Source organism: Telopea speciosissima, chromosome 10 (genome assembly GCF_018873765.1).
Source record: "Telopea speciosissima isolate NSW1024214 ecotype Mountain lineage chromosome 10, Tspe_v1, whole genome shotgun sequence".
NCBI classification, from domain to species: Eukaryota; Viridiplantae; Streptophyta; class Magnoliopsida; order Proteales; family Proteaceae; genus Telopea; species Telopea speciosissima.
Genome location: NC_057925.1, coordinates 63,528,862 through 63,632,857, shown reverse-complemented (window position 1 = coordinate 63,632,857; position 103,996 = coordinate 63,528,862). Strand labels below are relative to the sequence as shown.

The following is a 103,996-nucleotide window of genomic DNA, read 5'->3' as shown; positions in this document are numbered from 1 at the left end:
AAATATCTTCAATTCTGATTTTGAAACTCGATTTTCTCTGTTTTCTAGTCTCAAGTTAATCTGTATTTGATTGTAATTACATTGTCTTATTCTGATCTGAAACCCCATAGACCTACCCATCAAATTCTGCCGGTTTCCAACTTTCCTACTCCAAGTAAGATTACTCTATACTTTTGAATTTGTCCGTCATATTTAGATCATCTTCTGTAGACCTGTTATACTGATTAATTAGAACAATCTACCAAAATTTTATCATATTATTTTTTTTTTCCGATTGAGTTATTCAATTTTCTCTTAATTTGATTCTTATTCTTGTACATGTGATCCACTGGAATTCCCTAGATCGGGTATAGCATTACATTATCATGTTAAATCTCTGCAGGTTAAGTTTAGGGTCAAGGTCAGGCTCAGCCCGATCCTGGATGGTGAAACAGGATTAGGGCCAATCAAGGCCAACCCGTCAGGCCCTAACCAATTAAGGCCAATCAGGGCGGGCTTGGGTTAGGCTTGGCCCTGGAAAGGGCCGGGGCCTATGCCTCTCCCTAAAAAGAAATAACAACAAAGAAAGGTTAATTTGTCAAGTAAAATAAATAGGGAAAAAAAAACTGACTGGTAAAATAAGGAAGAGATATAGGAGAGAGAGAGAGAGAGAAGAGATATGGGACGCGCATTACAAGTTACAACTGTCATGTGTACATTCCGTTTCTCCCACAACGTAATACCATTAAAAATTAAGAATAATATAAAACTTTCATCTCTCTTAATATATATTCAATCCAAATCGACTCCCATAACTCTCTGATAGTCTCCAATGGCGGCCTGTTGAGATCCGACTATCATGTTTTGATGGTCACGGAAAACCTGAAAACAATCTTAGGTAAAGCTCGCCTCGCTGTGGACTTTTGGAATCGCTCCATTCGGTAGCCGCCGTTTCGGTGAGGTAGGTTATATTTTTTCTCTGGAAATCCTTTGATTTTACTCTCTCCCTCCTCTGTTTATATCTCCCGCACAGCCCCCCTATTTCTCGTTCACACTACCCACCACTTCCGCACAACCCCCCATCGATGGCGATGACGGTGATCTAGGTTCGACGCTCTGGTTCTGTCCCCATACCCTGTCCGTACGCTCCCCTCTTTCTGTTTATAGAAATTTTCTCGCGAACCCATTCCAAACTCCGGACTTTTTTTTTGCCCTTTTTGTGAGTTCCACAGCTAGGGTTAGGAGACGGAGAGACCAGACAGCGGACAGATTTTGTTCTTTCTTCTTTCACGATCTACGTCCTCGTCTGATCACGGTTTTCTTTTCTTTCTCTCTTTCTTTGGGTTAGGGTTTAGAGTTTTGTCTTATAGTTTTGATGAGCTTAGATGGAGCGACCAGACAGCGGACCGATCTCGTTCTTTGTTCTGCATTTGTTCGTCTTTCACGGTCTACGTTGTTGTCTGATCAGGGTTTTATCTTGTGTGTGTGTGTTTGGGTTTAGGTTTTTTTCAGTCTTCATAGTTTCGTTGAGCTTAAGCCCTTATTCCACTCCTCTATTTTCTTCTACGGTTAGGAGACGGAGAGACCAGACAGCCGACCGATCTTCTTCTTTGTTCTTAATTTCTTTCTCCTTCACGGCTGTCTGTCCGACACTGAGTCTTCCACGGTAGACTTCATACCTGATCAACGGTTTAGTCATACTCCTTCTCTATGTTTATCTGTGTTATGGTCATGTATTTTCCATTTTTTCATAGTTCGTTGAGCTCAATTCCTTATCCCCTTTACATGCAGCTTTGTTAGGGTTCTTTTTTTTTTTGTCTTTCGTATTGGGGAAGAGAGTATCTCTTTGCGGGGCCGGGAGCCGCAGACCAAGGTTAAGCGGGAAGTCTGGCCTACGTTGGGAGTCTCTCCCTGTTCAGGTCAATAAATGTAACATGAATTTTTTTTGATTATCTTCTAATACTATTATTTCTTGATTCAATATGGGTTCAAAATCAACAGCTTTTGCTTTTCTTTTAAGAAATTATATTTAAAATTTCATTTGTATCATTGTCACTCTATGTTGTTTCTTTTTTTTATTTTTGAGCAGAGAAGTTGTAATCTTCAATTGTACTTTTAAAATATTTCTTTGTAAATTTTAACATAGATTTTAACTTCTACTTCTTTGCACTGTAACTCTTTCCATATTGAATTGTTCAAACTGTGGTGTAGATTTCTAATGAAGGAATTTAGAATTTTAGATTCCTTTACACTATTTAATTGGCTGCTGCATTTAATTGATTTTTATTATATGGACTTCCTTGGCGTTGAACACATAAGATACTAACGGAAAGACAAGGGGCTAAGCGCCCTCGTCTACAAATATCTTTCCTTTTGGGTTGTCCAATTGTGAAAGATGGTCTCTCTATGACATCTGAATCCATGTGATGCAGATTCATCACCAAATAGGGCTTGTTTCATTAGAAATAAGTCGTTGGGTTACATACATGTTGGGCCTTTGATCCCATGGGTTTCTAATGTAATAGGCCACTTTTCTGGGCCTAAAATAGGGGTACATAGGTTGCATACGGGATTAGCCCAATACTTAGTTTTTATTGTGTGTTTTTAATTGAGCCGGTTTAAATTGGTTGCATCCAATTGGTTCAATTGGTCTAATTTAAGTGAAGTGATCCTATTGGCTAAGAGGTTCTTATATCCTATTGGCTACTAGGGAATCTTCTTTATTTTAAGTAGTTTAAGTTGTTTTAAGTCATTAGGACTCTATTTTGAGTCTATTTGAGTTTCCTAGTCAGTTTAAGTTGCCTAATAGGTTAGGGATAAGGTTAAGCCATTCCTTTTTAGTGTCTAAGTCTATTTTTGAGTCTTCTATATAAGTTTGTAAGGGAGGCCAGCATTGTATACGAATTTGATTAATAAAAATTAGCTTTATGCTTGCTGCCTTAGCTCCATCGTGAGTGTGCCTTGTGAGTAATATCAAGGTTGAAGGGATTGGTGGATCTCCAATCGACTCCTTGCATTGTGAAGATCGGGAGGGCTGCTACTTATCTCCTTGCATTGTGAAGATCGGGAGACCCCATTGTTCATCTTCAAAGTTGTTGCCATTGAAGACCTGTAACAAGTAAGAAATTCTGCAACTATTCTTCTTCCTTCTAGAAGGTCACATACAAGGTGATTTTCGTGGGAATTCTGCCCAGCCAAATCTAACCATTAGAATCGCTAAAAATTTGATCAAGTCTTTCTCAAACCCTAAGAGAGACTCGATTCAAATTTCAGCACCATCCACCTAGCCAATTGTCTGAAATTATAGTTTTACCCCTCTCTCCTACTTCTACTAGGAAACCTCCATAACTCCAAATCTGTCCATCAGTTTCAAACCAAACTTTCAGCATACATCCCTTACATCATTGTTGACACTCGATCCAAGTTTCAGCCCCAAACTCCCACTTTATCCCCTCCATTCCTTCACTCCATTAAAACCCAAAACCTGCAACACAATTCTGTCCAGAACTGCAGAATTTTAAAACCTTCCCAAATCCTATTATTTTTATACCATATTGACCCCCTAGACCTGCCCATTAATACCCTATAAACCCCTTTCCCAATATCCAACCCTAACCCTAGGAATTGACCTAAATCCTAGTGCTGTCCATTCGAACCAGCAACCCCTTTTGTTATTTGATCTTGTTGTTTGGCTCCTAGTAGGCCTCCTACCTATCTAGGACTACATTAAGTGGTATCAGAGCCATGGATGAGCATGGCCAGCCCATTACCTCTGTGTCCATCGACTCTTTGAACAAAATTCTGGAGAAGCTTCAGCAGTTTCATGCTGGTCAAAGGGCTATAAGTGAAACATTGCAGCGAATTGAGCAACACCAAACTACTCCAGTAAGGAACAACAACATTCCCCTAGAAAAGGACAAATATCAAGTCAATTCGGTAGCACAAAGAACCCCAAGGACAGATCAATACAGAGAAGACAGAGATTACAGGGATCGACGTAGGCATGACAGAGATCATAGTGAAGATAGGAACAGAGGATACAAAGATTACAGGAGACGCCATAGACCTCCAGAGGCGTATGAGTTGAGAGACTATGATGGCAGACCAGATCCACAGGTATTCTATGATTGGTTAGCTGCTTTAGATGATTATTTTAATTGGTATGATTTGCCTGAGCATAGGAAAATGAGACTAGCACATACCAAGCTAGTGGGACCAACACATAATTGGTGGAGAACCCAGATGGATTATTCTGACTACCGTGGTAGAGAAACTGTTACATGGGCAGAGATGAAAGAAGATCCGAGTAAGAAATATTTCCCACGGACGTCGAGCTCTACAACAAGGTAACTTAAATTCCCATCGACAACATCACCACCAAAAAGCCTTCAAATCTGAAGACAACTTGAAGCCTCCATCAATGAGATTCCGTTTGCAAGTTGCAGAGTGTTGGAAATCTAACATCACCAGTGTTAAATCAGCGGCTGAATACAAATGTACATTGCCAACGGAAATTGAGAGAGCACAAGTTGAAGACAAAGCTGAAGTGATCATAGTGAATTGTGATGAAAAGAAAGAGACAATGCCTGGAGCTTCAAAGATGGAAAGTCAACATGCGGAAGATTCTACTGAAGAGCTCTACCTTGAAGAAGTCAAAGTAGGCAAAGTTGAAACAGCAGAAGATGAAGAGGTGGTTGAGAATATTCCACAGGAGATCAATGATATTCAAGATATTGTTCTTGAAGAGGTGGAGCTTGTATCTCAAGTATTAGATGAGAAGGTTGCTAACATTAAAGACTCTATGGATAGGGCATTCACAGTTGGTGCTGATTCGAGGTAGAGCACATAGAGTTTGTTATGCCACCATGGTTCTTGAAGAGAAAGCTCCACGCCTTGAAGACTATATTCTTAATGTTCCCTTTATCGGAATTCCGTTTGGGGATGGTCAAAGCTGCGATCACATGTTGATTCCCCTCATCATTACAAAATTCGAGGACGAATTTTTTCAAGTTGGGGAGAGTTGATGCAGATTCATCACCAAATAGGGCTTGTTTCATTAGAAATAAGTCTAGCGTTGGGTTACATACATGTTGGGCCTTTGATCCCATGGGTTTCTAATGTAATAGGCCACTTTTCTGGGCCTAAAATAGGGGTACATAGGTTGCATACGGGATTAGCCCAATACTTAGTTTTTATTGTGTGTTTTTAATTGAGCCGGTTTAAATTGGTTGCATCCAATTGGTTCAATTGGTCTAATTTAAGTGAAGTGATCCTATTGGCTAAGAGGTTCTTATATCCTATTGGCTACTAGGGAATCTTCTTTATTTTAAGTAGTTTAAGTTGTTTTAAGTCATTAGGACTCTATTTTGAGTCTATTTGAGTTTCCTAGTCAGTTTAAGTTGCCTAATAGGTTAGGGATAAGGTTAAGCCATTCCTTTTTAGTGTCTAAGTCTATTTTTGAGTCTTCTATATAAGTTTGTAAGGGAGGCCAGCATTGTATACGAATTTGATTAATAAAAATTAGCTTTATGCTTGCTGCCTTAGCTCCATCGTGAGTGTGCCTTGTGAGTAATATCAAGGTTGAAGGGATTGGTGGATCTCCAATCGACTCCTTGCATTGTGAAGATCGGGAGGGCTGCTACTTATCTCCTTGCATTGTGAAGATCGGGAGACCCCATTGTTCATCTTCAAAGTTGTTGCCATTGAAGACCTGTAACAAGTAAGAAATTCTGCAACTATTCTTCTTCCTTCTAGAAGGTCACATACAAGGTGATTTTCGTGGGAATTCTGCCCAGCCAAATCTAACCATTAGAATCTGCTAAAAATTTGATCAAGTCTTTCTCAAACCCTAAGAGAGACTCGATTCAAATTTCAGCACCATCCACCTAGCCAATTGTCTGAAATTATAGTTTTACCCCTCTCTCCTACTTCTACTAGGAAACCTCCATAACTCCAAATCTGTCCATCAGTTTCAAACCAAACTTTCAGCATACATCCCTTACATCATTGTTGACACTCGATCCAAGTTTCAGCCCCAAACTCCCACTTTATCCCCTCCATTCCTTCACTCCATTAAAACCCAAAACCTGCAACACAATTCTGTCCAGAACTGCAGAATTTTAAAACCTTCCCAAATCCTATTATTTTTATACCATATTGACCCCCTAGACCTGCCCATTAATACCCTATAAACCCCTTTCCCAATATCCAACCCTAACCCTAGGAATTGACCTAAATCCTAGTGCTGTCCATTCGAACCAGCAACCCCTTTTGTTATTTGATCTTGTTGTTTGGCTCCTAGTAGGCCTCCTACCTATCTAGGACTACATTACCATGTTAGCTCGTATTCCCAAAGTATACTGGTAGTGGTACGATACATAAAAAAAGTCAAGTTCAAAGTAAGTTGCTTAACATCTTTATGTGGAACATCAGGTCAGAAACAGGGTGCACTGCATGCTCCAGTAGTGCTACAAGGCAAAGCAAACTGGGAACAGTGTCCCTGCTGCCTATTGCATAGTGTTACAACTCAACCATATGGTTGTGTGTTAAATGTCAGTTTACCTACTTAAACTGAAAGCCTCAAATGGAGGCTATTTTTTTACTTCCACATATGATTTTTAAGATTTCCCAAATACGTAAACAGTTCCACCTGTCTTACATTGATGGAAGCTTTCCATTAGTGACTGTTTTTTTTTTTTTTTTGGTGAGGTCCTGTTTTCTTGGTTTATTTGTTCAAGGCATATTGTCGTACTCAGTCTGGAATGATGAAGGATGGAATTGAAACTCATGCTACTGCAGTTCACAGCATGGAGGACTGTCAACTACATTATTGGATATGGACTAGTGCCATTATTCAAGACACTTGAAATCCATGACAGATGATATATGATTAAGATGTATAATGATAAATTTTGAAGTTTGTAGTGCTCAAATTGGAGTTATCTTAAACCATGTAAATGGCTCACGAATAACATGAGTGACAAGTCTGTTCAACTCGAATATCTTATCATTTCCTTAGGGTTATGTCAAGGTCTTCATCATACCGTGTTTTCTTTTGATTGAATTTTCATTTCATTTCGGTAAATTTTTTAAAGTCTACATTAGTTTTACTGCATTTTCTTTATTATGGTTGACTAGATATTTTATATTCAGGTTTCAACCCTTTGCTTGATTTTTTTTTGTTTCTGTGCATTTTCAATGGCAATGTTTCACACTGATTTTCTATTGTATAGAATAATGCATAGTATGTAGGCTTCCACTTATATGATCATTTTAATTTATTCTTTGGTTACAAAACAGATTCGAATTCACATGAATACTTTCTTCTATGGTTTAATGGCAACTCAAGGAGAATGTTATTTTCGATTAAAGGAGGCAAGTTATTATTGGATTTTATCATTATGGAATTTGATGCTTAGATGAAGGAATGAGAGTGACACCGTGAAAGAGGTTCCTTAGACTATGATAAAACAGAAGCAAATTATATTCTTTGGACAAATGGAATCACAATCAGTACTCATGCACAGCTGCAGTCCAATTTTCATTGTTCTTATGTCGGATGCGTAGTCCTGGTGCCCTTTAGTTAGTAAATCCGAATAAAAATTGACAACCATAATAAAGTAATGTAGTCCTAGATAGATAGGAGATCTACTAGGAGCCAAACAACCAGGGTCTGGTAAGCTACTAGTTCGATGGGACAGAGTTGGAGTTTTAGGTCAATTTTAGGGTTAGGTTTAGGGTAATGGGGATGTATCTTATATGGTAAAGCTAGACAGGTGTAGGGGAGTCTAAGAAAATAGGTTTTATAAGTTTTGAATGGGGAGAAGTAGGTTAGATGTATTTGGGCAGCAACTAGGGTTAGGGTTTTGAAAGGTGGAAGATGATGGAATCTAGGGTAGGAAATCAGGTGGTTGAATGGGCTTAATATTTAGGTCGAGTGTGGGGTAGGGTGGAGAGGAATAAATGCTGAAAGTTACAGCTAAATCAGATGGTTAAATCTGGAGTTATGGAGGTTTCCTAGTAGAGATAGGAGAGGGTAAAAGTGTAATTTCAGACAATCGGCTTGGTGGATGATATTGAAATTTGGATTGAGTCTCTCTTAGGGTTTGAGGAAGATTCGATCAAAATTTTAGCAGGTTCTAACGGTTAGATTTGGCCGGGTAGAATTCTCGCGAAAATCACCTTGCATGTGACCTTCTAGAAGGGAAGAAGAATAGTTGCAGGTTTTAGGGTTCTAATGGATCTATGGTATTACTGGTGGATGAGGAAGGTAGTAAGGATTGAGTATTGGCAATGGGGATCAATGGGGCTGGGTTTAGAGGATTAGGAGAAGAAGGGGGATGGTTAATAATGTCAAATACTTACTTGAAGTTGCAGGTCTTCAATGGCAGCAGCTCGAAGCCTGGAAACAGGTCCTCCCGATCTACAAGATGCAAGGAGTCGATTGGAGGTCCATCAATCCCTTATAATAGATCCTCCCGGTCCATATGACGCAAGGAGTCAATCAAGATCCACCAGTCCCTTCACCTTGATATAGACTCACAAGGCAACGATCAACGAGAGAGCAAGGCAAGAAAAAAACTATTTTATAAATCAAATTCGTATTCAATACTTTGCCCCCTTACAACCTTATATAAAAGACTCAAAATTAGACTTTTACACTAAAAAGGAAAGGCCTAACCCAATCCTTAACTTATTAGGTAACTTAAACTGACTAGGAAACTAAAATAGACTCAAAATAGAGTCTTAATCCAGTCCAACTAAACAATTAAAAGACAAACTACTAAAATCATTTAAATTGAACCATTGGCTTAAACTAGCTTTAGGGATAAAACATCTAATCCCGTATGCAACCTAATTACCCATATTTTAGGCCCATAAAAGTGGCCTATTACATAGAAAACCCATGGGATCAAAGGCCCAACATGTATATAACCCAACCCTAAACTTATTCCTAATAAAATAAGCCCATTTCGGTGATGAATCTGCATCAGAAAGTCATTTATATACAGTATATTTAGTGTTCATTTACTGACTCTTGTACCAACTCCGTTAGGTTCCGAGTGCCCGACCACCTTTTTGTTGATGACAAGTGCTGATTTGATTTTACCAGGTCCATGATGAGACTCTTCAGAATTCTGTTGATTTTTCATTTCCTTCCTTTTTCTTACCAACAGCCAGGCCCACCTGGACCTTTTCCCTTCGAATGACTCAATACTAAGCTATTGAATCAAGGGCAATATTTCTCTCGATAGAATGGATTGCAATCAACGAAACCTTATACCCCGGAGGATGCTACACCAGGTTGGGGTTCTAGATCCCCCTAGTAAAGCCATTTATTTGCCCACTATTCGTGTCAAAAGGGCAACCCAGATAATGTTAAGTATCTGATATGGCCTTTTTAGGGATTCCTTTTGTAACTGCAACCATGCAATTCAGGCTTTAGTTTATTTCAGTCTCAAGGACCATTCAAAGAAAAAAAAAATGCTTTCCATCTGACAATAAGCAGTCAAAAGTATACAAACATGAATGAGCTCTGTAAATGGTAACCAAGTAGTTCCTTGAGATTACTTTTTCTAAGACGGATAAGAATAATTAATCATCTTCGTATCCTAAATTGTCAATTTTCACCAACTTAAAGTTGAATTATTTCAGGTTGGTTAATGAATTTTTTTTGGGCTAATGGCTGATATTTATGGGTGTTATACATGATTTGTTATGGTACTTGTTCCATGCAATATTAGTATCTTGTATGAGAAGAAATTATATTTGTGTCCTGCCAGTTTTCCTGATTTCTGTTGAAGTTCTCTGTAAAGGAGGTTTTGTTGTTGACGATGTTTTGTTCTCTTGATGATGCTCTCACATAGGTCACACAACTGTTGGAGAAAAAAGGCAACGGGCACGCCATTGACACGTGTGGCAATCCCAATGGAGCAACAACCGTTTATGATTTGAAAAGGAAGTTTGATGAATACCCTAGCATACTACAATTGGATGTGCCAAATACCTCAGAGGTAACTTCACTGTCTTCTTATTGATATCAGAATCTCATTTCCCTTTGAAGGTCACTCATTAAAAGGTCAAAGTGAAAAATGCTGTTTGCTTTATTTTGAAATTGTAATTTTTCCTTTAGTCTTATAGAAATTGAAACTCTAAACCTATGCAGAATGAACTTGTAGATCAATAATAAATTGTCAGTTTATATGCCTATATGGTCAATGACAACTTTTTGAAACTTCTCCACAAGGATTTATGCATGACTGGGCCTGTTGAAACTTCTCCAAAAGGATTTATGCTGCAACTATAGTCTTATAGAAATAGAAACTCTCTAAACCTATACAGAATGAACTTGTAGATCAATAATAAGCAGTGGGAGCTCATGGCTCATGGCAACCTGTTGAAACTTCTCCAAAAAGATTTATGCGTCAATGACATGTAAAACTGATGCAATTAGACGATGGATAAATTAGGAATTAATTTTTTTATTTTTCTTTATTTCAGCCGTAGATACAAGTAGGGTTCGAGTCAAAGTTGTTTTAGTTTTACAGTCCAATTAGAGTTGAATTTTTGTTTTAGATTTAGATAGATAGTCGATTCTAATTTAGATTTCGACAAGGATTAGGATTTTATTTTCTCTTTAAATATTTCTTGTAACCAGCTTATTATTCAGTTTTTGGAGAATTGAATGAAATTTTTATTTGAGTTGAAGCAATGCTTGCTGTGAGCTGCTCCCGTCTCTCTCTCCCTCTTCGATTTCTTCTTTAATTTTCTGCCTCTTTCCCAACCTTAAACCCACTCCCTGCTTCCCTAATCTCCTATTATAACCTTGGTTACTGAGTTTTTTTCTCTCTGGGCGGTACTACTAGATTCAGGAAAAACATCATTGGATCCTTACACACATCGACTGCTCCTTCATTTGATTCATGAGTTCTCTTCCTTAGGGCGATTTATCTCCCGGATCCCTGCTTCCAATAGGTTCATATGTTGTGAGTTACAACTCAGATTCAGATCTGGTTCGTACCTTGTCCGCCAGGTTCTGGTTACAGAATTTTCTTGAAGTTATGGCTTGTTGATTTGGTCTGATGCTGGTTGGAATCCAGAGTGGTTTTACTAGCGATATCTCTGCCAAAGTTTCACTTCGAATGGACAACCAGAGAGGGAGTTCGAAGGATTAGAAGAGCCCTGGGTTTTACCGTTTCATGTTCTGGTTTCTTTGTCGAAGGTTGGAGGAGGCCAAGTTTGTCAACTTGCAAGTAAGGGCCTAATTTTTTTATTAATCCCCCCCGTATTTTCTGATATTATTTTGTTTACCCCCCATTTAAGTGTTTCTATTCCAAAAACAACTCCCATTAACACATTATACCCATTCACTACTTCCTCTTTTATAGTTGATTCCATCAAATTACGGTTCTGCCACTCATCCATCAAAACCTTCCATTAATTACCATTCTGCCATTGCTCTTGTGAGGCTTCATATATTTACTGTTTTGCAATGCAATTTTGGATTTGAGTGCTTCTTTGCTTGGGTGGGCCCATAAGCAACCCAATAAAGGGTTATTCCAACCCGGGTCTGCATTAAAAACTGCAAAGTATTATTTTGATTTCAGTGTCCCACTAGCTCTGCCATCATTCAACCTGTCATGGCTGGAATATACATGCTTTAAGTTTGTCATCACATAAAATGGATAAATCATGAATTATACAAAGTAACATGATTCATACTTATCTTGTTATTGGGATTCACTTATGCAGCTCTTCATTGTCCTGGGTTCAGACTCAATAGTTGATGGATCATTGTCCACTGAATAAATATCTGTGGCATACCTGCATTTGTTTGTCCATAGTGTTCTGTTAATGTCCAAGCTGAGCACAATATATCCTTACAAAGATGCAGTGGGTTTAAATTTTCCTCTGTTGCAGCAGATACTGCTGTTTAGTGATGCCAAAACAATTCTTCTTCCATAGTAACCAAGAGAGCGTAAATATACCTGTAATTTTTGCAGTTTTCTGTGTTAGTTGTCAGCTTGTTGGCTTTAAGAGGTTCTTTCTTGATATGAAAGATGGAACCAAAGTACCAAACTCGATGAAGTGATCTGTTTCACCTAACTAATTAATGTAGAAGAAGTTCAAGTGAGAACCACTCTACAGTAGGATCAATTATAGGTTGCAGCAGAACATCAAAATAGCCACAAAACCAGAATTAGTAACTTAGAGAATAAGACCCAAACCAGCCAGCAGAACTTCACCAAACTTGGATTGAGTGGAGGTGGTGTTAAATGGATGTTATATTCCAAAAATCAGCCAATTCTGATGGCCTAATGTTGATTTATGAAGTGGGCTTGAAATTAGAAACTAGCCTTCAAAATTGAAGGTTATTGGAGAGATCACTCTGGCCAGCAGTTGGGAAAGTCAAGCACAGTCAAATGAAGAGTAGGATGTGCCCTCAAGATACCCTGAATATGATCATAAAAGGGTCACAGGTTGCTGTGTTCCGGGGTCTCGAAGTTGCAGCAGGTTCTGATGGGGGAAAATGAGCCGCAGGAGCTGTAGGCTCTCAGTTGATGGTGTAATCGACAGCAGCAGTGTTGGTTATTGATTAAGGTTGCAATCAGGCCTTCACAGATGTAGCAGCAGCAGTGATTTGCTCTCTCACAGCAACAGTAGCAGCAATGGATAGACTGGATAATGTAGTCCTAGATTTGGTAGAGGACCAACTCGGAGCCAATCAACCAACATCTGTTATGAACAGGTGAATCGGCTCGGTCAAAATAGGGTTTTTGGTGAAATTAGGGTAAGGGTTTGATGTTAGGTAAGTGTAGGGGAGTCTAGCCGTGAAGGTCCCGAGCATAGTTGTCAAGACATCAAATTCTAAAAGGATAAAAAGTCAACCTTCCAGTTCAAAAACAAAAACTGGATTTTTGGCAATAGGTGAAATTTTCAACTTTCTATTACTGGGTTTTTTCTCAAATCTAAAGATTCCATAAATCCTTAATACTATAAAACATAGCTAAAAAAACCCCCTATTTGAATTCAATAAAATAATTAAAAAAATCAAATTCCAAAAGGATAAAAAGTCAACCCCCTAGTTCAAAAACAAAAACTGGATTTTTGGCAATAGGTGAAATTTTTGACTTTTTAATGCTGGGGTTTTTCTCAAATCTAAAGATTCCATAAATCTTAATATAGTAAAACATAGCTAAAAACTACAAGTGCGGTAAAATATTCATTTGTTTTGATATCTAAAAAAATATATTCATTTGTTTTGATATCTAAAAAATATTTTAATTTAGAGCGATTTTGATAACATACGCTCACACCAAATAATGTTTGACCGGAACATAACACCTTTACTATAAATCAGATTTAAGCAATCTTGGATTTGTTGGAAAGCTGGTTTTGTGCTCTACTTAATACACACAGTCTCATGTAAAAATAAAATCATTTGATCAATCAAATTCCATAGAGAAGAAGAACATTTCTCTAAATCGAGAGCAGGTTAATTGCTTTGATAAGATCATATTTTCTAAGAATAGTATAAACCAAATGTGCAACTAGGTATACCTGAAAATGACCAATTCCAAGAGCATATAAACCAAATGTATGTTTTGATTGTCTCAAACTTCCAATAGCTTGCTTCTTCACTTCTGCTGTCTTCTATTTCTATGTTGATTTTTGAGGACTTGATGTGGCTTAATGTTGATTTTTGATGATATAAGGTATATGTTGTGGCATATTAAATAATGTTAGACTAGAGGGAAGATAAAAAATAACACTTGGGCGCCTTGGTCGCCTAAGTGCTTAGGCACCCCTCCACCGCCTTAGACTCACAAGCCAAATTTGCCAAAAAATCAGCAGAACGATTCCCCTCCCTGTATGAGAAAAGAACATTCGCTTCAAGACTATCCACCAAGCGCATGACTTCTTGGAACCAGTACATGCAGCTCCATAAAGGGCAGCTTCTCGTAGAGATAAACCGCACAATAGTCCTCGAATCTGAGTTAACTATGCAATTACTGTGACCCAGACTAGCACACATGCGTAAGCCATCAAGGAGAGCTCTTAATTCAGTTTCAGTGTTGGAACAGATACCATAGAACTTAGCAAAAGCCATAATAAAATATCCATTATGGTCACGAATAATACCCCTTTCACCATTTAGGCTCGGATTCTCTTTGCTGGCCGCATCAACGTTGATTTTCATCCCATTGCATGGGGGACACCAATAAATTGGCCGAGGAACTCTTTGCTTCTGAGAGAGAGGGGGGTTGACCCTCAGAATGTTTAGAGCTAAATCGTCCTTCATATTGGACCTCCTTGAAGGGAAAGCGGGGTACGAGATTTCTTGAACCTAAATCAGAATTTTCCAGATTATAGCATCGCCGTTTGCACCCCATTAGTGCCTACCATTATTCCGCTCTTTCCAAAGCTCCCAGATAATGAAAGAAGGAATTATCCCAATAATAAAATTAATAACATTATTGAAAGCACCTTTTGATTGCCAAAATAAAATTCTGGTTTTCACCTCTCGAGTGGGAAGAATTTGGATATCAAGAAGACACGAAAGAATTTCCAAACCTTGGTTGCCGTGGCACCCTACGCCAGCACATGAGAAGTGGTTTCTTGCCAAGGCTCTTTGCAACAAAAACGTTTTGAAGCAAGCTGCACCCCCGCCCGCCTAATCGAATCATCAGTAGCAATGCTGCCATTTAGGATCTGCCAAGAGGAAAAACCAACCTTAGTAGGAACCGTCCCATTCCAGATCCATTTAGCATAGTCAACCACTGGGTGTGCCTCACGAATCGACTTCCAGGCAGATTTCAAGGAAAACTGGCCATTGCTTTTTCGGGGTCCAAACAAGACGGTCCTCCCTAGCCGAAATATTCACATTGCTATTGGAAACTCTCGTGGATCTGGATATTATTAATCAACTCCAACGTCCATGGGTACCAAGATCCATCCATCTTCAAAACGTCTTTTGACCTTAGCTTCCAAATTAATATGAAGAGCCCCATCGACAAAATCAATCTAGGGTCCCTCACCACTCCAATTATCAAGCCAGAGCAAAGCATCACCTTTCCCAACCAGCCACCTAGACTTATCAATAAAAAAATCACGAAACCCCAAAGAGAACTTCCATGTTTTGGAACCAGCCGCAACCGGTCTTGGCCAACACATTGTGATTTCCCCTGAGGAATTTAGTCTTGAAAAAAGAACTCCAAATAAAAGGTTCAGCCAACATGCGCCAGAGGCCTTTAAGTCTCATAGACAGATTGACCTCCCTCAAAGGACTAATTCCCAAACCTCCCTCCTTCAATGGTTTGCAAATTTTGTGCCAACTAGCCCTATGTTTCCTTTTCCCAAAATCCGAATCACCCTAGAGAAAATTGGAGCAAATAGAATTAAATAGTGTCATGATTGTTCGAGGAATATCTAAACATGCAAGAGTATGAATAGGGATTGAAGACCAAACATGCTTTAAAAGGGTCAGTCTTCTTCCCGAAGATAATAGTTTTCCTTTCCACCCTGCCATTTTATTTCTTAATTTAATAAGGATATTTTCAAAATACGCCACCTTCAGCCTTCCTGTGTACAGAGGAGCTCACCAGTCTACATTGACGCTCAGACGCTTTGTTGCTCAAACTAAAACAACTTTTATTTCGATTGACTAACTGACCGGAATAAGATTCATAACGAGTGATAAATCCCATAATCTGCTTCAGGGAGGGCTTAAGACTCCTAGAAAAATTATAGTATCATCAGCAAAGAGGCTATGAGAAATATTTGGGCATGCCTTTAGGAGGTGAAAGAAGCTGGCACGACCTTCAGAGAATAGATTTGTAAGGCCCCGACCAAGCACTTCCTTAGCCAGAATAAAGAGAGTGGGAGAAAGAGGATCCCCTTGCCTTAGTCCCCTTCTGGTTTTAAAATAACCTGTATGACCCGAGTCCATCACAATCGAAAACCAGCAGTTGTGGAGTCTTCTCAATAAGACGAATCCAGGTTTGACTGAACCTGAACATACTCAGCACATCAATCAGAAAACCCCATTCAAGGCGGTCATAGGCCTTAGCCATAGCTAGTTTTAAAATTACATTACCACCCCTGGTCTTCCTGTTCAAGTCCTGAACCATCTCCTGCACCTGGGCAATGTTGTCGTGTATACACCGGCCTTTTAACAAACACTCCCTGTTCCTCAGAAATGATTCTTGGCAAAATAACCCCCAATCTACAATATATCACCTTAGCTATAACCTTGTGAGAGAAATTACATAGGCTAATAGGTCTAAAATCCGGCATAAACTCGGGATCATCTTTCTTGGGAATGAGGATGAGATGAGGCGAAGTGGAACTTCTTGGGAGAAAGCCACCTTTAAAAAATTCTTTCACTGCTGCCCAAACATCCGCTCCAACAATGTCCCGGCAAGTCTGTAAAAATTGGCCGGTGAGTCCATCGGGATCCTTCGCACTTTCCTTTGAAAGGAGAAAACCGCATCTTTAGCCTCCTTGAATGTCGGGGTCGCAGTAAGCATATCATTATCTCCAGAAGTGATTATAGAAGGAATAGCATCCAACAAGTCTGCATCAGGAAAGGTTGGGTCGGAGGGAAAAATTTCACTGAAATGTTTGATAGCTTCCCCATTAACACCTTCTCTGTCTAGGATCCACTCTCCCTGGGCATTTTTTATTTTACCAATTCCACCCTTTTCCCCCCTTCCTCCAGCCATTTAATTCTTGATTTTTCCTTCAAAAAATTTCTTCTTGGAGGGTGAGATGCAAGTGTTCACGAGCCCTTTTGAGATTGTCAAGAGCCAACTCCGTAGGCTCCATGTCATACACAACCTCCTCCCTGGCCACATTATCTTCAGCAGTTTTAACATTTGGTGAATATTTCCAAACACTCCCTATTCCAGTCTTTGAGCCCGATACGAAGATTCTTTATTTTCAAGAATAAAAATCGCTTGATAAAGTGTTTTTTGTGACTGTTTTTGGAAACATAAATCAAAATTTATGCTCCTTGGAAGACTTTTCTTGGAAACAAGCAAAACCCTTTTTTTTTTTTTAAAATTAACAAAGAATAAGTTTGGCACACTTTTCCAATTTAACAAAAGAGCATAGTGAATGAATATAGGAGTTTTTATTGGGCACACTTTTCCAATTTTCAGCCAAGAAATGACACAACATGTTCTGTCAAAAGTCTTTCAGAGAGCATAAATTTTGATTTATGTTACCAAAATCAGTCACAAAAAACACTTCGTTATTAAGCGATTTTTACGTGTTTTTCCGTTTCTCAGAATGGAAAAACACCAGAAATTGTTTCTCGTAAGGTTATCAAGCGGGCTCCAAGTGGGTCAAAAACGGTTTCTCAGCACAGAAAATGAAAAAACTGTTTTGCTCAGCACATAAGCAGAACAGAAACACCAGTAAGGTTATCAAGCGGGCACTAGGGTTCCAAGCATTTGGGTTTTGTTCGATTGAGGAGATAAGAAACACTTGACTGGGAGTTTGGGAAAGTGGGAATAGGGTAGGGCGAGGGTTTGTGAGTTGTGAGTTTTATTTCGTTTTGTTTTTTTGTTTTTAAATAATATTAAAAACTTAAAGTAAGTGTATTATACGTTCTTTTTCCTGGTAGGAAGCGTATTATACATTCACTATGAAAAAATTGAAAAAGAAATCAAACCAAATAACATCCCAATTCATAAATATAAATCACCCTATAAAATTGAAATAGAAATCATACCCAATCATCACTTAGGCCATATTTGGTATTATTTCTGTTTCAATTTTGGATTGATTTCATGAAATAGTCAACAAATAGATTTTTGGTCAAGAAATTGAAATTGTATTTCGTTGAAAATAGGTGTAATAATCAAACCAAACAATTTCCAAGATGGAAATCACCCCTTGAAATTGAAATAGAAATCATACCAAACCAGGCCTAAGTATGGAAAACGTCTCTTCGAAGACATCCGATAAAATAGTTCACAATTTCACATGCATCGAGCAACACAATAACACACTCAACACTAACGGACTCACAAAGAGAGAGAGAGAGAGAGAGAGAGAGAGAGAGAGAGAGTGTGTGTGTGTGCAAAAGCCGTTCATGTTTTTTGTTGTTCGCTTAGGTATAGTTCAGAAGTTAGTGTATTAAAAATAGTGTACCTAGTGCATGAGGCTCCCGTTGTTGCGGGGTATGAGGAGGGTCATAATGTACACAACCTTACCCGTGAGGCTGTGACCACTTGGTCACAAAATGGAGCAACCTTACCGTTGCACCAAGCCTCTCGCCTCGAACCCATGAGGTTGTGACCACTTTGGTCAGTCCTTCATGACGCTAGAGTTGGATTACTCATTACACTTTTGAGTGGATCAATCTTTGGCTTACCTGCGAGTAGGTCTGCTTCCAGATCGGTGAATAGGTCCGTTCAATCTCTTTCTGTCCAATCTCCGATGGTCTACGATCAACTCGACCACCGAGAGAGAGTGGTCGTATTTGCTTGTGTAATTAATCAATCTCTCGTTAGTTCTCTCCGTATTGTAGTTTAGTTTCATCGATTTACCGTCCTAGGGTTTTGCTTCCGGTCAGGAGGTTCTAAATCGACCGCAGTCGCAATTACGCTAATTCCATTTCAATTTTAGTCGATATTTAGGGTTTTCAATCAATTGTCATGGTTTGATTTAACTAAATACAAGCTCTGATTGACTCGGACAATTTATGCGTTATGAGTTACGACCCATTATCGTCATTTTTTTACCCTGACCTAGTCTACAGAGTTAGAGTCCAGAGTCTACAGAGTACAGACTCTACACGACTCTTGAGTCTTGACCAGGTTTTCCAAAAATTTTGACTCGATTCTTGGCGACTCGCCTAGTCAAAACTCGGTTTTCCAACTATGTTTAAATTTTAAAATACCCAGTATTTGTTTTGGATAAATTACTCCCCCCTCCCCTCGATTATGCACCCAATGACAAGTCCCTTATGTTTGTGATATTCCAAAAACACCCTCCTAACCACTATTTTTTATTTTTATTTTTGGCTTAATGGAGCAATGAACGGCTGAACCTCTTTCTCCTCCTAACCATATCAAAAGTTCAAAACCCTAAAAACATCTATAGAAACTGTAGTTTCTCCAGCTTGAGTAACGGTCACCGCTCACCACCACGGCTGTATCCACCACTACTGCCGCCACCATGGTTGTATCCACCACTACCGCCGCCCTCACGACATCCATAACCACTGCCGCCTCCATCTCCGTAGCCTCAGCCGCCACCGATGCTATAACAACCTCCACCACCACCCCTGGTCTGGGCCTGATTGACTCCTTGACGGTAATATTTCTACCATCAAGGTCCTGTCTGTTCATCCCTTCAATAGTGTCCCTCATCAATCTCACTTTTCTGATCTTCATAACCTGGTTTCCAGTAGTTAAAATGGAGAAAATCCGAAGAGCATCTCATGCTGGATCATGGTACACTGATTACTGTGAGTTATGCTAATTTTCACTTTCATTCTTCTTCTCTGTATCTTCAATTTCACAGGAATGTATTTTGGGTTTTTTATTCACTTCCTCACACTCTACTTCCAGAATTCAGATCAAGGGGGGAGAAGAAAGGACTCTCTCTCTCTCTCTCTCCCATAAACAGATCAGAGCTTTAAAGAGGGATGACACTTTCTGAAAGGTGAAAGCACTTCCAGAAGATCTCACTGGATTTTCCCCTCATGGGTTCTTTTGCAGGATCTTTTTAAATTAGGTTTAAGTATGAAAATCTTTCTGCAGTTTTGAGAATCCTCTTACCTTTAAATTAAACGTTCTGTCCTTTTCATTTCTCTATCTTTTCTTTGCCTTTAATTGATTGACCTCATTTCTTCACCAACCTTTCAGAAGTTGGAGAGAGAAAGCAGCAGCAGCAGCAACTACATAGCAATAACCATGGATTCTTGTAACAATGGTTTTTCCCTCTTCTTCCTCTGCTCTTCACAGTAAAGTGGTTATTCTAATCTTTTCCATGAAAATCTATCTTGCTTTTTATTTTGAATTTGGAGATGCTAGGTGGAGGGTTTTCAGATTTGTATTCAACTCATAGTTATCAAGGCGGCAAGGCGACCACGGCGTTTGAGGGCCTTCCTAAGCGCCTTGGCGATGGGGCGACCGCAAGGCGGCGCCTTGGTGAACAAAGCGTTCTAGTGTTCTGTTTTATTATATAACCATTTTATTTGGCACAAATAGCATATTAAAAATTATATAATTCTACTTCTTTGCCAAATAAATACTAAAGAGTCAAACCAATGCAAGATATTCATCAAAACATAAATTAACAAACTAAGTTCATCATATTATCATAGCAATAATGCAATATAGCATATGAAAATAATGAAATATAAATATCACAGAATCAAACAACATTATAAATTATTACATATAAAGAATAAAGGGTTGGTAAATTAGTACACTTACCTCTGTGATGCCAAATTGAGTGCCTAGGCAGCAGGCCCTAAGGTCATCCACTATATTTCTACTTATGTGACCCTATCAATCAATACTCAATAAAAGAAAACATAACATAACCTAAAATAGTAAAATGCCAAAATTAAGCAATCATTAAAGCTTAAACATTCAAATACTTAGAGTGAATAAAAGTCTAAAAAACAAAACCATCCAAAATCCAAAACAAATTGTTCAGTAAGTACTTCACAACTTCAAATTTCAATTCCAATTAAGCATATTTAAATCTTCTTGCTCCTGTTGTTTGTCCGCATCATTACTTTCTATACCAAAATCATCCTCAATATCTTCATCATCACACATATCTTGTTCATCCAACTCCAACCCAAACTCCAGTTCTTCATCTGAAGACTCCTCAACCCTCCCCCTAGCACGCCGTGAATAAGAAGAGGGAAGGGGTGGAACTGGAGCGGTTGATGGTCCAGACCTCCTCGCTCTATTGGCGCCATAAAGCGATGAAGATGCCCCAGTTACTGCTGATACAGTTCTTCAAGTGAGATCATCTCCGGGATGAACTAATTCATCATCTGATGCCCCAGTCATCCACTCACTACTCCAATCTAGCTCATCAAGTTCCAGTGGATCATAATTTTTGCTTTGTTCCTTTCTTTCTTGGAACCTTACTTGAAGACGGCGATTATACTGGATGTAGACAAGATCATTTAAACGTTGATGCTCTAACCTATTCCTCTTCTTGGTGTGAATCTGAAGAACAAATAAACAATATGAGAATATTAGTTTTTATTCTTTTAAGTCATTCTTTCATAAAACATTAAAACCACACAAAAAATAAAAATAAAAATATTATTAACTTAGTACTGAAATACTCAAGTACTTACAAACTCAAATATGCTCCAATTGCGCTCACAACCAGAAGATGAACAACAAAGACCAAGTAAGCGCCTTGCAAGCTTTGTAAGCTCAGGTGTAGAGTTTCTATGTTTTTCCCACCAAACGACTATAAATATATATAATATATATAAGAAAAAATATAGCTTAAATTAAAATCAACATACAATACAAAATACAAACAAGTAAAACAACTAAACAATATAAATTAAAAGAAAAAAAACTTATGAGGACTCAACTTGTCCCTTTGTCTAATCGCCATATCTTTTGCAAAAGATCCTCTAGTTCCAGTATAAGCAACAGATTGTTCACTGATCTTGTCTTGCAAGGTTGTATCAAGCACCATCCTTACAAGAACATCATTAAAGGCATCATTTGCTTTATGCATCAAGGAGTTGGCTAAAGATTCATCTGATTCCATCTCAATTGCTTTAAAGTACTTGCTTGGATTAAAGAGAAATGCAGCCAAATATATTGGTCGCTCCATCTGACTTGTCCAACGCCTATCAATAATCTTTACAATCTTCTTCCATTTCCTTTCTATGCCCTTAAAATTTGATATTATGTGCTTCTTTGCCTCTTCCATTGCAACATATACTTCAGGCAATGCAGGCCTCTCATCTCCATCTACTATACTCAATACTTGAAGAAGAGGCAATGATGCTCTCAAGCAATCCTGCACACCATTCCAGAAAGGTGTGGAAATAACTAATTCAACAATTTGCTTCCCTGCCTCTGTATGTGACAACTTAGATTGCTCTCAATGGTCAGAAAAAAATAATCTCCTCAAAGCATCCTTGTGCTTCAATAAACTCTGAAGTGTTGCAAATCTGGTTACTCCAACCCTTACCAAGTCTGCTCTTTTTGTTTGTACCCTCATAGCTTCAAGAAGGCGAGCATGCCTATAGATGAAGGTAGTAATTTTTCTTCCCTTCAGTATCACAGACTTGTATATTTTTATATTGCCTATCTCCTCCATCATAAGGTCTAGGCAATGAGCTGCACATGGAGTCCAATACAACTTCTTTCTTTTCCCCATTAGTAACCTTCCAACAACAACATAATTGGAAGCATTATCAGTGACCACTTGAACTACATTCTCCTCTCCAATCTCCTCAATCCTACTATAAAGGAGCTCAAATAACATTTTTGCATCTTGTATTTGACTTGATGCATCCACAGACCCCAAAAAAAAAGTCCCTTCCGTACAATTGACAAGAAAATTAATCAAGTGCCTTCCTTTCCTGTCGGTCCACCCATCAGACATGAGAGTGCACCCTTTCCTCCAAGAGATTTTATGTTTCTTTTTTATTTCATCAACTTTCTCCTTCTCAGACTTCAGTAGAGGAACCCTATAATCATGAAATGAAGGGGGCTTGAAACCTGGCCCATATTGTCCAATTGTCTCAACCAACTCCTCGAAGCTCCTTAGCTTCAATGCATTGAATGGAACGCCACTTTCAAAAGCCCACCTTGCAAAGTAAGAACGGAGTTTATCTCTTTCCTCCTCTGATCTCATACAGTTCTCCATTGTAGTCTGTTGGGGACCTTTACCGTGCCTCTCTGCAACAACCTCTTCAGGAGTCCGCCTCTTTACATGAGCATCCATGGGACCCCTTACTTGTTGTTTGACTGTCATTTGAATGACAACTTTATTTTTTTTTGAAGCTGTTCCAGAGCTTGGAATAAGGCTTGACTCCCCACCCCCCAAATCGGACTCTATATGCCTTTCTTCGGATCCTTCAACATGAAAATCTCCACCGCCAACATCCAAATTTTCCATCCTCCTCTTCTTGTTTTTCAAGATCGCTTCTCTCATCTCTTTTGCAATTTTGACAGTTGTCTTTGAGCACTTGGCTATATCTCCATAGCCACAAATCAAGTGTTGCTTCAATCTTTTTATTCCTCCTTTGGTATCCACCCCACAGAGGATACACTTGACACAATTTTTGTCTTCTAAATTAGGCCAGTATCCATACTTTCACCCCGGATCATTAGACTTGGCCTTTCTTTTCGGATCCTTGCTTGGATCAATCCCTGACCCCGCTGTACTTATATTTCAGCCCCACTACTACCATCAACATTGGCCATTGTACTCCACTACTCCCTTTGTCTGATGTTTAGTTGTCTACAATGACAAAAAATAGAAAAAAAATAAAAAATATAGAGAATTAAAGTGTATAAAAACTTAAAAAGTAAAGAAAAAAACAACTATGTTATAGAAAGTGTAATCACTAATCAAACTATCACATATTCACAATAGAATAAAATATTGAAGTGTTTGCTAGTCCAACCGAAGGCATATAGGAAGCTGGAATTTAGTAACACAGTAATACATTGCTGAAATTTGAAACTCTAAGCAAGTAAGCAGTGAAGCATAAAAAATGAAAAGAAAATCAGGAAAAAATGAAATTTGGAACTTGGAAGGAAAAATACTGATTACAGATTTATAATTAGACTAATGAGGAAGAGAATAAGTGAAGCACTGAGACTGGAAGAAAAAAAAAAAAGACATTTACTGGCTGGAAAATGCTGCTGGAATGGAAGACAATAGTGCCGGACGATGTACGAGGTTGCTGCTGCCAAAAGGAAGAAACACAGTCACAGAGAAGGTTAGAACTTAGAAGAACAGGGTTTAGAGTCTTTAGACTTTAGATTTTAGAAGAAGAAAAGAAAAAAAAATTGGCACCTCTTACCGTGGAATTGGAGATGTCGACTTGCCGTGGGGGTGGAGATTGAAGATGTCGTCGTTGGGGATGGAAGCTGGAGAAGAGGGACATGGAAGTGAATCAAGTGATGGAACAGCTGCAGCAATGCAGCATAAGAAAAAAAAAAAAAAAACAAAAAATAGAAGAGAAGAAGAAGAAAAGCTGAATGACTCACGGACTTACCTTTAATGGAGTTGTTGCCGGACGCCGGTGGAAGATGGATATGTCACCGGTGGAGGTTGAGGCTGGAGAAGAGAAGAAGAAGAAGAACAGTAGGGCCGCATGGGTTAGAACTTAGAAAGGGTTTAGGTTTTAGAAGGAAAAAAGAAAAAAAGAAAAAAAAAAGAACAATACTTACCGCTGGAGATCCTCGCCGAGTCGCCGGACGCCGGTGGACAATGGGCAGTTGGGCACTGAGGAGTGAGGTTTGAGTGTTCGATGGAGTCGAAGTCGAAGAGACAAAGACTCGAAGTTGCCGCTGCTTCTCTATTTTTCTTTCGCAGTCCTCAACTCTTCTTCTTTTTCGTGTTTTTCAACTTTTGGGGTCAATTGGTCAAATGGGTTTGGGGTTAAGTTGATTAGTTGAAATGTTGAATCGATTTAGGTGTTTTTGTTTTTTTCTTTTTCTTTTTGTAACATATGATTCCATGCTTCTCAGAGCATGGAACCAAAAGCATCACACCAATCAGATTATATCAATTAGAATATCTTCAATTACATTAAAAAATTAAAAAACAAAAATCTTTTTAAAAAAAAATACATATGGCGACCGCCCAGAAGCATAGGCGTCCTAAAGTGACCAAGGCGACGCCTTGCAGACCATGGCGCTCCATTTTGCGACATACGAAATGGCGTCCTATCGCCATGGGCTTGGAAAACCGCCTGGACGCCAAGGGCGACGCCTTGATAACTATGATTCAACTTGAAAGTTGAAAGGATGAAAAAGAATGGCAAACAAGGGATGCCGTTGGGACATATGGGATTTCTTCATTAAGATCGAGAGTTTTCTGGTTAGGGTGTTTTGGAGAGAGGTGAAAATTGTAGGCCTTTTACCTTGGGGTATGGATGAGCCAGTGAGGTATTTGGGTTCAGATTAATGGTGAGGACAAGAGTTTAGGAAACAGGACAAAAAGAAAAAGAAAATGTAAATCAATTTTTTAAGAACTTAGAGAAGATAGAGAATCCAAAATGAGGTTTTGATCAAGCTCTTATCCAGGTTTTACATGCACTCCATTATTCCCCTTGCTTTCCATTTATAGATGTAGCACACTAGCACCTATGTCATGTTTGTGGAAATGTATTAGAGTGAGATTTTCTTTCCATCCTATATCAGGAATTATTATGGTCAGAACTTTGCAATTGTGAAATCCTAGAGAGTGTATAATTGATACTGTGACCAAAAACTCTGATTTGATTAAACTGTAAAATTTGGGTCGGTGGGTGGGTGGGGGGGCGGGGAGGGAACTGATGGAATATCATGATAGTGACTTCATTATACATAATCAGGGCCAAGATCAGGGTCAAGATCAGGGCTAAGATCAGGGTCAAAATCAGGGCCAAGAGCAGGGTAAAAAACAGGGCCAACATCAGGGTTGGGTTGAGCCCGAGGCCTCAACCCGGACCTGACCCGACCCTGACTCAGGGCCAGACATTTCTGGCCCTAACCCGCCCTCAGGGCCAGAAATCTTTAGCCCAGGCCCTGTTCGGGCTCAGGGCGGGTTCGGGCCAACATGGCCAAACTTGCACCCCTACATGTATGACACCATAAGCTTGCATCAACAAATCTGCAGAAAGAGAGAGAGAGACAGAGAGGTGGTTTTTGCTGAGAGAAACTGTGATTTTTGCTTTCTCTCAGAGAGGAACAGCGAAACATTTCGTTCTTTTCGGGAGAGAGAAAGAGAGAGAGGAAAGAGGTATTTCAGGAAAAAAGGAAAAAGCTAAACACTCACGAGTCACACCTGGGTCTTATTTGCCATCTCTGTTCTCTCTCTCCCACTCTCTTTTTCTTCTGTCTTTGTGGGTTGGTTTATTTGTGGCATCTCTGTTTTTCTGCTTATCCTCTCCACTTCACACCTCGTCAGGTATTATCTTGAGATGGGTGTCCAAGATAAGACCGCTACCTATCTGATTCTTCTTGTTCTCAACTGAGCTTTTCTGGGTTAGGGAGAGTTTCTGATGTGGGAGAGAGGAGGCTCTCTTGGAGGAGAGAGCCTGCCTGAGAGGACGTGGAAGCGTCATTTCAGTGCTCGTAGAGAGTGCCCAAGGCTCTAGTTGTTACTTCCCCTTGTAGGTCTGTCAATCTTCCGTTGCTTTGCTTTGTTTGTTTGGCTTTTTTTCTGGGTTGGATATATATATGGCGCTCTCGATTAAGGAGTCTAAACAGATGGATTCCAGCAAGTGTGTTAGATATACGCCTGAGCAGGTTGAGGCTTTGGAGAGGGTTTACTCTGAATGCCCCAAGCCAAGCTCCATGGGAAGGCAACAACTGATTAGAGAGTGTCCTATACTCTCCAACATTGAGCCTAAACAGATCAAATTTTGGTTCTAGAATCGGAGGTAAGATGCAGAAATGCAGTGACAGTCTGACAGATGCAGTTATACTTGTTCTCTTCCTTCGTTTCATTGAATCCTGTTTTTTATTTTTTTTGGTTTGGATGGAAAGAAAATGCGATCTGGGGAGTTGGGTTTTGTGCTTCTCATTTTATTTCCTCCTTGGTGTCAAAATGTGTGCTCTTCTGGTGGGTTTGGGCTAGTTGGCTTATTTTTTCATTCATTTACAAGTGTTTGTTCTGAAGTTGGAGTGGAACAGAACGAGAAAATATTTGGGAGTTGTTGGAATGTGTTGTTACCTGGCTTTGTTATGGTCTTTTATTTCTCTTGAACGCAGAGCTGGTTTGTTTTCATTATTTTATAAAGTATTGGGATGCTATTTTTGATTCATTTAATAGAAGAAATCTTGATAAGAATTGTTGTCCATTATTCTGAGTGATTTCGGAAAAAGAAAAAGGAGAATGGGTTGGGGAGATGGAAAAGAAGTTGTTCTGATCTAAATGTTCTTGGTTATACATTCTTTTAAAATGTTTTTTTTTTCCTTTGTCTTTTATGGATTGTAGGTTCTCTTCTGTTCTCTTTAATGTTGGTGACTCTGAAAAATAAAAAATCATTTGTTTTGATTTTACTGTCATTCGGGTTCTTTTGGTTCAAAAGTTAGGATATTTGAGTCTGAACTTCACTTTGTTGAAGTTATGTTTCCGTCTGGATTTACTTCTGTTTTACTCATTCATTTGTTGGATTCTGTGATAAGAAAGAGATTTGGCCAGAACTTGTTTATGTATCGTTATTTTTCTTGTGAAGGAAATGATGATATTCGGTTATACTTTCTTATGTATATTTTAAGAAATTTTAGACTGCGTTTGGGTTTTCATGGGAATAAATGAAAGGGAATGGGAATCTTTCAACTTGCTTTAGCAGTAAGCTGTCTTGCTCTGCTGAAACCTAAAAGAAGAGCCTTATTTAGACGCATCTTAATTAATTGGTCCCTTTTTCTTTCCTAATGATAATTTCATTTTCGGTGACTATTTTTTTATGAAAAAAGTATATAGATCATGGTTGTCTCGAATATATTTAAATTTTTTCGAGGTTGGTGTGTATATTTTATATAGTTTTACTGGGTGGGAGGGGGGTTGTGTTTGTTAAATTGTTTATTTGTTGGGATTTTTTTCTTGGAAATGTGTGATTTGAGAAGAATTTTTTTTTTGTTGCTAATGCTTTGTAAGTCATGACTAGGAACAACTCTGAAATTTGTTAGGCCTTAATCATTCAGAATGGGAAGAAAAGGGAGAAGTGGAATTTTTTTTCTTAATATTCTTATTTTGCATATCCCATATTTTAAAATATCCCAAGAGGCAAATTTTGACTCCCATTTTGCTTGAATGTGGTTTCTATAAGTGAAGTTGGTCTATAGTTGTTTGACTTGGAGAATGGGAAGATAAGTGAGAAGTGGAATTTTTATTCTTATTTTTCTTATCTAAATATCCCATATATAATGGCCGAACCACTATATATCTTTGTGTTATTTGTGCATTTATCTTTTAATTTGTATTTCCACTATATATCTTTGTGTTATTTGTGCATTTATCTTTTAATTTGTATTTATAACACTTTTCCGCAAAAGATATCATTATCCACTTGCATGATTGTATCACCTATTCACCCCTCCTCAAGGTGAATTCCCAGAATAAACCAATAAGGCATCCCAAACATCCCTTTTGAAAGAATGATGCCTCATAAGTCATTTTAGCAAAGATTGGGCACCTTAGGTGTACTTTACCCAAAATAAAAAATAAAGAAGAAAGGGAAAATTACATGCCCCTGAACCACTATATATCTTTGTGTTATTTGTGCATTTATCTTTTAATTTGTATTTATAACACTTTTCCGCAAAAGATATCATTGTCCACTTGTGTCACCTATTCACCCCCCCTCTAGGTGAATTCATAGACTAAACCAATAAGGCATCCCAAACGTCCCTTTTGAAAGAATGAATACCTCATAAGTCATTTTAGCAAAGATTGGGCACCTTACGTGTACTTTACCCAAAATAAAAAATAAAGAAGAAAGGAAAATTACATGCCTCTCCCTTGTATTATGGCCTAATTACACCTTCCTCCCCTACATTTTCCCCAATTACACTCTGAGCCCCTTTAGTTTGCAAAAAAATTACTATTACACCTTTGTCATTAGTGCCCGTCTATTAAGTGGTGATGTGACTTAGTAACATTTTTCATAATCCCCAAACTAACCTTCGGTCCTTGCGAGATGACCCTTTTACCCTTCTTTTTCTTCTTCTTCTTTTCCTTTCAACTCTGCCCCCACCCTGCTCCTGCAACCTTTTGATAAAAAATGATTCTTCGTCTTTCTTCTTCTTCTTCTACCTCTTCCTCCTCCTCCTCACCCACCCCCATCCCTCTGCAATCCCGCCCCTTTCCTGCAACTCTTGCCTCTTCCACTAGGACATCAGCAAATATAGAGTGCTGCTAACATATTTAAACACATTGGGCTTTCCCTAACTCTTTGCCTTTACTACTGCTGACATCTGTTTCAGAAATTCCGACTGTGCAACATATAGAAAAGGCTCCATGCCAAGCCATTACACAAATAGTACTTTTCTTGCAAACAAACAAAAAGATCGAAATCTCTTTTCAAGTTAGCAATATATACACACAGTAACACAGATAATCCTTCGATAACGGACCAGATTCAAAGATGGAAGGATCCATCTGTTGGGAACAGATGCCAAGTGGCTTATTAATATCCAGAGCTATTTCAAATTTGGATAGATATCCAAAACGTTCTTCTCCTCCCTCATTCTCAAAGTTGATATTGCAAAGAATCTGTTTTACTGCAGGAAACAGATTTCTCTGCTACTGGCTTTTCTTTTTCTCAAAAGGCTTTCAGGCATCGATCTTGGCTTCGTTTGTGCAATACGCAGCCAAGATAATCAACAAGTTTGGGCTTCATTGTATCCTGGGAGACAATTCGTCTGCAACCTATTTGCATCTGGAAGTAGGGACGAATTTCTTCTTAAGGAAAGCGACTCTATAACGCGCCTTGAAGATTCAAGCCAACTCCTGTTTCAACAAATATACTATCTTCTACCAATGCTTATGATGAGTACATAAGATCAGTGCTCGGTGTTGATGGTGGAAGCTGTATGATGGCAACCACATACCATTTGGACCGTTCTGTGCAATGGGAGCCTCCCCAAGAGAATTGGGTGAAAGTGAACTATGATGCTAGTCTAAAACAAAATTTAGATTCTGGTGGTTTGGGGTTGATCTATAGGAATCATCATGGTGATATTTTGCTTGCTTTGTCTATGCCTTAAAATTATCATACAACTATTAAAGGTGAGGCATTGGCTATACGATCAACGTTATTGGAAGGGATTTTTGAAGGATATAGTCGTTTGATGGTGGAATCGGACCAACAAACTATTGTGAATTATCTCTAACACAGTGATGCTTCTCCTCCTTTAACTCTCAAACCTATTTTGGATGATGTTCATCATTTATCATCATTTTTTACTGATTGTAATTTTTCTTTTATTCTAAGGGAGCAAGGCTTGGCTGACTCCCTGGCAAGGAAGGCATTGTCGGTTGTGTGTACGACAGTCAATATGACCTGTTTCTGATCCATGGTCAATTGAGTTAGTTTCCTCCATCCATGTGTAATACACGATAGTATCAATAATGTGCCTATTGCTACCAAAAAAAAAAACAACAAATCTTTCCTTCCTAACAAGCTTGATCAAACAACCTTTTTTACCAAAGTATATGAACTTTAAAATTTGAACCCACAAAGATGTTGGGTTAACTAGGAGCCTCCAACATAATTTAAGAACTAATCTTAGAAGACCGAAACCATGGTTTCAAGAATTGAGAATTGGATCAATGAATCAGCCAATTTGTATCAAAATTGACACAGATCCCGATTTCTATCGACCCTAATCCTTAGTGCTTGAATCGGAATCAGATCGACCTCGATTCCTAGTCATTTCTTCATATGCCAACCTGAATGGTACCAATTCTTGAGCCGATTTTCCAGATTCCAAAACTGATCCCATTGTCACCTCCAAATAGCCTAGAATCTGCTGGATCGAACCGATTCAATCCGAATCAGAATCGGCTCTTACTAATTCGGAGGCCAATACTGTTTTTTAAAACCCTGACCGAAACCCCCAAACCCCCATGAGATATATTTTTTTTTTGGTGAATAAAAAATTATATTACCAAAGCCCAAGGGGGCGAAAAGGAGAAGAGAACCGAAAAAAAGGGGGGGGGAATGTACAAAAAGGGGAACATGGGGGCGGGGGGGGGGTAGAGCAGATCCCAGGCCCAACTAAGTGGGGGAGAGGGATCTTAAAAGAGCACTATCTAAACCCCAGGACACAACAATATGCCTGTTCCTTGGGGAGTCCAAAACAGCCTTGGTAGGAAGAAAAGTAAGCTTAGTGGAGACATCTCAGAAGATGGCTTTCCAAATCAAGTCAAAAGAGCGAGATTTGGAGGTCCATCTCCTAAGGTTCCTCTCTATCCAAATGTGGTAAAGAGAAGCGCAAAACACGAGCTTGCCAATAGTGTCACAGATCGAGCATCCAGGTAAGTCATGACCAGCCAAAGCCACTCTCGAGCAAAAGGGAGATGTCTCCTACTGCGAGGCCAGATAAACGAAAGGGATTTTTTCCAAATGGTAGAGGTAAAGGGGCAAGCAAAAAAAAGGTGGTCAATGTCTTCTGAACCATTCCAACAGAAGATGCACCCCATGAGATTTATACGGACCAACTATGCCTCATTCTCCATTTCCATCTCTTCTATGATGTATAATAACTGAGGCAGCAGGTTTTGTTTCAGGCATGGTGGAGCAGCAGGTTGCTTCCGGCTTTGGCGAAGCAGCAGGAGGTTCCTGCTTCTGTGCCCGTAAGTTCTCTGCTTCTCTTCTGCACAGCATATCTATCCCTCCCTCTTCTTTCCTATATCTCTCGGTATGTTTCCCTCCATCTTCTCTCTGTACTGTTTCCTCTCCCCTCTATCTCTATGCGATTAGGGTTTCCCACTGAAAACCCTAGAAATGGAGTATGTGCCACCATGCCTAATTTTTTTCTTCAATTTTTATTTACATTGTTCACTGATGACGATCCGCTAAGTCCCTTCGCTTACAACTCTCACCACCTGATTTTCTGTGATTTTCCTATTTTACCCCATCTTTCACGGTTCCACCAATCCACTTTGGTCTTCTCTGTTTCTTAGGTGTGAACAAGCCACCCCTTTGGCTTAGAATCTGAGATTTTGCTTGTTTTCTTGAGCTTATCAACGTGTGACTCAATGGTATTTGTCTTTGGGTGATCATGGTACTCTGTTGGATTGGTTGGTTATGGGTGTTAGGGGTGGTGGGTAAGGAGAAAGACAGCTTTTTGTCTCATGTGGATGTATATATTTCGATTGATTCTTTGTTTTGGGCCTGTGAAAGTGTTAGCTGTTCTTCGTTTGCAGAGTTGAGTCTGCTTTAGCTTTGTGCCTCATCCGTCAAAGGTGGTTGATTGGTGGGGTTGACTCGTATTTTGAAGGTGGGGAATTCTTTCATATGATGGGTTTTGGTCTATGTATCACTTCTGATTTTAGATTGTAGTTTAGGGGTTTCATGCCTTCAAGGAGTTTTCGTTTAACTTGTTTGTGTGCCATAGGTAAGCAGTGGTGCAGGTGAGTTCTTCTCTCGATCTTGCTCTCTCTGCAACTCTCTCTCTCTCTCTCTCTCTGTTTCTCGCGAGATGTAAACTAAGTTTTCGATTTTCAGAGTTCTCTCTCTCGCTCTTAGATTTCAACACCCAAACCAACTCCCAGATCTGCTGACTCTCTAATGGTGACCACTACCTCTCCTGTTTTTTACGAACTCCTGAGATCCGAGCATCAGCTTCTTCCGATTGCGGAATACCTGAAAACAGTTGTCTGAAATGCTCGCCTCGCTCCAATCGGTAGTATCGCTGCTATTCCGGTGAGGTAGGTTAACCCTTTTTTTCCCTTCAAATCCGTCTTCCTTCCTCACTCTCCCGCACATTTCCCCCCCCCCCCCCCCCAAAAAAAAAAAAATCTTTCTCTCTATCACACTGTCCACAACTCCCGCACAACCCCACTGTTGGGGAGCCTGCCCTATATTAAAAGTTGCACCCTGTTCAGGTCAATGGATGTTACATTTGAAAATTTGATTATCTTCAACTTCTATTATTTTATGATTCAAGATTGGTTCGAAATTAGCAGCTATTGCGTTGCTTTTCTGAAATTATATTTAAAAGTTTATTTGTATCATTGTTACCCAATGTTCTTGTTTCTTTTTAATCTTTGAGCAGAGAAGTTGTGATCTTCAATTGTACTTTTAAGATATTCCATTGTAAACTTTAACATAGATGTTATCAAGTACTTATTTTCTCTCAAGTCTTTCCATATTGAATTGTTCAGACTGTGGTGTAGATTTCTAACTAAGGAATTTAGAATTTTAGATCCTCGATACTATTTAATGGGGCTGATGCAGATCCTAGCCTCCTCGAATTGAAGAAGCCAACCTAAGCCTAGGGTTTCAGTAGGAGCCTTAGTTTAGTTTATTTTAGTTCTATACTTAGTTTTTATTTTGTGTTTTTAATTGAACCAGTTTAAATTGGTTGCATCCAATTGGTTCAATTGGTCTAATTTAAGTGAAGTGATCCTATTGGCTAAGAGGTTCTTATATCCTATTGGCTAGTAGGGAATCTTCTTTTATTTTAAATAGTTTAAGTTGTTTTTAAGTCATTAGGGTCAATTGAGTCTTCTTATGCTTTTTGAATTGTTTTAAATCACTTAATTGTACTTCTCCATGGTTTTGGATGGAGGTTAGAGTTGTATTAGTCCTAGGAATTAGGCCTTTGGCCTTTTATTTAATAAGAGATCGTGGGAGAGGCTCCCCCACCTATTATGCTTTGAAAAATCGTCTCTTTATGCTGCTGCCATGAATGCTGCTGCTTGCTCTTTGAGAGTGTTCCTTGTGGGTAATATCAAGGAGCCCTTGTGAGTCATATCAAGGGTGAGGGCTGGTGGATTCCGGCGACTCCTTGAATCTTGTAGATTTGGAGGTCCTTTTCTTCTACAAGCTGATTCTACTTGCTGTTTTCAGATCCCCTGCAAAACAAGTAAAGTCATTTATTTTTCCTGCAACTACCTTGCTGTTTCTCACCTTCTAACCTAGACCTACACTCTCCCAATCAATTCTCATAAACCCTAATTATTCTTAAACCAGTCCAGCCTTCATCCTTCATTAATTTTCATCCAAAATCTGACCACAACCCCCTCACAGCAGACCCTCCACTCGACTGCCATCTCAGTCCCAACTTACAACTCTAAACCCTAATCCCCTCATCCTTCTAAAACCCCAAAACCCTAGGATTCCCAGATCAGTCACTTCTGCCCATCAATTCCCCTCCATATTCTGATCGCGTGTTCTTCCCCCTCATTGGAAAACTCGACCAGAACCTGAGTCCAAACTTCCATCTTAAAACCCTAGTTTCAGCCTAGAAACTAAAACCTAAAAACCCGAAACCCTAACCCTAAATCTGCAGAATTATAAAACCTAACCAAATCCTCTTTTTTTTTTTTATATCAAAATAATCCCCTAGATCTGCTGATCATTACCATGTATCACATTCATCCCTAACCCTAGTCTAAACCCTAAATTTGCCCTAAACAGCCTCAAACTGCCCAGCCAAACCAGCAGCCTTGTTTGGTGATCCTATTACCCTGGTTCCTAGTGGGATTACTCCTACCTAGGACTTCATAAGGGCTGCTGCATTTAATTGATCTTTGTTGTATGGACTTCCTTGGACATTGAACGCAGAAAGATAATGAATTTGTACTGTAGGTATTTTCTTTCTTTCACCAAGTCTGTAGTGCAATTCACCCACTTCCAGCCAAAATTGCTTGCTTGATTTTGGTGTTTGGATTGTCCGATTGTGAAAGAGGGTCTCTCTATGACAGGTGAATCCATTTTATCTTGTATTCCCAAAGCTTAAATTAAGTTTTAGGTTGTTGAAGTTGTAATTTCAGTTTAAAAAACTATAATTTGACATATTTTTATAATTACATTGGTTATGTTAATGAGATATTTTAATTTATGCTAAGGTTGGTAAGAGAAAAGGATTTGACAAGTATTTTTTTGGTATAATTAGATGGAAATGTCATTATTGTAATCAAATTTGGAAGAACAGGTTTTACCAAATGACATTTTGTTCTAATATTGTTCTGAAACAGTTCTAGAACGTATTTGTCAAACAGTCATATACATACACAGAATGCTGTTCTAGACCAGAAACGGGAAAGAACGTTTCTGGTCAAGAATGGGTGTTCTTTACGAAGACCGTTACCAAACGCTGCCTAGAAGAATCAAAGGGGTTCTTGGTTTCTGGTTTGGAGAGGGGTTTGGGTTTTGTTTGATATCAGGGGATAGGGTTTCAGTGGAGGATGGGATGAAGTAGAGTTTCAGTGGTTCAAAGTCTTTTTTTATTGTGGGGGGGGGGTCGTTGTCACAAAGAGGGAAGAAGAAGGGGATAAGAGGTTGCTGTCGGAGTCGGAAGGGGCTTAGGGAGATGGAGGGCTGTGCTGTCACAGTGGTTCTGGATTTATTTATATCGCAGTTCTCGGCAGGGGAACAGAAATAGGATTAATGGGAAGGGAATGAGAGAGGTTGACGGGGGAAGGAGATGGATCCTTCTACTCTGACACCAATTTGGTGGAGGGGCGGTTGGGAGAGGGGAAATCGCAAAAGAAGAGGGTTGGAAGTCGCACATGCACACAACCATGCAGGTTTTCCAAACTCAACTTTTCACTTCATTCTCAAATTTGTAATTTCATCCTAATACAAGCTATTTAAAAGAAGAAACCCAAATAGTAATGGAAACCTATTAAACTTGAAGACAATCTTTAACAAGGAACAACAACAACAACAACAACAAACTCAGCCTTATCCCAATTTAATGGGGTCAGCTACGGATCCAAACAAAACAAAATACGGAAAACAGAGGTCTAAACAAAAATGGGGATGAAGAGATGGGGAAAAGAGGGATGTGGGATGAGAAGAGAAATGCAAAATGGAAAATGACAAATGAAAGAAAATAAAAGAAAAATGTAAGAGTCAAGTAAGAGGAACGAGGTAAAGCCCAGTAAGTCAGGAGAATCTCAGCTAAATAGGGTCTACTAAATGGATCCTTGCCCTCTAATAGGCTTTGTCCGAGATCATACTTGGTACAAGACCTAGACTATGCATGTCCTTCCTCACAACTTCTCCTATGGTCATTTTAGGCCTGTCCCTAGCTCTTTTAACTCCTTCAATCGAGATCATATCACTCCTCCTTACGGGGGCGTCCCTAGGCCTCCAAGAACAATTGGGAAACCAAATATCCTACCTACCTAAACTTCTGAAATTAAAAGATTGCATATTTCCTAAAGAAAATAAATAAATAATTATCCAACTAGACTAAAAACCCAGATTTGGACCCAGTTCATCTTCGTCTGGGTTCCCAATCGAGTTTGGGTCAGTCCAAGGTAGTGAACCTGCATCAAGATCTGAGCTTGAGCTCCTGCCCACCAAATTTGTTTTTCAAATTTATGTTCCTTTTTCTCATGTCTTGGTCTGAGTTGCACCCCTCTGACCCTTCAAATTCATTTCTCACCACTTTGAACTTAATGAATAAATGATAATGTTGAATCAGTCCAGCTTTGATGGTCACATTTTCTTGGTCTTCGATCATTAGGGAACCCTTAATTTTCATTTGTGGGTTGTATCAATGATTCTACGAATGATGACTTCTTATTATATCTTTATTGTTTTTTAGTAAAACTACAATTTCTGCGTTACTTTTAAAATTGTTGTCATGCTACTGATGGTTTCAGAGTGTCTTGTAAGTCAACAAGTTTGGTAAAATAATCTCAAATAGGTCAAAATCTACCCTTGATCAACACCAGCACGTGGAAATATCTCAAAATTTCTAAATTACCTTAGCTCTCTAATTTTAAAAGATTATTCCAAAAGTAAGATCTTTGGTCCTGTGACATAGGACTAGTACATTGTTCTAGGGGTACCCTTTTTAGGAACTCATCTACGTTAATGTCAGGACCCAACTAGCCAGAGATTGTTCAAGATGAAACTTAGTCCGATAATGTGATCAAAACTGTTGTTCTTTATAGTGTCTAAAAGACAATATTTATAAATAGGTATAATTTTTAGCAAAACATAAAAAATGGTGTCTGCATGAGATGGTAGAAAATAATTTAATCATATTGATGTCTAACCCATGCAAATTTTTAGGTTTTTTAAGGATGGGTGGTTCATTAATTGGGAGATGCTTCTACTGGTTATCATTACCTTACAGTGGATGCTTACTTATTTGAGACTGTCACTGAACTGCAAAATTAGTTGTTATTTTAAAAATACCACTGACCAATGTGATACCCAAAAAAAGAAATAAATATCAAATTCTACCGCAAGACATGTTTTGAACATAGTTCAAAAACTCGTCTCGACTCGGTGTCTCGACCAGGTCGAGGCGACCGAGGCGAGTTTGTGCATTTTTTTTTTTTTGGTTTCGGTATGATATGTCGGTGGACAAATGGCCTCAGTTGGCTCCGAAACTTTGAGGGAAGCTTGTTTTAGGTTTAATAAACAAATTTAAATTTTCAAATTGTAAAAAAAAGAACACTCAATTTGGTGTTTTAGATTCACATCCTTGGTTGGCAGTAAACGTTGAACCCTTAATGTAAAATTGCCTATTCTACACATTGTTTGAGTACTATGAGACATAATTGGCAAGTAAAACAAGTAACTTATGCAATAATGAATGAAGACACATAATGTTGAATAAGTATTTAAAAAATAGTTAAAGACTTAAAGTTTCTACTACAAACTCCTCCACGTGAAGTGTTCAAAATGCATATTACATAGACACCCATCAGTGAATACATTAGTCATAGACACCCTACTTCACTAGTCTTCCATGTCCCAACTCCCAACAATACAATCGATCTCTTTGTAGTGATGTGGCAACCCCCAGTAGTGTATCCTAGTTGTATTGAGTGATGATGTGGCCAAAAAGTCAAGATACAAGGTTTTCCTCCTTCTGTAGACAAAAAAACCCCTTCTCTGTTGAGTTACTTCGAAATTTCAAATTGTGTTCTTGAGTTGGTGCTTTTTTATAATGTGGAATATAAGTATATAACAGTTTTCTAAAATTTCGGTGAGACAGTATAAACTACCGAAATCTCGCTGAAATTTCGGTCGAGATATTCGAGTGTGTGCATATTATGTGTCTCATATGTAAACTCGTCTCGAGTAGCTCGAGATTTTCGAGTTTTCCGAGATCACGCCGAGATCTGGGCAAGTTTAAAACTATGGTTCTGAATTAGTGAATGCCAAAAGAAAGGATAAACAAATAAAAAAGATAGTGTTTAAAAAATAACAAACTCAAGAGTCCTCAGTTGTGAAACCCTTAGAAGTTGTCAACTAGTTGCACCAATTGACTCTACCCAAGCTGTTGAGAAGTCATTCCTAGAGTCAACTTCCTGGTAGCACCACTGTTATGCATGAGGTTAGTCTATCCCTCAAAATGCCTATGTATTGCTTGGGGATGCTTTGATAACCCTATCATAATGTTGATCTTAAAAATAATGCCCTAATAGTTTTCCCCCATTCCCCCAGGTCCCCCCACCCCAACATTCAAAACAAAAAAAAAGTGAACAACGAATTAATTAGAATCAAGCACAGAAAAAGATTACACAAGCAAAACCAAAGGCCAAACCAGTGAAATCCCACAGACAATGGGATAAGGGACATGATGAAGCATAGCCTAATTTATAGCTGTTTTTTAGGCTGAACTATGAGGAAAGGTGGTGGGTAAGTTGATAGAAGAAGAAGAGGTAGAGAGGGAGACTACCAATTAGGAGAGAGGATACTTCCCCACCAGTGGCAATAAGATTTATAACAACTTAACAATACCTGTGAATCATAGTTGTCAAGCGTTGCCTAGGCGTCCAGGCGCCTTGGTCGTCTAGTTGGTGTCGCCTTGACTTTGGACCCTCTCCAATGCCTTGGGTTGCCTGGACGCCGTGACAACTATGAACAATAGTCAAGATTACAAGTATACACTTGGTTTATGTACACCCTCATGGCCTCATCACATAAACCAGAAACAATAACATATAAAGTGTAAAATACCCCTATGGTAGACAATAACTAATAAACAATAACCATAGCTAATAAACACTAATAACCAGAAACTTTAAAATAATATTCTGGACATTCCTCCTTAAGCTGGAGCATATATATTTCCTATGCTCTAGCTTGGAGCAACTAAAACAAGAATAACCATCAGATCTAGACTTGAACAGATATCAACCATCGTAGAAGCCAGTGGAAAGCAAACAACAGATTCACAGGAAAATTTTCTTCCAGTCGCAGCCCCAAAAAATGAACCGCAATAAATAGAAACCTCCAATCACAACACCACATAAACATATTAGCCGCCAGTAATAGCAACACAAAAAAACCTTCATGAAGAAGAAATCCAGATAGCAATATAAGGCTATAAGCGGCATAACATATCAGCCGAAGGACAGAAATCAACAACAGTACAAGATGAACAAATCATCGCTGTAGGCTAGAAAACATCAACAACAACAGCAAAAGCCCAGAAAATAGCAGCAATGGAAGATTAACAAATCATCTCTGTGGGCCAGAAATCTGAAATCTTCAACTAGAAGAACTTCAGACAAATTGAAGGGAAAAATCTTCGACAAGAACTCCAGACATATAAGATATTTTCAATAGAAAGTAATACACAATAACAAATCTTCAGTGAGAAGACATAATCTTTTAATAAGAAGACAAACATATAATCTTCAATAAGAAGATAGGCAAACAATCTTCAAAGGCAAGGCAAGTAATCTTCATAAAAGAATTGGCTGATAGGAAATAATCTTCATAACTCCCGTCATAACAATACTCCCCCTCATGTGTAGCACTACTCGTGGACAAATAATGAAGGTGATGCAGATTCATCATCAAATAGGGCTTGTTTCATTGGGAATAAGTGTAGGGTTGGGATATATATATGTTGGGCCTTTGTTCCCAAGGGTTTTCTATGTATTAGGCCACTTTAGTGGGCCTGAAATAGGGGTATATAGGTTGCATACGGGATTAGCCCAATACTTAGTTTTTATTGTGTGTTTTTAATTGAACCGGTTTAAATTGGTTGCATCCAATTGGTTCAATTGGTTTAATTTAAGTGAAGTGATCCTATTGGCTAAAAGGTTCTTATATCCTATTGGCTACTAGGGAATCTTCTTTATTTTAAGTAGTTTAAGTTGTTTTTAAGTCATTAGGACTCTATTTTGAGTCTATTTGAGTTTCCTAGTCAGTTTAAGTTGCCTAATAGGTTAGGGATAAGGTTAGGCCATTCCTTTTTAGTGTCTAAGTCTATTTTTGAGTCTTCTATATAAGTTTGTAAGGGAGGCCAGCATTACACACGAATTTGATTAATGAAAAAGCTTTTGTTTGCTGCCATAGCTACTGCTCTGCTCTGTTGAGTGAACCTTGTGAGTAATATCAAGGCTACCTTGTGGGTAATATCAAGGTGAAGGGATTGGTGGACTCCGATCGACTCCTTGCATCTTGTAGATCGGGAGGTCCTTCTTCTAGTTCTTCAAAGCTGCTACCATTGAAGATTTAATCTTTCAAGTAAGTAGTTTATTAATTCAGCATTTAACCTTCTTCTTCTAATCCTCTAACCTAAGCTCCATCTACTCCTATTATCACCCCTTCCATTAATCCATAGATCCATTAGAACCCTAAAACCCTAAATCCAATTCTGCCCTAAATTGCAGAAATTTGTAACTCATCCAAACCCTAACTTCTTCATACCAAAATAACCCCCTAGACCTGCCCATTAATACCCTATAAACCTCTTTCCTAAAATCTGCCCCTAAACCCTAGATCTCACAAACAGTCCATTTTCATAAGGCCTCTAACCCGAAACCTTAGATTTCCAACTTCATCCAAATTGATCCAAACCTACACCAATAGACACATAAAATTCTGCACATCATTACCAAATAAAACCCTAAGTCGAAACCCTAACCATAACCCTAATTCTGCCCTAATTAGCCTAAGCTGTCCCAATCGGCCAGCCTTGTTAAGAGATCCTATTACCCTGGTTCCTAGTGGGATTACTCCTACCTAGGACTACATAAGAAGGGTTGTAAACAAAGAGAACCTGTTCGGAGCCAATATCGCCAATATAAATTTGTTAGGTCACAACAGAATGTAACCAGGAGCAGTGGCAACAATAAGGTCTCTGGCGATATGAGTTAGATATATCTGAGCAAATAAAATAAACACTAATAAATCAACCTTATCATTTATGTGTAGAAAGCCAATAGAGCAGCAACCGTAGGAATAGAAATCTTCTTGTTCAGAAATAGAATAATATGCACAGATCAGCAAGAATCACCAATGAACTTTCATGCATGGTTCAAGATTTCGCGAAATATCGCCGATATATCAGGATATTTCGGAAATCTCGACAGTACCGAGATGAAATGGCAAGGCGAAATGGAAAAAGTTCATATTTCGGTGATATTTCGGGATATTTCGTGATTTTTGGGATATTTTGGCGATATTTCGTGATATTTCTTGTGAGTCTTGCACTCTTGTGAGTTGTGAACTTGTGACTTTGTGTATTGACTATTGAGTATTGAACTATTGACTATTATGGAGTTTATGAGTTATGAGTTATGACTTATTTTTGTTTCATTACTTTGTTTAAATTTCTTATGTCTTTTAGTACCTAATCAATGTGTATTTAACTATTTATACATCAGGGTCGGTGACCGTATACTGTCAATCAAGGGTGCAAACCCAAAACACCACTTTGAGTTCTTTTTTTTTTGCAATATGAAGGTTTATATGTGTTTATGTAGCTTACATAAGGGTGTACATGAAATATTAGGTCTTAATATGGCCAAAAACCCACCGAGATGGAGTGCCGAAATATGGCAGAAAAAATACCATATTTCGGCCATATTTCGGTATATTTCGGATATTTCGGATATTTCGGCCATCTCGACCAGCCCGAGATACCAAGATATTGCGAGATTTTAAACTATGCTTTCATGTGCATGTGAGAACACTCGTGTGCAATGATAGAAACATCTGTAGGTAGAGAAATTTTCTTGCCCAGAAATAGGATAACATGTACAGATCATCAAGAACCACCAATAAACTTCATGTGCATGTGAGAACATTCATGTGCAGAGATAGAAACATCTGTTATGCCACAATAATCCATAATATGATAACACCACCAGCACCTCTCCACGCAAGGATCAATCTTTAGTAACGTAAGAAAGCCCTAGAAACGACACAATGGACTGAAAAATATGTATAGCAGGATATGCAAACTCCAGGCAATAAAAGTCCAGAATTTGGGAGAAATCTGGTTGAGTCACATCTGAAGTTCAGATCTAAACAATCCCTGGTCGAACACTTGATTATACCAAAAAAATTGTAGGTCAATCCAATGGATGGATGACATCTTACAGTAGTTTCCTAGTTGGAATAGCAAAAACTCATAAAGAAGAAACAGACCAGCGCAGGAAAGAAACCAGAAAATAACAAGCTGCAAAGAGAAGACTAAGTAGAAAACCATGATCACATCATAATGCTGGTTGAATGTAGGCTTTGGATGACAAAGTTGGACACTAAAAGCAGGGCAGAATAGGAAAAATTTAATAAATCAAAATCCAATCATCAGAAAAGGTTGAAACCCTGGTCGAGTGTATCTTCCAATTGATAGAACAATGCCCCAAAAATATGAAAGAATTCCAACTGTTAGTTTTAGAACAGTGGGTATGTTCCAAAAATAGAAACTAGGATCCTACAAACTAGACAAACTAGGAACCATGATATCCTCCAATCAACAGATCTGATATTGACCAAATTATAGTCTAGAGTCGCCCTTGGAATTGAGAATATCTTCCCAAAACTTAGGCAGGTCTGATAGATAGATCTGCTACAACATCTTCTATAACAATCAAGGAACAGCCAAAAAACGAGGTATCACAAGGGCTGATCCTTGCGGGGAAGAACCAGAACTTGATAAGACTTTTAATGAAGCAGTAAAACACTCCACCAGAGCAGCAGATCACTTACAAAGAAGTATCTTTCCACGCATAAAAGAAATCTCTTGTTCGAAGTTTCTCATCAAACAAGAGAAGCATCACGTGCAGTAGAAGCAGCAAAAAATTGCTGCACACCTCCAGTTCTCCACGAGATCCTTGAGGACTCTCAAAACAGCAACAAGGAACTGCAGTGACTGGTTTCTATTGCTCTGATACCATGTGACAAAGTAGGACAAAAGAAAACAGCAAGAAGAAGAAGATATAATAACTTAACAATAGTCAAGGTTACAAGTATACTCTTGGTTTATGTACATCCTCATATAAACCTAAAACAGTAACATATAAGGACTAAAATACCCGTGGTAGACAATAACTGATAAGCAATTACCATAACTAATAAACACTAATAACCAGCAACTTAAACCCTCTTGACACCTTTGAATGGGTATGCCTTATAAACCTGGTTACAACTTGCAAGAATTTTAGAGCTCCACTTCAGTTGCCTAAACCTTTTTTCTTTATCCACCCCAATTTAAAGGTACAGAAGTGCTCAAAATCACCATGAATCACTCTGGTTTAAGTTTAGTTTTTATCTTAAAGGGCATTAGCCTGAACCCATGTAAGACTTGGGCCACTTGGGCCTGACAGTCTTAGCTTTGGCATTTACTTTATGTGCTTATGCTATGACTGCTATCATTTGGTCACGCCAAATTTCAGCCTAATTTGAGTTGCTCAGGTGGAGAACTAAATAATTAAAAAAATCTAAGACTATGAGGAAGATTCATAAGACTATGAGTGAGTGTATGGATATACTTGGAAAGTATACCATTACATGAGAGGGTAAATGATTGAATTTGAGGCTGAAATCTGATACTTGACCATTCAATTGTCAGAATTTCCAATGTCATGCTTTAGGGACCGTATACCATAATTTAAACTCCTTGCTCAAACCTATATTCCACAATATACAGAAGTCAAACTGATGATTTGGTATTCTAAGTTTCTAAATGTTTCATATATTCTTTGTAGATTTCCAATTGCTCTGTTGTTTCACCATTTTTTTATTGCATGATATTTGGTATGACATTTGGGTTCTAACTGGTTTTGTCTATTTGTTGTTGATGGATGGTACCTTCCAGAACTATATCACCAATTCAGGAAACAAGAAGAATTCATGGGAAGTAGATTCTGATCCACAGGGAGGAAAAGGTTTCCCAATAAATTTTTAGTGTTCACTATTCAATGGCTGTAACTCAAGCTAAAACTGTTGTGGCTCCATTGATGAATATCGTTAAATTTAAAGGAATGTCTATCTTACAGCAGCTTCATTTGGAGGAGCGGTTGTTCAGGACCTCTTCCAATAATTGGTGCATCATAAATGATGGAACAAATGCTCCTAGTATTGTCATGGGAGTGAGCGGGTAAGCTTACCTGATCATTTTACGAATTTGCGTTTAAAACTGTTGATGGCAGAGTTGCTTTTATTCTATTTCATATGTAACTGTTGTTGGTTCAGATTTCATTTTTTTGAACTATTTAATTGGTTTAAGAGCTTGGCCTGAAGAGATGTCTGTCCTGGTTACTCGAGTGACAAGATCATTGCCTTTTTCCGTATGAGACATCAATACTTAATTTAATTTCTCACCCCTGTGAGTGAGGATTGGTGACTCGAAGTCTCGAACTGACTTTCCTTATTCTAAAAACTTTACTCAATCAAGTTGGCTTGTTGAATGTATGACTTATAACCTTGGAAAAAGAACTTGGTCAAACCGACCATAACCACCGATATATCTTGGTTGCAAAACCGAGACGAAACTTAGTGGGAGTTTAAAAAGTTCCAGGTTTCGGTTGGTTTCAATTGGTTTCGGTCGAAACCAGTTGAACCAAACCAAACCAAAGTTTAAATATCACATGTTTTGATCGAAACTTGTGTTATCTCGCAAGTTTCGATCAAGACAGTGGAGAAGTCGTAGGTTTCGACACAGGAGTGGGAGTTTGGCCTCCTAGTGTGGATTTCTTCGCATATTTCCTTCGTTTGGTGCATCTATAACCTTTATCAACCGACTTCTACCAGTGTGTGAACCTCTCTTCTCAAAGGTAATAGTATTTTTGTCCCAATATCATGATAGTAGAGACCCATAGTCCATCACAACATCATGATAGTGGCTTCGAAAGCGTCGGATCAGCATCATATGCTGGGTATGGATCGTATGGTGGTGGATATGTTGGTGGACCATCCTTTGAGAGCACCGGTTCATTTGGATGTAGGAGTGGTCATGATACATCTGCTGCTACATATGGATATGGGGATGGGTTAGGTACTGGGTCATCCTTTGTCAACAGTCATGGTGAGCCCCTCCCTAGGCTGGGATATCTTGTACAAGTTGATGATGGGGCTTATAGATGGGTAGTTATGGACTATCAGAACAATTGGGCCCAAAGGGTGTCAAGGGATACATATGTGGTGCATTCAGAGAAACGGCTCCGAAATATTCAGTGGTATGCTGCTCGTGGACCCACTAAGAAGCTCTGCATGGAATTAAGCAAGTGTTGATTGTTGAACAACTTTGTTTTATTTGGATAGCATGTGTCAGTGTTCTTGTACTTTAACTTTATGTGAACTAAGTATTTTTAATACCAGATTTAGTGTATCCTTCAGTGTACACTAGTAAACTTGGGTCAATATCCACAAGTACCATTTGGAGTGTGTGTGTTTTTTTTTGTGAAAATAGTTCATGCATTGTGTTTAGAATGTCAAAAATAGGCTGTACACAAAAAAATTGATCTAAAAAACCATTTCGGGGCCTTAACACCACAGTCTTGAGTTGCCTGGGAAAAAGTTCCAGGTTTCGACCATATCTCGGTTTCAGCCAGGTTGAAACCAGGTCGAAACCCGAGATTTAGAACCTTGCTTATAACAGAAAACGCTGTTATTATATGCCTCCTTACAAGGATTGCATGAATTGGTCAAATTACTTGATTGTCAAAGCATTTAAAAATTCAAGTGGGTGATTGATATAATCACTATCTGCTTGGCTGCTTATACAACTTGATAAGGCAGAGATTGATGAAATATTCTATCACTTAGCTGAAGTATGAGTTACATGCATAATGTTCCAAGTTTCTTTCACCTTTAAACTTTTTTGTGTTTCCATGTGTTCTTTTGTGTGTGCTAAACAAATTGAATCCGTTTATGTAGGAAACTGTCCGAACTTCTTGAGCTTAAACTTGTGTTGCAAGATAAGGTTCCTGTGGTCAGAAGATTTACTGGGGGTGGCACTGTCGTTGTTGATCCTGGGACCATATTTGTGACTTTTATATGCAACAAGGATGCTGTTCCTAATGTAGAACTATATCCACGCCCCATCATGTCTTGGAGTGGTCTGATCTATGAAGATGTGTTTCGAGGGATTGCTGATTTCCATCTCTGTGAGAATGGTATTGGTTGGAATTTTGCATTGGTAATCCTTTATGTACTACTGTATCAAAATTATAAGTCATAAAGGAAATCTTGTTTGTCTGTGCTGCGCGGCTTGATTCTTTATTTTCATTTGAATGGTGTCATAAAGTGGACGTGGCATTTGTAAATTTTTTGTGCTAATATAGCTACTTTAAAGGAAACATTTTAATGTAGGATTAGGTTTACTTAGCAGGTAATGTGTCAAATGCAACCTGATGTCATTAAGTAACACCTTTAAACAATAACTGATGGGGTTGAGATCCACTAAACAAGTAGGTTTTAAAAACCCTCAATAAACCAGAATTGCTGACAAGGGTGTAACAGCTCAGAATTGTAGGAAACTCAATAAAATCAAACCTGGAACTCAGATATAAACATAACTTAAAATAGTAGTTGGCTAACAGTAGAACAATAAAATATTAAAAGATCAAACAGATCTGATGGTTGGATTTAGAGCACTGATAGTGTTTCAATTCTGCAGGATACCTTAAAACAGAATCAACGACTCCAGCAAAGAGAAATTTTGATAATCTGATCCGAATAATATACTAATCGAATTCTATTCTCAGATGGCAGAATCAAAATATGGAAATTACAGTTTGATCCAAGGGTTTGATGCTGAGATTAAGTAGTGTCAAACACCTCAAACCAAATCTGAAATAGTAAGTATCGATCTCTGATTTGCAGAATTTAATGGAGCAATGAATAGATTATACGAAAGACAATCAGGTATCAGCTAACAAGAGTCAGATTAGCAGCAGAATTAATTAACTTTAAAGACTACAGTTGCTGAAACCGATAACCAGCAAAATACTGAACTTCAGCAACACGATACTTTTTTTTTTTTTGGGTGCATAAAAAATTGTATTACCAAAAGGAGAAAGAAAACAGAGAGCCCCGAAGGGAGGGAGAGAAAAAAGAAAAACCGCCAGCTAGAGCAAAGGCTAAGGGGCAGTGGCAACAAAAGAAACATTTGAGAGACCCCAGGAATCAACAATGAGCCTGTTCCTTGGGGTGTCTGTACAAAAGGAGGGAGGAGCAACCGCTAACTTAGCTTTGATTTCAAAGGAGATGGAATCCCAAATCATATGGAAGGATCGAGATTTGGAGGCCCATTTCCTAATATTGCGCTCCATCCAAATATGATTAACAGCTGCACAAAAAGCCATCTTGCTGACTGAGTCCCAAAGAGTGGAGCCTGCAAAGGTCATGTCAATCCAAATCCACTCTCTAGGGAAGGGCATGATTCTTCTTTGGGCAGGCCAGCATTTGTTGAGAATGCCTTTCCAAATTGCAGCAGACATAGGGGATTCAAAGAAGAGGTGATTGAGGTCTTCATCATTGTTCCAGCAGAGGCAGCAAGTAGGAACAGAGATGTGCCGGCTGCGGAGAAAATCCTGCGTGGGAAGGCATTTGGTGAAGACACGCCAGGCTGTGAAGCAGTGTCTAGGAATGTGATGCTTGAACCAAAGAAGCTTCCTCCAAGGAACCTTGGAGCCATTTATACGAATGAGATTCCAAGCTGCTTTGGAGGAGAAGCAGTTGCCATTGGACCAAGTAACAAGGTCACCTCTAGCCATCGGCCTTCTAGTAATGGAGGGGAGATCATTCCAAACAAGATCCAGAGTCGTGGAGGAGAGGGGAGGAGCCCAGCCATTGTGATCCAGGATTTCAGCAACCAGAGAAAGCCTATGAAAACCAGAGGCATAAATAGCCCTGGAAGTAACCAAGGGAAGAAGGATTCCTTTTGGATGCCAGTGATCCAACCAAAGATAGGAGGAGAGCCCATCACCAATCTGAGTGCGAATAGCCCGAAGGGCAACTTGCCGATGATCAAGAATATTGCGCCAGACCCAAGAGGCATCCGAAGTGGCCGAGACAGTCCAAATAGAATCATTTCGGAGAAGGCCTAAATATATCCAATCAACCCATATGCTCTTCTTCTTAGTGACAATCTTCCAGATAAGCTTGATAATACCCGCAGAGTTGACATCTTTGATTCTCCTGATGCCTAATCCGCCTTCCTCCTTGGGTAGACAAACTGCAGCCCAACTGAGAGGGTGAAGAATTCTGGGGGAATCATTACCCTTCCCAAGGAATGAGGCTAGGAGGGATTCCAGAGATTTGATAGTAGATTGGGGCAAGCCATAAACACCAGACCAATAGATGTAGGAAGCCTCCAAGACCGATCTAATAAGAACCAACCTGCCTGCATAGGAGAGAAGCTTGCCTTTCCAAAGTTGGAGTCTTTTCCTGGTAAGGTCCAGCATTGGAGTGCAATGATGGGCAGAGAGCCTTGCAGGGATCAAGGGAAGACCCAGATACTTGACAAGAAGCTTGCCTTCAAGAAAACTAGACTTTTCAAGGAAATCCCTTTTGTCCTGCTTAGCAACCCCAGCAAAGAAAATCAAAGACTTAACGGGTTTGATACAGAGGCCTGAGAGCTCACGGAAGTGCTGGAGACAGGACATAATAGCTTCAAGCGAGCCCATAGCAGCCTTGGAGAAAATCATCAAGTCGTCAGCAAACTCTAAATGAGTAAGCTTGAGCATGGTTCGAGAACTCGCGAGATCTCGCCGAGATCTCGCTGAGTTTCTCGGTTTCGTGAGATCCCAAGACGAGATGCCATACGCATTCTAAAATTACACTTTCTGGGCGAGATCTCGGTATTCTCTCGGTACACATTTTTTCCAGTTTTTTTTCTAGTTTTAAAAGTTCAATATCTCGCCGAGATCTCGGTATCGGGTTAGAACATGGTTTTTACCCATTTTAATTGCCCATTTGACCCATGTGCCCATTTTTATTAAAAGAGGGCAATGGACAGAACTCGGAAATGTCAATAGTTCTGTCCATAGCTCTCTAAACAAAGGGGAAAACACTCAAACAACTCTCTCCCTCAAATTTCTTCCTCTTTCTTTCAAATCTTGGGTGGATTGCATTGTTTGAAGTGAGATTCAAGTGCTAAAGTGAAGATTCAACTCCAACAGTCCAAGAATCATCACCTATTTGTAGGATTCCAAAGTAAAACTCATATTTGGACTTGTTTTTTGGCAAATATGGGCATGCCATTGTGTTTAAATGGCCTGAAATAGGCTGGATACCAAGTTTCAGACCCAAAATATGTGTAAAACCCACCGAGTTGGGGGTCCGAGTCAAAAAAAATAAAAATGCAGCAACTCCCCCCCTCGGCGAGATCTCGACTCGACTCGGTTTTTGGCTTGGCCGAGATGCCACCGAGACCCGAGTCTTAGAACCTTGAGCTTGAGGGCTTTACACTTGGGCATGGGAGTAATGAGCTGCTGATCAGTACTGATTTGGATTTTCCTGGAGAGAACTTCCAAAGCCAAAGTGAATAAGTAAGGAGAGAGAGGGCATCCTTGCCTAATCCCCACAGTAGCACCAAAGAAGCCAGCCGGGCTGCCATTAACCAAAACAGAGAACTTTGGAGAGGAGATGCAGCAGCTTATCCAGTTAACAAAGGGCAAAGGAAACCCCATTTTGTTCATAACTTGGGCAATGAAGTCCCATCTCAACGAATCAAAGGCCTTGTGGATGTCTATCTTGAGGAGAATGGCTGGAGCATGGCTTTTCCTTTCAAAACCTCTGACAATGTCATTGCAAAGAAGGATATTATCAGAAATATTTCTCCCCGGGATGAAGGCCGATTGGTTGTTGCTAACCACCAGGTCAACCACACTCTTGAGTCTCTTGGCCAGGATCTTTGCAATGAACTTATAAAGCAGCCAAGCAGATAGTGATTATATCAATCACCCACTTGAATTTTTAAATGCTTTGACAATCAAGTAATTTGACCAATTCATGCAATCCTTGTAAGGAGGCATATAATAACAGCATTAGTAACATCGTTTTCTGTTATAAGCAAGGTTCTAAATCTCGGGTTTCGACCTGGTTTCAACCTCCAAGCAATACGATACTTACTTGAATGGAAGAAAGAAGAAGAATAGAATATGAAGGATATGAACTATGGGATTACCACCATAGAACTAGGTTAGAATCACCACTAACCAGCTGTTGAATCACCATAATAGAGTAGCACTACATCACCACAGAACATCATAAAGCAAAGCTCACAATAGGAAGGTAAAATCATGGATTATGCCCAGCTGCTGTATTTATTTATAAAAAGTAGCAATGTGAGTCAAAATAGGAGTCAGCACTAATAAATAATCAAAACAAGCTAGCACTAGGATAGGGGTGATTTTAAAAGACATATTAATGTAGAATTAATTTAGGTTAAAATTAGTCCCAAATAACCCAGGAATATTCAGCAATTTCAAAACCCAAACTAGGAACTGAACCAGAAAATAGAAGGTTAGGAATTTTGTCAAACCAGCCAATAGAAGAGGCCAAGTTCTGATCGAGTGGTGCTTGTATAGGGAGTAACTTCTGCAGAAAATTACAGCCTAATCTGATGGTGTGATTGTGAGATCCGGAGGTTGATCCAAAATTAGAAGGTTAAGGTGCAGGCTAGATCCAGCCAGTGGGATGGAGTGAAAAGGTGGTTGAGTGGGGTGGAAGGTGAGATGGAATGGTGGTCAAAACCCAACAGGGTTTATTAGAAGGATGAGGGATTATGACACTCAGAAGATCTGCAGCACATCTCCAAGCACAGGGATACAACAGCCTGCACTTGATGGGAAGAACTACAGCAGCAGCAAGATAGCTCGATCTCCTTGACTGAAGAACAGCATTAGCAGCAGCAGCAGCAGCAGTAATCACACTCGATTGATCTTCTCAGTCTATGGAGCAGTCACAAAACACAGCAGCTCTCAAGGATTGATGGAAAAGCAGAGGTGGTGTAGAAGATAGAGAAATAGAAGGTAGAGGGTAGGGGCAATGGGCCTCTCACCCTGGGTCTCTCACCCACAGCTATCTCAGCTGTTGCAGCATAGGAGGAGCTCCCACACACGATGGCTAGAGTGGCCAAATATTCTTTTCTCTAATAATCTGTATTTCATTAAAAAAATCCGATGCCTTTTTAATAGGCAGACTTACAATAGACTTCCAAAAATAAAACTAAACTAAAATAGAAACTTAATAAGATAGAAACTACTAAATCCTATCTAAAGAGAAGTTGACCAAAATAAAATTATTTGGCTTTATACTTCAGCCACAAACTAGAAACTAACAATTATGGAAACTTCTAAATTAAAAACTAGTAAATATGGAAACTTCTAAATTGCATTCAGGCCCAGCTGACTGAGTGACTGGTCAAAGAGGATCCTAGCAGAATCATGGAGCAATCTTCCTCTCAAGCTGTGGAGCATCTTTGACTGGTCAAGGTGGATCCCCAACCAGATCGTGGGGCATCTTTGGGCTGTCCAGTTCTGGCCCAGGAGTGGGCCTGGTCTGGTCCATCTCTGGCCCATAAAGGCGCCTGGTCCGATGGGCCTTCTTGTCTCTTTCTCTGGCCAGATTCTACATTAGCTCTCTCCCTCTTGAAAAAAATTCGACCACGGATTTTGGACTGAGTGGAACTGAGCTTCAAGTTGTGCAAATCTGTCGTCAGTCCATAGAAAAATGCAGGCCGTTCTTTGGAAACACGAATGTAGTCTAGGAGATGTGGCTGTCACTCTTCAGTGTTCTTAGGTGGAAGAATAAATTCCACTTGCTCTACTTAAAGATCTTCAAACGTATTCATGGGAGCAGGCACATTGGTGTCACCAAACATTTCAGATTCAGACTTGGACTTATCTCGTAAAGGGACTTCATATGGGTCCTTACTAGCTGCCAAAGGTTCCATGTGGGACAGCACTAGTAATCACCTCGCATTGTGCTTTCCTTTACCCCTTTTCTGTTGATGGTGCTTACTATCTTCCTTTGCCGGTTGTGTCTCAAGGAGGGGTTGCAACAGTTGTTGACGCCTTGCTTGGGCAGCCTTCCAGTTAGCTCTCACAGCCGGAATGTTAAGAGGATTAAGTACCAATGGTTTCCCTTTGAAATCAAAGAAACACTGGTTAGTACCTCCGACCAAGACATTGTTGTTGTAGATCCGAGGCCTTCCTAGTAGCACATCGGTCAAAACCATAGGGATGACATCTCACCAGACATCTTCGTAGCCGGAAATATGAAGAGGTACAGAACACCTTTGAGTTACTTTTAAGGTGCTGTCATTAAGTAATGACATTTTGTAGGGCTGTGGGTGTGGTTCAAGCTTGAGTTACCTGTCGATGACGAATGCTTGAGAGACCATAGTCATGCAACTCCCACTGTCTACGATGACTTGTACTGTAGAAACCCCACTGTTCATCAGTGTGTTAAAAATGGTGTGACGCCTCCAATCCTCTCCCTTAGATTCAGCCAGCAGTATTCTTGAGGCAACATTAACTTCATAGGTGTTTTGGGCCAAATCATCCTCTAGAGTGCCATCCAATTCTTCACCCTCAAGGACAGCATTAACAGCCCACTCACCACTCGACTGTGGGTCACAAACAAGCATTTCATGATTGGATTCTATGGCTGTAAGGATGGAATTGGCCTTGCCGCGCTGTGGACAGAACCTGGGGACATGGCCAAGTCTATGGCAATGGTAGCAACGTATTTCAGCAGTTTCCATAGGGGATTTGCCCTAATCTAGTGTGACTTGTGGAGCTGGTGTAGAGGCAACACTAGAATGGTTAGGAGGGGGGGTCTTCTTTTCTTCAGCAAGCTGAAGATTGTAGCGTCTAGGGGCTGCCTTCAGCAAATCCTCCGCTTCAAGGGATTTCTCAAAACAGTCATTGAGACTCTCAATTGGTACTACTCCCATTTTGTCACGAATCTCAGTTTTCAGTCCCAACTTAAAGCGGGACAGAAGCTGTTCATCCTCCTCATCAATTGCGGTACAGGCAATCAAGTTGTTGAACTTGTCCATGTACTCCTCTACGGACAAGTTGCCTTGATGAGGAGTGTTGAGTTGATGATGTAGCCATCTACGGAATGTGGAAGGTAGATATTTGGCCTTCAAATGATCTTTCATCTCCTCCCATGTAGTAGGCTCATCATGTTGGCGGCGAAGTCTGTCTTCAATGTTTCTCCACCACTCCCTTGCTGGTCCAATCAACCTTGTACGGGCCAGCTTGAGTTTACGGTCCTCCGTTAATGTAAACCAATCAAAATAATCATCGAACGAGCACAGCCAATCATAAAACACAACAGGGTCAGACTTCCCATTTTAATCTCGCAGTTCCAGCTTGACCTTGTGCTCGTCGTCTTGCTGCCTAGCACCAAAATCAGCAGCTGCATCATCATCATCATGGTATTGGTTGCATGGAATCCTTTGGGGAAGGCAAGGAGGATAGGTAGGATGAGGTGGAGGTCTTCCAAAAGTAGGCTGCCTAGAGTTTTCTTTCACTTCCTGCACATTGTTCTTCAAGGAAGCTATTTCAGTCATCAACTGTCGAACAGCTACAACAAGCTCCTCATTAGTACTTAACTGAGCATGGTGAGGGAGGTTAGAACTCTCCTCATCTCCCATAGCTCTGATACCAAATAATGTAGAACTAATTTAGGTTAAAATTAGTCCCAAATAACCCAGGAATATTCAGCAATCTCAAAACCCAAACTAGGAACTGAACCAGAAAATAGAAGGTTAGGAAATTTTGTCAAACCAGCCAATAGAAGAGGCCCAAGTTCTGATCAAGTGGTGCTTGTATAGGGAGTAACCTATGCATAAAATTACAGCCTAATCTGATGGTGTGATTGTGAGATCCGGAGGTTGATCCAAAATTAGAAGGTCAAGGTGCAGGCTAGATCCAGCCAGTGGAATGGAGTGAAAAGGTGGTCGAGTGGGGTGGAAGGTGAAATGGAATGGTGGTCAAAACGCAACAGGGTTTGGTGGAAGGATGAGGGATTATGAGTTATGACACTCAGAAGATCTGCAGCTAATCTCCAAGCACAGGGATACAACAGCCTGCACTCAATGGGAAGGACTACAGCAGCAGCAAGATAGCTTGATCTCCTTGACTGAAGAACAGCAGCAGCAGCAGTAATCACACTCGATTGATCTTCTCTGTATGTGGAGCAGTCACAAAATACAGCAGCTCTCAAGGATCGATGGAAAGGCAGAGGAGGTGGAGAAGATAGAGAAATAGATGGTAGGGGGTAGGGGGAATGGGCCTCTCACCCAACAACTATCTCAGCTGTTGCAGCATAGGAGGAGCTCCCACACACGATGGCTAGAGTGGCCTAATAATCTGTCTTTCATTAAAAAAATCTGATGCCTTTTTAATAGGCAGACTTACGGTAGACTTCCAAAAATAAAACTAAACTAAAATAGAAACTTAATAAGATAGAAACTACTAAATCCTTTCTAAAGAGAAGTTGACTAAAATTAAATTATTTGGCTTTATACTTCGGCCACAAATTAGAAACTAACAAATATGGAAACTTCTAAATTAGAAACTAGTAAATATGGAATCTTCTAAATTGCATTCAGGCCCAGCTGACTGGTCAAAGAGGATCCTAGCAGAATCGTGGAGCAATCTTCCTCTCAAGCTGTGGAGCATCTTTGACTGGTCATGGTGGATCCCCAACCAGATTGTGGGGCATCTTTGGGCTGTCCAGTTCTGGCCCAGGAGGGGGCCTGGTCTGGTCCATCTCTGGCCCATAAAGGGCCCTGGTCCGATGGGCCTTCTTGTGTCTCTTTGGCCAGAGTCTACATCACATATTGTATCTGATGCAGGTGCTGTTCCATGGGCCGGGCCGAACCCATTTGAAAACCCAAACCAAGATGAGGGTTCAATTGGGTCTTTGGGTTCAGTAGGATAATTAATTTATTAGAGTTTTTAATTAGTTGGGAATTATCTTGTAATCATCTATTTTAAATTTAATAGGTTAATTCGTGATAGGATTGCTTTATAATTTAATTAGTGATAGACTTACATTGGGGATTTATTTCAGTTTTAGATTTAGATTAGGAGCTTTATTTTCTTTAAATACTATTTTGTGAGCAACGAAGCATCAGATTTGAATGAATGAAAGTTTTGGTTTTTGTTACCAGTTTGGTACGAATCAGGTTGTGTGACCACTTCTATCCCCGTTCTTCTTCTTCTTCTTCCCCCTCTGAAATCTTCTCTTCCCTCCTCTGTTAATTCTTCTTCTTCTTCCCTTTTATTTTCTATTATTCCCTTCACGATGCCCTGTTCTGCCTAACTTGATTTGCAGCCCAGATGTTGGCATCAATCTCTGCTGCCTCTAGTCAAAATAGCTTAAGATTGTAAGGAAACATCCCTACTACAGAAACGATTCACCCTACAAAGTAGCTCTATTTTAACAGTTCTAACCAGGAATCAGATCTGGTTCTTGCTTACCACCAAAGTTGTTGCAGGCTCTGCAACTTCTCTCTTCTGGGTTATTAGGGCTGGTTGGCGCGATATCTAGGGATAGGTCGCTGTGGCGATTCGAACTCAAGAGGCTTGCTGCTATTGGACCTCTCACGAGGAAGCTTTACTGTAAAACCTATTTCCCCCTTTGCTGCTGTTTTATTTTTCCAGAGGTTGGAGACGACCTCTCAAGCCCACCATCTTATCGTATTCTTTCTTTCAACCCTTTTCCTCTTCATTTCCCATAATACCCTTCCCTTAATCCATTAATCCTTCATATCTTTATCTTATTCTTAATTCCAAGTATACCCTTTACACTAGGTTTGTTGTAAACCTTTGTTTGTGCTTTGGAGTTCCAATAAATTACAACTTTGCATTCACTTATGACTTCAACTTATTTACATCATTGCCACCCTCCTTGTAAACGTTGATTTATTTATGGATTTTGCCATCAACCCTTTTATTTGAGCCTTCTATTATTCGGGTGGGCCCATATGCAATTCAATTAGGGATTTTGAACCCTGGATCTCCATCAGTATCGTATCGGAGATATGCAAGATACGCTAAAGATACACTTGGAAACGGTCAAGAAATGTGTGGATGTACTTACGATATATATAAAATACAGTTTTGAAGCATCCGTATATGACAATGAAGCATATTTGATCGTGGTTGGGTGAGCAAAAACAATCCAACCATATGACGGGTCTAGAGTTCTCCATTATTGCCAAGTGTATCAATGGTCAAGATGCCATCACTTTTTTGGGGAAACAACATCCTGAAATTTAAATAGGAAATTGCTATTCAATTTTTTGCAAATCTTTTCAATAAATATTTTGTGTTTTTAAAAATCTTCTGCAATCTGTTACTTTGTAACAAATCCTGTAAATTTTACCTTAAACTAATGGAATCTAACTATTTGACGTAACCATCCTAACATGAAAAGAACCACGCAAAGGAGAAAGGGAAAAGTAGCACTTCTCTCATGGCTAGCTAGGTTTTTCAGTTTACTATTATTTGCATTTCCAGTTTATTTTCCACTGACTTTCATTCATTATATTTTTGTGTTGTTTTGTTTTGTTCAGGCCTGTGTAACTGATCTCAGTCTTGTCTTACTAGAATCACTAAATAGGATTTCTATTTGGCTTATACTTCTCTGGGTTCATTTAATGTTTGTTCAAGTGGATGGCATGATGTAGAAATTCCTTGGTTATAGATTATGTTTTTGGGAACTACAAGTTCAGTGGAAACGCTCAATCTATATCAAGAAGACGGTGGATTTACCACACTTCCTTTTTATGGGATTACAAGGACAGGAATATGGCTTGCCTAAAAGTACCAAGACGGGCTCCTGAATATCGATCAGTATGATCTTAACTCCATTTTCCTTTTTTCCTCAAGTATTCTTCTCTGTTTAGTTCGAGTCCTGTACAGGTTTACAATCTTGATCCATATTTTATTCTTCTTCAGAAAAAGATTCATCCACATGTATACAGCAAGGGGGTAATACAAAAGAAAAAAATGCTATTAATTTATAATATTATGATTTGACTAAAATTTATCATGTTCATTTTGTCTGCATATTTTTTTGTACAAATATTCTTCAGATCTAGGTGTCCTCTTGCATTGTGTGTTTTCTGGAACTTTGGCAATCGTCTCCACCCTCCAACCATCTCATTCAGTGTCTAGTCAGTTTAATGGATTATGGACATGCCTGCAGAAGTTGGTTGCTTTGGTTATTCAGAGCTTACCAATTAATTGTGTTCCAAGTCATGTCTGATACAAGAATTGGCCCATGTATTGGGTTATAATACATCGGTGAGCATCTAATACATGCATATCGTGAAATACTCCTTGGACTGTCATATCATTCTTACTTAAATATGTTCAAATACACATTAATTGATGGGATGGCATTATGATATGTAACACACCATGTTTCGAGCATTGTGTAACTTCTTATCATGGGTCTTTTCTTATATGAATAAATCTTTTTTTTTTTAATATTGCATCACTTTCTTTCTAGGCAAGGAGTCATGTAGAATTCGTTTGCCGTATGAAAGACTATCTGTCGACATCAGATTTCATCGACAGAACTGTTAAGGCTGTCAAGACTCATTTCTCGTTGACATCCATTCAATTGGAAGAAGTCAGTATTCATGCCAAGACATCATTTGCCCATTCCAGCAAGTTGCTGACAAAGGCAGAACTGGAGGCAGCTTTTGCAACTCAGATGAACTTAAATGGGGAGAGCACTGGATTGAATCAGGTACAGGTAGGTTTGAAACACATTCAATCTAACTGAAGACAACTCTGTTAAGATGGGTTGATCATAGCCCTGAAAATGGAATTGCTACTCACCATTCTCTTGTAATAAAATTAGCAATCAGAAGGCTGTCTCCCTCTAGTGAGGTCGGGTTTTTTTTAAAGGGTGGGGGTGGGGAGGGGGTTATTGTGGTTCAGTTTGGGGAGGGGAGGCCATGTTTTGGTCATAGGCCCAACACATGAACCCCAACCATTTCTTATATAATCTGACCTGCATAGGGTCTGGTTTGAGTTTATTAGTTCTACAATAACTAGGATTCCTCCAAAGCTTGCCAACAACAGCTTGGTAGGTTACTCTTTCCTTTTAATCTTTGTTTCCATCTTCAGTATAGGATTTGGTTGAGGTCAGTCAAAATATATCCATATCTATCCAGTCCAGCTATATATAAATAGGTGCACAGGACATAAGCCTCCCCATGATTTTATGAATACAGTGATTTCAAATTTCTTCATGCAACTAAGGATTTTGGTGCTTTTCCAAGTCCATTTCTCAGGTTGAATTTGGTGGATTCCAAAGGGGGTTTCCAGTGGATTCCTGACCTGTTTATCCTTTCTGTTCTTCTATCTTATGTATGGACAATAGGTCCTTTTCTCTAATTTTCTTACACCTTTGGTAGCCCCTGTAATCCATCCATATTTCAGTAAGGTTAATATGATTTAACTCCCAACATACTAATGAGTTTTGTCCCCACTTTGGCATTGAAGTATCTGGCTATATACCTACCAAGGATTTATGATTTGTTATGTTGAATATGACTAGTAGAACTCTATTCTAGTTTATAGTAGGGATTGTTCATTGTATTAGTATAACTTTAGTATCCTAGCTTACTTTCTCACAATTCTACAGGCTAACTTGTAGGGCAACAACGAACTTTGATGGATCAAAGATAGCAGTTTATGACACTTGCAGAGTTTCCAAGCTTACTAAGTGTTCATTAAAAATCTGTGTCTACAGCAATATCAAAAAGTTATATCTAACAAACAATACAACAGTGTTTAACCCTTAGGTAAGGATTGAAGAAGGCATATATGTCAGTCCTGAGGTCCCCTGTTGTACCCCTTCACCATGATCACCTGTAGATAACAGAAGCATCTGCCTCAACACAATTAGATAACAAATGCAATTCAAACATGGACACACAATTCATTTAGTGGGTCAGTAATGGCTCTCTGACTTCTCCAGCCAGCCATCCCCTCGCTTGCATAAACTTCGTGTACCTTGCCTAAGATCTCAGCCCCAATTATTTCCAGCTCATTACAATTATAGACAAAACAATATCATATAATGCCAATAGTTCAAAGTTTAAACTTCAAATATTTGAGTAGATGAAAAACTATTTGAATAATGATCTACACATGTACAAATAAAAACACATGCATATTAACAGTCATTGATAAAAAATTAAACATACACATCAATGGTCTTTCATGATTTAAGTTTTTCTCATGACCCAAAAGATGAATTGGATATCTACAACCTTTGTATATATAACTTATTCTGTCGAGAGTCATTATACACACCGTGGTAGTATAGATTAAGCTGTTCGCCTCATGGGCTTTCAATATTTTCGGCCACCTGGGTGTCATGTCCAGATTCTGTAGGTTGGCACACCCAAGTCATGTATTTACCTATTGCATTAGTTAGAATTATGGAATCATGAAAGATGTCGCAGTGCCCTCTCACTATCCATACCCTAACGTTTCTAGATAGAGATAAATATAGATAACCATGTGATAACGAGCCTGATAATGTCTTGTCGGTGTATGCGGGGTTATATCACACAATCTCTACATTTATCTTCAATAGGAGGTCATGGGCATGTCTATCGATTTAGACTAATTCATATATACATGTATTATGATCAAAGAGGGATTAAGCAATTTTCACTTACGGTATGAAATAAAATAACATAATTAATCGACATTAATTAAAAGTGATTATGGGATGTCAGCATTTTTATCAGAAGCAATTAAAAAATCCTTCCAATAAAAATAAAACTAATAACTTGGGTGCATTTATCATGCCATAAATGTCACGCTTCGATTATTTTCTCCGTCCGATCACATCTTCAAAGTAGGTGACTTGTATCTCCATAAGTTTTGAGCGCCATATGTGGATCATCAAAATGTCCTGAGAGTTTTAGCTCTTCTAAAATTACAATGGAAACCTAGGAAAAATATTTTATACACTTTCCTTTACATAATAAAGAAATCCCGCATGGAGAAACCAATCTACTATTTTGGGCTGCCCATGGGGTGGAGTACATTTGTTTATTAAAAAAGAAAGAGGGAAATAGAGAGAAGCATCACATTCATTCATAATTTCAATGCATCAAATACATCAAATATCCATTCATTTTATTAGAATGACATTCCCATAATCACATTATAATATAATTTCATGCATGGGCATCATTAAAGCAAGTAAATCAAAACATGGATTTCTTCAATTATTGAACCATCACATCACATGTGATAACATGTATCCAAGCCCTTAAAAATTAAAATCACATTTTAATTGCAAGTGGGTGGAGACTGGGATCTCTTCACCCATCTACTTCCTCAAAAACAAAACAAAAATAAAATTCTGTTTTGAAAAAGAAACCCTTTATTATTTTTTATTAAAGTTGGAGGGTAAAATACAGTCGCAGCTCGCCCACAACACGAGCGGCGCTGCAAGCCCACGATCGCTGATGCCCACAAGCATGCAGCTCGCAGGCAGCAGCCCGTGCATAGGTTGCGCACGCACAGCCCGTGCGTTGGCTGCTGTCAGGGCCATTCATGCGCTTAAAAGGAAGGGCAGGGAGAGGGGGGGTGTGTACAGAGGCTTGGAGCGTGCGTCCCCCACCCCCATAATTATGATCATAAATTTTTTTTTAATAAATAATATAACCATCATCCCCACTTTGATATCATGCTTTCAATAATTGGAACAATAAAACACAATCAAATCCATCATCACATGGGCAAGTTGTTAAATCTAATAACCTTGTAACTACCCATGTGTATATCGGAAGGTTGTTATAACAACCACATAGTCACCCCATGTGCAAATTCAATTAAGAATTTTAAACTTGCAATTCACACATGACAATTACATTAAACAATTAATTATTTGATATTCATGAGTGGAAAAGGTGGCTCTGATACCACACTGTAGGTCAAACTACGGTTCAGGGATCAAATTATGGTTCCCTAGGAAAATCAATTATAAACCAATTAGGGTATTGCACGCCCTGGGTTAGCCCATGGTTGCCCATGGACGTCCCATATAAATTTTAGGGTTTCCCATGGTTGCCCATGGGAACCCTAGTGCATCTCAATTAGGGTTTGGTCTGATAAACCAATGCTCTGCCATTCCCTTCTGTGTCCCATGTAATTATGGAACCCAAAAGAGATGCAGAAACTCTTCTCTAATCCATCACATGGAAAGAGGGATCCATCCCATACCCGAATGCGCAGCGAAAATAAATCGATTCGAGTTTCTTTCACATCCCATGAATAATCAATAATTAATAATAAGAGGAATCAATAAAGATTTGCTAACCTAGTGAACCTCAAGTGTTGCTCCTCCAATAGACAATGGTTCTTCCTCCAATGAGCGCTCCAAGTAAACAGATCTGAACCTCCAATGGTGCTACCAAGGTTTTTCAAGCCAATCCCAAATGCTCTCCAGTTCTTCAAGCATAGATCTGGGTTTCTAAAACCCTAATTCTCAATTGCAGTAGAGAGAAACAAGAAGAAGAAGAGATCACAAGAGAGAGAGAGAGAGACCAAAATGCAGGCAAGAGGGGGCCAGCCAGAAAAATGTGGAGCACTGCCATTTTCTGCCTGGCCCCCTCTGTGTTTTCTGGTCCCCTTTTATAATGTCAGGGTTTACCTGGATGGATTAAATTAATCCCAGTGAGAGTCTGACTCTCTCTCTCTTTGTTTAGCAGTTCTGTTTAAACTCAAAATGCTTCTAAAAGGTGAAGAAGCAGAATCTAATAGGGAATGATTTAATTAGTTACTTTATTTAAATTAATGGATAATTACAATTAGCACCATATCTATTAATTAATAGAATCAATTAATTTAACAAATTCCAAATAACTCCCTACATGATAATAAATCATCATGTACAACCTCCCCCAACTAATCAACACCATCATTATGGAATCTAGGGCATGTACTCATGTACTGTCAAACCCCATTCCATAGTACATGTCCATATAAGAGTGTCTGTGCATCTGATCGAGTCCCGCAAAATTCAATAAAACATTTTGTTCAAATAATCATATATAATCTATTATTTTATGTAAAATAGATTTTTGCAAAATAATTTTCAAAACGACACTGGAACCAGATTCTGATCCGACCATATACAAATAATCTCAATCTTGGTGTTCTCCAATCGGATAGTGGTGATCATGTTGAGTAACTCATTCATTCACAAAGTGTTCACGCATTCCCAGAACACCGGCTTTGACTCACTTGAGTCTCAGTCATTGATGAACCAAAGAATGCGATCACACTTTGCAGTGACAGGGTTCCCTCAAGCAAAAGGTGTCGGTGACACATGTCTATCCCTTCCTACATCTGGCAATAATACATGAGGGAATCGACAAAATAGATTCATTGCCAATACACACATTAATCATGTGAGTATTCGCATTCGTACCCTGACATCACATGTTTAGGCATATCCAATGCGACGACCATATGATAAGGGTGCCCAGCCCGAACCCTAGTTGTGACTACCATTTTAAGTAAAACTTATGGACACATAATGCTCAAAAACTTTATATCGCATGTGATAATATTAAACTAAAATGTATAAAAGTTCAATACAAAGTAAAATCGGATTGAACCGGACCGAACCAGGTTTGATGGACACACAAGTCCAACACTCTCCCCCTCTCCTAGAATCGTTTTCTCCCTCTCCCTCTCTTGGTGTTTGATCTTAGAGAAAATCCAAGGCCTTGTGATCCTTGGAAGTGTGGAGGAGTTGGTTTGATTGTGCGAGGAACGTAAAGCTTTGCGTGGTACGTGGAACGATCGTGAAAGGGCTATCATCGGCTGGAGGTCTTGCATCTATGAGGCTCTAGGTAATGATCGATCCCTATTTTGTTCTGTTATTGAATGATATCTCCCATCGATATCCATGATCTTGTTTTCGCCTTCCGTTGGATCGCACTTTGATTGCTTACATTTATGATTTTTTTCCCTAAAATGAAATCGATTTGATTAATTAATTGCAAGGAATAGATGCAATTGAGGTATGGAAGGTTGTCGTTATCGACAAAGAACAACCATGGCAGTTAGAAGAGGAGCATGAAGTTAAATGAGTCCTACGCAGGAATTACTGACCCGGTCCTTAAGGGCTCAGAATGGAGTTACTGTTTTTTGATAGATGGAAGATTTTTGTTCCGAGGATCCAAATCCATGAAGTTTGGCATGATTGTACAGATGTGGCCTTATGCCTCCCTACTCCAGTTCTAAAAAAATGGCCCATGCCTCTTATTCCATCTTTACTTAATATCACCTCCATGTCGCAAAATATTTTGTTTAGATGTACTTCTCACCAGACAATCTCGCCCATTTTGACTGGATTTGCTTTTAAGGACTTGAAGGATCATGATTTCTTTCAAGTCTTGAATCCGGATGTACATTTACCTTTTGGTTAATGAAATGATCTTTCTTTTCTTATTAAAAAAAAAGGGTAAAGTACAAGTACCCCTTATAATGCACACAATATTCCTCGTACCCTCTTAAGCGGCTCAATATTTCACGTACCACCTTTCAATATTCTATGTAACACTCCTGCTTTACACCCCAAATGCCAAATAGGTCCAATCCGTTAAATACCATCGTTAGATGTCAAAATTTTGACCATGTTACCCTTTGCTCCATTTTCTTAAATCTGAAAAGATTTAATTACCCTTATTTGTGGCCCTAAATTAATTGAAAATGATCATTTTACCCTTTGTTTTATTTTTATAAATGAAAAGACCTAATTGTCCTCATTTATGTATTACCCTAACCTAATTTAAAAAGACTATTTTACCCCTAAATACTTGTTCATAAAAACCACAAAATGCCCTCATCTTCTCCAAATCATCATCTTCTTTTACATACCCACCACCACTGCCACCCACCATTGGCTTGGGGTTCCAAGACAAATGAGAGAAACAGAGAGTAGCAGAGTGAGGGAGAAAGAAAAAAGAAGCACTGAGACGAGAAAGCTCGAAGCTTCCCTGAGCCAGGGTAGAAGACTCTCGTCCGACATCGTCTTCTTCTTCTCCACTTCTCCTTTTATTTTGATTTCTTTTCTTACCATCTCCATCGCATTTCTGAGACCTACCAAATCCATTTGGTTTTTTGTTTTCCCATCTTTAAACCCCAATCTCCAATACCCTATTCTCCCTTCTCCATCTAAAAACCGATCTCCGAGAGATGAAATCCCTCTTCTAATCTCCATCGAACCCACTTCTTTATCTTCAATTCCTATTTTCTAGTTTTTATTCCATATCAAACCCCACCCATCTCTTTTCTCTTTCCACTCAACCAAACCCAAATCCAACACCGGAAACCTTTTTTATTTTCTCTTTGATTACCCCACTCCCATAACCAGAACTCCATCGTCCCATCCTCTCCCTTCTCTCATATTCTTCACCCCTTTTTTATTTTAAGTATTAATATGTCTGTAATAATCCTCAATCGCTGTTACTTGAAATTTCTGCAATCGAACGTGGGTCTCCATTCATCTTCTCAGCAAAGGTGTTCTTTGTCTCAGTGATCGGTTGTTGCAAGTGTCGGATCGAGGAGAAGCAGGCTTGCAGGGTTTCAGATTTTATTCAAAAAAGGGTTCCCTTCAGTTCGCGACGGCGTAGGCAGCGGCGATTACCGATTGTCGATTGCCGATTGTCGAGTTGGGTGGCAGTGGCGGTGGTGGCGGGTATGTAAAAGAAGATGATGATTTGGGGAAGATGGCATTTTGGGGTGTTTAGGAACAAGTCTTTAGGGGTAAAATAGTCTTTTCAAATTAGGTTAGCAAAGGGTAAAATGATCATTTTCAACTAGTTTAGGGTAACAAATAAGGATAATTAAATCTTTTCAAATTTAAAAAAATGGAGCAAAAGGTAAAATGGTCAAAATTTTGACATTTAACGATTGTATTTAACGGATTGGATCTATCAGGCATTTGGGGTATAAAGTAGGGGTGGTACGTGTAATATTGAAAGGTGGTACATGGAATATTGAGCCGCTCAGGGGGGATACGAGAAATATTGGGTGCATTATAAGGGGTACGTATACTTTACTCAAAAAAAAATAGGGTTTAGCAGAATGTATATTTTAGGTTTAGCAGTCATAACTTATGTGCAGTTATTGCCTGGAATTTGGCTAGGAATGCTTGTACTATTCGACCTATTTCTCCTTAAGTTTGTTATTTATTTTTTTGTTTCTCATTAAAAAAAAAGGTTTTTGATAAATGGCCCCCTGAAAATGCCTATTTGTTCAAATGTCTCTTTACAATTTTTTTAATTATAAATTCCTTTTACTTTTAAAATAGTGTAGCACTTTGGTCCCTGTCGTTAATTTGGATTGTTAGACTAATTTTAAAGAATCTAATGACTAAAATGCTCTTCTAATAATAACACATCAAAATTAAAGAATAAAATAATCAAATTACCTTCATCTACCCCAAATCGTTTAAGATTGAAACTGAAAATTTTTCCTCCAAATTGATTAGGGTTTGAACCCATCGTTTAAGTCTATATTTTGTATTGAAGTTACAGTACTATTCCCCTTATTTTCTTATTCCCTAGGTGATCTAGCACGCCTTAATTGATATCTGTTCATAAATTCTGTTCTCACCCAAATGAAAACCACAAAAAGGAAAAAGAGAATTTTTCCATGAAAGAAAAAAGAGAGTTTGGTTTGCTATGTGTGTAGATGAGAAGAGGATGTCATGAAAGCGTGGATGATGATCGAGGAAGGGAGAGCAGTGGGAGGGGCGGTTGGCAAGTTACATATTGAGTAGGTAAATGGGCACTCCAGATTTGCTCTGTGATGGAAGCAGAGAAGAAGGGAGCGGAGCGAGGTTTTCACTACATCATGGAAGCAGAGATTTGAAGATGAGATCTCTGAGATTCTTAAGCTCAAATGGCAGAAAAGACGATGATAAACCCTGGCTGCAATTTGCGTGTAGTCAATCACAATCTCAACTTCGAGATTCTTAAGTTCAAATGGCAGAAAAGACGATGATAAACCCTGGCTGCAATTTGCGTGTAGTCAATCACAATCTCAACTTCTTTGAACAATTGGAACGGTGAAATCAAGAGGCTCTGAGACTCTACAGTTGCAGAAGGGGGGAAATGGTTTAGTGAAGTGGGTTCTTATTTGACATTTGAGATTTGACAAAAGAATGTCTAGAGAGGGAAGCGATGAAAAAGTTTTCGATGAAGACCCTTACGGATTCTTCACATGGAATGTGAGTTACGGTGATATCTACCTTGTCGGAGTGAAACAACAGGTATATTTTATAGAAAACTTGGTTCACAAGGTTCAGAAGGAAGAAGGGAGCGATGGAGCAGATTTGGGAAGAAGATGAACGATCTGAAACCTTGAAACCCTAGGCAAATGAAAGGTTTGGGTTTAGTTTGGGTTGATGAGCCGAATCGGTTGGGTGGGATTGGTTTGAAGTTTAAGGTGTTCAAGGATGCCCCGAGGTTTTCAAAATATTTTGAATTTTTTTAATCTCAACTGTTGGATGCATATCAGGGCGCACTGTGAACACTGTGAACTCACGGAAGTAGGATAGAAGTACGTGTGTGGAAGTAGAGGATCCGGACCACCCCAGATCCAACAAACGCTGGCAAAATTTTTGGAAATTGACGTGGGGCCACGAGGGGTTTGGTTGGAGACTTTCACGAAATTTTAAAATAAAAAGCTCAAAAAGAGGGAGAGAGAAACAGCGAAAAGCTGGAGGATGAAAACGAAAGGGCTGAGCGCCGAATCCCGAGACGGGTGGGAGTGTGTGGTCGCAGTGGGACACCCGAGCAACACTGTCCTTTGTGTATGTCATGCACATATAATAATATGAGAGAGAGACAGCAGAGAAATTTCAGAAAGATAAATTCGTGTGGGTACTGTGTAGGGCAGGGCAGCTGAGGAGGGCCACATGCGGTGTCAGAACCCATGTGACTGTGACTCACCCACCACCCCTGCCCTTTTAGAAATAGAAATTTAATCGACAAACGAAAGAAAAGCAAAAGGACAAAGTAACCAAAAAAATTAGAGTATATGACAGAACTCTAAACTATTAAAAAAAGATATTCCTGCAACGCACCTAAGAAAAAAAAAATTTTAAAATTAATAATAATAATAAAGCAACCATCTTCTTCTTCTTTTTTTTTCCCGTATTTTCTCATTTTGTTTTCCTTCTCTGTTTATCTGTTTGTTTTTGATTGATGACCTAAAGCAATGACGATACTGTTTACAACAACAATATAATTAACAAGAATTAACAAGAAATAAAAAAAAAGTGGTAGAAATTCCCCGTCACCATTCGGCTAACATGAGTCCTGAGCTGAGCTGAGTCCCGAGACTTCGATGAGCTTTTCCCAAACTCCCTGACCCCTCTTCAGTCTTCCCATCATGCCATCGTGTTCCTTTATCGCACAAATTTCAGCTCCTCCTGTTTTCTATATCTTGGTTTTCTGCCTGCGATTTGATTCTCCCTGCTGTTCTTCGGCTGAGTCATAATCGTACTAGTATGTATTGTAAATTTATATCTAAAAAAAATCAAATACAGAGTTACCAGCATACGTCGTTGGTCTCCACCCCGTCGCTCGTGGTCCTTTTTCCCTCAACAGATAAAGGTAAATGAAAGGCCAGACAGAGGAACATGGGGAGAGAGTGAGATAGAGGTAAAACTGAAAATTAAAAAAGGGTAGGGACTACGGACTAGGGACTAGGGACCAGAGATGGGGTGGGCGTCATGCTCAAGGTCAGTACATTGTCTGTTATGTATGTATGCATATATCATATGATATGGTATCAATGATGATCACAGGATAAGGACGATGACGAAGCCGAGACTTCTCTACGTCACTACGTCTCCTATAAATCTTCTTCTCTGTTACAATAACATGTCTCGTTATCTATATAGTGTTTGATTATACAGAACTCTTCCTTACTTTCTTCGTCATCAAATTTTCTGCGGGAAAGGAATGGGAACTGGGAAGAGGAGAAAAAAACAGAAGCAAAACCATAATAAATAAAAAATATCTATGCCAACCATCACGCAAATTCAACGAATTAAAATTATGCAAGTTAAAAAAAAAAACGTCTTTTGAAGTCCTTACCGAGAGAGGGAATCCCATCCCACTCCATCCTAGCTCGCACGTCCTCTCTCCATCCTTTCCCTACATTTCTATGATTCCTCGTCCGGAAGAGAACCTGCAAGAAGGCCAAAGCAGAACACCTTTACGTTTGAATCCCAAGTCTAAAACACATGTTTGTTTTATCTTCAAAGACCGCAGCAGTCAGCTCAGCACAGACTGCCGGATAAATAGCGGTAACGGTTAACAGTGTACTACCCCACCCCCCTCCCCCACCTGGGCATATGGAAGAAATACGATTTGAAGGAAGCCATGTCCAGGGTCGATGTTGCAGGCAACAACGAGGGAGAGATCAGTTTATTGTTACAAGAAGACGAGGAAGCTGAGGCGGCACCCATCTCTGACTCCGCCGCATCGCTGGAGGTGGAGAAGACGCAAGTGGGTTCAGCAGACTTCGTGGGAGACGCGAAGGGACTGTCTGGGAGATTATGCTCCAAGCTGCACTCAATTTTTAGGACCATTCAGAACAAAGAATCGATGAAAAAAGAAATAAGAGGAAGCACCCTCACCAAGTCACCAACACTACGCGAAGACTTCAACTACACTTACAAAAATTAAACCTTTTTCAAAGAATAGAGCACCAAATTTGGAATAATTCCCAAGACCCCATAATCAAACTAAATTAGGAAATCAAACAGAACAAACTAAAATAAGAAATCATCAAAATCCAAGCAATCTAGGGTTTTCTGCCATGCGTGTGGGCCATCCCCTCGCGTCAGCATTCACTGCAATGAGTGTCAGATATCATACCCATCTTGGAAGTTACCGTCGACTAGGTCGGGCCTCTGCTCCTTGCCATTGCCAATTTCGTTGTCGCCTCTGGATTCCTCGTCCGCATTAGTCGCCTGATGTAACTGTCGATGAGCAGCAGCAGCAGAAATGGTTGTTTCAGGGTTTGTACAGTTCTCTGCAGCAAAATACAACGCAATAAAGGAATTTTATTTTTTCACTTTTTAAGATACAAGAAAAATGGCAATTATGTCAACCTAAATTAATTACGGATACCTTCTGGACTTTCCCGCCCGGACGGGAGGACGTATGTCTGATTGCCGTGAGTTTGAGTCGGGGAGGGAACCAGAGCACCAGCGGACGGACTGTTGTGGTGGTGGTGTTTCCTCATGTCGAGAAGCTGCAGACCCATCAGTTGCTGTCCTTGGAGTTCTAAGGCTTGTTGCAGGTCGGCACGCTCCTCTAATTTCCTTCTCAACAGCACGTCTTGGGTGTTGTAAAACATCCTTGGTCCTGAATCGAAGTTTGTTCTTTTATTCCACCCAGTTTTGAGAGAGAAAGTTTAGTATCCTTGACCACAAACTTACCGAGCTGCAGATCGTAGGCGTCCCTAATGTCAACGCCAGTAGGTGTAGAACATGCCGATAAGTCCCCTCTCTCAGCTTGCTGCTGCTGTTGCAGCTTCCTGCAGCAGTAAATCAGTAATGGCAATGAAAAATTAATTACCAGTCAAACAGGATCTTCGATGGTCATTCCCTCCGCCCCTTCCCCAACCCCCAACCCCCACCCCCCACCAAAAAACAAATGGTGTTTTGACAAACATGCGATGAAACAAAGGAAAGAGAGATGGCCGCGAAAAGAGAGAGTGAGTGCCTGTACTTGTCTGGGACTTTTCCTTTCTCTTTGTAGGGCTTCACAAGCACCCGAGCATCGCATACGAAATGCGGGTTCCCTTTGGCCAGGATCAGCTTCACCGTCTCCGCGTAGACGAACGTAACGAACCCAAACATTCGCTTCTGCTGGTATGGGATCCTGACATCCTGTACAGGACCGTAAATGCTTCAAGAAGAAAAGAGTATAGGTCAGAGAAAAGAGAAGAAGAAAAAGAAGGGGGGGGGGGGGAGAGGAAATGGTTCATTCATGATCCATTCTCTTCAAATGATGCATTGGGGAAGACGTGTAAACCTGAAATAATTGGAAACATCCTCTTCTCTGAAAGTGCTGTCAGCTGGAAACGTAAGGTAGATCTGCCTGGATCCAGGGTTCACCATCCCTCCGCCTGTCGTTGAGATTTCATTTCGCGACCGGCCGAATTTGTGTAGGTCTTCGCCCAACATCAAGGCCGCCGCAGCCCTGGAAAGAACCACGACCACCCACACCAACGGAGATGAATTTAAATTTGTATGGCACGTCAAAGAACGGTTGAAATAGCACTCCGTAGACAAACAAAACAGAGAATTTTTTTTGGGTGGGGGGGGGTGTTGGTGTTGATGTGGGTGCGATGAGGGGTGTGGAGGGGGTGCTAAGTGCTAACTTCTCCTTACAGCGGCTAGGAGAACAGGAAGGAGAAACCAAGTAATCAATCTCCAGTTGATAGTTTATACCTCTGGGTGGTGTCGTTATGCTGTTGAAGCAGGAAATTCATGCATTTGCCGCGGGTAACAGTGGCATACGGGAAAGAGGCTGAGGCCAGTAGCGGCGACGCGTTTCCCAACCTCTGTTGGGCATTTTTGGATCTGAGTTCTTGACACCGCTCCACCACATCAAAGCGGTCAAGCTTACTTGGTGAGGACGACGCCATAGCAGCAGCATCAGCGACCATCGGGGAGGAATCAGGGAGCCCATGGAGGAACCTGCAGCTGCTACCGTTCTTGCAATAGCCCCTGGCGAAGTATAGACACGGTTTCCACCCATATCCGGACCCGGCTTCGGACCCTAAGCAGATGTCGTTCACGGAGCAGCTCCTCCGGTGTTGTCCCTCAATTGTAGTTTCCCAACTGGTAGCAGCGGAGGCGGCCGCAGCTGCAGCCGCGTAAGAGGGGAAAAGCGTAGCGTCAACTCCAGTGCCGCCGCTTGGACTCGCCGCTACCTCCGGTTGTGGATAGAACAAGTCAGCATTCTTTGGGCCTAGGGTGGGAGAGGCATCATTGAGGAAGGAGAGCTGGTCTTGAAGCTGGAATTCATCGACGAGGTCTCTACCACAGCCATAGAAAGGAGAAGATAAGGAAGTCGATGGAAAAGACGAGGAAGAAGAACCAACGACCATGTTCGCGTTTGCTGCTGCCGCGTAGGAGGCGGAGGAGGTAGAATTGGGACTGATCAGGTCGTCCTGAGCCTGGATGTCAGAGAAGGCCGACGATGGTGTCCAAGAAGAAGAGGCCATCGTAGTAAGGGAAGGTGGAAGGTTTAGACCGTTGCTAGCAAGAATACGTGACGAAGAAGAGTTCTGTCTGGAGAGGAAAGGCGATGCAGACGAAGGTGTCGATGGTGTGTTCGACGAAAGACCCAGGTCCTTGCGGGCCTTGAGGACCACAGAGTGCACAAGGGCCTCGGGTCCGAAGGCCAGACGGATCATTTCCTTCTCTCCGTGGTCTTGGATGAGGAGAAATCCCATGATCTTAGAGGCATTTTCCGGATCCAAGTTCTGGATTCTCGAGAACACGATCCGCGTTGCTTCGTAGACATCCATGGAGGCCCAGCCCTCCAAAATGTTTGAAATTCACAAGGACGCACTCTCCAACTCTGCTATCCAGTGGGAATACCAACCTGACACAAATCAAAACAGCGGCTCTTCCTCCTACTATCCATCGAGAGCTTCAATTGCTATTATGACCGCCATGCTACTACCTCAGTACTACTGTAACAATATATATATATTTTTGATAGGGGGACTCGAGCTGTGGCCTGTGGGGGGTTTTGGAGTAAGGAAAAAAAGGCGAGCGTAATAAGGGTAGTCCCGTGGGGAAATAAAAAGGAGAAGATGGTGACGGGTGAGATCGAGTCACCGCCCCTGTTGAAAAGGTAATGATGTTTCGATTTTTATGTTCAGATTTCAGAAAATATAAAAAAAGAAACGGTAATCTCTTTTTCTATCCTCAGTCCTCACACTGGCACTCAGTCGCTACTGACTACTAGCACACAAGAAGACACCGTCTCTCTCCCTCATGTAATCGGCTCTGCCATGTGGGGACGTGTCTTACTGCAAATATGAGGTGAGAGATGTTCCCCATTACCTTCTTTATTGAAACTGTGAAAACTGCGTTCCACACTTCTGCTGCACAAGGATAAGCGACGATAACCAACTAATTATTATTAAAAAAAAAGGTTTTTTACAAATGCTTCCTAAAAATGCCTATTTTCCAAATGCCCCTTACAACTTTTCTAATTATAAACTACCTCTACTTTCAAAACAGTGCCGCACTTTGATCCAGTCCGGTAATTTGGGGTGTCAAAGAAATCTAATGACCAAAATACCCCTCGGATAAAAAAAATCCATCAAAATTAAAAAATAAAATGACCAAACTACCCTCATCTTCTTCAAATCGTTTAAGGTTTGAAACTGAATCCTAAACCCTAAAACCCTAAGCCCTAAAACCCTAAGCCCTAAACCCCTAAACCTCAGCCTAAGCCCTAAACCCTAAGCCCTAAACTCTAAACCCTTTTAGGGCTACGTAATCTTCAAGGCATATTGGTGATCCGATCTGGGGACCGTTTAACCGAATTGATAGCATTTGTCAGCAAATGTGGCCCTGGTGGTCCACGTGTAGAGTTCGTCTGCATGTGCTCTCGTCGTAGAGCCTTGGTTGAGGGTTTGGTTGGGCCGCGAGCGTCTTCCTCTTCTTAAGCCGGTTTTTTGGTCTGGCCTAGTCATATGTGTCTGACTTTGGCATTGAAGGGACCTCCCCCGAGGACACACCTGGACTTGGATCTTGTGCAACTGTGGCGGGAGCTGCATTGTGCAGCACCAAAACCCAGCCTGAATACAGGGGGAGGTGGTCATTTCATATGTGGAGCCCAGGTGGGACCCACCTATGAAATGACTACCTTACCCCTATTTTTCTTGTCGTTTAGTGATGCTGCACAGGTGCAGCTCCCGCCACGGCGGGATAAGTTCCTTTTCCGACACACCCCGGGGAGCTGCCTCTCCTGTCTTCTGGTTCTATCATAGTGCAGGATCGCACTGGACTGGGACTAGACCGCACAAGGAGGATTTCAGCGTCAACAGGGATGCAAGGATCACTCCTATAGGTTGGTAAATCCATAAAAAGCTTGGATTGATTTGACTCTCTGTTAGTTCAGATGCTTCTCAACTTTGAAGTCGGATGAGATTACATTGCTGTTAGACTGTTTTCATGTGTTGTATGATATCAACCTTTTGATTATTATAAGTATAATCTATAGTTTATCTAGGTGGTCTAGGCTAGAAAATATGAGGTTGATAGTTTTTGAAAACATTATGGAGGTTTTTTTTTTTTTTGGCTTAATCTAATTTATTGTCATTTTTATTAAAAAGAAAAAAAGGTATTAACGCAGTGTGAGAAAAAGATTAGTTCAACCCCTTACTAGTTCTACTCATATCTAAATGACAATGTTTAGACCCAAGTTAAGAGTTGCAGCAGGGGCAAAGCAATTGATGGGCAAACCATTTGGTTCGGTTTGTTTTGGTCTTGTCTGCCCGGTTGGGGTTGGTTGGTCAGATAACCATGTGGGTATTTTAAATTTTGAATTTATCTAAAGTGAGCCATTAGATTGTAATATGGACACGTGTCGATGCAGGGAGGCTTGGCAGCCAAGCCTTCGGCAGTAGAGAATCTGAATCCTAAATTCCGTAGAGTCACCAAATCAGTGGGACTTTAAGGGGGTGGGGTGGGAGAAACACTACCATGTGGGCCGACATAAAAGTTTGGGTTGGCTCCTCAATATTTCACCCCTGGCATCCAAACGACTCTTGAATTCATTTTATACTTCCAGTTCCCACCCCAAGAATCCCACGCTGCAAAAGCTTGCTAAACAAACATGGCCTTAGGGTATTATGGAAAATAGGGTATTTGACTATTTATGAACAAAGGGGAAGGGAATTATTCCAATTTGGCGCCTACGATTGGGGCAGCAGGAACATGGTTGCAACCTCGCCAATTTTTTTTCCGCACCATCCTCCCCTCTTCCCTGATTCAGACTTGGGATTGGGAGATGCCACTCATATTGTTACAGCTTGGCTTTTTCGACCTAAACCCTAACCCGAATCCGATGGTAGGTCCAGAATCTGAAGTTGCAGTCTTGTATACATTTTGGAGTATTGCTTTGATGTTCGAACAAGTAGAAGATGAAGAAGGAATCCTTGTGGTAACCCGTCATTTACCAGAAAAATTACACGTACCTCCCCCGTACAATTTCAAAATTAACACTCTAATGTATAAATTATGGAAAACAACCCTGATCATGTCTTGGGTATTTGGGACATGAAAACATCGTTGGAATTGTGTTTGTACATGAAACCGCCAAACTCGGGGCGTTCCGACATTTGGACAACATAAAGAACACACTCTGGTGTATCCCTCTGGTCAACCACTTATATCAACCAGAGTACTGTTACTGCGGATTCCTGTTTCGGGAGTTCGGGATTCGGTGCCTCGAGTCGGGGATCTTGCCGTCGCGTCCCATTTAGCTTGTTGAAATATTTTCCCAACAACGTTGGTATGTGGGACCCGTTTAACTAACCCTCGTACACAAATACAGCTAAATAATCATTTTTAATTAATAAAGATAAGGTTTAAGAGACCGACTAATACACCTTATATAAAATGAAACATCTCCCACTATTCACCTCTCTTCAAACCTGAACGAAAGAAGTTAAGTAGAAAGAAGAAGGCTGAAGACTGAAGATTCAGTTTTGCTTCCATACACTTGATTAAAGAAGGAATTCATTCACTTATCTCTAGACAGAAACCATCATAAGGTAATCTCATCTCCTTTCCATGAATCCTCCTTTAATTCTTTTCCTTACCATGATTCCTGTGCCAAATTCATCTCTGATTTGGGAAATCCAAGCACCCAGTTTCATGGGTGTGGGTTTACTTAAGAAGACTGTTTAATATAGTTAAGCTATCTCCATATATGCTAGACTCTATTAGGAAGTTCATCTAGGTCCTAGATTGTTGGTGCTACCATCAATTAACATTCTGTTTAGTTTAATCCATGACTGTATAATTAGTTTTCCAACCATATTTAGTTGGTTCAGTTCATGTAAAATAATTCTGAATATTTCTTGCATATCTGACTCATGTTCATTAACTTAACCCCAATTCCCCAAATTGCCCACCTCCCTAGCCTATTTTGAGTCACAGGAACTCAATCTTATATGTAGGAATCATCCCTGATGTAAATTGGGGAAGACCAACCCAAAACCTCCATTAAAACTCTGTTTTCCCTTTTAATTTTCGTTTTTGGTCGTCTCTGGTGGAAGTTACTGGTCAACCAGAGACATAGACCAGTGTTACTGAAATGTGTTTCTTAACTCCAAATCTATTCCGAATCGACCCTAACTTATCTTGGAATTTCAGTATCATTAGAATATCATCTAGCATGCATGCTTAGTTGATAACTATTAGAAACCTAACTCTTGGGTCAATTTTCGTTTACTGTTTGTCTTTGGTGGAAGTCACTGGTCAACCAGAGATAGACCAGTGTTGTTGTCAGGTGTTCTCTTAGCTCCAAACCTGTTTTAAATTAACCCTAACCTATATTAGAACTCCATAAACATTAGAATACCGCCTAACATATATGTTTGGTTTATAAATATTAGGACCTAACTCTTAGATCATTGAACCTACTGGCAAACGACTCGTAAACTAACCCGGCAGTGCAAAATCAACTAAAGCAAGGTGAGTGGGGATATGCCTTGATTTTATTTTGGAGTGTTTATCATTTTAGATTAATTATCAGGAAACGTGCATATGTGTGAAATTATTCTTGTTAGAACTTGTCTTATTAATTACTTCATTCATATCTTATGATTATGAAGTTGTGGAATTATGATGAAATGTGGAATATGTTTGAAGGTGTGATTTGTATCCTAGAATAGATGCCTTAGACGGCTTAGAAACGAGAGGTATGGTGCGCCGTAGTATGGGATACGGGAGCACTATACACCTCGTACTATGCCATTTAGTCTGCATATGGCTAGGGACGTCATTCCTTGGTACTACAACCCTTACCAACAGGGGTCCAGGTGTTGGGTGATCATAGCTCCCTGTTGCTGAGGAGTGTGTGGAACGCCGGGGTGGGGTCCAGACTATGATTATCGGGGTCTACCCACGGGAGGATCTGGAGATTACTATCGGTGTGGGCTCCATGCAACAATTGAGGTTACGGCTTGGGTTGAGTTGACGGACCCAAGTTTGTTTTCTCGAGTTGTTGGCGTAGTACGACTTAGAGACTTAGGCATTGTTTGTTAGGTGAAAATTAGGTTTAAAATTGAATCCATGCATTATGATTTTTGCTTTGTATGTGTGATTGCTTGTGTGTGGTCTATCCTTTACTTGCTGGGCTCGGTGGAACTCACCCCTGTGGAATATTTTCTTTTAGATGATCTTGCAGGTGGATACAATAGTGGCGGAGGGGATTACTTGGAGAACAGGGACTGATGACGAAGTCTTTTCATTTGTTTTTCTTTTGTTAAAACTCCACTCTTTTAGCAGATGTAATTCCACTGTAAATATTTTAGTATAGCTTATTTCTGGCCCGATGGATGAAACTATGTAAATCTAGGCTGTTTGGGAAAAAGGGGATCTAAATGTAAATAATATATATATAAACTTATGAATTGTATTTTTCGCGCACTCTGGTCAATGAAATCCTTTTTATCTTGATATGGTGTTGTACTTGTGACGTGTAAATATTGCATCTGGATCCTGGAGGTCTTCGAATACTTCAGGTATTTGGATCACTGGCTGAATCCTCCCAGGGGGTGATTTGCGGGTGTGACAAAGATGGTATCAGAGCAATGATGCTCTATTAACACTCACAAGCGACGGGAGTGAAAGTGACAAGGTCTAGAACCAAAAATAAATAATTAAATAAATAATATAAATATAAATGGGGGATAGAGGAACACCACAGGAGACTAGCTAGGTGAAAAAGCTGATAATATATTATAATTCAAGATTATAAGCTTTTACGTCGTACTTCTTTTCTAAAATTTAAAATATATATATATATATATATACAACTAATAATGAAAGGAATAAAACACAAAACATAGTTGGAAAGCACTAGAAAATCTTAAGGCCTAGGTCTACTCCTGAGGCGGGTCTTGTGCTGATGGCGGTGGATGCAAATTAACTTGAAAACGTGCATCCCAGAAGTCTAGCCTCCGCTCCATGATACCCAATCTACCCTCCACTCTTGCGAAGCCCTGATCCATCCGGGTAGATATGTTGGTGAGCCATATACCCGAGCTGTCAAGCCGAGCCATCACGTCCTCCCAACCATAAACTCCAACTGGTGGTAACGGTCCCTATGATGATGAGGCCCCAGCATGACCTCCAACAGTGGCACCCTGATTCGGTCCTCCTTCCTCATCGCTACCAGCCTTGTCAAATAATTGCATTCTTTTGAGGGTAGCATTGTTGATTGACTCTGTTCCCTCTCCACCTGTCGCCTCATCAGTAAAATCAAACTCAAAGCATTGAAACGCTCGTAAACTCCGAATTTCCTAAGATGCTCTGTATTGATCACCTTACCATCCTCCACCTTCTTCACACGATAGGTACCCTATTTTTTTTAAGAATTTGAGTAATTTAAGAATCTGTCCTCATCAAATTCCCCATTTCCTCTTCCTCCTCTGTAGAAGCAACATATGGCTCATCCTCAGATGATGAGGATGATGATGCTGGCTGGGTTGGTGACTCTTGTCGTTGGCATTTACTAACCAAAGTCTTCTTTGATGCACCACCGGCTCTACTTGAAGACATGGTTACAAGGAAACAATAAGAGATGAAAAGAGTTAGAAGTTTTACAAAAAAAAAAAAAAAAAAATTATATAATACACATAAACATCACAAACAAGACTTAGAAGCATAGGTTATAGCATTATATATATATATATATATGGATCATACAAGATCAAAGGAGAGATGGCATTTACAAGGATTCGAAGAAAAAAAATCAGAGCAGAGAAACAGAGAAGAGTTAGAGAGTGTATAAAAAAAAATCTCTAATGAAACCTCAAACAAAAAAAAAAAAAAGAGAAGAAGGTAACAAGAATAGCAAAGAAAGCATTTAGTTGAAGCAATGAAACAAGAGGAACAACATTTACAAGAAAAAAAAAAGATTTCACAAGAAAAGACCTAGGGTTTGTAAAAATAATAAATAAATTTACAAAGAAATTTAGGGATTTCAAATAAAACTTACCTTTTTGCAATATTGAGTACAAGAACATTGAAGAAAGTTTTAGAATGATGAGAGAATACTTTAAAAAAAAAGAGGGTCTCTAGTCGTTCTTAGAGCAACTGCTCTCCCAAAAGTCTAATAAGAAATGAAGAAAATGAAGTGTGATTTAGGTTTTAAAAAAAAAAAACTATCCCCGATACTCTGGTTGATGTGACTGGTCGACACCTCACACACACCAGAGACTGGCTAGACAATGAAATTCGGTTGGGATTGAGTTGAATACTTCTAAAACTTAGTTTTGGACACCTCACCCATGATTTAACCTCTATACTCATAAGATAAATTATACCTGTCTAATGGGATACGCTTCCCTAAGTACAAAAAAAAAATTTAGATTCTCAAATGTGCAGTAACGGATAGAGAACTATGTGGTTTGATCAAACTCCTAGTTTGAACATACTCTAGTTGACTACAGCCCGAGCAAAAAAAGATTAATGCCATACGGAGATTTGCAAATGAATTACACCTTAAGACCAATCGAAGAATACCGATATGACAATAACGACGCTCATGAGCCGAATAATAAACTCAAAAAGATAATCAATGAATTGTGGATATCTACAGACCTAGTTGTACCACAATTGAACCCTAACAGCCAGGGACTTCTGTGTAATCGAAAGGGGAATAGAATAACTCCAGACTCAAACAACCCATATCGAAATCTTACTCCATCCACGGTAAGACCAAATCTAGTGTTTAAGTTAGGACATACAAGTACACATTTCTGCTTAATCTTGCCTCATCATCCTTCTATATAAACGTTTCGACTGTAAATTTCAGATCTTAAATCATACTTTTGTGAAGCATATATCATTGATTGATTTTATTCCAATATTTAGAGAGTATAACATTGTCCCAACATATGTGATATGTCGAATCTTCTTATTGCATCCAAGCAAGTATATATATTCCCAAATTTTCTTTTCAGAAAACAATCATGGTTCGAACTCGATCCAACAAAAATGTTCCTCGTGGAGTGTGTCCTCCTATCATTCATCCACACCTATTTGAATATTATTTAAGTTCAGTACATCACACTCCTTCGTTCCTACTACTTTTTCTAGTAATAGAAATATGCCCTAGAAGAACTTAGAACATAATTTAATGGTTAGCACTTCTACTAAATATGTTGTGAATCTAAACGAAGTGTATGAACTTTATCCATTAGAAAATCTTATATTCGTATCTAGATTTTGGAGGGACGATGAGAGACCGTTGATGCGTAATAAAGTCTCGATAAGAATATATACCCACAAATCAAATGGATAGAACATTACAGACTGAATTCAAGTAAGTATGAGGTATATCAAGTAATTGGATTGAATAACAGATCTGGAGGTTTAAGTTGGCAAAAAAAAAAAAATAACGGAAACAGGTGTCAGTATAACCAAGAATAGCCAAGAACAAAAAGGACTAGAACTGAAGGATTTTTTGACAAAACCTTGCTCAATAATAGATATGAGTAGAGTAATGGATCACCGAATGTCCCCTCCGTCATTGGGAGTGAACAGTAGTGATCCCATCAATACCCTATTCATTCTAAAGTTGAGTTACGTATTGAAAAACATAAAGTGAGTCTTCACAAAAAAATAAAAAAAATCTTGTAAACAAGGTAGTATAAACTAATACCATATAACCCAAAGCTGTAAGAAACATAGATTAGTGGGTGGAATATGCGGGGATAACTTGATCTGTTGACTTCTTGAAGTATACGTTTGGGGTTCGATTTCCCTTAGGTACTTATATTAAATAGAGTCTTAGATTAACCAAACCTGAGTGTGATTTACATCGCTTGTTGAGGACCGGATATTTGAGAATTGAACATTGGCAACTCAATTAAAACGAAAGAGGCATACCGATACGAGATAAAAAGGTACTAAGAAGTAATCGCCTCGATAAAGGAACATCTGGGTGATAAAAAGATAAAAGTGATTAAGGTATCCTTACTTGTACGGATCCCCAGACACGCCAAATTTCGAGGACGAAATTTCTGTAAGGTGGGGAGAATGTTACAGCTTGGCTTTTTCGACCCGAACCCTAACCTAAATCCGATGGTAGGTACCGAATCCGAAGTTGCAGTCTTGTATACATTTTGGAGTATTGCTTTAATGTTTGAACGGGTAGAAGATGAAGAAGGAGTCCTTGTGGTAACCCGTCATTTATCGAAAAAATTACATGTACCTCCCCCGTACAATTTCAAAATTTATACTCTAATGTATAAATCATGGAAAACAACCCTGACCATGTCTTGGGTATTTGGGGCATGAAAACATCATTGAAAATGTGTTTGTACCCGAAATCGCCAAACTCGGGGCGTTCCGACATTTGGACAACATAAAGAACACACTCTGGTGGATCCCTCGGGTCAACCACTGATATCAACCAGAGTACTGTTATTGCGGATTCCTATCTCGGGAGTTCGGGACCCGGTGCCTCGAGTCGGGGATCTTGCTGCCGCATCCCATGTAGCTTGTTGAAATGTTTCCCAACAACGTTGGTACGTGGGACCCGTTTAACTAACCCTCGTACACAAATATGGCTAAATAATCATTTTTAATTAATAGATATAAGGTTTAAGAGACCGACTAATACACCTTATATAAAATGAAACATCTCCCACTATTCACCTCTCTTCAAACCTGAACGAAAGAAGTTAAGTAGAAAGAAGAAGGCTGAAGACTGAAGATTCAGTTTTGCTTCCATACACTTGATTAAAGACGGAATTCATTCACTTATCTCTAGACAGCAACCACCATAAGGTAATCTCATCTCCTTTCCATGAATCCTCCTTTAATTCTTTTCCTTACCATGATTCCTGTGCCAAATTCATCTCTGATTTGGGAAATCCAAGCACCCAGTTTTATGGGTGTGGGTTTACTTAAGAAGACTGTTTAATATAATTAAGCTATCTCCATATATGCTAGACTATATTAGGAAGTTCATCTAGGTCCTAGATTGTTGGTGTTACCATCAATTAACATTCTGTTTAGTTTAATCCATGACTATATAATTAGTTTCCAACCATACTTAGTTGGTTCAGTTCATGTAAAATAATTCTAAATATTTCTTGCATATCTGACTCATGTTCATTAACTTAACCCCAATTCCCCAAATTGCCCACCTCCCTAGCCTATTTTGAGTCACAGGAACTCAATCTTATATGTAGGAATCATCCCTAATGTCAATTGGGGAAGACCAACCCAAAACCTCCATTAAAACTCTGTTTTCCCTTTTAATTTTCATTTCTGGTTGTCTCTGGTGAAAGTTACTGGTCAACCAGAGACATAGACCAGTGTTACTGAAAGGTGTTTCTTAACTCCAAATCTATTCCGAATCGACCCTAACTTATCTTGGAATTTCAGTATCATTAGAATATCATCTAGCATGCATGCTTAGTTGATAACTATTAGAAACCTAACTCTTGGGTCAATTTTCGTTTGCTGTTTGTCTCGGGTGGAAGTCACTGGTCAACCAGAGACACAGACTAGTGTTGCTGTCAGGTGTTCTCTTAGCTCCAAACCTGTTTTAAATTAACCCTAACCTATATTGGAACTTCAGAAACATTAGAATACCACCTAACATATATGTTTGGTTTATAAATATTAGGACCTAACTCTTGGATCATTGAACCTACCGGCAAACGACTCGTGAACTAACCAGGCAGCGTAAAATCAACTAAAGCAAGGTGAGTGGGGATAGGCCTTGATTTTATTTTGGAGTGTTTATCATTTTAGATTAATTATCAGGAAACGTGCATATGTGTGAAATTATTCTTGGTAGAACTTGTCTTATTAATTACTTCATTCATATCTTGTGATTATGAAATTGTGGAATTATGATGAAATGTGGAATATGTTTGAAGGTGTAATTTATATGCTAGAATAGATGCCGTAGATGGCTTGAAAACAAGAGGTATGGTGTGCCGTAGTATGGGATGCGGGAGCACTATACACCTCATACTATGCCATTTAGTCTGCATATGGTTAGGGACGTCATTCTTTGGTACTACAACCCTTACCAGCAGGGGTCCAGGTGCTGGGTGATCATAGCTCCCTGTCGCTAAGGAGTGTGTGGAACGCCGGGGTGGGGTCTAGGCTATGATTATCGGGGTCTACCCACTGGAGGATCTGGGGATTACTACCGGTGTGGGCTCTATGCAACAATTGAGGTTACGGCTTGGGTTGAGTTGACGGACCCAAGTCTATTTTCCCGAGTTGTTGGCGTAGTACGACTTAGAGACTTAGGCATTGTTTGTTAGGTGGAAATTAGGTTTAAAATTAAATCCATGCATTAGGATTTTTGTTTTGTATGTGTGATTGCTTGTGTGTGGTCTATCCTTTACTTGCTGGGCTAGGTGGAATTCACCCCTGTGGAACATTTTCTTTTAGATGATCTTGCAGGTGGATACAATAGTGGCGGAGGGGATTACTTGGAGAACAGGGACTGATGATGAAGTCTTTTCATTTGTTTTTCTTTTGTTAAAACTCCACTCTTTTGGCAGATGTAATTCCACTGTAAATATTTTAGTATAGCTTATTTCTGGCCCGATGGATAAAACTATGTAAATCCAGGCTGTTTGGGAAAAAGGGGATCTAAATGTAAATAATATATATATAAACTTGTGAATTGTACTTTTCGTGCACTCTGATCAATGAAATCCTTTTTATCTTGATATGGTGTTGCACGTGTGACGTGTAAATACTGCATCTGGATCTTGGAGGTCTTCGAATACTTCGGGTATTCGGGTCACTAGCCGAATCCTCTCAAGGGGTGGTTTGCGGGTGTGACACGTATGACATTAGTTAACACGATAGAATCTATAAAACATTGATTTCATGTCGTGGATGTGAGTTGAATCACCTGTTAGTTTCGGTTTAACTTGGGAAAACCCGTTTCTTGGACAAGGCCCCCATCAATGTTTTAAAATTTGAGAATCGGATTGGTAAATTGGCTAATTCGGATCGGAATCGGCTGACATCGATCTCGATTTCCACCGATTCTAATTGTTGCTTTTTTTTATCGGAATCGACTCGATTGATTCCTAGTCATTTTCTTTATAAACCATGTTGAATCGGACCGATTCATGAGCCGATTTTCGATTCCTAATTCAAATCAATTTTCACCATAAAATAGCTTAGATTCTCGATTCCTGAACCGATTCAGGTCGACCTCTCTAACTGATTCTGAGTTTTAAAACCTTGGCCCCATTAAGTTGAATACTCCAAAGGCCCCTCGTCTCAACCCCGTTAATGGGACAAATTTTTCATCTTGAATCACATGGATTTTATGTTAAGAAACCTTTCGATTTACTGGGAAATGTGCCAACTCAGGGGTGCAAGTTCAATCAACAATATTTCAAACACGATTCTGGAATCAAAAAGGAATTTGATCTATCCAATTTCTCTCAATGATTTTTTATAGCAAAATCATAGTTTGGTAATTTTTTTTGGAATTGATTCTGAAATGTATTGAAAACCGTTTCCCTATAAAAGATTTGTCCCAAATCTATTCCCATGTTTGGTTGCGTAAATCTGTGGGTGTCACATCTATGGATGCATGAATCTTAATTTTTTAAACCGTTTGATTGGAAAAACGGATTTACATCCTGAGATTCACCAATCTTGAAATTCACTTTTTTACCCAAAAAGGCTGAATCTCAAAATTTCACCTCATAAGGTAAAATCTAGAGATTCATATATTTTAACCCTAGGGTATAAATACCCTTGCTTCTTGAGATTCACACATAATCGGGAGACTTTGGAGACGGGGACGGCACCGGTGAGATTGTTGGAAGAGATATTGGAGTTTTGAAGGGAAGATTGATTGAGTGGAGGGATAGATCCGTTGAACTGGTAGCTATCAAGCCGGAGAAAGTAGAGCTGGTCGAGAGCAGTCAAGCCAGGGGGAAAAGCACCGATGAAGTTATTGGAAGAGAGATCGAGGGTTCGAAGACGGTGGAGAGAGAGGATGGAAGGAGGGAAGGAACTAGAGAAGGAGTTGTGATCGAGGTAGAGGGTCATGAGGCTGGTGAGGTCAGAGAGATCAGGTACGGGACCGAAGAGGGAATTATACTCTAGGGATGGATCGTTTTTGCTCAGTTGAAATTTAAATTGAGGTTTAAAAGCTGTCTTCTTCATCGACAAATTCGTACTTTGATTTTAGTTGTAGGAGAATTTCAAAATGTCAAACTCAAAAGAGTCTCTTCTCTCTTTCTGGTTTATCAATAACGACAATTCTGTATCACCTATGTTCGTGTGTGGTGGATTCATGGAAGGTAGTGCTTTGCATAAGGGGTCAGTGACATGTGCTTCATGGATTCGAAGGCCAGATAAAGCTCATCTAGTGATCTTGGGTAAGTCGAGGAGCGGTGATTCTTCTCCATCTGTACTCTGAGCTGATCGAGACGAGTCAAGGCATTGGGGGCGAAGGAACTAGTAAGACCAAAGCCATCAAGGATGAGACGGACCACTCTACCTTGCGCGCACATAACACCAGGCCATTGACAGTGATTGATGATGCACTTACCGAGGAAGAAAGGGAGCTTGTTATCTAAATCAGCCATGGATTTGAAGGCCAGGAGGGCATGAGCATCAGATGACATTTCTAATTTCATCGAAGTCAAAATTGACGTCGTCGCAGCAGCAGAAGCAACTAAGATGGAAAGCAAAGTGTGTAAAAGAACACAAGTGAAGGAGAAGGGAGACGAAGAAGGCATATTGAGGCTCTTTTGCTTCATAGGGCACACAAACAATTTTTTAGGTAGATTCAGGTTTTAGAATTAGGGTAACCAAACACTCATTCAAGTAGATTCAGTTTCAAAATTAGGGTAACCAAATAGTTATTCTGTTAGAATTTCAAATCCACAGATATTGTCATCAAGAGATGTTACATCTGAATCAATGCAAACATCCAAAGATTTACGCAACCAAACGCAGTGTAAAGAGTTCAAATAAAACTTAATCATAACTTGACTCAATCATGATCAATTTAACATACCTGCAACAAATTTGGGATTGGAAGGATGATTTCTAGGAACATGAAATCAAATCAGTGCAACCAAGTGATAATCTACTCCCAATCTGTGGGTGAGCTTCCAAGCCTTTGTCTTGTCTTGGCCCCCCTTCCATTCATGAGTTATACTGCGGTCACTTTGTTCAAGGTCTGGGTCGCCTAGGACCCCCTTTTTTGTGCATTCTCTAGCCTATATTTTGTCTATTTATAGCCATTATTCTGTCTGCATCAGAGTAGTCAGAGCCTTTTTAGCCGTTACTTTTTGAGCCTAAGCAACGAAAATCCCATATACAACCGTTACTCTGCCCGAAGTCTGAGTAACGAAATCCATCTCACATAGCTCTTACTCTGTCCGACAAGAGAGAGGCAATTCGATCATCCGTCTCCACCTGAGCAGTGGGGACACCTCATATTTCGTATCTTTTGTTTTTTCTTTACTTGGATTAATTTCGTTCGCAGGTATACATCTCTCCTTTTCCCTTTATTTTGGACACAATGTAGACTATTAAAATAACTTACTTTAATGTACATAGTAGTGATAACGTGGGATATAATTTGAACTTGAAATGACTCTTATACCCTTTCCTAACACTTCTAACAAACCAATGACCTATTGACGTTGTTGCTGGTGCAGTGAGATCAATCCACCTCCATCTCTTCTCTATTTCGCCATCAAATTCTGCCGGCGTGCTTGATAAATGGAGCTCCATCATATTGCCTCGACAACTTCAATATTGACGTTGCTACAGGTGCAATGGGAGCACCAATTCGGTTTGCTGATGCTAAAGGTTTACAGGGAAGGGTTTCAAGAAGATCATTTCTCTCTAGTTCGGGGGGAAATGGAAACAAACACTTTATTTTTTTTTGGGTGCTCTAATAAGAATTTCTTCTTTCTTCTGGTTCACAATCGAAAACCCTGAAGTTCTCTTTCCATTCTTTGTTCTTAGGTTTAGGGTTTTCTACAGAAAAGGGTTCAATTTCCTCTTTTAGTTGAAGTGTCTTGGATCGTTTTAGAGAGATCAGAGAGTGAAACAAAAAGATGGAGAAGAAAGGTTGAGAGAAAGAAAGAGATCGAAGGGGAAGGGGTTCAATCGATGTTCTTTTTTATTTTATTTGCTTCGTAATCTTTTATTCAAAAAAATCGGTGAGATATGGTCCTCCGTTGAGCAAGGGTTTCAGTTAATTGAATGAAGCTTCACAACAGCCTCGATCTTCATCACATTCATTATTGAGATCAAGGATTTCCCCTTTCACACCTGATCAGAATTCCCCTGATGAAAGATATCTGAGTTTTGATTCCTTGTATCATCATTGTTGCAATTCAACAACTCTTTTTTTAGCAAGCTTTGGAGGCTACTAAATGTCCGTGCCTCACCATCCACCATCAAGATAGGATGAGTTAAGGTCCCATTTGTTTGACGGATAAAAAGGGGTGGGAAACTTGTGACGGTGGGTCCCACATGTTATGGGTTGTGTTGACAAGAAAAGGAAATAATGGAATATACATTTTGTAGTGGGAGAGAGAGGAAATGGACATGGGGTGAGATTCCATGGGAAAGAAAGGAAATAGGTAGAGGAGAGAGATAGACTCAAAAGTGACTTTTCCATGAATAATGCCAAAGTCCTACCAATTTGGTAGGACTTTGAAAGTGAATGGGGTGGGAAAAAGAGGGGTGCCACCTCACCAGATAAGAATAAATGCATTATAGCTTGTCTGGAAATCTCCCATCCCATCTAAGCAAACAGCCACATTTGTGGTAGTGGGAAACAAGTACAAATTTCCCACCCCTTTTTTTCTTTTCCACTTTTCTCCGTCAAACAAACAAGGCCCCTTAAGGATCTTGTCAATCAGATGATCATCAACACCTAAGTTCCAGAAAAGGAATGTCAAAAGTACACAAAAATTGTGAGGATGGATATTAGAAGGAAATTGAATCTACATTCTGAGTGTCAAACCTGGACCAAGATTATATATGTGATGTGTGACTACATCCAGTGATTTGGGTGGGTGTCTTATGTGATGCCCCGCATTCTCGTATCATTTTAATTTTATTAATTTACTATGTGGGACCCACGTTTCAAGTTAAAAACATGAGAATCGGTTTTAAAATCTGTTCTTGGGCTAATGAGCCTTAGCCAAACAAGCCCTTGGACTCATATCTATATAAACGCATTTTAAAGACCAAAACCCTACACTGTTTCAATCGTAAGAAGAGGAGAAGAGAAGAAAAGAAGAAAAGAAGAGAAAGAAGAAGAAGAAGAAGGGAAAGGAAGCTTGGTGCTACCCCAAGGTAAGAAATTCCCTCATTCTTACTCTCTTTCCCCTTGGATTAGTCCTCTTCATGGAACCAATTATAGAATTTAAACCTATTTCCATTACTTAGTCAATTGGAACAAATCCAGCTGTGAGATCACTAATTTAACTTCAATTTTAGCTTGGAATTGGTTGGTATAACCCAAGATCCTTTCATGCATGCTTAGCCCCATGTTGTTACCTTACTAAAATCTCTATTAGACTTATAATTATGCACAGATTCTACCTTACTTTGAGATTTGATCATCCAAACCTGTGCTTGTTTGAATTGATATGATAAAAATCGATTTCTATGTATACATGGTTGTACCCATCTTCAATTCATCAATTCTTCATGTCAATTGACCAAATCATGGTTCCAATTCATGGTCTAGGTCAGGTAAACCTCAAATCCATAATCAATTGAAGAAATTCAACCAAAAACCCCAGCCAAAATCCCTGTTTCGACCTTGGAAATTTGCTGCAAAATCTTTGGATGATGTCCCAGTCGACTACTTCATCATCCAAAGAATGCTACCACAGTCAACATTCTTACTGCATCACTCTGGTGGATGTTCCGGTCGACTACTTCATCCACCTGAGTTGCTGTCAAATTCTTGTTTGAGTCTTGGACCTAATCCAACCTAACCCTAGCACACCCTAGGGCCCCACCTTCTTTCAATTATATTTTGACATATGTGTCTTGGCTCAACAATCGTAGGGTAGAATCAATCGATCGTCGAGATCTATCGGCAACCATTTGGAGAATCTTTTCAACCACGCGAAATATTGACAGCAAGGACCCTTTGAAGATTTACTTTGACCAGTTGATCGGAACGCGAAAGAATTGGTAAGGAAACATTGTTGATTGATGGATAACACTAGATATGATAATATGAAATAATTGCTTTTGTAATAGTGATATATAATGTAGAACTTATTACCATATATTGAGATGTTTTTATATGCTTGACTAAGATATGTTTATAATCATGCGTTTGTGAATGATTATGATATTGTTAAATGCTTTATATGAATAATGATTGTAAATGAATAAGAAATATTGAAATGGAAATAAAAGACTTGTGTCAACGGGCACAACCAACATACGACCTGGCACTACCATGTGCCCATGAGGACAGGCGTTGAGGCTTTCGACTGGAAAGTGATAAGATTGAATTGTCCAAGCCAATAAGCAAACCGACGAGCTATACCCGGACTCGTGCCAATGGACTGAACCACTTTGGTGGTATGGACTGAATCCACTTCGATGGTATTGACTGAAGGTATATTGAACGTAAGGAATGCTAAGGCTTAAGACTAAGACTGAAATGAAATGATTTCGATTGTATGGTTGATATATGTGAGCATGATTGACATGTTAATTCTTACTGGGCGTGCAACTCATTCCTCGAATGAATATCTTCTTTTTACAGATGAGACAGACAAGGGCAAGGGTATAGCCATAGTTGAAAGAAGGTAAGACTGAGGATCTTTGACAACTTTTGGAGTCTTATACTTTAGTGTATATGAAACTCTCTTTTATTGTATATATTCTTTTTGACAAGGAGGGTCTTGTACCCTACATAATGTAAATATTCTAAAGTTCTGTTCCTCTCTTAGGAGAGCATGAATTTATAGATTAGCGCCATCAGTACCCTATATTAAGATTTAGATTGTTGTCTTCCGCTTAATGTTTCTCTTTTATTTTTACACTTTGATTTATTTGATTGTTTAATCGAATGGTTTCCTGTGCGGTCCCGGGTGGACTCTGGTGTCATGGGCCCCACCAGGTCCTCGAATCGGGGCCGTTACAGTCTTGGTGTGAGAGCGAAGGTTTAGATAGATTTGTAAACTTGCGGTCTAATGGCATAGGAATGATAACTGAACAGAACTAGACAGAATTGAACAAAACTGAACATAACTGAACTGATTGAGAATTGAATAGAATTGAATGTGAACGTGTATGGACTGTATATATTGATGGATGAAGTTGATTTGATAGTCCTTTATGGATGAGAAATTGATTGAATCTGTGTCTTTGGTGACTAGGTAATGGCACCTAAGAGAAAAAGGGTCATAAGCCAGAATGAAATGCCATAGGAGAGCCCTGCAACACCTGTGAATGAAGGGCAACCCCAGATTGAGTAAGTTCTAGGTGCTATCGGCAACCTAGTAGGGGCATTATAGAATCAAGCAAACCAAACTGAGGAAATTACTCAAGCTACACCTACTGGCGATAGTGGTAATAGAAGAGAGACGACTGAGATTGAGGACAAACATGTCCTTAAGGATTTTAAGAAGCTCCATTCGGTAGCTTTCAAGGGGACAAGTACTAATCCAGCTATTGCTACACAGTGGATTAGTGATATGGAGAAAGTATATGATGTGATCAAGTGCACTGATGCGCAAAAGGTTATGTCTGCCACTTTCATGCTTCAAGGAGAAGCGGATCAGTGGTGGAAGATGACTAAGCCAATTATGGAGGCAGGTGATAGACGAATCACTTGGGATGGATTCAAGGCGACCTTCGATGACAAGTATTTTCCTCCTTGTGTAAAGCAGAAGAAGATCTTTGAATTCATGCACTTAACTCAAGGAAGTCAAACGGTGATGATGTATGAAAGAAAGTTTGAGGAACTGTCACAGTACACACCACATATGGTGAGTACCGAGGAGATGAAGGCTCGACGATTCAAGATAGGTTTGAGGGTTGAGATCCAAACGAGTATCTCTCCCATGCAACTAAAGACTTATCCGGAGGTAGTCCACAAATCTCAAATCTATGAGAGTATGGAGAAGAACGCAACAAAAGAGGAAGATGTTGAACCAAAGAAGAAGTTTAAGAAGAGTTCTGCTGGCCCTACAACAAACAAGGGTAATTGGAAGAAATATCATAAGAAAAAGCCCCAAGAAAAGGTTGAATGCAAGAAGTGTGGTAAGAACCACAATGGTGATTGTCTCGTAGGGACATTCGCTTGCTTTAAGTGTGAGGAACCTGGACATCTTGCAAGGAATTGTCCAACTTTGAAGGATCAGCCAGAGCGGAACCCACAAGGAAGGCATGTTGGGGTAAATTCCACACATCACCCATTATGGTTTTGATGATAACAAATAAGTTAGTTGTACTAACTCTTGTCTAAAAGATGCATAGATAAGAGCAGAGCATTAAGTGAGGGGGAACACTCAATTCAAGAGATTGATGCTCAAAGCAAATTGAACTTGTTCAATCTTTCAAGACATCAAAGAATCATGAAGATTGGAGAACAAGTTTTGAAGACAAAGATCAACACAAGTTAGAGGAACTCACTTTGAAGATACTCATGTAAAGAAGTGAAGTTCAAGACTTGAAGAATTGTGATGACTTAGAACTGTACTAAATTGTAAATTCATTTGTTAAAGTCCATATGTAATGCACACACTCACGCATGCATACATGTAGTGTGACCCTAGGAGGTTGTTTTAGACACTTCTCACTTGGACTAAGACCAAAGAAATTGGCCCGGACTTGTCCAATGGAATCGACCCAAGTAAGTCTAATAAAGGACTTAATAATGTCAGCAGAAATTTTATGATCCAGCATACCGGATCATGAAATGGCATACCGGATCAGTGTTGCAATCTCAGGAAAATGCTCACAGTAACCTTTCGGAGTACGCCGGATTGTAATCCAGTATACCGGATCCTGAACCGGCATACCGTATCATAATCCAGCATACCGGATCAGTGCTTGACTGTTAAAATATGACCGTTATTCCCCTGTTCCTTAAGGAAAGTAGGTAATCCGGCATACCGGATTATTTATAGACTGTGGAATCCGAATGTTAATTGGATTCCTTATTGGTTCTAGGCTCCTAGCCTATAAATACCCTCTTGATTAGTGTTCTAAATACAACAATTATCTACAATCAAGAGCTCTAAAAGATCAATTACTCCCTAGTGAGATTATACACTCAAGATCAAAGAGGATCAAAGAAGTTCAATCTCACTCTTGCTCCCTTCATACACATTTGCATTCAAGCTGCATAGATTGAAAGGTAGTACCTATTCTACTAAAGTTTGAGGTAATCCTAAACTAATTAGTAGTTCATTTCACTTTGTTTAAAGTTGTTGTTGAGTCCTCTTGCTCAAAATCAAGAGAAGGAGTCCTCTTGCTCGGAATCAAGATTGGTTGAGTCCTCTTGCTCGGAATCAAGAATAGTTGAGTTCTCTTGCTCTTAATCAAGATTTGTACGAGTCCTCTTGCTCTTACTCAAGATTCGATTTAGTGGAATTCTCTCTAAGGTGAGAGGACGTAGGCAAGTATTGGCCGAACCACTATAAATCTCGTGTGTCACTCTTTGAATTATTGCTTGTCTTTATATTTATAATTTATTTTAATTTCCACATAAGTTTTTAATTTTTTTTCAACCTTCACCTATTCACCCCCTCTTTAGGTGAATTCACATTTGGTATCAGAGCAGGAGCTCAAGACCATGATTGTTTTTCAATCCAATTAAGAGTTAAAGACCATGAGATCCTCTAGCAATGGAAGGATTGAGGGATACACCATTACTAGACCTCCCTTCTTTGAAGGTGAAGGATTATCCTATTAGAAGAATCGCTTCAAGAACTTCGTGTATGCCAATAACATTGACGCATGAGAAGTTATAGAGAATGGACCTAATACCATAGACAAGCCCAAAGAAGAATGGACCCCAGCTGAAAAGGCTAAAATACAACTCAACTATGTTGCTATAAGCTATCTCCAATGTGCCTTAGGAGAAAATGAGTATAATAGGACATGCATGTGTGACTCCGCCAAGAAGATGTTTGATAAGCTTGTAGTGACCTATGAAGGTACCTCTGAAGTTAAGCAATCTAAGATTGATATGCTTGTAAATGAGTATGAACTGTTTAAAATGAAAAATGATGAGGACATATATGCAATGTTTACTCGATTTACTAACATTGTGAACAAGCTGAAAGGATTAGAAAAAATCTACTCCAATGGTGAAAATGTTCGAAAGATTCTAAGATCTCTCTCAAAGGAATGGAGACCCAAGACTACAGCAATCAAAGAATCCAAGGACATCGACAAGCTAAGCTTGGATGAACTGTTGGGATCACTCCAAACTCATGAGATGAAGCTCAAACAAGACACCAAGGAGATTGAACCAAAAGAACCAAAGAAGAAGGTTGTAGCGTTCAAATCATACCATGAAGTAAGTGATGATGAAGAAGAACTATCTGATGACGAGATCGAATATCTCTCAAAGAAGTTCTCAAAGGTTCTGAAGAACAAAGGTAAAGCCACACTCAACAAGAGAAGACTCTCAGGAGACCAAAAAGGTAAAAATGCTCTTAAAGAAAATAATGATTCTTCTTCAAAAGACATTGTTTGCTATGAGTGTAGGAAACCAAAATATTTTAGGGGAGATTGTCCGAAGGTAAAGAAATACAATAAAGTATACAAAGTCGAACACTCCGTCGATTCAAGCGATGAAGAAGAGGAAGACGAAGAATCTCAAGAAGAAGAGCAAATCAACCTTGCTTTTGTGGCTATTGAAGATGAAGAAAATGAAAATGAGGTAACCCCCACTTCTCCATCTCATAAGAATAAAGATTTTCTAGAATTAGAAGAAGCCTTTGAAGATCTTTACCAAAGTAGTATGGAATTAGCTACTACTAAGAAAAATCTCTTAAAAGAGATAAACATCCTCAAAGACCAAAACACAACTCTAACTTCTCAAGTAAATATCTTGAAAGAAGAAAAAGAAAAATTGTGTAAAGCCTTAGAGTCCTTCACAAATGGCAAAAGTACCCTTGATATCTTACTTGGAAATGCCTCCAAAGCACCCTTCAACAATGAAGGAGTAGGATATGATGTGAACAAAGGTTCAAATCACATCAAAGAGGCAAGTTCAAGTAAAATAACAAGTAAGAAAGTAAAAAATAAATTTTACAACCATTGTAGAAAGAAAGGACACTCAATTGTGGAATGTTATGCTAGAAAGAAAACTCCTCAATTTAGCAAACCCAATCCCAAAGGGAAGACTCCCTATATCCCTCAAATTATAGTATGCAATAATTGCAACAATAAGGGACATACTATCTGGGAATGTCACCACATGAACCAATCTTTCCACCATCCTTGAAGACCTTACAATGGTCAAAATAAAAAGAGTCATCCCAAAGTGAAAAGACCACATAAGATACCCCAAAACCAAAGACCTTGGAACCCCCAATCATACCCAAATTGGTATGGTAATCAAAGGGAAAATGGAAACCAAATGGTTTGGAGACCAAGAGAAATATATGATACTGACATTGATGGACCCAATATACAATGGGGACCAAATTTTTATTAAGTTCTTTTCCTTCTATCCCCGCTTTTTGATCATGCCAAAGGGGGAGAGAAATGGAGAGATAAAGTGGTAGTTTCTCTCTTGAACATATATTGTCTTCATATTGTCTCTCTATATCACTTGATATTATTTATTTGTCATCATCAAAAAGGGGGAGATTGTTGGGGTAAATTCCACACATCACCCATTATGGTTTTAATGATAATAAATAAGTTAGCTGAACTAACTCTTGTCTAAAAGATGCATAGATAAGAGCAGAGCATCAAGTGAGGGGGAGCACTCAATTCAAGAGATTGATGCTCAAAGTAAATTGAACTTGTCCAATCTTTTAAGACATCAAAGAATCATGAAGATTGGAGAACAAGTTTTGAAGACAAAGATCAAGACAAGTTAGAGGAACTCACTTTGAAGATACTCATGTAAAGAAGTGAAGTTCAAGACTTGAAGAATTGTGATGACTTAGAATTGTACTAAGTTGTAAATTCATTTGTTAAAGTCCATATGTAATGCACACACTCACGCATGCATACATGTAGTGTGACCCTAGGAGGTTGTTTTAGACACTTCTCACTTGGACTAAGACCAAAGAAATTGGCCCGGACTTGTCCAATGGAATCGACCCAAGTAAGTCCAATAAAGGACTTAATAATGTCAGTAGAAATTTTATGATCCAGCATACCGAATCATGAAACGACATACCAGATCAGTGTTGCAATCTCAGGAAAATGCTCACAGTAGCCTTCCGGAGTACGCCGGATTGTAATCCAGCATACCGGATCCTGAACCGGCATACCAGATCATAATCTAGCATACAAGATCAGTGCTTAACTGTTAAAATATGACCGTTATTCCCTTGTTCCTTAAGGAAAGTAGGTAATCCGGCATACCAGCTTCCCATCCAGCATACCAGATTATGTATAGACTATGGAATTCGAATGTTAATTGGATTCCTTATTGGTTCTAGGCTCCTAGCCTATAAATACCCTCTTGATTAGTGTTCTAAATACAACAATTATCTACAATCAAGAGCTTTAAAAGATCAATTACTCCCTAGTGAGATTATACACTCAAGATCAAAGAGGATCAAAGAAGTTCAATCTCACTCTTGCTCCCTTCATACACATTTGCATTCAAGCTGCATAGATTGAAAGGTAGCACCTATTCTACTAAAGTTTGAGGTAATCTTAAACTAATTAGTAGTTCATTTCACTTTGTTTAAAGTTGTTGTTGAGTCCTCTTGCTTGAAATCAAGAGAAGGAGTCCTCTTGCTCGGAATCAAGATTGGTTGAGTCCTCTTGCTCGGAATCAAGAGTAGTTGAGCTCTCTTGCTCTTAATCAAGATTTGTACAATTCCTCTTGCTCTTACTCAAGATTCGATTTAGTGTAATTCTCTCTAAGGTGAGAGAAGTGGACGTAGGTAAGTAGTGGCCGAACCACTATAAATCTCGTGTGTCACTCTTTGAATTATTGCTTGTCTTTACATTGGTAATTTGTTTTAATTTTCGCATAAATTTTTATTTTTTTTTCAACCTTCACCTATTCACCCCCCCTCTAGGTGAATTCACAGGGCAAGCCAAGCAAAATGCCCAAAATAGAAAAGATACTCAAGGAAACCAGAAGCCAAGAGCCTCTGGTAGGGTTTTCACAATGACTCAGAAGGATGCAGAGGGATCTCCCTCTATTGTGGTAGGTACATTTACATTTCTTGAATGGATTAAGAATGAATGTTTTATAATGTTGATGTTGTGTTGTGGTTTCCCCTATGCTAATTAATGAATGATATTATATTGGTAAGTATGTTGAAAATCTTTGGAATACCTGCATATGTTCTATTTGATTCGGGATCCACTCATAGCTTTATATCGAGTACCTTTGCTACTAGATTGAATATAGAACCTAAGGTTTACCAGTTGTGTGTATCTACACCATCTAGAGGAATAATAGAGACAGAATTAGTTTATGAAACTTGTGAAATAAAGATTTTGGATAGAACATTGACTGCGGACCTAATTCTGCTAGAAATGAAAGACTTTGATGTCATTTTGGGGATTGGACTGGCTAGCAGCATATCATGCTAGCGTTCTTTGTTTTGAAAAAAAAGTGGTTGTGAGACCTATCAAGGAACCAGAGTTTGAATTTTTTGGGATAATGATAGGAACTCCTCCGTCAGTGATAATTGTGGTGATGTAAGCCCGAAAGTTACAGAGACAGGGATGTCGAGGATTTTTAGCTTCAGTTGTAGATACTGAAGTGTGGTGATCAGTTTCATCTAATGTATCGACCATAAGGGATTTTTTGGACATGTTTTCAGAAGATTTGTCAGATTTACCACCTATAAGAGATGTGGAGTTTGCTATCGAGTTGATTCCTAGTACGGCACCAATATCCAAAGCACCATACCGGATGGCTCCTATAGAATTGAAAGAATTGAAGGATCAATTATAAGAGTTGTTGGACAAGGGTTTCATACGGCCAAGTATTTCATCGTGGGGTGCTCCAGTCCTATTTGTTAAGAAGAAGGACGGTACCATGAGAATGTGTATCGATTATAGAGATTTGAACCGGGTAACCGTAGATAATAAATATCCGTTACCTCATATTGATGAATTGTTTAATCAACTTCAAGGTGCAAAAGTTTTTTTGAAGATTGATTTGCGATCGGGATACCATCAATTAAGAATTAAGGAGCATAAGTTCTAAAGATAGCGTTTCGAATGTGTTATGGACATTACGAGTTTTTGGTTATGCCGTTCGGGTTGACTAATGCCCCGCCAGCCTTTATGGATTTGACGAACTGAGTGTTCCACGACTTGCTTGATCAGAACGTGATTGTATTCATTGATGATATTCTGATCTATTCTACTAGTAAGGAGGAACATGAGGAGCATCTGAGGGCAGTACTGCAGACACTGCGGAGAGAGAAGCTTTATGCTAAGTTCAAGAAGTGCGAGTTTTGGCTCGACAAGATTGTGTTTATGGGTCACATTATTTCAACTGATGGCATCATGGTAGACCCAAGTAAGGTGCAAGCAGTGATGGATTGGGCTAGACCGACAAGTGTGACTGAGATTAGAAGTTTCCTTGGTTTAGCTGGCTACAACAGAAGATTCATAAAGGGGTTTTTGACCATCACTGTACCATTGACCAAACTCACTAGAAAGGGAGTTCGGTTTGTTTGGTCTGAAGACTGCGAAAAGAGTTTCCTAGAATTAAAGAAGAGACTGGTATCTGCCCCAGTTTTGTCTATTCCACAAGGGAGGGGAGGTTTCGTTATCTATAGCGATGCTTCAAAAAGCGGGTTAGGGTGTGTACTCATACAACATGGAAAGGTGATAGCTTATGCTTCCAAGAAATTGAAGGTTCATGAACAGAACTACCCAACCCATGATTTAGAACTGGCAGCGGTGATCTTCGCACTAAAGAATTGGAGGCACTACTTATATGGCGAAAGGTATGAGATCTATACTGACCACAAAAGTTTAAAGTACATCTTCACCCAAAAGGAACTAAATTTAAGGCAGAGGAGATGGCTAGAATTGATTAAGGACTATGATTGCAACATCAATTACCATCCTGGTAAGGCCAATGTAGTAGCTGATGTACTGAGCAGGAAATCCTAGGGTGTAATGGTTGCAATGTTTACTAGCCAACCCCATATAATTGAAGACTGTAGAAAGCTGGGTTTGGAGATGGTAATTGGAAATGCCACAGCCTTGATGGCAAGTTTAATGGTCTGGCCCTCCGTTATTGATCAGATAAAGGGAAGGCAAAATGAAGATCCTTTTTTAGAGAAAGTGAAGAAAGAAATTCAGGAAGGGAAACAGGCAGATTTTTCTATTGCAATTGATGGTTCTTTAAGATTTCAAACCAGATTGTGTGTGCCAAATATTGAGGAATTGAAAGAAATACTATTGAAGGAAGAACACTGTAGCCCATATACCGTTCATCCTAGAGGTACCAAAATGTATCAAGATTTAAAAGAAACATTTTGATGGAATAACATGAAAAGAGAGATTGCAAAGTATATGCAGAAGTGTTTGACTTATCAGAAGGTAAAGATTGAGCACCAACAACCCTCAGGACTTCTACAGACTCTAAGAATGCCTGAGTAGAAATGGGAGCATATTACGATGGATTTTGTTACATCGTTACCAAAGACTCCGCAAAATCATGATGCAATTTGGGTGATAGTTGATGGACTAACTAAATCAGCCCATTTCTTACATGTATGGATCAACTACTCTTTGGACAGAGTAGCAAAATTATATATTGATGAGATTGTGTGACTGCATGGAGCACCCGTATCCATTATATCCGACCGAGATCCAAGGTTTACTTCATGTTTTTGGAGGAGTTTGCAGAGACCTATGGGTACTCAGCTAAATTTCAGCACTGCTTTTTATCCCCAAATAGATGGACAATCAGAGAGAACAATACAGATTCTGGAGGACATGCTTTGAGCATGTGTAATTGATTTCAAAGGAAGTTGGGGTGAATACTTATCATTGGTTGAGTTTACCTATAATAATAGTTATCAGTCTACAATCAAGATGGCACCATATGAAGTGTTGTACGGATGGAAATGTAGGTCACCAATTTGTTGGAGTGATGTCGGTGAAAGATAATTATTAGGACCGGAATTAGTTCAGCAAACTTCGGAGAAAGTAGAACTAATTCAGAGGAGAACGAAGACTGCCCAAAGCCGTCAGAAGAGCTTTGCGGATGTGAGAAGAAGACCTTTAGAATTTGAAGAAGGCAACAAAGTTTTTCTAAAAGCTGCGCCGATGAAGGGAGTGATGAGGTTTGGTAAGAAGGGGAAGTTGAGCCCTAGATATGTGGGACTGTTTGAGATACTAGAAAGAGTTGGTACAGTAGCTTACAGAGTTGCTTTACCACCAAATTTGGCTAACATTCATAATGTATTTCACGTGTCCATGTTGAAGAAGTATATAGCCGACCCATCTCATAGCCTACACTATGAGCCGTTACAATTGAAGGAAGACCTTTCTTACAAGGAAGAACCCGTGAAAATCTTGGATAAAAAAGAGAAAGTGTTGCGGAATCGATCCGTGTCACTGGTTAAAGTACAATGGAAGAATCATTCAGGCCAAGAAGCGTAATGGGAAATGGAAGCTGAGTTGCGAGATCGATATCCTCAACTATTCGAATCTTGAGGTATGTCAATTTCAAGGACGAATTTTTTTTTAGGAGGGGAGGATGTGATGCCCCGCATTCTCATATCATTTTTATTTTATTAATTTACTCTATGTGACCCATGTTTCTAGTTAAAAACATGAGAATTGGTTTTAAAATATGTTTTTGGGCTAATGAGCCTTGGCCAAACAAGCCCTTGGACTCATATCTATATAAACCCATTTTAAAGACCAAAACCCTACATTGTTTCAATCATAAGAAGAGGAGAAGAGAAGAAAAGAAGAGAAGAAAAGAAGAGAAAGAAGAAGAAGAAGGGAAAGGAAGCTTGGTGCTACCCCAAGGTAAGAAATTCCCTCATTCTTACTCTCTTTCCCCTTGGATTAGTTCTCTTCATGGAACCAACTACAGAAATTAAACCTATTTTCATTACTTAGTCAATTGGAACAAATCCAGCTGTGAAATCACTAATTTAACTTCAATTTTAGCTTGGAATTGGTTGGCATACATGCTTAACCCCATGTTGTTACCTTACTAAAATCTCTATTAGACTTGGAATTATGCACAGATTCTACCTTACTTTGAGATTTGATCATCCAAACTTGTGCATGTTTGAATTGATATGATAAAAATTGATTTCTATGTATACATGGTTGTACCCATCTTCAATTCATCAATTCTTCATGTCAATTGACCAAATCATGGTTCCAATTCATGGTCTAGGTCAGGTAAACCTCAAATCCATAATCAATTGAAGAAATTCAACCAAAAACCCCAGCCAAAAGCCCTGTTTCGACCTTGGAAAATTTGTTGCAAAATCTCTGGATGATGTCCCGGTCGACTACTTCATCCTCTAGAGAATGCTACCACAGTCAACATTCTTACTGCATCACTCTAGTGGATGTTCCGGTCGACTACTTCATCCACTTGAGTTGCTATCAAATTCTTGTTTGAGTCTTAGACCTAATCCAACCTAACCCTAGCACACCCTAGGGCCCCATCTTCTTTCAATTATATTTTGACATGTGTGTCTTGGCTCAACAATAGTAGGGTAGAATCAACCGATAATCGAGATCTATTGGCAACCATTTGGAGAATCTTTTCAACCACGCAAAATATTCACAGCAAGGACCCTTTGAAGATTTACTTTGACCAGTTGATCGAAATGCGAAAGAATTGGTAAGGAAACATAGTTGATTGATGGAAAACACTAGATATGATAACATGAAATAATTGCTTTTATAATAATGATATATAATGTAGAACTAATAACCATATATTGAGATGTTTTTATATGCCTGACTAAGATATGTTTATCATCATGCGTTTGTGAATGATTATGATATTGTTAAATGCTTTATATGAATAATGATTATAAATGAATAAGAAAGATTGAAATGGAAATAAAATACTTGTGTCGACAGGCACAGCCTGTTGGACTTGTGTGTCCATCAAACTCGGTTCGGTCCGGTTCAATCCGATTTTACTTTGTATTAAACTTTTATACATTTTAGTTTAATATTATCACATGCGATATAACTTTTTGAGCATTATGTACCCATAAGTTTTACTTAAAATGGTAGTCACAACTAGGGTTTGGGCTGGGCACCCTTATCATATGGTCGTCGCATTGGTATACCTAGACATGTGATGTCAGGGTATGAATGCGAGTACTCACATGTTTAATGTGTGCAATGGCGAAGAATCTACTTTGTCGATTCCCTTATGTATTACTGCCAGATGTAGGAAGGGATAGACATGTGTCACCGACACCCTTTGCCTAAGGGAACCCTGTCGCTACAAAGTGTGATCGCATTCTTTGGTTCATCAATGACTGCAACTCAAGTGAGTCAAAACTGGTGTTCTGGGAATGTGTGAACACTTTGTGAGTGAAGGAGTTACCCAACATGGTCACCACTGCCCAATTGGGGAACATCAAGATTGGGATTGTCTGTGTTTGGTCGGATCGAAATCTGGATCCAATGTCATTTTGGAAATGGTTTTGCAAAAATCTATTTTACATAAAATAATAGAATATATATGATTATTTGAACAAAGTGTTTTATCGAGTTTTATGGGACCCGATCATATGCACATACACTCTTATATGGACATGTACTATGGAATGGGGTTTGGCAGTACATGTGTACATGTCCTAGATTCCATAATGATGGTGTTGATTAGTGGGGGGATTGTACATGATGATTTATTATCATGTAGGGAGTTATTTGGAATTTGCTAAAATAATTGGTTATTTATTTAATTATTGGATTTGGTGCTAATTGTAATTATCCATAAATTTAAATAAAGTAACTAATTATATATTTCCCTATTAGATTATGTTTCTTCACCAATTAGAAGCACTTTAAGTTTAAACAGAACTGCTAAACAAAGAGAGAGAGAGAGAGTCAGACTCTCACAGGGATTAAACTAATCCATCCAGGGTTTTAATTAAAACCATGGCATTATAAATAGGACCAAAACGCAGAGGGGGAGGCAGTGCTCCACGTTTTCTGCCTGGCCCCCTCTCTCCTGCATTTTGGTCTCTCTCCCCCTCTTGTGATCTCTTCTTCTTCTTCTTGTTTCTCTCATCTGTGATTGAGAGTTAGGGTTTGAGAAACCCAGATCTGTACTTAAAGAATTTGAGAACATCTGGGATTGGCTTGAAGAACCTTGGTAGCACCATTGGAGGTTCAGATCTGTTTACTTGGAGCGCTCATTGGAGGAAGAACCATTGTTTATTGGAAGAACAACACTTGAGGCTCACCAGGTTAGCAATTCTTCAACAATTCCTCTTGTTTTTAATTATTGATTATTCATGGGATGTGAAAGAAGCCCGAATCAATTTATTTCTATTGCGCATTCGGGTATGGGATGGATCCATCTTTCCATGTGATGGATTAGAGATGTTTTTCTCCATCCCTTCTGGGTTCCATAATTGCATGGGACACATGAGGGAAGGGAAAACCCTAACAGGGATGCACTAGGGTTCCCATGGGCAACCATGGAAAACCCTAAAATTTAAATGAGGCGCCCATAGGAGACCATGGGCTAACCTAGGACGTGCAATATCCTAATTGGTTTATAATTGGTTTCCCTAGGGAACCATGATTTTATCCCTAGACCGTAGTTTGGCCTACAGATTGATATCAGAACCACCTTTCTCACCCGTGGATATCATATAATTAATTGGATGTAATTGTTGTATCTGGGATGCAATCTTTTTATTCATTGTAGAATATGGATGGATGTTTTTGCACATGGCTTATAATGGTTGTAACAACCTTCCCATATGCACATGGGTGGTTACAAGGTAGTTATTCATGTAACAACCTTGCCATACGCACATGGGCGGTTATGGTTGTTATAACAACCTTATCCATGTAAGATGATGGAATTTTATTTTTGTAATGTTTTTCTTTTTATTCCATCATAGGGTTTAAGACCCATTATTCTAGATTTAATAAAAAAAATTATTTGTACCCTAGATTCCCTACGATGCCAGTGGTTGTTGCCTATAATGCCAGTGGTTGCTGCCTATGGTGCCAATGGCTGCTGCCCATGGTGCCTTGTGCAACTGTTGCCCAGTATATTTGGCAGTGTTTTTCCCTCCAAAACAAAAAAAAAAAAAGAGTTTTTTATTTGTTTTATTGTTTTATGGGATGGAGGAAGAAGATGGGTGAAGAGAATATTCTCTACACTCACTTGGGAATAAATTGGATTCTATTGTGAATTTGGGTACATGTTTTCACATGAGATGTGATGTTTTATTTATGGACTGATCCATGTGATTGTGGGCCTCATATGTAATGTTGCATTGTCTATGTGATTATGGGATTGGCTATCTAATAATGTGGATGGTAATTTGATGTATGTGATGCATTGGGATTATGGGTGGATGTGATGCTTCTCTCTTTCTCTCTCTCCCCCTTTCTTTTTTATAAACAAATGTACTCCACCCCATGGGTAACCCAAAATGGTGGGTTGGTTTCTCCATGCTGGGTTTCTTTATTATGGAAAGGAAAGTGTATAGAATATTTTTCCTAAGTTTCCATTGTAATTTTAGAGGAGCTAGGACTCCCAGGGCATGTTGATGGTGATCCACATGTGGCGCTCAAAGATTATGGAGATGCAAGTCACCTACTTTGAAGACGTGATTGGGCGGAGGAGATGATCGAGGCGTGACATCCATGGCATAATTGATGCACTCAAGTTATTAGTTTTATTTTTATTGGGAGAGTTCTTTAATTGCTTCTGATAAAAATGCCGCCATCCCATAATCACTTTTAATTAATGTTGATTAATTATGTTTTTATATTCCATCCTATATGTGAGAGTTGTTTTATCCCTCTTTAATCATAATACATGTATGATATGGACTAGTCTAAGTCAGTAGACATGTCCATGGCCTCCTATTGAAGATAAATGTAGAGATTGTGTGATATGACCCCGCATACGCCGACAAGACATTGTCAGGCTCGTTATCACACGGTTATCTATATTTACCTCTATCTAGATACGTTAGGGTATGGATAGTGAGAGGGCACTGTGACAGTGGACCATCTTTCAGGATTCCATGATTCTAACTAATGCAATAGGTAAATACATGACTTGGGTGTATGTCAGTCGATAGGATATGTGCATGACACCCAGGTGGCCAAAAATATTGGATGCCCATGAGATGGATAGCTTAGTCCACACTAACACGGTGTGTATAATGACTCCCGACAGGGTAAGTT

The 103,996-nt window shown here is 39.4% G+C and overlaps 3 protein-coding genes across 5 annotated transcripts; 1 reads left to right on the top strand and 2 right to left on the bottom strand.

Moving 5' to 3' along the window:
* Positions 1-20,967: 20,967 nt before the first annotated feature.
* LOC122643875 lies at positions 20,968-23,148 on the bottom strand. The gene is made up of 4 exons (XM_043837446.1): positions 22,180-23,148; positions 21,569-22,005; positions 21,320-21,416; positions 20,968-21,185 (listed from the first exon to the last, which is right to left on the bottom strand). Exons 1-4 carry the CDS (start codon positions 23,146-23,148, stop codon positions 20,970-20,972), a joined length of 1,719 nt encoding a protein of 572 aa, XP_043693381.1. The 3' UTR covers positions 20,968-20,969.
* A 20,639-nt stretch (positions 23,149-43,787) lies between these two features.
* LOC122641327 (lipoate-protein ligase LplJ-like) lies at positions 43,788-57,954 on the top strand. 3 transcript variants are annotated; one of them, XM_043834533.1, is made up of 5 exons: positions 43,788-43,992; positions 44,107-44,204; positions 45,983-46,221; positions 56,783-56,931; positions 57,593-57,954. In XM_043834533.1, the coding sequence occupies exons 2-5, from the start codon at positions 44,191-44,193 to the stop codon at positions 57,869-57,871; spliced, it is 681 nt and encodes a 226-aa protein (XP_043690468.1). In that variant the 5' UTR covers positions 43,788-43,992; positions 44,107-44,190; the 3' UTR covers positions 57,872-57,954. The 3 variants fall into 3 exon arrangements, with proteins under 3 accessions (XP_043690468.1, XP_043690467.1, XP_043690466.1); XM_043834532.1 differs by having other exon boundaries at positions 44,104-44,204; XM_043834531.1 differs by having other exon boundaries at positions 43,788-44,204.
* Positions 57,955-68,287: 10,333 nt separating this feature from the next.
* Positions 68,288-71,792, bottom strand: LOC122643874 (zinc finger CCCH domain-containing protein 53-like). The gene is made up of 8 exons (XM_043837445.1): positions 70,610-71,792; positions 70,191-70,358; positions 69,885-70,064; positions 69,593-69,690; positions 69,282-69,518; positions 69,027-69,213; positions 68,493-68,714; positions 68,288-68,334 (listed from the first exon to the last, which is right to left on the bottom strand). Exons 1-8 carry the CDS (start codon positions 71,692-71,694, stop codon positions 68,301-68,303), a joined length of 2,211 nt encoding a protein of 736 aa, XP_043693380.1. The 5' UTR covers positions 71,695-71,792; the 3' UTR covers positions 68,288-68,300.
* Positions 71,793-103,996: the final 32,204 nt, after the last annotated feature.

Excerpts from the sequence above, each read along its gene's own strand:
- LOC122643874 (XM_043837445.1), bottom strand. The coding sequence starts at position 71,694 with ATGGATGTCTACGAAGCAACGCGGATCGTGTTCTCGAGAATCCAGAAC. Across the intron at positions 69,691-69,884 it reads AAAGGAAAAGTCCCAGACAA|GAAGCTGCAACAGCAGCAGC; the intron begins GTACAGGCACTC and ends TTACTGCTGCAG. Across the intron at positions 68,715-69,026 it reads GACGGTAACTTCCAAGATGG|CTTGGAGCATAATCTCCCAG; the intron begins GTATGATATCTG and ends AATTGAGTGCAG.
- LOC122643875 (XM_043837446.1), bottom strand. The coding sequence starts at position 23,148 with ATGAGAGAAGCGATCTTGAAAAACAAGAAGAGGAGGATGGAAAATTTG. Across the intron at positions 22,006-22,179 it reads AAACAAAAAGAGCAGACTTG|GATTGCTTGAGAGCATCATT; the intron begins GTAAGGGTTGGA and ends AATGGTGTGCAG. Across the intron at positions 21,186-21,319 it reads ATTGGAGCATATTTGAGTTT|ATTCACACCAAGAAGAGGAA; the intron begins GTAAGTACTTGA and ends TTTGTTCTTCAG.
- LOC122641327 (XM_043834531.1), top strand. The coding sequence starts at position 44,026 with ATGGCTGTAACTCAAGCTAAAACTGTTGTGGCTCCATTGATGAATATC. Across the intron at positions 44,205-45,982 it reads ATTGTCATGGGAGTGAGCGG|GAAACTGTCCGAACTTCTTG; the intron begins GTAAGCTTACCT and ends CCGTTTATGTAG. Across the intron at positions 46,222-56,782 it reads TTTCCATCTCTGTGAGAATG|ATTATGTTTTTGGGAACTAC; the intron begins GTATTGGTTGGA and ends CCTTGGTTATAG.